Genomic DNA, 128,261 nt, shown 5'->3' with positions numbered 1-128,261 from the left:
TCGTCCTGCCCGGGGAATACCAGGGTCCTCTGAGTTCTGGGGTCTGGCCATAGTCCTCCCTCAGGGTCCTCACCTTGACTCCCGCTAGGACCTGGGCTCTGTCCTCTCCACACCTGAGGCCTGGCTATTCCCGCCAGGGCCACAGTCTCTCTGAGACCCGGATGTCAGGAAGTCAGGAAAGGCCCAGTGTGCTCTTCTCACCCGAGGGTCTCCCACGGTGGACGACAGGGGTGGGGATCTCTGAGTCCCGTCAGTCCTCCCTTGGGGTCCCCTCAGTCCTCCCTCAGGACATTACCTTGTCCCCAGGCAGGACCTGGGATTCTCTCCTCTCCCAATATCTGGCCCCGTCCCTCTTACCAGGTAGGCAGTCTCTCTGAGACCCGAATGTCAGGAAGTGAGGACCAGCCTGGAGTGCTAATTCCACATCGAGACCTCCCAGGGCTGAAGGTAGGGGCAGTGACCTGTGGGGTCCCCTCAGATTGGGGTCCAGGATCCCCTGAGTCCTCTGTCAGTGTATTCCCTTTGACTTCTTGGAGGACCTGCACCCTCCCCTCTGTCCACATGAGACTCCACCCCTTATCCCAGGTCCCCACTCGCTCTGAGACCCTGATGCAGAAGTCAGGACACCCTGTGAAGTGCTCATCCCACCGCCAGGGATGCCCAGGGTGGCAGCAGAGGCGTGGAACTGTGGGGTCACCTGTGTTTTCCCTCTGGGTCCTCATCCTGAGCTCTGGCAGGTCCTGGGATGCCGAAGTCCTCGGCAGAGACCAGACCCTCACACCAAGGGCCTCACTGCCCTGAGGCCCCTGGAGGAGGCTGTGGACATTCTAATATGGCTCCAAGCCCAAAGCTTCTTAGTGACTGAGGATGCCATGGGCTGAGATGATGTCCCAGGAGTCACTCAGCCTTCCTTGTGTTCTTCACCTTGACTCTCAGCTAGTCTGGGCATTGCCCTCTGCCCACCTGATTTTGCTTCCCTTAGAGACCCAGACCCTCTCGAGCCAGGACACCCAAGAGGAAAACCAGGGTTCAGGGCTGGTTCCCACAACCCTGCCGGTGTCTCCCAGGGCTAAAAGCAGTGACCGCCTGTATGTCCTAGGGTCCCAGAGTTCCCCTCAGCAGTCTACCTTGACTCCTAGCACACCTGGGCTCCTTCACACTTCTGACCTGAACTCGAGCTCTGTGACTCTCACTTCTCCCCTCCCAGCAAGATCAGCGATGTCACAGCTGGATGTCACACCCCATGGTCACCCAGGGCTGTCAGGTGAGCCACACATGCATCCCCTAGGAACCCTCAGTCTTCTGTGCCTCACCTGGGGTCTCTGCAGGATGTGGGCCCCTTCTTCTGTCCACAGGAGACTTGTCCATAGACCAAGACTCTGACTCCCTGTGTTCACTGAGGACGCCAGGCGAGGGGGTTAATTTGACAGGCTGGCCCAGGGTCCTCAGGAGTCCCAGTAGGCATGAAGTTGTATTCTATGGGACCCTCTGTCTGGGGTGACTGGATCCTCTTGTTCCCACTGGAGGGGGCCTCCATGACCCTTTAGAGAAGGCTGCAGTCCCAAAACAGCCTGATGGCACAGATGCTTGTTGGGGGGGCTACAGCATCCATGACAGTGGGGGACACAGGGAACAACACATCTTCTCGTGGGGGCCCCTCAACAAGCACCAGATTTCAGAAACTTTTTGTGGAAAAGATGTTTTAGCTGAAGAGGGTTAACAGCAGCAACGGCCAGAGTTTATTCAAACTCGTCCATTGAGTCGGTGATGCCATCCAACCATCTCATCCTCTGTTGTCCCCTTTTCCTTCCACCTTCAATCTTTCCTAGCATCAGGGTCTTTCCAAATGAGTCAGCTCTTCTCATCAGGTGGCCAAAGTTTTGTAGTTTCAGCTTCAACACCAGTTCTTCCAATGAATATTCAGGACTGATTTCCTTTAGGATGGACTGGTTGAATTTCCTTGCACTCCAAGGGACTCTCAAGAGTCTTCTTCAACACCACAGTTCAAAAGCATCAATTCTGTGGCCAAAACTTCAGTAATGGTGAAAGTGGGCACCCTTGTCTTGTTCCTGACTTTAGAGGAAATGCTTTCAATTTTTCACCATTGAGGATAATGTTTGCTGTGGGCTTGTCATATATAGCTTTTATTATGTTGAGGTATGTTCCTTCTATTCCTGCTTTCTGGAGAGTTTTTATCATAAATGGATGTTGAATTTTGTCAAAGGCTTTCTCTGCATCTATTGAGATAATCATATGGTTTTTATTTTTCAATTTGTTAATGTGGTGTATTACATTGATTGATTTGCGGATATTGAAGAATCCTTGCATCCCTGGGATAAAGCCCACTTGGTCATGATGTATGATGTTTTTAATGTGTTGTTGGATTCTGATTGCTAGAATTTTGTTAAGGATTTTTGCATCTATGTTCATCAGTGATATTGGCCTGTAGTTTTCTTTTTTTGTGGCATCTTTGTCAGGTTTTGGTATTAGGGTGATGGTGGCCTCATAGAATGAGTTTGGAAGTTTACCTTCCTCTGCAATTTTTTGGAAGAGTTTTAGCAGGATAGGTGTTAGCTCTTCTCTAAATTTTTGGTAGAATTCAGCTGTGAAGCCGTCTGGACCGGGGCTTTTGTTTGCTGGAAGATTTTTGATTACAGTTTCCATTTCCGTGCTTGTGATGGGTCTGTTAAGATTTTCTATTTCTTCCTGGTCCAGTTTTGGAAGGTTGTACTTTTCTAAGAATTTGTCCATTTCTTCCACGTTGTCCATTTTATTGGCATATAATTGTTGATAGTAGTCTCTTATGATCCTTTGTATTTCTGTGTTGTCTGTTGTGATCTCTCCATTTTCATTTCTAATTTTGTTGATTTGATTTTTCTCCCTTTGTTTCTTGATGAGTCTGGCTAATGGTTTGTCAATTTTATTTATCCTTTCAAAGAACCAGCTTTTGGTTTTGTTGATTTTTGCTATGGTCTCTTTTGTTTCTTTTGCATTTATTTCTGCTCTAATTTTTAAGATTTCTTTCCTTCTACTAACCCTGGGGTTCTTCATTTCTTCCTTTTCTAGTTGCTTTAGGTGTAGAGTTAGGTTATTTATTTGACTTTTTTTCTTGTTTCTTGAGGTGTGCCTGTATTGCTATGAACTTTCCCCTTAGGACTGCTTTTACCGTGTCCCACAGGTTTTGGGTTGTTGTGTTTTCATTTTCATTCGTTTCTATGCAAATTTTGATTTCTTTTTTGATTTCTTCTGTGATTTGTTGGTTATTCAGCAGCGTGTTGTTCAGCCTCCATATGTTGGAGTTTTTAATAGTTTTTCTCCTGTAATTGAGATCTAATCTTACTGCATTGTGGTCAGAAAAAATGCTTGGAATGATTTCTATTTTTTTGAATTTACCAAGGCTAGCTTTATGGCCCAGGATGTGATCTATCCTGGAGAAGGTTCCATGTGCGCTTGAGAAAAAGGTGAAATTCATTGTTTTGGGATGAAATGTTCTATAGATATCAATTAGGTCTAACTGGTCTATTGTATCGTTTAAAGTTTGTGTTTCCTTGTTAATTTTCTGTTTAGTTGATCTATCCATAGGTGTAAGTGGGGTATTAAAGTGTCCCACTATTACTGTGTTATTGTTAATTTCTCCTTTCATACTTGTTAGCATTTGTCTTACGTACTGTGGTGCTCCCGTGTTGGGTGCATATATATTTATAATTGTTATATCTTCTTCTTGGATTGATCCTTTGATCATTATGTAGTGACCTTCTTTGTCTCTTTTCACAGCCTTTGTTTTAAAGTCTATTTTATCTGATATGAGTATTGCTACTCCTGCTTTCTTTTGGTCCCTATTTGCATGGAAAATCTTTTTCCAGCCCTTCACTTTCAGAGCAGAAAAAGAAAAAAAAGGAATCCAAATTGGAAAAGAAGAAGTAAAACTCTCACTGTTTGCCGATGACATGATCCTCTACATAGAAAACCCTAAAGATTCCACCAGAAAATTACTAGAAATAATCAATGACTATAGTAAAGTTGCAGGATATAAAATCAACACACAGAAATCCCTTGCATTCCTATACACTAATAATGAGAAAACAGAAAGAGAAATTAAGGAAACAATTCCATTCACCATTGCAACGGAAAGATTAAAATACTTAGGAATATATCTATCTAAAGAAACTAAAGACCTATATATAGAAAACTATAAAACACTGGTGAAAGAAATCAAAGAGGACACTAATAGATGGAGAAATATACCATGTTCATGGATTGGAAGAATCAATATAGTGAAAATGAGTATACTACCCAAAGCAATTTATAGATTCAACGCAATCCCTATCAAGCTACCAACAGTATTCTTCACAGAGCTAGAACAAATAATTTCACAATTTGTACGGAAATACAAAAAACCTCGAATAGCCAAAGTGATCTTGAGAAAGAAGAATGGAACTGGAGGAATCATCCTACCTAACTTCAGGCTCTACTACAAAGCCACAGTTATCAAGACAGTATGGTACTGGCACAAAGACAGAAATATAGATCAATGGAATAAAATAGAAAGCCCAGAGATAAATCCACACACATATGGACACCTTATCTTTGACAAAGGAGGCAAGAATATACAATGGATTAAAGACAATCTCTTTAACAAGTGGTGCTGGGAAATCTGGTCAACCACTTGTAAAAGAATGAAACTAGACCACTTTTTAACACCATACACAAAAATAAACTCAAAATGGATTAAAGATCTCAACGTACGACCAGAAACTATAAAACTCCTAGAGGAGAACATAGGCAAAACACTCTCTGACATACATCACAACAGGATCCTCTATGACCCACCTCCCAGAATATTGGAAATAAAATCAAAAATAAACAAATGGGACCTAATTAACCTTAAAAGCTTCTGCACATCAAAGGAAACTATTAGCAAGGTGAAAAGACAGCCTTCAGAATGGGAGAAAATAATAGCAAATGAAGCAACTGACAAACAACTAATCTCAAAAATGTACAAGCAACTCCTACAGCTCAACTCCAGAAAAATAAACGACCCAATCAAAAAATGGGCCAAAGAACTAAATAGACATTTCTCCAAAGAAGACATACAGATGGCTAACAAACACATGAAAAGATGCTCAACATCACTCATTATCAGAGAAATGCAAATCAAAACCACTATGAGGTACCACTTCACACCAGTCAGAATGGCTGTGATCCAAAAGTCTACAAATAATAAATGCTGGAGAGGGTGTGGAGAAAAGGGAACCCTCTTACACTGTTGGTGGGAATGCAAACTAGTACAGCCACTATGGAGAACAGTGTGGAGATTCCTTAAAAAACTGGAAATAGAACTGCCTTATGATCCAGCAATCCCACTGCTGGGCATACACACTGAGGAAACCAGAAGGGAAAGAGACACATGTACCCCAATGTTCATCGCAGCACTGTTTATAATAGCCAGGACATGGAAGCAACCTAGATGTCCATCAGCAGATGAATGGATAAGAAAGCTGTGGTACATATACACAATGGAGTATTACTCAGCCATTAAAAAGAATACATTTGAATCAGTTCTAATGAGGTGGATGAAACTGGAGCCTATTATACAGAGTGAAGTAAGCCAGAAGGAAAAACATAAATACAGTATACTAACGCATATATATGGAATTTAGAAAGATGGTAACAATAACCCGGTGTATGAGACAGCAAAAGAGACACTGATGTATAGAACAGTCTTATGGACTCTGTGGGAGAGGGAGAGGGTGGGAAGATTTGGGAGAATGACATTGAAACATGTAAAATATCATGTAAGAAACAAGTTGCCAGTCCAGGTTCAATGCACGATTCTGGATGCTTGGGGCTAGTGCACTGGGACGACCCAGAGGGATGGTATGGGGAGGGAGGAGGGAGGAGGGTTCAGGATGGGGAACACATGTATACCTGTGGCGGATTCATTTCGATATTTGGCAAAACTAATACAATTATGTAAAGTTTAAAAATAAAATAAAATAAAAAGCATCAATTCTTCGGCACTCAGCTTTCTTTATAGTCTAACTCTCACATCCATACATGACTACTAGAAAAATCATACCCTTAACTAGACAGATCATTGTTGGCAAAGAAATGTCTCTGCTTTTAAATATGCTGTCCAGGTTGGTCATAACTTTCCTTCCAAGGAGTAAGCGTCTTTTTGTTTCATGGCTGCAGTCACCATCTGCAGTGATTTTGGAGCCCCCAAAAGTAAATCCTGCCACTGCCACTGTTTCTCCGTCTATTTGCCATGAAGTGATGGGACCAGATGCCATGATCTTTGTTTTCTGAATGTTGAGCTTTAAGCCAACTTTTTCACTCTCCTCTTTCACTTTCATCAAGAGGCTCTTTAGTTCTTCTATGCTTTCTACCATAAGCATAGTGTCATGTGCATGTCTGAGGTTATTGATATTTCTCATGGCAATCTTGATACCAGCTTGTGCTTCATCCAGCCCAACGTTTCTCATGATGTACTCTGCATAGAGTATGGTGGCAATAAGCATGGTGGCAACATAAAGCCTTGACATACTCCTTTTCCTATTTAGAAAAGGAGTTTGTTGTTCCATGTACAGTTCTAACTGTTGCTTCCTGACCTGCATGCAGATTTCTCAAGAGGCAGTTCAGGTGGTCTGGTATTCCCATCTCTTTCAGAATTTTCCACAGTTTATTGTGATCCACACAATCAGAGGCTTCAGCATAGTCAATAAACCAGAAATAGGTGTTTCTCTGGAACTTTCTTGGTTTTTTTTTTTTGTTTGTTTGTTTGTTTTTATGATCCAGTGGATGTTGGCAATTTGATCTCTGGTTCCTCTGCCTTTTCTAAAACCAGCTTGAACATCTGCAAGTTCATGGTTCACATCACGTTCAAGACTGGCTTGGAGAATTTTGAGCATTACTTTACTAGCATGTGAGATGAGTGCAACTGTGTAGTAGTTTGAGGATTTTTGGCATTGCCTTTCTTAAGGATTGGGATGAAAACTGACCTTTTCCAGTCCTGTGGCCACTGCTGAGTTTTCCAAATTTCCTGGCATATTGAGTGCAGCCCTTTCACAGCATCATCTTTTAGGATTTGGAATAGTTCAACTGGAATTCCATCACCTCCACTAGCTTTGTTCATAGTGATGCTTCCTAAGAGCCTATTGAATTCCCATTCCAGGATGTCTGGCTCTAGGTGAGTGATCACACCATCGTGATTTTCTGGGTCGTGAAGATCTTTTTTGTACAGTCCTTCTGTGTATACTTGTCACCCCTTCTTAATATCTTCTGCTTCTGTTAAGTCCATATCATCTCTTTCCTTTATTGAGCCCATCTTTGCATGAAATGTTCCCTTTGTGTCTCTAAATTTCTTGAAGAGATCTTTCGACTTTCCCATTCTATTGTTTTCCTCTGTTTCTTTGCATTGATCACTTAGGAAGGCTTTCTTATATCTCCTTGCTATTCTTTGGAACTCTGTATAAAAATGGGTTAATCTTTCCTTTTCTCCTTTGCTTTTGCTTCTCTTCTTTTCATGGCTATTTGTAAGACCTCCTCGGAAAGCCATTTTGCTCTTCTGCATTTTTGTTTCTTGGGGAAGGTCTTGATCCCTGTCTCCTGTACAGTGTCACGAACCTCCATCCATAGATCATCAGGCCCTCTGTCTGTCGGATCTAGTCCCTTAAATCTATTTCTCACTTCCACTGTATAATCATTAGGGATTTGACTTAGGTCATACCTGGATGGTCTAGTGGTTTTGCATACTTTCTTCAATTTAAGTCTAAATTTGGCAATAAGGAGTTCATGATCTGATCCACAGTCAGCTCCCAATCTTGGTTTTGCTGACTGTATAGAGCTTCTCCATCTTTGGCTGCAAAGAATATAATCAGTCTGATTTCGATGACCATCTGGTGATGTGCATGTGCAGAGTCTTCTCTTGTGATGTTGGAAGACAGTGTTTGCTATGACCAGTGCCTTATCTTGGAAAAACTCTATTAGCCTTTGCCCTGCTTCATTCTGTACTCCAAGGGCAAATTTGCCTGTTACTCCAGGTGTTTCTTGACGTCCTACTTTCACATTCCAGTCCCCTATAATGAAAAGGACATCTTTTTTGGGTGTTAGTTCTAGAAGGTCTTGTGGGTCTTCATAGAACCGTTCAACTTCAGCTTCTTCAGCATTACTGGTTGGGGCATAGACTTGGATTTCCGTGATATTGAATGGTTTGCCTTGGAAATCAACAGAGATCATTCTGTCATTTTTGAGACTGCATGCAAACAGTGGACCACATTCTGATAAAATGTGGTCCACTGGAGAAGGGAATGGCAGACCACTTCAATATTCTTGCCTTGACAACCCTAGAAACAGTATGAAAAAGCAAAAAGTTAAGATACTGAAAGATGAACTTCCCAGATTGGTAGGTGCCCAATATGCTACTGGAGGTCAGTGGAGAAACAACTCCAGAAAGAATGAAGAGACAGAGCCAAAGCAAAACAACACCCAGCTGTGGATGTGACTGGTGATGGAAGCAAGGTCCGATACTGTAAAGAGCATTACTACATAGGAACCTGGAATGTTAGGTCCATGAATCAAGGAAAATTGGAAGTGGTCAAACAGGAGATGGCAAGAGTGAACGTTGACATTTTAGGAATCAGAGAACTAAAATGGACTGGAATGGGTGAATTTAAGTCAGTTGACCATTATACTTACTATTGTGGGCAAGAATCCCTTAGAAGAAATGGAGTAACTCTCATAGTCAACAAAAGGGTCCGAAATGCAGTACTTGGATGCAATCTCAAAAACAACAGGATGATCTCTGTTCATTTCCAAGGGAAATCATTGAATATCACGCCCCTGTGGATGCTGTAAAAGTCCACCAGCCCCATGATCAATGTGCTTTAAATGACAGGCTTTCCCCTGCGTGACATTCAGTCTACTTGGGGCAGTGAGTCTGCAGGAGAGCTTGGAATCCCCAGAAGCTGGGACAGAAGGGAACAGAGAGTACAGTGGAATGAGAGAGCAGGCCTGTAGCCTGAACATAAGAGCCATCTTCAGCAGGCTGTGCCTCTGATCCCCACATCCAGGAGCCTTCTTGATGCTCACATCCTCCTTCCTACACCCTGCCCTCCTCCATGGCTCTCATGTCCTTTTCAGGAGGGATGGTGACTCGATGGGCCTGGGGAGGCCACATGGGGGAATCCTGTGTCAGTCTCTCATGAACAATGATGCTTGGCTTCCCTATGTTTTTTCCATTATGTGACCTGAGGCATCAGGTGGGACGACAGCTGGACCTCCCTTGACTGTCAGGGAGACAGGTCAGGCCCCTGGGGGGATGGGGCTTTGCCCCCACGTGAAGCTCACTTTGAATACGTATCCTGCTACTGATAACCGTGAAATCATGGACACTCAAAGTCTGGGTTTCTCCAGCTGTAAAATGAGCCTTGTAACCGTACAAGGTGAAAGCACTGGTGTGAGTTTCCATTTGATGTGACCTATCTGTAAAAAGCCTGGTCAGTGGATGTAGCTATTGTTCTGAGGGTCTGAGATGTACCTTCCCCAACATTGGAAAGTTTCCTAACCAGTACATATCTTCTGAAACTCATGTTCATTGATGGGTGCAGTTTTTCTTTTCTCCCCGAAAATCTTTTATGGAGAATGGTACATTTCACAGGTCTTAACTGTTACATATGACATAACTGGTCTAGACCGAGCATGGGTGTTGGTCACGGTGCTGGACCAGGGAAGGGCAAATGCTCTGGGCTGTGGGAAACAGCCAGAGGGAGGAGCATAAAGACCTCCTCCACGTGGACTCTCCTGATCCAAACCCCCTCCACAAGGCTCTGAGAAAGAGGGTCCTCCTGTGGGACCTACTGAATGTCTAGGGAATGTGTCTGCCTTGGACCTATCGCCTCCTCTCCCAAGTGCATGTTTCCTTGGGTGTGGAACCTTATTCCAAATATCCCCTGCGCAGCCTGGAACTGGAGGGTCTCCTCTCCACCCCATTACTTCAAAACAGTCTTCCTCACATAAAGTCTTTCAAGGTGTGAAACACTCTTGAGTTACCCATTCCCGGTCTTAAAGTGCTGTTTTAGCTGCTATCTTCAATTTTGTTTTCTGCTTTTCCTTCTGGAAAGCAGTCAGAATAGGAATTATGTCCAGAGGAAGTGAACCTGCTCACATAGTGCCCAAAGCTGCCTCCTGATGGTTCAGGCAAGACTCTAAAATACTTTAGTCTGGCTGTGTCTTTCCCAGCTTGATCCCTAGTGATCAGTCGACCTAAGAAGTCACTTGATGACGTCACACATCCAGGAACACACAAAGAATATCTACACATCTATTAGAATGGCTCAACTCTGCTCCTGGGACAACACCACACTCTGTTGAGGATTTGGACCATCGAGAACTCCCATTCATTATTGGTGAGAATACAAAACGTCACAAGCATGTTGGAAGACAGCCTGGCAATTTCTTATAAAACTAAACATGCTCTTACTGTATGATCCAGCAACCCTATGGGTCTTCACCAAAAAGACTTGAGAACTCATTACACATGAATGCTATTAGTGGCTTTACTTATTATTGCCAAAACATAGATGTAAACAAGACATCGTTGAGTCAGTGTAAGGATAAACTTTGGCATATCTAGAAAGTGGAATTTCATTTACAATTATCCAAACAAATAGAATGTACAACACCAAGAGGGAATCCTAGTACAAACTATAATCTCTGGGTGATTATGACATATCACTGTAAGTTCCTCAGTTATAATGAATGTATCGGTCTGGTGGGGTTCTTAATAACAGGTGAGGCTATGTTTGTTTGGAGCCAGGAAGTAAATGGAAAAATCGCTGTACCATCTCTCTATTTTTGTGTCCTTGGAAAAGTGCTTTAAAAAAATAAAACAGTCTTGGTCTTCCCAGGTGGCTCACTGGTAAAAAATCCACCTGCTAAAGCAGGAGATATGGGTTTGATCCCTGATCCAGGAAGATCTCACATTCCTCAGAGCCACTAAATCAATGTGCTGCAACTATTGAGCCTGTGCCCTAGAGCCCTTTGGAAAATGGATAGGCTACCCACTCCAGTATTCTTGGGCTTCCCTTGTGGCTCAGCCAATAAAGAATCTGTCTGCAATGAAGGAGACCTGGGTTCAATCCCTGGGTTGGGAAGATCTCCTGGAAAAGGGAAAGGCTACCCACTCCAGTATTCTGGCCTGGAGAATTCCATGGACTGTATAGCCCATGGGGTCGCAAAGAGTTGGACAAGACTGAGCAACTTTCACTAGAGTCCATGAGCTGAAGCTACTGAAGCCCAAGTGCCTAGAGCCTGTGAAGGACAGCATCGCTCATCCCTGGGGTGTGGTGGCCTCGGTCCCCCACCTACCCCGAAGGCCCAGAAGCCAAAGACAATGATGATGAAGTCCATGGTGTCTGCCAGAAACATAAGCACATACATGTTGGTGACGGTGCTCTAGTCAGGGTGGATGAGGTCATAGAACTGCCTGATGGGCACATAGAGCTTCAGGGTCCTATGGGACAGATGCTCAGTGTAGGGTGGGTGGAAATGCAGGACCCACCAGAGTCCCATCATTCTACCCACTGCTGCCCTCCCCACAGCTCTGCCTCCCACCTCCATCTTCAAGACACTCCGCTGGGGGCAGGGGCTCCTGTTCTGACACAGACTCTGCACAAGTTCATGGCTTCTCTCCTGAAGCATAATGGAAATGAGGGGCTGGTTTGTCCCCTGATTCAGTTGCTCTCCACCTGTGAGACTTGGATCCTGCTACTGAGCCCTGTGTACGTACTTTCATCTCCACTTCTGTAAAAGGTTTACATAATGAAACCCAAGGGCCTGGGCTGTGGGGAGAGTGACAGAACCCCTGGTGCTGCTGGGCCCTGGTAGATGCCAGGTAGCCCCACGCTTCCCCCTTTCACCCTCCTCCCCGGGGTCAGGCATCATCCTGGACTCTAGAGCTTAGCTTCTTCCATCCTCGTGCCTCCACTCTGGCTGGATGCCCAGCCTCTACCCCTCCTCTTCACAGTTCACAATCAAGACCATGTCCAGGTGAGCATGGCCCTCGGTCTCAGAGCTAAGACACAGGGCCAGCCTTGAGGCACGAGCCTGCTTTCACTCTCTTCTGCTGCCAGTCTGCCTCCCTGATACCTGGGGGGGGGGGGGGCCTGTGACCTTGGCTGGTGACCTTGGGCTGCACGAAGGACAAGCCACTTCTCGAGTGCACCTTGGCTTCCCTCTACAGGGTGAACATATCTCTGAGAACCTTCCAATTTGACCTCACTGCCTGTATGGTTGGACTCATTCGTGTGCCTGGAATTACATACCATGAACTAGTTTGTTTAGAAGTGCAACGGATATAAAAATGAATCATCCTATTGGAAAGCGGTTTTTGAAAGCAATATCATGGTGAGGCATTTTGTTCTGCCCGAAGCTGTTGACACTTTTGATGGGAGAGGTCACTTCTCCCCATGTCACCTTTGGCTGATGCTAAGGAAGTGCTCCCAGCCTCCAGGTATCCTCATGCACTCACTCACTTCTTTATGGTAAAGGCTTTTGCTTTGATTAAGTGTTCTTGCAGCTTCTCCATGTAAAGTTTCAGTCTGCTCTTCTGCTTGATGCTCACAACACTGCTTCCTTTCTGGCTGCTGTTATGGGTGCTTGTGCTGCCTGGAGACAAGAAGGAACCTAAATGCACTGTGAGTTGTGAATTTGTTGCCATAATTATCATAGAAGCCCACCACCCCCACAACAGAGGGACAGTTGGAGGCTGGTTAGAGGGTGAGATGCACAGATGCCTGTAAGAACAGCGATGGAGAACTTGGGGTCTGCAGCACCAACTCTGCTTCTATAGCCAAAGGCATCCGTGGGCTTTAACACCCACGGCTGGCCCCTTCCTGGGTGGCTTTGGGATCTCTGTCCCAGGAAGAATTAGACTGGGGAGCAGTTTTTCTCCTGCTTGATGAGGTCCCAGGTTTTGGTCGTGTGTTTTCTAGTCTGGGTCCAGGAATACGCCTTTTTTCAAGACCAAATTTATCTAACTGTGAAACCAATATGAGATGGCCTGCCAGTGGTAGAAAAATGTCTTCTTCAGATGAATATAAAGGGTCTGGAGGGCGTCACGGAGAAGGCAATGGCACCCCACTCCAGTACTCTTGCCTGGAAAATCCCATGGATGGAGGAGCCTGGAAGGCTGCAGTCCATGGGGTCGCTGAGGGTCGGACACAGCAGAGCGGCTTCACTTTCACTTTTCACTTTCATGCATTGAAGAAGGAAATGGCAACCCACTCCAGTGTTCTTGCCTGGAGAATCCCAGGGACGGGGGAGCCTGGTGGGCTGCCATCTATGGGGTCGCACAGAGTCGGACAGGACTGAAATGAATTAGTAGGAGGAGGAGGAGGAGGGCTTCAGACAGGAGCGCTGTCAACACGAAAGCACAGTTATCCCAAGAGGGGTGACCATAACACACGTGTACTTTCCTGTTACTGGCCGTTTAGTAAGAAATTAGTAACTAGCATAGGAAATCACTAGGTGGTTTGGCTTAAAGTTCCTATTGATTAAATCTAAGTGTACTTTCAAAATAAATCGTGATGTACGTCACTCTGGGCACACCTGGCAGAATCTCTGGGTATGATTGACAAGTACCCTGTGTCTGACACTCACTAGGTATGAGGCAGTGTGCTGGCCACTTTTCACCAAAACCTGAAATCCTTGTCCTAGGTGGGGGTTGGAGAATTCATACAGATACCCTAGACAGGGTTGTGAGCACCCATGGCTCAACCAGGATTTGAACTTAGTTGGGCTGGTTACAAAGTACATTCGTTTCACTTCACAATATCTGCTGCCTCAACAGCACCCAGCTCCCTTGCCCTTGACCCTCTGGCACCAGGGGGTGACTCTGCTCAGGGATCCTTGCAGTGACACCACGAGGCAATACCTCTCTTAGACCTATTTGAGGAAAAGCCAGACCCCTGTGATGTTTGGGAGCCACTGCTGGAGCACTTCCTCCAGACGGCGGCCGGGTGCTCAGGGAAGGCCATGTGCACCGCATCCATGGACATGGCCAGGTTGATGGACTTGAGCAAGTTGGAGGAGGCCCTCCTGCCATGGCTAAGGGAGAGCTCATTGCCCAAGTCCACTTTTTCTGAGCCACTGTCCATGATGTTGTCTGCATCCCAGAGGCCATGACACTGAGGAGGCAGGGAAGGAACAGCTCAGCCTGCTGTCCAGACAGAAGCTGAGACTCGGCCCAGTGACATCCTAGCCACCAGGATATGTCCCTCAGGATAGGAAACCACATGTCAAACAGGGCAACTGCAGCTGATGACACTTCTGGACAGTGGAGACTGCAGAGAGCACAACCTAAGTGTTCCCACCAAACACCAACCGATAGGCAGGTGAGGAAGTGGTGGATGTGTTAACTAACCAGACGGGGGTCCTTTCACCATATATATGCTTATCAAATCACCACGTGTAAACTTCTGACGCCTTACAATTTCACTGGCCAATTATACATCAACAAAGGATCCTTTAGTTAAAGTTATGGTTTTTCCAGTAGTCATGTACGGATGTGACAGTTGGACCATTAAGAAGACTGTCAAAGAGTTGACATTTTCAAACTGCATTGCTGGAAGACTCTTGAGGGTTCCATGGACAGCAAGGAGATCAAACGAGTCAATCCTAAAGGAAATCAACTCTGAACATTCATGGGAAGGATTGATGCTGAAGATGAAACTCCAATACTTTGGCCACCTGATGGGAAGAGCTGACTCATGAGAAAAGACCCTGATGCTGGGAAAGAAGTTGACAAATGAGGTGTTTGAATGACATCACTGACTCAATGGACATGAATCTGAGCAAACTCAAGGAGATAGTGAAAGACAGGGGAGCTTAGTATGCTGTAGTCCACAGCGTCACAAAGAGTTAGACATGACTTAGCAACTGAACAACAATACATCAACAAAGCTGAAATTAAAAAAAAAAAAAAGACTAGAAAACCAAAGCAAGGTCAGGGATCCTATGAAAGCTTATTATCTACCTATATGTAGCTTTGCAAACTCACCACACACCAATGACACAGGAAAGACCCCCTCAAATGGAGGGTTAGGGACTGGTAGTTTGCAAGGTGACAGAAGGCAAAGTAAAGGTCTTGTTCACAGTCCACATAGATAAAAGCCTGTGTGAAACAGCTCACCAAGTAAGACAGAGTTCAAACACACATTCACATGTATGTGTGTGTACATGTATGTGTGTGTTGCAGCCTGGTGGAGCAGAGACCAGAACCTGCCCCATGACTCGAGGGTGTGGCAAACTGCATCCTCGTGATTGCCCTAGTAAGCATGCTGAATGGACATTCTTGGGGAGGGACGTGCTCTCTGCTCCACTTCACTGTATACTCCTGCATCTGTCCCCATGGAAACAAAACAAGATATTCCTGATCAACAGCAGAGCCTTCGCTAATCAAGCTCCCCAGGGTAGCTATTCCCTAATGATCTCATGTGACTTCTGCCAATAAAAGTGCAGGCTGAAAGGAGCCATTTTGTCTTCCTGTCATGGAGAGCAAGAGGGCTCCCTGACTCCCCGCTTGCCAAATTATATGTGTCTGTCTTTTCATTATGTGCTCGCCTCCATTTCAGGTCTTTCTCACCCGCTGTGCTGGATGTGGCATGTGTGTGCCTTAACTTAGGCCAAGCTTGTTCTGAAAAGGAGCTAACAAAGATACTATTGGACAAAATTAATGTAAGATATGCTATATCAATACAAGGAGACACAGTTAAAACAAGAGAAGGAAAGTGAGATTCTGACCATAAACACATCAATACATCCAAAGCTTGCTGTGTGACAATCTCTAATGTGTTGTTAAGTGGCATATCATAAGTTCAGCTTATGTTTCACAGTGTCTGAGATGAGAAACCCCTCAGGTGCTCAGCAGGATGACAGGAGGTACAGATCCTTAGAAGGTTACCCTGCAGACCTGTCTTCCCAGAGCAATGCAGGCATGGCTTTGTCAGAAGTGGCCTCTCTGGGAGCACAGTCTGGCATCCCCAGGCCCATGGATTGGACAGTCTCTCACTAAACCAGTGGTTTCAGAGCAAGAAAACCTTGAGAAAAGCAATGCTCCTAGAAGGGGATGGGTCAAGGTCTGGCTGGAGAGAAGACCCCAAATTCTAGCTCCCCAGTGATCTGCCTTCAACTCAGGCATGACTTAGTGAATCCAACAGTAAGAAGCACATGCCCTTTGGGCAATTCCCACAAATGTGGGATAATCAGGGTGCCTTCATCCCAGGATGGGCTTCACAGGTGGAGCTAGTGGTAAAGAACCTATCTGCCAATACAGGAGACATAAGAGGTGTGCGTTCGATCCTTGGGTCAGCAAGATCCCCTGGAGGAGGGCATGGCAACCCACTCCAGTATTCTTGCCTGGAGAATCCCATGGACAGAGGAGCCTGGTGGGTTATAGGCCATAGGGTCGCAAAAGAGTCAGACATGTCCAAAGCGACTTAGCATGCATGCATTCATCCCAGAGTAGAAATAGGAGAAAATTTCCCCTGATTGATCACAGACTACAATACTGAGTACACAATGTGGAGGAAATGAATGAAATGAACAAAACCGTTAACAAAGAAAACAAGAGCACACAGATAGACCCTGCCTGTGGCATCCCAGCCCCTCACAATCCCACTGCGCGGTTCTCAGGAACATGCCAGGGGCGATGGGCAGGCAGTATCTTCAGGCTGGAGTGGTGGAAGAAGAGTGCCAGCACCTGGATGAGATCATAGAGCACGTAGGCATCCTTCTTCTCCACCCCAATGATGTTGGGTGGGTGGTAAGGCTTGTCCTTGTTCAGTTCCACATTCTTGTTCCAGGAGAAGAACCCAAACTGGAAGAAGTACTTGACCACAATGGCCACCTGCACAGATGTGAGAAATTAGAAGAAATGACTCCCTTTAAGAATAGTTCTAAATGAGGAACAGTGATACAAATATTAAGGGGGAAAGTCTCAGTTTTGGTGCTGGGAATGCACAGAGCATGTGGAATAACAAATTATCCTTCCACAGATACCAACTTCAGGACAAGGCCACAACCACATCTCCAGGGTCTGTGACTGCAGACACACTGGGGCCATGGAGGTTACCCCTGACTCGGCTCAAATGACTTCTGCTATTGTCAGGGAGTGGGCTAGTTTCTGGGCTTCCTAGGTGACACCAGTGGTAAAGAACCTACTTGTCAACGCAGGAGATATAAGAGACGTGGGTTTGATCCCTTGGTCTGGAAGGTCTCCTGGAGAAGGGATTGGCAAGCCACTTCAGTATTCTTGCCTGGAGAATTCCATGGACAGAGGAGCCTGGAGGGTTACAGTCCATGAGGCTGCTAAGAGTCAGACATGACTGAAGTGACTTAGCATGCATGCAAGGGCTAGTTTGTGCTGATTCAATTAGATACTTATACAAATATTCAGCTATTAAATGAGGTCATTAGGACCAATGTGAACAGGAGGATCTTCATTCTGCAAATATGACTTTAGTTCATAATCTTTAGGAGCAAACTGCACAGGCACTATAGACAATTTTCACTTTATTCTGGTCTCTTTCTTCTCAGCATTTTATTGCTCACTGTAAGTTCTCCTCAAGAAGAAATAAAAGCAAATGAAACAAAACTTTGCCAGCTCAGGGTGTAAACGTGGAGATGTTTGTAGAGATTGATGTTGAAACACCCCTCCAATGTTTTCATCATTAGGGTTAATTGCATCCAACTGTGTTTCAAGTGCTTACTGTATTGTTTGACCCAATGTCCACTCAGTGACCATGCACTGGCCCTGGCACCATGTTTGTGTCTGCCTCACACTTACTGTCTTGCTGGTCAATATCACAGGGAAGACACCAGACCTCAAAAAGCCTCCCCCACCACTCACCAGCTGGGGAAAGTGAAAGTGTTAGTCACTCAGTTGTGTCTGACTCTTTGCAGCCCCATGGACTGTGGCCCTCCAGTCTCCTCTGTCCATGGGATTCTCCAGGTAAGAATATTGGAGCGGGTAGCCATTTCCTTCTCCAGGCAATCTTCCTGAACCAGGGATCAAACCTGGGTCTCGTGTATTGCAGGCAGATTCTTTAACATCTGAGACACCATGGAAGCCCACTTTGAGCCAATTATTTAATCTCATAAAAGTTGTTCCTTGTTCCTGTTATACACAGTGATATTACCTCCTATGTTGTGTGAGGTGTGAGATGTGAAAAGATAGCTAGAGTTCTCAGCACCAACAACTGCTGGCTATAATCACGTGCTGACCTAAGACAATCCCTCTAATTGACTATTTACATGAAGCAGGGGTCAGGCAGGTGCACTAAAGGGAAGCCTACCTCCGTGTAGATGATGGCCATCATCCAGAAGTGCCTGCTGGGCCAGGGGATGGACAGCATGGATCAGAGGAAGATGAGGATGGGCAGCACGAGGGTGATCATGGAGACGGAGACCATGTGGTTGAGGATGATGAGAAAGTAGCACACCATCTTGGAACGGGCCACCAGCATGTTGTACAGCGCATAGAAGAGCAGCAGGAAGCATGACTGCCCCACATAGAACTTCTCCGACTCCTCCAGCTCGTCATCATGGAACATCCTGCCAGAATACTGGCCTCAGTTCCTCCTGGGCACTGGTTCCACGTGGCAAGACCCTGCCCGCCCCTCCTTGCTGCCTGAGTCCCCAGGTGTCCTGTGCTGTCAACCTCCTATCATGTTACAGACAGACATGAGCACGCATGTGGTTCTAAATGTGGAGGAGACCTTTTCCATGTGGTCTTTGCACCCAGCAGCCCAGTGGACACTAAGGGTCACTCTCAGCTCCATTGCTGTGGCCACAGTTCTTATTTGATCATCAGCAGCTTGCTGGTTGTCCACTCATGAGTCAGGGGTGGCAAGATGCTGGCCTCCAGCCAGTCTGAGTGGCTGTCATCTGAGCTGCCCTCCATGTGGGTCTGGCCTGCTGTGTCATCCTGGATAGGTGGAAGGACAGGCGTTTAAAGCTGATGGCCTTGCTGTAGGACAGCAGGGCCTCCATGTCGCCATCCTCTTTGGATCCTGTGGGGACTCAGCTTCCTGGGCCTGCTTGGGTGCCTCCTCGTCCTGCTCAGCCTCCACCTCCTCGATGGTCTCTATGGTCCCCTGGCACAACTACAGCATCGTGGACAGTTTGGGCTCGCTGTTGGGAGACATGGAGGGTGCCGCCTGGCCTCAGCAACCCCCGAGCCTCCCATGGCACCCACCAAACACCCAGGCATGTTGGGGGAAAGTCCCTTCACTCCCCACGTTCCATCTGCTTTGCTCCTTCTGGATAATCATGTCTGGGTGCAGAGACAGGGGAAGGGTGTGGGTGGCAGGTCCCAGAGCACCAAACCCTCCCATGCATAGCTTTTCAGTCCCATCAGTGTTCTTAGGCACGGGGCCCACTGTTTATTTCTGGTCAAGACAGAGTGAGCACAGCTCACCTCCCAGAGCACAGATTATAAGGAAAGATGCTGAGGAAAAGGAGATATCACAACTGGCTGGGTCCACAGGTCTTGGCTGAGATTCACTCTACTGTCAACAGACCCCAGCCCTTAAGAGGAGGCCCAGAATGGTTGACTGTTGGCAAGATAAAGCCTGCTTTGTTCTTCATGCTGTCTCCTCCCTGCACTTCCATCCTGTGCCTTTTCTCACTGGTGCCTCTGACACCTGTGGACGCTCACCCTCATCCTTTTCCTGGCTCCCCACCACCTGGCACATGGAAGCCCCACCCACCACTCTCTGCCCCAGGGTCTCTCCTGGGGCTGCCCCCACTCTCCCCTCTGACTGCCCTCCCACTCTCTCCTCCCAGTGGTGTTGCACTACCAGCTCCTCTTCCAGCTTCATTTTCCAGGAGCCCTTCTGCCCTGGTCTTCACTCTACTTCTGTGTTCTGTCTTCCCTTATGCATCTCTCCTCTCCTTCTAACTCTCCCTGACAGGTTCATGCAAGAAACACTGGAAACGAAAGTACAGCAGCCACAGTCATCAGATCAAGGCCCATCTGCTGTGCTGTGTACCTCAATACACCTGGGGCCAAAAAGAGGGGGGAAAGTCACTTGGAGATGACAAGTGTACAGTGTGTGCAGTGGTCATCTGTTAGGCTGAGAAGTGATCATCTGAGAAGGTGCTGCTCCCTGAATGGCATGTGGGAGTAGTTGGGGTCATATCACTGAGATGCACAAAGGTGCAGTCTGTACCCATTCCTCTTGTCATGGACACTGGTGCACACATGTGAATGAATGAAAGCATCTGGCTGAGCCCTGAGACTGAAGAGCCAGACTTGCATGAACTCTTGATCCTAATTTGGGGGTGTTCAGTGGCCCCAAGGCTTTGGCCCTACATGTGCACAGCACATTAAGCTCTCGGAATGCCAAGACGATGTTTTTTGGCTGAGACTTACCTTGATTAGACATGGCCATGAAACTGACTGGTTACACAGTTTTCAAATCACTGGAGCCAGCCCCACACCTGGTTCTAACTTCCAGAGGGACCATAACCTACCACAGGCATGCTCTCTATGGTTTGTGATGAGGTCTGGCCCCAAAGGGATTCAGGTGAATCCTGGTATGTTCAGGAATCAGCAGATTGGAATGGCATAGCATGTGCCCACCAGAGGACATCTGAAATGGCCATGGCATTCCCCGAAACACCTGGCTCCAGCCTCCTGCAGCTCTGAATGTATATATGTACATATCTGCTGGTGACAAGGACCTAACACTGACTGACTTGCCGACACTGCCCTTAGTTTCAGATTGGGTTATTTTGGTGGTTGTTTGGTGTCAAGATAAGCACAATACAGATTGTAATTCTGTGCTCCTATTGACTTTTCAAAGAAGAGTTTTGAATTTTAAGCAAGTGGTTTCTATGCATGATTATACTTTTTGTTGTGGGATTTAATGAGAAAGCATAAACCCAGAGTAATCTTTCTCAAGCCAAACAAGTTAAGGTCTCCCAAGGTAATGTAATCTACTGCATAATATTATTTTATAAACAATGGTTGACTATATGCTAACTTTCATGTCAATTGGGCATGTAGCATGTGGACAGATTCATTCTGTTTGACCAAATGTGACTACATACAGGAATTGGCATTATCTCCCACTGTGTGGATCTCTGAACAATTGTGAGAAAGTTTCCTATTCTTCCTGATCCATTTCTCCCCATGAGGACTGCCTACTGGCACCCTCAACCAAGGAGGAAACATGTTTGCTCCTTTGGAAATACTTTCTAAATGGAGGACGATGTTTATAGTAGGATTTTTAAGAAACTCCTAACAGACAAAAAGCAAAAAGTAGTTAGTTGGATAGAATGCTGTCCTGGGAATGATCAGTTGTGTCCTACAAAGGATGCTTGTTATGCTTTCATTAGTCACATACCTTCTTAAGACAAAAGTGAACGAAAACACACAGGTTATAAAAACTCATCTGGGCAATGACATGGGAAGGGGTTGACACGGTCATGGACAAAGCATGCACGGGTGAGCACCTAGAGGCTAAGCTGGTGCTCTCGGCTGACAAGGAGGACATATCCAAGCTGAGCATTTTACGGAACCCAGGCCAAGCAAGCTCACTCGTTTTAGGCAGTTACTGGTCCATCTAAATCATGAAGGGTGGGCTGCCTTGAGAACAGAATGATTGCTTCTGTGTAGCCATCTAGTCAAGGCTATGGTTTTTCCAGTAGTCATGTGTGGATGTGAGAGTTGGACTATAAAAAAAGCTGAGTGCTGAAGAATTGATGCTTTTGAACTGTGGTGTTAGAGAAAACTCTTGAGAGTCCCTTGGGCTGCAAGGAGATCCAACCTGTCCATCCTAAAGGAGATCAGTCCTGAGTGTTCATTGGAGGGACTGATGTTGAAGCTGAAACTCCAATACTTTGGCCACTTGATGTGGAGAGTTGATTCATTTGAAAAGACCCTGATGATGGGAAAGATTGAGGGCAGGAGGAGAAGGGGACGACAGAGGATGAGATGGTTGGATGGCATCACTGACACAATGGACATGAGTTTGGGTGAACTCCGGGAGTTGGTGATGGACAGGGAGGCCTGGCCTACTTAATGGGGTTGCAAAGAGTTGGACATGACTAAGCGACTGAACAGAACTAAACTAAAGCAGGTAGAAGTGCAAACAGTTACAGAAACAAAGTGTTAAAACAGCACTGGAACACGAGTCATACATGTCAGAGACCCAGATGCCTCCACGCAGCAGACCACATGCCACTCCAGCAGCACGGACAGCGGCCACCTCAGCGGGGCTCCAGGACAGAAAGGGGAAGATGAGACAGGATAGCACTGGGCTGAGAACAGAACTGCTGATAAAGGATGAAGTGTCGCTCTCTGGGTGGAACAAGGAACTAGAATAATGACAAGTCCTGACCTGTCTCTCACAGAGCAGAATTCATCTTTACAGTTGTACAGCTGAGATTTTTTTTTTTCAGTGACAGGAAATATATTTTATTCAGAGCCCCCCTTCCCCAATCCTGAGTTCAGTTCTTATGCAGAAAATACCTGCTCAAGTAAAATTTATATAAAAATGCCATTTAAAAAACATAGTTTCCAAAAGAAAAGAAGGAATCTCAGGATTGACTGCAACAAACTGAATTTTACACCCATTTTCTGAGTTCCAATGAGTCAGTTCTTTGCATCAGGTGGCCAAAGTCTTGGGAAGTTTCAGCTTCAGCATTAGTCCTTCCAAAGAATCTTCAAGACTGATTTCCTTTAAGATGGACTGGTTTGATCTCCTAGCAGTCCAAGGGACTCTCAAGTGTCTTCTCCAACACCACAGTTCAAAAGCATCAATTGGCGTAAGGTTTTGGCGTAGTCAATAAAGCAGAAGTAGATGATTTTCTGTAACTTTCTTGCTTTTTTGATGATCCAACAGATGTTGGCAATTTGATCTCTGGTTCCTCTGCCTTTTCTAAATCCAGATTGAACATCTGGACATTCATGGTTCACATACTGTTTAAGCCTTGCTTGGAGAATTTTGAACATTACTTTGCTAGGTTGTGATATGAGTGCAGTTGTGTTGTAGTTTGAAGATTTTTTGGCATTTCCTTTCTTTGGGAATGGATTGAAAACGGACCTTTTCCAGTCCTGTGGCCACTGTTGAGTTTTCCAAATTTGCTGGCCTATTGAATGCCGCACTTTCACAGCATCATCTTTAAGGATTTGAAATAACTCACCTGGAATTGCATCACCTCCACTAGCTTTGTTTGTAATGATGCTTCCTAAGGCCCACTTTACTTTGCATTACAGGATGTCTGGCTCTAGATGAGTGAGCTCACCATCGTGGTTATCTGAGTCATGAAGATTTTTTTGGTATAGTTTTTCTGTGTATTCTAGCCACCTCTTCTTAATATTTTCTGCTTCTCTTAGGTCTATACCATTTCTGTCCTTTATTGTGCCCATCTTTGCATGAAATGTTCCCTTGGTATCTCTTATTTTCTTGAATAGATCTCTAGCCTTTCCCACTCTGTTATTTTCCTCTATTTCTTTGCATTGATTACTGAGGTTGACTTTCTTATCTCTCCTTCTATTGCTTGGAACTCTGCATTCAAATGGGTATATCTTTCCTTTCTCTTTTGCCTTTAGCTTCTCTGCTTTCCTCAGCTATTTGTAAGACCTCCTCAGACAACCATTTTGCATTTTCTGCATTTCTTCTTCTTGGGGGTTGTCTTGATCATTGCCTCCTGTAAAATGTCAAGAACCTCCATTCTTAGATCTGCGGGCACTCTGTCTATCAGATCTGATCCGTTGAATCTATTTCTCACTTACACTGAATAATCATAAGGGATTTGATGTAGGTCATACCTGAATGGTCTAGTGATTTTCCCTACTTTTTCAATTTAAGTCTGAATTTTGCAGTAAAGAGTTCATGATTTGGGCTCCAGTCAGCTCCCATTTTTGTTTTTGCTGACTGTATAGAGCTTCTCCATCTTTGGCTGCAAAGAATATAATCAATCTCATTTTGTTATTGACTATCTAATGATGTCCCTGTGTAGAGTCTTCTCTTGTGTTGTTGGAAGTGGGTGTTCGCTATGTCCAGTGTGTTCTCTTGGCAAAACTCTGTTAGCCTTTCCCCTGATTCATTTTGTACTCCAAGGCCAAGTTTGCCTGTTACTCCAGGTATCTCTTGACTTTTGCATTCCAAGACTGGTTCAAGAAATGGTCCAAGACTTTACTTTAAATGCTATCATCAACTAATAATAAAAGGAGGAGGTTAGGGAATGGAAGAAGCCATTTAAGGGAGATTATTAGGTGATGCAGTAAATAAGGGTGTGGTGGTTTTGCAGATTAACATCCAGGTCCATTCCTTAGACAAGCTTTTCTTGATACTTAGTCATCATCCAATTCCTGAACCAGAGAGGGACATATACTTACAGATGGAGATATCCTTAATAAATGTTAATCTGCTTCATAAAATGGCATTTCTACTTGCTTTTCCAAGATTCTCCTGGTGCTGCTGTTTTTTTAAAATTAATCAGTCCAAAATAATCCTTTTGTCAAACGGGCATATTTTGGGTGTGCTATATTGTGCTCCTCTTGACATGTCTGTGTCCTTATTTACTTATGAATGCATCTATGGAAGGACATCCTGATATCTTTAAGTTTTTAAGTATTATGAATAGAGCTGTCTTACATTACTTTATGCTAGTTTTTATTTCACAGTTTTGCAAAGCAGTTGTCTAAATACAAGAGGTACACTTCTTGGATCCTAAGGTAAGACTGTTTAGATTTGTAAAAAAGTGCCAAACTGTCTTCCAACGTTGACTGTCAGTGCATTCCACCAACATCTTGAGTGTTCTCCTGTATGCTTCTTTACTATCTCTTTAACTTCTTTGGCCAGGAGTGTATTTCAATCTTTACCAAATTTTAAAAAGGTCGTTTGGTGTAATTTGAGTCAGATCCTTTTTCAGATACACGTTTTGGAAATGGCACAGTACTGAAGAACCCGATTGCAAATGCAGGAGACATAGGAGTTGTGGGTTTGACCCCTGGCCTGGGAGGATGTCCTGGAGGAGGGTGTGGCAACCCACTCCAGTATTCTTGCCTGGAGAATGCCATGGACAGAGGAGCCTGGCGGGCTACAGTCCATAGGGTCACAAAGAGTATGGCCTGACTGAAGCAACTGAGCATGCATGCAGTATGTGCTTTGTCTTTTGGATTTCTGAATAAAGTCTTCCATTGAGTAGAAACTTTTATTTTTATAAAGTCCACATTATTTTTTATTTTGTTGATAGACTCTTTTGTTAAAAGTTATTTTTTGTTATATTTTTATTTTTGGCTGCAGTGGGTCTTTGTTGTGTACAGGCTTTGTCTACTTGAGGTTGTGGGGCTACTCCTTGTTACAGTATGTTGGCTTCTCTTGGAATTGGCCTCTCTTGCTGTGAAACATGGGTTTCTAGGCTCTCAGGCCCAGTAGAAAATATTTTAAAAAGAGTTTTCCTGATGCATGCGTATAGGATATTTTTCTTTTCTGTTTTCAATTTCTTTATCAATGCCCTATAGTTTTCTGATTATAAGTATTTTATGTCTTTGGTTAAATTTATTCCAGATAGTTTTTTTTTTTTCTTGAATTGTTAGTGGGGTTGTTTTCTTATTCTTTTTGATGGTTTGTTATTCAGGTATAGAAACAAAATTGATTTGTGTGTATTCCATTTTGCAACTTTGCTGAACTTACCTTTTCACATATTTTTTGAAGTAATGTAAAAGATTGTGAAGCTAAAACCTCACTGTTTCTCCTGCAATCCAGATCATCCACAGGACCCAAGACTTAGTGGCTACTAACGCCCTCTTCCCACAATGCCTCTTAATACTAATACCATATGGACTCCTACAAGGGAAATAAGTGTCACAACTTCACTTGCTGTGGTAAATCTTGGCATCTATAACAAAGTTTGATGCTTGTCTTACCTGATTTCTTGAATGGTATTGTCATGATTGTTTTGAAAAGTAACTGACTTTCCACTAGTTTAAAATGTACAGAAAGCTTTTAATAATGGCAAAAAGTACTCATATTTGCCAATTCACACAAAATGTTCAGTGTGTTTTACCCAAAACAGTGACACTGTCTTAAGTAATCAACACCTAGCCCCCACCCCCATGAGGAAATCATGAATTCTGTGTTATAATTTAATACACAGGCCCACTTGCACTTTCACCTACTGTCCCAACTGCATGAACATATCTTTTTCCATCCTGATCCAGTTTTCTTTTCCTGGAACCACTGCTGAGTTTTCCCATCATTTGGACAGCGTTGATGGATTTAAACCAGACAAGTTGAGTATGGGATCTAGGTCACCTTTTATGGTATGGCTTTTCTCACTAAGGACATTTTTAATATTCATCTATGTTGTAACAATTATGACCACTACACTTTTTTCCCATTTCCATTCAAAATACAAAACACAGCATTAACCATTTACTTCATTTTAAGTATGCAGTTTTGTGATATTAATTACTTTCACATAGTTGTACAAATGAGTTAAATAATGTGTGTACCTCATGTGTACATGGTTGATACTCACATTTATCTATATCTATCTATCTATAAACACACCACAGTCACACACACATACACATCTTTATCCATTTACCAGTTGGTGGACAGGTAGATTGCTTTCACATATTTGCTGATGTGAATAGTGCTGCTATGAATATAGTGGTGAATGTATCTTTTTGAAATATAGCTTTGTCTGGATATATGCCCAGGAGTGGGATTGCTCATTCATATGGCAACTTTTTAGTCTTTTGAGGCTCCTCCATACTGTTTTCCACAGTGGCTGCACCAATTCCCACCAACAGTGTAGGAGATTTCATTTTCTCCACTGCCTCACCAGCATTTGTTATTTGTAGATATTTTATTGGTGCCATTCTGATGACTATGAGGTGACAGCTCACTGTGGTTTTGATTTGCATTGCTCTAATAATTATCAGTGTGGAGTGTCTTTTCCTGTGCCTGTTGATCATCTGTATGTCTTCTTTGGAGAAATGTCTATTTAGACCTGCCCATTATTTGATTATTATTATTTTTTTTTTTGAGATGCACGAGTTCTTTGTGTATTTTGGAAATAAGGCCTTTTTGGTGGCATCATTTGCAAATATTTTCCCCAAAAAACTACACAGGTGCTGGGATAACCAGATCCCACATGCAAAAGAACAAAGTTGGACCCATACTTCCCTTGTTATACAAAATCAACTCAAAATGGATCAAAGGCCTAGATGTAAGAACCAAAATTACACACCCCATAGAAGAAAACATGAGAGAAAAGCCTCATGACCTTGAATTTGGCTATGATTTCTTAGATCTGTTACCAAAAGCACAAACAACAAAAGACAAAAGAGACAAATTAGACTTTCCAAAACAAAAGTTGTTGTGCACAAAAGGAGTAAGGAAAAAGATTTGCCATACAAAATGGCACAAGACGTTTGCAGATCATGTACCTGATAAAGGTCTATAGCCTACAAGCCAAGACTCCACTGGTCCAGTGGGGTGCCCGTGAGGCCTCTCCTGTTCCAGGTGATAAGGGGGTTTCAGGCCCCACAAGACCTTTGAGCTGGACACTGATCATCCTCAGCACCCTCAAGGAGAGAGTGCTGGATGGTTTTGAGCCCGGTTCCTTCTCATCACTGCCCTCAAAGACTGGAGGCTTCAATATGCCTCCAGAAAAACACAGAGCCTTTGCAAGGCTTTGAGAACCAAGAGACCATCCTTCACTTTCTTGAAAAGTGCATCTTATTTCAAAGCAGTGACCTTTTCCAATGTGGCTCCCATGGTGTTCTCCCACCCTCTTTATTTTTCTGAAAGTGGCCAGGGAAGTTTGGGTGTCTCCAGTCCCCACACCAAGTGACAAGGCCAGTGAGGCCAAGTCCTGGTGGTCCTTCCTTTCACTGGATCCTAACTCAGACTCTTAGGTTGAGATTGAAAAGCCCCTGCTTCTCCATCAAGAATTCTCATCTCCTCACTTTCTCTTCTGAACACAGCTGTAGAGTTACTGCTACAAAATATGGCCACAAGGCGTCAGCATTTCTTCATGTTCCACTTTTTATTTCTTTTTTCTGCGCATTCTTTGTTGTTTTATTTTGGAGTAGGGTTGATTTCAGATGCTGTGTTTGTTTCAGGGGTATGGGAGCTTGATTCAGTGATACACAGACGTTTATCAATTATTTTGGGGTTCTTTTTCCCTAGATAGTGGGTTTCAGTGTCTCCAGTACGCTGCCCTTTGCTATTCAACAGTTTTTTTTTTTTTTTTCCTGATGCTCTGTTTGATGTATATTAATGTCTGTTTGTTCCTTGCAAACTCTTCATTTATCCCACATCCCTTTTTTTAATAATCAGAAGTTGGTTTTCTAAGTTTGTGAATTTGTTTCTACTGTGTAATATCCTACATTTACATTAGTTTTAAGAAGATACCTGTCAGTGATACCTTGTGATATGTGTCTTTATCTCTCAGCCTTCCTCTACTTAATATTGTAATCACTCTATCCATCCATGCTGTTGTCACTGGCATTATTCTGTTCTGATTCAGGGCTGGGTAGCTTTGCAGTGTAGAGGTGCACCATTCTGTCTTCATTTTCCTGTCTATGGATAACTTGGTTGAATTTGTTGCAAGGAGAAGGAATAAAAAGGGCTTCTCTGGTGGCTCAGCCAATAAAGAATCTGCCTGCCAATGCAGGAGACATGGATTCAATACCTGAGTGGGGAAGATACCCTGGAGAAGAGAAAGGCAACCCACTCCAGTCTTCTTGCCTGGAGAATCCCAGGGACAGAGGAGCCTGGTGGGGTACAGTCCATGGGGTCACAAAGTGTTGGACATGATTGAAGCAACTGAGAATGCATGCAAAGGAAAAAAAAAGAGGAATGAGTTTTTTATTCTTTCCTTTTTTTGAGAACAAAGGGGATAAAGAGAACAGGGAGCAGGTCTGAACATTCCTATATATATATATATATTTTTTTTTTTTCACTTTAACTGCTCCTAAATCTGAATGTCTATAACTAAGTTTGCTTCTCTGCCCCTTAACTCTGCAGGAACTATGGTTAACAATTTTTCTTTGGACTCTATGCTAAATATATCCCCTACCTGGTGTTTACCCTTACAACACTCTTCCCCTTGTACTTACATATCAGAAAGAAGGCCGCAGAGCCACCCTAACTGCCAGGGTCAGTTACTGGGTTACTGACTTAAGCCTATGACCATCTTTGAAAAAATGCACGAGGAAGAAATCAAGATCGTATACCCTTTGTTCCTCATCACTGACTCCTGACTGTGAGCCCTTGCCTTATATAAGCCCCTAGACTCTTCATAGGCAGGGTGGAGGGCACAGTGTTTGAGGCATGACCCTACTGTGTTCCCATCTCTGCTGGCTTGAGAATAAAAGCCACCTTCCTATTTCCTTCAAACTCTGTCTCTGTATTTTTTATTGGCTTCACTCAGCCAAGAAAGCAAAGTTTTTGGCCTGCAAGAATTCTAGTTTGGCCATTGTCAGTAGAGCTGCCCTGAAAACAAGGGTGCATGGGTCACTGTGAATTCTGATATTTTTCTGGCTCTGAGTCCAGACCTGGGATTGTCGAGCCATGTGGTTTCTGGATGTTTATCTGATAAGGAACCTCCTTGCTGTTTTTGATAGTTCCTGCACCCATTTACAACCCCACCAAGAGTGTAGGAGAATTCCCATTTGCCTCCATCCTCTGCAGTCCATATTCTCTGTAGATGTTTTAGACAGAGGCCATTCTGACCTGTGGGAGGGGATTTTTCATGGGAGTTTTGATTTGTGTGGATTTAATATACAGTGGTGTGCTGATGTCCATGCTATTGCAAATAGTAGGACACAACTGAGCGACTGAACTGAATACATATTGAGCTGGAGGAACTTTCCAGGTGCTTTTCGATATTGTACAGTGTGACTACAGTTTACCTCTTCAAATTGTCTTCTTGAAAGGTGGCCTTGTTTGAATTCCTGTCTGATAATTTACCTGGGACATGACTGGATGGGAGGTGTCATTTACAGTCCTGCAGGCCTTGTGAATATGAAGAGCCCAACAGCACTATGTTTAAAGTTGTTGTTCTGGAAGACGGCCCTAAGGAAATATCATTGTTTCCTGCCCCACTCTGGTCCTCAGGCATTGAGTCCCAAGGAAAACTGTTCATGGATTGTCAGCTAGAGTGGAATGTGCCAGAAGAAACACCCAAGGCTTGTGTCTCTTCTCCTTCCCCCTTACCCAGTGTCCCCAGAACATATCCCAGTTTTTTGGAACACCATTCTGCAGAGGGTGCTGTCATCTGTAGGTGGGGTGACCCTAAGGATGGAGGCTGGAGGTAGGAAGCCCAGCCTAGAGGACATACAGTGGCCAGGGGACCTTGCAAACCTGTTGCAGTTCAGAGGCTCCACCAATTATTGGATGAGGTAGGCTTGGTTTCTCAGCAGGAGGGCTCACCTGCCTCTGGAGATTGGGTGCTCATGTGGAGGGCAGGAGGCATCCAAGGTCCATCGTGAGGTCACATTTCCTGCCACAAGATTTGTCTGCAGTGAGACTCTCCAGTCTTGGAAACCAGCTTATTCTCCAGGGGTGTGACACCATCTGAGTCACCATGGCCTGAGGTCAATAGAGTCAGCCTTTCTGATTCCTTTTTTGTACTTTTATTCCCTAATTTGAATTGGCATATGTAGTTAAATGACAAGGTTGTGTGTGTGCGTGTGTGTGTGTGTCTGTGTTTTTCCTTTTGTACTGATACCAACTTGATTCACTTGTACGTAGATGTATATATCTTCTCTTCCAAGTTCTTTTCCAGTATAGGATATTACAGAGTGTTGGATAGGATTCCTGTGTTACACAGTGGTTCCTGGTGGAGTCTTTTTTTAATAATATTAGACTCCCTATGTTGGACTGAATCAGTTCATTACTCCCTGTTCCAGTTTTTTGTTTTGTTTTGTTTTGTTTTTATTCTTTCTGGGGACCACTGATTCTTTTCTGAGTCTGTGAGAGTGTTTTGTCTTTGGTTAAGAAGATCCTCTGTATACATATTTGGATCCCAGCTACAAGTGATATCTTAAGCTAATATCCCTCCTTGTCCCTCTCACCTCACTTGATATGATCATGTCTACTTTATTCCCTGAGGCCGCCCATGGCATTCTTTCTTGCTTATTGTGGCCGAGTGATAATTCATCATGTCTTTGTACCCCATCTTCTTTATTTCTTAAGGACATCTTTGTTTGCAGGTGTTTTTTCCCATTCTGAGGGCTGTCTTTCTCTTTCATTTAGGGTTTCGTTTGCTGTGCAAATGCTTTTAAGGTTAATTCAGTCCTGTCTTCTTAGTTTTGGTTTGTTTCTCATTATTCTAGGCACACTTGGTGGAATTGATATTACAGCATGCCCCCCCCATATTGTCCTCAAATTTGCATAGTATCCATCCTATATTTAGATCTTTATCTTCTTTAAAGTTAATTTTTGTGTATAGTTTGAGGGATATTCTGATTTCACTCTCATTTTCATTGTTGATGTATGTCCACACTCTCCTCCATAGTGGCTTTCACTATTTTCATTTTCAGCAATGGAGGTGGAGGGTTCCCTTTTCTTCATGGCATCTGGCAGATTTAACCTTCGTTGACTGCTTGACAGTCACCATTCTGATTGGTGGTGTGAGGTGAGACTGAATGCCCTTCCTTAATATTTAGCAAAGTTGATATCTTTTCATGTGACTTTTTTTTTTTTTAATGTGTGAGTTAAAGGTACCTGTTAAAATTCGCTTTGTGGCAGTCTACCCAGTTATGAATTCTTTTTGATGACACCCCCCAGGAGACTCCAGGAGATCAGTTGTTTACTTAGAAACCCTTGGACCTTGTGAATGTTGAATGCCCCTCAACATGGCTTTCTGTTGATGGGCAGGGCTATGGCTCTCCCTGTTGTTTCACCTGAGACCAAACTATGGTGGAGGTAATGAAGACAATGGCAACCTCCTTCAAAAGATCCTGTTCCCGCACTGCTGCACTCAGTGCACCCAACCCTTCAGCAGGCCACCCCCAACTCACACCTCTGTCAGAGACTCCTGGACACTCACAGGCAAGCCTGGGTCAGTCTCTTTTGGGAACATTGCTCCTTTCTCCTATCTCCTGGTGCACACAAGGTTCTGTTTGTGCCCTCCAAGAGTCTGTTTCCCCAGTTCTGTGGCAGTTCTGTAATCAAATCCCACTGGCCTCCAAAGTCAAATTCCCTGGGGTTTCTCAGTCCCTTTGCCAGATCCCCAGGTTGGGAAATCTGTTGTGGGTCATAGAACTTTCTTCACAGTGCTAGAATTTCTTTGGTATAATTGTTCTGCAGTTTGTGGGTCATCTGCTCAGTGTCTCTATGGTGGGGTTAACGGTGACTTCCTCCAAGAGGGCTTATGCCACACCCAGGACTGCTACACCCAGAGCCCCTGCCCCTGCAGCAGGCCACTGCTGACCTGTACCTCCACAGGAGATGCTCAAACACTCAAAGGCATGTCTGGTCAGTTTCTGTGGGGTCTCCTGGTCGCACACGGTTTTATTCGAGCCCTCTGAATGTCTCTGGCAGGTATGGGGCTTGATTCTAAACATGATTTTGCCCCTCCTACCGTCTTGCTGGGGCTTCTCCTTTATCTATGGATGTGGGGTATCTTTTTTTGGTGGGATCCAACATTCTCCTGTCCATGGTTGTTCAGCAGTGAGTTATATTTTGGAGTTCTCACAGGAGAAGTTGAGCACATGTCCTTCTACTCCACCATTTTGTCACTTTGCATTAAAGATTTACTAAGCATGCCCCCCCCATCAGAACAAGACCCTGTTTTCCCCACAATCAGTCTCTCCCATGAGGAAGCTTCCATAAGCCTCTTATCTTTATCAGTCAGAGGGATAGAGGTGAGGTGGTCTGTGAGCTGACCTTGCTGGATGGAGGTGGGGTGGTCTGTGTGCTGCCCTGGCGGGATGGAGGTGGGGTGGATGTGTGCTGACCTTGCATGGGTGGAGCTGGGTGTTCTGTGTACTGACCTGGCATCTGTGGAGGTGGTGTGGTTTGTGTGCTCATATGGCATGAATGGAGGTGGGGTGGTCTGTGTGTGACCTGACAAGAATGGAGGTGGGTTGGTCTGTGTACTGAAATGGAATGGATGGAGTTAGGGTGGTCTGTGTGCTTTATTGGCATGGAGGGCCCTGTGGTGGTCTATCTGCTGCCCTACATGGATGGAGGTGTGTTGGTCTGTGTGCTGACCTGGTATGGATGGAGTTGGTGTTGTCTGTGTGGTGACCTGGCATGGATGGAGGTGGGGTGGTCTTTGTGATGACATGGCATGGATGAAGGTGGGTGGTCTGTGTGCTGACCTGGCATGGATTCATGTGGAATGTTTGGTGTGCTGACTTGGCATGGATTCATGTGGGGTGGTCTCAGTGGTGACCTGACAAGGATGGAACTGAGTATTCTGTGTGCTCACCTGGCATGTTAGGAGCTAGGGCGGGATCAATGTGTGTGTTCCTAAGTGACAGAGTTGAGCTGTGCTTGGCTGGTAGGTGGGTGAGCAGATTGATGATCATTCAGGAAGGAGGAATATACTTGGTGGTAGAGAGTCAATTCTCTCTTGATAAGAAGTCCGGGTACCCTGAAGAGGAGAAAGTGGTCTGGGGCTTTCAAGGCACAGATATGGGACTGGAGTTCTCAAGGAGGAGGAAAGGACAAACTTTTTTTTTCCCTCTACATTCCCTAGTCTTTGACACATAAAACTTTTTTTTTTTCTTTAAGCCTGGTAATGATGATACACAACAAACAATTTAGTTTAAACTCTGTAATGCTGCTGCTGCTGCTGCTAAGTCGCTTCAGTCGTGTCTGACTCTGTGCAACCCCATAGATGGCAGCCCACCAGGCTCCCCTGTCCCTGGGATTCTCTAGGCAAGAACACTGGAGTGGGTTGCCATTTCCTTCTCCAATGCATGAAAGTTAAAAGTGAAAGTGAAGTCGCTCAGTCGCGTCTGACTCTTAGCGACCCCATGGACTACAGCCTACCAGGCTCCTCCGTCCATGGGATTTTCCAGGCAAGAGTACTGGAGTGGGGTGCCATTGCCTTCTCCGAAACTCTGTACTAGGGATTATTTAACAACAATGTGTCCTACTTGCGGACAGTTTCTTCTTCCTGAAAACTTTCTGGCTAATCCTGTTATCTTAAAATGTAAATTATGGGAGTGGATCTAGTAAAATCTTTACAGCCATGAGACATTCTTTTGATTTATTGTAAAACTAATTTAAAAAGTATATAACTCCCTTGCTAACACTAGAAAGGGGGGCATTCTCCTTCCCCCTTCTGATGTCTATGTCAGAAGCTTTCTCTGTCCCTTTTCTTACTTTAATAAAACTCTGCTACACAAAACTCTTGAGTGATCAAGACTGGTCCCTGGTCCCGAAGCTAAATCTTCTTCTTCAGAGATCATGAATCCGACATCATTCACCATAAGCTATCAGGGGTGGGTTTGATTTTTTTGGTTGACCTCTTGCCCTTTGTAAATGAGAGACCAGCTTTATGTGTGTGTGAAGTGAGTATTAATTAGCAGGGGGTCGCTCTGACTCTCATTTTCTTAAACTGATAGCATCAAAATTATTTTTGCAGTGACTTGCATTAGCCCCAGGGAGCTCCACACCTTGCTCCTCTTTCAGGGAGGTTTAGTGGGTCTGCCTGGCAAGTCCTTGGGAAAGCCTGTGGAGTTCAGTGCTGACACTGCATTAGTGCCATGTACTGGTCTGTTCATTTACTCTAATGTGCACTTTGCAAAACCATTATGAGATGTTCTCTTGAGATTTCTTATTCTCCTAGCAGTTGATACAGTGTAGCTTGGAACAGATCCAGAAATCAGTAAGTGGAACGTACTCTATACCTGTCCTTTTTTTGTTTAACAGAGTTTTATTTCATTTTTACTTGGAGGATAATTACTTCACAATATTTTGATGGTTTTCTGTACATCAACATGAATCAGCCATAGGTATACACATGTCCCCTCCCTCTTAAAAAAACCTCCCTCCCATCTACCTCCGCATCCCACCCCTCCAGTATCACAGATTGGGGTTCCTGTGTCATACAGAAATTCCCACTGGCTATCTGCTTTACATGTCATAGTGTATATGTTTCCATGCTAATGTCTCAGTTCATCCCACCCTGTCCTTTCTGCACTGTGTCTGCATCTCTGTATCTCTATGTCTGCATCTCCATTGCTGCCCTGCTAGTAGGTTCATCAATACCATCTTTCTAGATTCCCTATATATATGCTAATATACAATATTCGTCTTTCTCTTTATGATTTGCTTCACTTTGTGTAGTAGCCTCTATGTTCATCTACCTCATTAGCAGTGACTTGAATGTGTTTCTTTTTATGGCTGAGTAATATTCCATTGTGCATATGTACTGCAGCTTCTTCTAGTTGCTTTAGGTATAAGATTAGATAATTAGGTAATTTCTTGAGGTAGGTTTGTACTGCTATAAAGTTCTGGAAAAGGTCAGTTTTCATTCCAATCCCAAAGAAAGGCAATGCCAAAGAATGATCAAACTACCAGACAATTGCACTCATCTCACACGCTATTAAAGTAATGCTCAAAATTCTCCAAGCCAGGCTTCAGCGATACATGAACCGTGAACTTCCAGATGTTCAAGCTGGTTTTAGAAAAGGCAGAAGAACCAGAGATCAAGTTACCAACATCCGCTGGATCATTGAAAAAGCAAGAGAGTTCCAAAAAAACATCTATCTCAGCTTTATTGACTATGCCAAAGCCTTTGACTGTGTGGATCACAATAAACTGTGGAAAATTCTTCAAGAGATGGGAATACAGGCAGACCACCTGATCTGCCTCTTGAGAAACCTGTATGCAGGTCAGGAAGCAACAGTTAGAACTGGACATGGAACAACAGACTGGTTCCAATAGGAAAAGGAGTACGTCAAGGCTGTATATTGTCACCCTGCTTATTTAACTTATATGCAGAGTACATCATGAGAAACACTGGGCTGTAAGAAGCACAAGCTGGAATCAAGATTGCTGGGAGAAATATCAATAACCTCAGATATGCAGATGACACCACCCTTATGGCAGAAAGTGAAGAGGAACTAAAAAGCCTCTTGATAAAAGTCAAAGAGGAGAGTGGAAAAGTTGGCTTAAAGTTCAACATTCAGAAAACTAAGATCATGGCATCTGGTCCCATCACTTCATGGGAAATAGATGGGGAAACAGTGTCAGACTGTATTTTTTTTTTGGGGGGGGGCTCCAAAATCACTGCAGATGGTGATTGCAGCCATGAAATTAAAAGACGCTTACTCCTTGCAAGGAAAGTTATGACCAACCTAGATAGCATATTGAAAAGCATAGACATTAGTTTGCCAACAAAGGTCTGTCTAGTCAAGGCTATGGTTTTTCCAGTGGTCATGTATGGATGTGAGAGTCGGACTGTGAAGAAAGCTGAGTGCCAAAGAATTGATGCTTTTGAACTGTGGTGTTGGAGAAGACTCTTGAGAGTCCCTTGGACTGCAAGGAGATCCAACCAGTCCATTCTGAAGGAGATCAGCCCTGGGTGTTCTTTGGAAGGAATGATGCTAAAGCCGAAACTCCAGTACTTTGGCCACCTCATGCGAAGAGTTGACTCATTGGAAAAGTCTCTGATGCTGGGAGGGATTGGGGGCAGGAGGAGAAGGGGACAACAGAGGATGAGATGACTGGATGGCATCACGGACTCGATGGACGTGAATTTAAGTGAACTCCGGGAGTTGATGATGGACAGGGAGGCCTGGCGTGCTGCGATTCATGGGGTCGCAAAGAGTCGGACACGACTGAGTGACTGAACTGAACTGACTGAGGTGTTGACACTTTATGTTTTATTCAGTAAGAATCTGTTAGGATTTCAAAACCAGGAGGCAGCATCAAAAGTTAAGAAATTTATCACTTTTCTATATATGGGAAGATGCACCTGCCATCTCACCAAAATCATTCCCTTTGATACACATCTTACCACCTGGGACCAGTATACTGTCTTCTCCTTCCTGAGTTTTCTCAGGGATCACCATGGGGAGTGGCTACAATCTGATGGCTGCTAGAGAGCAGGTATTCTTCTACTTCCGGAGTTTCCTTAGGGCTTACAGTGGGGAGTGGCTGCCCTTTGATGGCTGCTAGAAAGCAGGCATTCTTTTCCTTCCTGAGTTTCCTCAGGGTTTACTGTGGGGAGTGGCTTCAGTCTAATGGCTTCTAGAGAGTAGGAGGGGGAACCTGGGTCCCCACTGAGATCATCTCAGCAGAGACAGCAAGCACCTCCTGTGACTCCAGACACTATCCCAACGTTCAAGTTCAGTGTTCAACATGCAAGATCCACAGCCATCAGCTCAGCCACCATGCTCTGCACTTAGTTGCTATGCAGCCCTGAAACCTACACTGCAGGAGGCCCTCTAAATGTGGCATCCTGTCCAGGAAACTTGGAGGATGTCCAGCCACATCCTCCAAGCCAAACCAAGGCCCAGCTTTGCTGAGAGGGTCTCACTGGGCACCCAAGTTCCCCCTCTTGCTCTTCCACATTCCATACCTGAGTGGGGAGAAGTCAGGGGCTGGGGGCAGAGTGCCTCCAAGCAAGTAGGGCAGAAGTTTTCCCATGATCTCTTGTGGTCCATCCCTGGGAGCACAGTCTAATGTCACTTTTAGTAGCAGAGAACATGTGTCCCCAGATCAGGCAAACTCTCTAAGGCTGGGAGCTGTGAGCACTAACACAGGAAACCCTGAGTGATCTGCTTAGGCTGGAAGACTAGTTCCTGGGATGTGATCTAAAGTCTGAAAGTAGCTTCTCATTGGGATTAGCCTTCTCCAGACCTAGCTTAGGGGCAGCAAGAGTGCAATAAGTGGTCCCAAGCTGGGGCAGTCACACAGTGCCTCTCAACAGCCCTGGGGAGACTGTGCAGCATAGTGACCACGAGCCCACATTCACCCAGCAGATGGCCTCTGAGAGGTCTGTGACAGACCAGAGTGACCACAAGCATGCATTCAGCCAGCAGACAGCCTCTGAGAGGTCTATGACAGACCAGAGTGACCACAAGCCTGCCCTCACCCAGTGCATGTCCTCTGAGAGGTCTGTGACAGGCCAGAGTGGCCACAAGCTTGCATTCACCCAGCAGACAGCCTCTGAGAGGTCTATGACAGACCAAAGTGACCATGACTCTGCACTCACCCAGTTGATGGCCTCTGAGAGGTCTGTTAAAGGTCAAAGTGACCACAAACCTCATCCACTCATCTTCTTAATGTCCCAGCCTTAAGGAGAGCGTTTGCCCAGCGTTTAGTGGTGCAAACAGGCATGTAGATCTTTTCAGAGCACATGACACACCAGGGGATAATTAAAGTAAGCGGGACACACCCCAGTGATTGGGGTCCGAAAGACCAAATCCATCAAAGAAAGACCCCGTGGAAGGAGCCACCCTTTGAAGCCAAGTGGATCGAAATCAATGAGTGTCCACCCCCAGGAGTGCAGTTCCAGGTGAGCGGGTGACAGACACCCCCCAACTCAGCTGGATGGTAGCCAGGGGCTTCCCTACTGTCCAGAATAACCTTGGCCTGAGTCTAAGGACTTCACAGGGGGCTACCCAACCACTTCATGTGTGGGACCTCAGGTAGCATCCCTGATTCATGGCTGCAGAAGCTGAAGAGGGGTGCACTCAGAGTTCCTGGTCCCCTCAGGCATTTGTCACTCAGGCTTACCGTCCCTGCCTTCCTGGGGACCACCCTCTCCACCATGTCTGTCGCCATCTATTCCATTCCCCCTTCTGAGAAAAGGTGAGACCTGGGCAACAGTGCTGGCAGGACCTGTGCAGGCAGGATCTCTGTCCCCCTACTCTTTTTCAAAGGGCACATTTCACAAGGTGGTAGTAAAGCTTTCAAACGCAGAGCATGTTCCATGCTGAGAGCTTGGCCTGACTCAGGAAGAAAGCTCAGAGGGACCCCTTGTCTGCAACACAGTCAAGACAAAGTGCTGGGAGCTTCCCAAAGAGAGGGAAGAGTGAGTGAGGGCTGGGCTCCAGGAGAATTCAGGGGCTGGGCCCCGGCCCTCCTCCTTCTCTGGGGTTCAGCCCTCCTGACCATCAGATGTGGGTTATGGAAGTTCTCCCGAGAGCCACACACACCTAATGCATGGCCCTAATTTTGTGTGAGGACATATGGGGGTTCTCAGAGCACCAGGGAGTGCCCGATGGGCAGAGAAGGCTGGGGGATTTGGACACCAGAGAGCGAGAGCCCATGACAGCATGGCCTTAACCTGGGGCTCCAAGACCCAGGGCTCGTGTCTGAGTCACACTTGTGGGGTGTCTGCTCTCTGCAGGAAGCACTGCAGCTGTGTTCCCACAGGCCAAGCTCTGACAGAGCTTTGGGCTCGGCCGGGGAGCTGGGGGTGCTCGGTGCAGGACACAGACGGTACCAGGGTCAGAGCACTGCACAGGAAGTCTCTGTGAGTGGTTGAGAAAGGCCAGAGCCAACTGCCCCTACTTGGAGGACATGGACATTCACCTGAGGGAGCAGAGAGGACCCCACACCCCCAACAACCACCCCAGAGGCCAGGCTAGTAGCATGCTGCCAGAACAAGGGCTCACCCATGACACCAGGCAGGACATGCCCCAGAAGGCTGAAGCAGGGAGTCCAGGCCACACGCAGGCCCAGTGACCCCAGGTGGGCACAGACAGCCTCAAATTGCATCAGCACCCAGATGTCAAGATCAGGGGGCTCCTGGGTGAGGTCAGGGTGGGGGGTCCCGACATTTTGCAGACCCAGGCCAGCTCATACTGCACATCCTTGATGGTACTGTTCTTGATTCCAGAATGTCCGAGGAGAGGAAGGTGTCAGGGAAGTGTGGCCTGGCTCCACTGTGAGGACATCCACACAGGAGGGACTGCCATGAGAAAGCCTCAGTGCGGGACCCCGGTGTGTGTCCACCCTCAGACCCTGAGGGGACCTAGCCTCGGGGCTGGCTTCCTCAGGTCACCCCACTGGCCAGGACCCCAGAGCCAGGCCTGGCCACACCAAGGACCCCTGTCCACATCACCCACTATTTCTGTGACATCTCCCAGGTCAGGGGGCAGAGGAACAAGGCCCAGCTCTGGGCAGGGTCTCTGCCAGGTGAGGTCTGGCCTTCCAGCTCCTGGGCACCGAGGCCTTGTCTGTCCCTTCCCAGCAGCGCCCAGTGACCAGGACAGTCCAGCCCAGGGGAATACCGCAGACCACCACAGATGCTCCAGGGAACAGATGCTAAGCCTGAGCCAAGAAGTGCCACTCAGGGAAGCCTTCCTAGTACCTGCAACAGGCCACCGTGGCCCTGCCTCTCCTATAAGTGGCCTCTTCCAGCTCATCTTAGTGTCCAGGCAGATGGCAGCCGTGGCCTCAGCTAAGAGGCCAAGCTGCAGCAGGCAGTGGACTCGGGCTAGGATGGCTGGAAGGCCAGGGAGGGGCTGGGGAGACCTTGAACACACCGGAGCCAAGAGACCACGGCCAGGAAACCACGACTGCCCCTCCCCAAGGTTGAATGAGGGTCTGCCCTGGAGGGATGGAGCCCCAACCACAGCCCTCAAGGCCTACCTCCAGCTTTCAGGCCACGAGGGTCAGGGCCAGGGGGCCCAGACGAGGCCACCAGCACCTCGCTAAACTGTACCTCCTCCTTCTAAACGGCAGTGGCCAGTGCCTACACCTTGAGCTCCAGGATGAGGTTCCTGAGGCCTGCCTTCTGCTGTACCTCCAGGATGCCCACAGTGAACTTCCAAGGACCCTTTCTTCCTTCCTTCCACATAAATACAGAAATCTGTATCTCTAACCCAGAAATGTATAACTCTAGGAACGTTTTCACTATACACGCAAAACCTGAACCTCACATGCACAATCCACAAGGACCTCATACTCAGCTATCTGTTTGACTTCTAGGGTCAAAAATCTAACAAAAGGTATATATCTCCCATAGATCATCATACCTGAATCAGGCAGCTGTATGCTGACAACAGTCACAGCATTGCAAATAGACTACACTACAACATAGCACAGGCATGATATAGCACAGAGAAGGAAAGAAAACCAGTGCCTACTTTATTCCCCACAACCTCCCTGACTGGGGCTGCTACCCCATCCCTGGAGCCTAACCAGGCTTGGGGTGGGCTTGAGAGAGCCTAGCATGGTGCCCAGCATTGAACCCTTTTAAACGTTTACTGTCTGCTTTGTTCTGGCTTGGACCAGACTCCCCAGTGGGATCCATGCCTCCAGGGACTTGGGAACAAATACTACTAAGCCACCACGTGCCCTGGTGCTGGGCATTCCAGCTCAAGCCTCCTTCCCAGCAAACTGTCACCCCTCATTTTTGTGAAAATGGAAAATACCTTCCATGAAGATGTGATGCTGTGAGTTGGAAATATAACTGAAAGTTCTGAGATAAATGTGCTGATTATGGAACACATTTGATCCAGCTTTCTATGAAACACCAGTGACAGTAATACCTTATATTTGTTTCACACTTTAGTTTATATGAGGTTTTCATTTGTAGTCTTTTCAGTGCTGCTTCCTAATAACCAATTTCACAAGTTTTTCAAGAAATCTCTGGGCTCCTTCTTCAGCAGCTCTAGGCTGGCCTCTGGCCCTGGGACCGATATAGGTCCCTCAGCTCCTTGGAGCCAGATTAACCCTAGCCCTTTGGTCTCACTTCCCAGAGTTGTAACCAGTGGTTAAGAGCACTCCACCCCTCCCACACACCTGCAAGCAGACAGCTGTGTCTAGAGCCCAGCAAGTAGCACAGTCTAGACCCCAGCACTCCTGACAAAAGTGGGGCAGGGCAGACAGACGGCAGGGAGAAGGGATGCTGGGCAGTAGTTCCTGCCCAGACCTTGTGTAAATGCAAAGCTTTCTGACCCTCATCCCCTTCTCATGGGCCTCCCATCCCTGTGTCTTCAGAGGCCTCTGCCCATGTGTTCTTTCCCCAAACCTGGCTTTTTATTGGGGGGGGGGGGGCTTGGAAATCCCATGGATAGAGGAGCCTGGTGGGCCACAGTCCATAAGTTTGCAAAGAGGCTGACATGACTTAGCCACTACTCCACAACAAATGGAGATGGCAATGGCACCCCACTCCAGTACTCTTGCCTGGAAAATCCCATGGACAGAGGAACCTGGTAGGCTGCAGTACATGGGGTTGCTAAGAGTTGGACACAACTGAGAGACTACACCTTCACTTTTCACTTTCATGCATTGGAGAAGGAAATGGCAACCCACTCCAGTAGTCTTGCCTGGAGAATCCCAGGGATGGGGGAGCCTGGTGGGCTGCTGTCTATGGGGTTGCCCAGAGTCGGACATGATTGAAGTGACTTAGTAGCAGCAGCAGCAGCAGCAACAACAACTAGTAGATGATAAAGTGAAAGAAGGTTTAAAAAGAGAGAGAGAGAGAGAATACAAAGCAATGAAAAATCATGTCACTGTCTTTATAAGGTAATTGAGGACCTGCTATCACCAATAGAAACTTTCAGATGAACACATAGTTGGAAACTGTACTGTGTTCCTACATCCTACCATACACATTCCTGCTATAATCTGACAGCAAAGACTTGTGAAATAACAACAATCATCATGATAATCAATTTCTGCTATTCATGACTATACTCTTCATTTTCAACACATATTTGTTGAATATTTAATCGGTGTGAGGCATTCTCTAGGGGCTTATCTGGGGGCTCAGACAGTAAAGAATCTCCCTGCAATGCAAGGGGCCTGGCTTTGATCCCTTGGTGGGGAAGATCCCCTGGAGAAGGAAATGGCTTTTGGCTATTGACTCCAGGACTTTCGATCACTAGAGATCTCCTGGCCCCATAGAACACAGAGTGCCCTCCCAAAGGCCTCCATCTCAACACTAAGACTAAGTCATACCCGAAAGCTAGCAAGCTATAGTGCCAAACACCCCTCGCCTATCCTTCAGCCAAATAGGGGCACAACCTTGCATGTCAGTAGACAGGCTGCCCAAAGCCATACTGAATCCACAGACACCCCAAGCCATACTACTGGACCCAGCCACTGCCCTTCAGAAAGACAAGATATAGCTCCACCTACCAGAACACAAACACAAATCCCCCCAACCAGGAAACCTTCACAAGGCATTGGTCCAAACCCACTCAGGGGAGGCAGACTCCAGTCTGCCTGAAGAACTCCAGTCTGTAGTTCTTCTGCCTGAAGAACTATAGTCCTTCAACCTTCAAAAAAGAGATCCCAAACAGAGTAAATTAAACAACATGACATGACAGAGAAACATCCAGGAAATTAAGGAACATGGTTAAAACCCACAGGATTGAACAACTGAACAGTAAACAGGAAATCTACCTGGAAAAGAATTCAGAGGAATGACAGTAGAGATGATCCAAACTTCTGGAAATAAAATGGAGGCATGGATAGACTAGAGACACAGATTGAGAAGATCCAAGAAGTGTTCAACATGGACCTTGAAGAATTAAAGAATAAACAATCAACAACAAACAATGGAATAACTGAGACTAAAAATCACTGGAGAAACCATATTTAAAAAATACACATGTATCCCAATGTTCCCTGTAGCACTATTTACAATAGCTAGGCCATGGAAGCAACCTAGACGTCCATTGACAGATGAATGGATAAAGAAGCTGTGGTACATATATATAATGGAATATTATTCAGCCACAGAAAGGAACGCATTTGAGTCAGGGCTAATGAGGTATATGAATGTACAGCCTATTAAACAGAGTGAAGCAAGTTAGAAAGAGAAAAACAAATATCGTATATTAACACATATATAGAGAATCTAGAAAATGGCACTGATGAACCTATCTGTAGGACAACAATGGAGACACAGACATAGAGAACAGAATTATGGAGACAGGGTCGGGGGAGGAAGGAAATGGTGAGAATAGCATGGAAACATATACACTACCATATGTAAAAGAGATGGCTAGTGGGAATTTGCTGTATGATTCAGGGAACTCAAACTGGGCTCTGTGACAACTTAGAGGGGTGGCATGGGATGAGAGGTGGGAAGGAGGTTCAAGAGGGAGGGTCATATGTATACCAATGGCTGATTCATGTGGATGCATGGCAGAAACCAACACAATATTGTAAAGCAAATATCCTTCTATTAAAAATAAAGGAAAAATAAAAGACCCTGGAGCAAATCAACACAGTATCTGAGGCAGAAGAATGGATAAGTGAGCTGGAAGACGGAATGGTCAAAATAACTGAAATAGAACACAATAAAGAAAAAAGAATAAAAAGGAATGAGGACAGTCTCAGAGACCTACAGGACAACATTAAATGTAACAACATTCAAATCATAGGGTTCCCAGAAGAAGAAGACAAAAGGAAAGGCCACGGGGAAATACTTGAGGAGATTAGAGTTGAAAACTTATCTAAAATGTGAAGGGAAAGAGCCACCCAAGTCCACAAAGCCCAGAGAGTCCCGCATAGGATAAACCCAAGGAGAAACATGCCAAGACACCAAACTAACAAAAATTAAACACAAAAGGCAGCAAGGGAAAAGCAACAAATAACACACAAGGGGATCCCCATAAAGCTAACAGATGATCTTTCAATAGAAACTCTGCAGGCCTGGTGGGAATGGCTGCTGCTACTGCTGCTGCTAAGTCGCTTCAGTCGTGTCCAACCCTGTGCGACCCCATAGAAGGCGGCCCACCAGGCTCCCCCGTCCCTGGGATTCTCCAGGCAAGAACACTGGAGTGGGTTGCCATTTCCTTCTCCAATGCATGAGAGTGAAAAGGGAAAGTGAAGTTGCTCAGTCGTGTCCGACTCTTCGTGACCCCATGGACTGTAGCCTACCAGGCTCCTCTGTCCATGGGATTTTCTGGGCAAGAGCACTGGAGTGGGTTGCCATTGCCTTCTCCGGTGGGAATGGCAGAACATACTTAAGTGATGATTTGGAAATGCCTACAACCCAGATTACTCTATCCAACAAGGATCTCATTCAGACTCAAAGGAAAAATCAAATGCTTTACAGACAAACAAAAGCTAGGAGAATTCCACATCACAAAACTAGCTCTTCCACAAATGCTAAAGGAACATCTCTTCATAGGAAACACAAAAAAGAGGCCTACAAAAACAAACCCAAAACAATAAAGTAAATGGTAACAGGGTCATACATATTGGTAATTCGCTTAAATGTAAATGGGCTAAATGCTCCAACCAAAACATACAGACTGGCTGAATGGATACAAAACAAGACCCTTATATATGCTGTCTACAATAAACCCACCTTAGACCCAGGGATATATACAGACTGAAAGTGAGGGGCTGGAAAAAGAGATTCCATGCAAATGGAAATCAAAAGAAAGAGGGAGCTGCAATACTCATATGAGATAAAGTAAACTTTAAAACAAAGACCATTACAAGACACGAAGAAGGACACTACATAATGATTGAAGGATCAATCCAAGAAGAAAATATAACAATTATAAATATGTATGCACTCAACATAGGAGCATCTCAATACATAAGGCTAATGCTAACAACTATTAAAGGAGAAATTAACAGTAACACAATAATAGTGGGAGATTTTAATACTCTATTCACACCAACAGACAGATCATCCAATCAGATAGTTAATAAGGAAACACAGGTTCTAAATGATACATTGGACCAGTTAGACCTAATTGATACCTACAGGGCATTTCATCCAAAAACAACACATTTCACTTTTTTCTCAAGTGCATATGGAACACTCTTCAGGACAAATCACATACTGCACCACAAATCAAGCCTTGGTAAATTTTTAAAAAGTGAAATCATTTCAAGCATCTTCTATGACCACAACTCCATAAGATTACACATCAACTACAGAAAAAAAAAAAAAACTATAAAAAACACAAACAAATGGAGGCTAAACAACATGCTTCTGAAAAACAAACAGACCACTGAAGAAATCAATAAAGAAATGAAAATATGCTTAGAAACAAATGACAATGAAAACACAAGGCAAAACCTGTAGGATGTAGTAGAAGCTATGCTAAGAATTAACTTTAGCAATACAAACCTACCTCAAGAAACTATCAAATAATCTAATTTATGCATAAAGCAACTAGAACAACAACAACAACAAAAAAAATCCTAAGTAGAAGTAAAGAAATCATCAAGATTTATGAGCAGAAAGAAACAAAACAGAAACATAGCAGACAAAGATACCACTCACACAAAAAGAAATTTATAGACCAGTGTCACTGATGAACATAGATGCAAAAATCCTCAACAAAATTTTAGCAAACAGAATCCAACACATTAAAAAGATCATGCATCTTGATCAACTGAGCTTTATCCCAGGGATGCAATGATTCTTCCATATACACAAATCAATCAATGTGATACATCATATTAACATATTGAAAGATAAAAAGCATATGATCATCTCAGGAGATGCAGAGAAAACTTTTGACAAAATTTAACATCCATTTATGATTAAAAAAAAAAAAAAAACCTCTCCAGAAAGTGGGCATAGAAGGAGTATACCTCAACATAACAAAGGCCATACACAGTAAACCCACAGCAAACATTATCCTCAATGGTGAAAAATTGCAAGCATTTCCTCTAAAATCAAGACCAAGATAAGGGTGCCCAACTGTCACCACTATTCAACATAGTTTTGGAAGTCCTAGCCACAGCCATCAGAGAAGAAAAAGAAATAAAAGGAATCCAGATTGCAAAAGAAGAAGTCAAACTCTCACTGTTTGTACATGACATGATTCTTGACATAGAAAACCTTAAAGATGCCACCAGAAAATTGCTAGCACTAATCAATGAATTTACCGAAGTTGTAGGATATAAAATTAATACACAGAAATCCCTTGTATTACTATACATTAACAATGAAAACACAGAAAGAGAAATTAAGGAAACAGTCCATTCACCATTGCAACAAGAAGAATAAAATAATCAGGAGTAAACTTACCTAAAGAGACAAAAGACCTGTATGCAGAAAACTGTAAGACACTGGTGAAACAAATTAAAGACGACACAGATGGGGAGATACACCATGTTCTTGGATTGGAAGAATCAATATTGTGAAAATGACTACACTACCCAAAGAAATCTATAGATTCAATTCAATCCCTATCAAAGTACCAAATGGTATTTTTTTCACAAAACTACAATAATTTCACAGTCTGTACGGAAACACAAACTACCCTGAATAGCCAAAGCAATCTTGAGAAAGAAGAATAGAGCTGGAGGAATCGACCATCACAATCAGCCATCACAATCAACCCAAGTCTACAGTCCTGACTTCAGACTTTACTACAATACTACAAAGCTCCAATCGTTGAAACAGTATGGTATAGGCACAAAAATAGAAATATGGACCAAGGGAACAAAATAGAAAGCTTGGAGATAAATCCACACACCTATGGGCACCTCATCTTTGACAAAGAAGACAAAAGTATACAATGGAGAAAAGACAGTCTCTTCAATGAGTGGTGCTGGGAAAACTGGGCAGTTACGTGTAAAAGAATGAAATTATAACACTTTCTAATACCATACACAAAAGTAAGCTCAAAATGGATTAAAGATTTAAATGTAAGACCAGAAACTATAAAACTCTTAGAGGAAAACATAGACAAAATACTCTTTGACATCAACCATAGCAAGATCCTTTACAACCCATCTCCTAGGGTAATGAAAATAACAACAAAAACAAACAAATGGGACCTAAGTAACTTCAAAGTTTTTGCACAAGAAAGGAAATTATAAGCAAGGTGAAAAGATAGCCCTCAGTATGGGAGAAAATAATATGGGAGAAAAAAATGAAACAACTGACAAAGAACTGATTTTCAAAATATACAAGCAGCTCATGCAGCTCAAAAATGGAAAAACAAACAGCCCAATCAACAAGTGGACAGAAAACCTAAATAGACATTTCTCCAAAGAAGACATACAGATGCCTAAAACACACATGGAAAGATGGTCAACACTTCTCATTATTAGAGACATGCAAATCAAAACTACAGTGAGGTGCCACCCAACATTGGTCAGAATGGCCATCATCAAAAAGTCCATAAACAATAAATGCTAGAGAGGGTGTGAAGAAAGGGGAATCCTTTTGCACTCTTGGTGGGAATACACACTGATACAGCCACTATGGAGAACAGTATGGAGATTCCTTCAGAAACTAGGAAGAAAACTGCCATATGACACAGCAATGCTACTACTGCATATATACCCTGAGGAAACCATAGCTGGAAAAGACACATGTACCTCATGGTTCACTGCAGCACTATTTACAATAGCTAGAACATGGAAGTGACCCAGATGTCCATCAACAGATGAATGGAAGAAGAAGCTGTGGTACATATACACAATGGAATATTACTCAGCCATAAAAAGGAACACATTTGAGTCACTGCTAATGAGGTAGATGAACCTAGAGGCTACTACACAAAGTGAAGTAAATCATAAAGAAAAGATAAATATTGTATATTAGCATATATATATATAGGGAATCTAGAAAGATGGTATTGATGAACCTACTTGCAGGGCAGCAATGGAGATGCAGACATAGAGATACAGAGATGCAGACACAGTGCAGAAAGGAGAGGGTGGGATGAATTGAGAGATTAGCATGGAAACATATGTACTACCACATGTAAAGTACATAGCCACTGGTAATTTGCTGTATGACACATGGGCCCCAATTTGTGACACCTAGGGGGTGGGATGGGGAGGAAGGTGGGAGGGAGGTTTTTAAGAGGGAGGGGACGTGTGTATACCTATGGCTGATTCATGTTGATGTATAGCAGAAACAATCAAAATATTATGAAGTAATTATCCTCCAAGTAAAAATGAAATAAAACTGTTAAAGAAAAAAACAAAGGACAGGTATAGAATACATTCCACTTACTGATGTCTGGATCTATTCCAAGCTGCACTGCATCAACCACTAGGAGAATAAGAATCAAGAGAACATCTCATAATGGCTTTGCAAAGTGCGCATTAGAGTAAATGAGCAGACCAATACATGGCACTAACGCAGTGTCAGCACTGAACTCCACAGGCTTTCCCAAGGGCTTTCCAGTTAGACCCACTAAACCTCCCTGAACAAGGAGCAAGGCATGGAGCCAAGGCATGGAGCTTCCTAAGACTAATGCAAGTCATTGCAAAAATAGTTTTGATGCTCTCAGTTTAAGAAAATGAGAGTCAGAGTGACTCCCTGCTAATTAATACTCACTTCACACACACATAAAGCTGGTCTCTCATTTACAAAGGGCAAGGGGTCAAGCAGAAAAATCAAACCCACCTCTGATAGCTAACGGTGAATGATGTCAGATTCATGATCTCCAAAGAAGAAGATTTAGCTTTGGGACCAGGGACCAGGCTTGATCACTCAAGAGCTTTTTTGTAGCAGAGATTTATTAAAGTAAGAAAAGGGACAGAGAAAGTTTCTGACATAGACATCAGAAGGGGGACGTAGAATGCCCCCCCTTGCTAGGGTTAGTGAGGGAGTTATATACTGTTGTAATTAGTTATTACAATAAATCAAACCAATGTCTCAAGGCTGTAAAGATCTTACTAGACCCACTGCCATAATTTAAATCTTAAGATAACAGGGCGGGCGGCTGTGAGGGTGCACAAGCGCGGGCGTCTGCAATGGTGCAAAAGTGAGGCTGAGAGGAGCTTCCCCACGTCTGAGGTCAGGAGAGGCAGCAGAAAGGAACTACCCCATGCCCAAGGTCAGGGGTGGCGGCCAGGAGGAACTACCCCACGTCCAAGGTAAGGAGCAGCGTCTGCGCTTTGCTGGAGCAGCCATGAAGAGATACCCCATATCCAAGGTAAGAGAAAACCAAGTAAGATGGTAGGCATTGAGAGAGGCCATCAAAGGGCAGACAGACTTAAACCACAATCACAGACAACTAGCCAATGTGATCACACGGACCACAGCATTGTTTAACTCACTGAAACTAAGCCATGCCATGTGGGGCCACCCAAGACAGACAGGTCATGGTGGAGAGGTCTGACAGAATGTGGTCCACTGGAGAAGGGAATGGCAAACCACTTCAGTATTCTTGCCTTGAGAACCCCATGAATAGTATGAAAAGGCAAAAAGATAGGACATTGAAAGATGAACTCCCCAGATTGGTAGGTGTCCAATATACTGCTGGAGATCACTGGAGGAATAACTCCAGAAAGAATGAAGGGATGGAGCCAAAGCAGAAACAACACCCAGTTGTGGATGTGACTGGTGATAGAAGCAAGGTTTGATACTCTGAAGAGCAATATTGCATAGGAAACTGGAATGTTAGGTCAATGAATCAAGGCAAATTGGAAGTGGTCAAACAGGAGATGGCAAGAGTGAACATCGACATTCTAGGAATCAGAGAACTAAGATGGACTGGAATGGATGGATTTAACTCAGATGACCATCATATCTACTACTGTGGGCAGGAATCCCTGAGAAGAAATGAAGTAGCCATCATAGTCAACAAGAGAGTCTAAAATTCAGTACTTGGATGCAATCTCAAAAATGACTGAATGATCTCTGTTCATTTCCAAGGTAAACCATTCAATATCATGGTAATCCAAGTCTATGCCCAAACCAGTAATGCTGAAGAAGATGAAGTTGAGCAGTTCTATGAAGACCTACAAGACCTTTTAGAACTAACACCCAAAAAAGATGTCCATTTCATCATAGGGGACTGGAATGCAAAAGTGGGAACTCAAAAAACACCTGGAGTAACAGGCAAATTCGGCCTTGGAGTACAGAATGAAGCAGGGCAAAGGTTAATAAAGTTCTGCCAAGAGGACACACTGGTCATAGCAAACACCCTCTTCCAATAAAACAAGAGAAGACTCTACACATGGACATCACCAGATGGTTGACACTGAAATCAGATTGATTATATTCTTTGCAGCCAAAGATGGAGAAGCTCTATACAGTAAGCAAAAACAAGACTGGGAGCTGACTGTGGCTCAGATCATGAACTCCTTATTGCCAAATTCAGACTTAAATTGAAAAAGGTGGAGAAAACCACTAGACCATTCAGGTATGACCTAAATCAAATCCCTTATGACCATACAGTGCAAGTGAGAAATAGATTTAAGGGACTAGATCTGATAGACAGAGTGCCTGATGAACTATGGACAGAGATTTGTGACATTGTACAGTAGACAGGAATCAAGACCATCCCCATGAAAAAGAAATGCAACAAAGCAAAATGGATGTCTGAGGAGGCCTTACAGATAGCTGTGAAAAGAAGGGAAGTGAAAAGCAAAGGAGAAAAGGAAAGATATAAGCATCTGAATGCAGAGTTCCAAAGAATAGCAAGGAGAGATATGAAAGCCTTCCTCAGCGATCAATGCAAAGAAATAGAGGAAAACAACAGAATGGGAAAGACAAGAGATCTCTTCAAGAAAATTAGAGACACCAAGGGAACATTGGTATCTGAGCGCCGAAGAATTGATGCTTTTGAATTGTTGTGTTGGAGAAGACTCTTGAGAGTCCCTTGGACTGCAAGGAGATCCAACCAGTCCATTCTAAAGGAGATCAGCCCTGGGGTTTCTTTGGAAGGAATGATGCTAAAGCTGAAACTCCAGTACTTTGGCCACCTCATGTGAAGAGTTGACTCATTGGAAAAGACTCTGATGCTGGGAGGGATTGGGGGCAAGAGGAGAAGGGGACGACAGAGGATGAGATGGCTGGATGGCATCACTGACTCGATGGACATGAGTCTGAGTGAACTCTGGGAGTTGGTGATGGACAGGGAGGCCTGGCGTGCTGTGATTCATGGGGTCACATGACTGAGCGACTGATCTGATCTGAAGGGAACATTTCATGCAAAGATGGGCTCGATAAAGGACAGAAATTGTATGTACCTAACAGAAGCAGAAGATATTAAGAAGAGGTGGTAAGAATACACAGAAGAACTGTACAAAAAAGAACTTCACGACCCAGATAATCATGATGGTGTGGATCATTCAGCTAGAGCCAGACATCCTGCAATCTGAAGTGAGGTTGGTCTTAGAAAGCATCACTATGAACAAAGCAAATGGAGGTGATGAATTCCAGTTGAGCTATTTCAAATCCTGAAAGATGATGCTGTGAAAGTGCTGCAGTCAATATGCCAGCAAATTCAGAAAACTCAGCAGTGGCCACAGGATTGGAAAAGGTCAGTTTTCATTTCAACTCCAAAGAAGAGAAATGCCAAAGAATGCTCAAACTACCACACAATTGCACTCATCTCACATGCTAGTAAAGTGATGTTCAAAATTCTCCAAGCCAGGCTTCAGCAATATGTGAACTGTGAACTTCCAGATGTTCAAGTCGTTTTAGAAAAGGCAGAGGAACCATAGTTCAAACTGCCAACATCTGCTGGATCAGTGAAAAAGCAAGAGAGTTCCAGAAAAACATCTATTTCTGCTTTGTTGACTATGCTAAAGCCTTTGACTGTCTGTATCACAATAAACTGTGGAAAATTCTGAAAGAGATGGGAATACCAGACCACCTGACCTGCCTCTTGAGAAACCTTTATGTAGGTCAGGAAGCAACAGTTAGAACTGCACATGGAACAACAGACTGATTCCAAATAGGAAAAGGAGTACGTCAAGGCTGTACCTACTTATTTAACTTATATGCAGAGTACATCATGACAAACGCTGGGCTAGAGGAACCACAAGCTGGAATCAAGATTGCCAGGAGAAATATCAATAACCTCAGATATGCAGATGACACCACCCTTATGGCAGAAAGTGAAGAGGAACTAAAAAGCCTCTTGATGAAAGTGAAAGTGGAGAGTGAAAAACTTGGCTTAAAGCTCAACACATCAGAAAACCAAGATAATGTCATCCGGTCCCATCACTTCATGGGAAATAGATGGGGAAACAGTGGAAACAATGGCAGACTTTATTTTGGGGGGCTCCAAAGTCACTGCAGATGTTGATTGCAGCCATGAAATTAAAAGACATTTACTCCTTGGAAGGAAAGTTATGACCAACCTAGACAGCATATTAAAAAGCAGAGACATTACTTTGTTAACAAAGGTCCGTCTAGTCAAGGCTATGGTTTTTCCAGTGGTCATGTATGGATGTGAGAATTGGACTATAAAGAAAGCTGAGCACAGAAGAATTGATGCTTTTGAAGTGTGGTGTTGGAGAAGACTCTTGAGAGTCCCTTGGACTGCAAGGAGATCCAGCCAGTCCATCCCAAAGGGGATCATTCCTGGGTGTTCATTGGAAGGACTGATGTTGAAGCTAAAACTCCAATACTTTGTCCACCTGATGGGAAGAGCTGACTCATTGGAAAAGACCCTGATGCTGGGAAAGATCGAGGGCAGGAGGAGAAGGGGATGATAGAGGATGAGATGGTTGGATGGCATCACTGACTCAATGGACTTGGGATTGGGCGGACTCCGGGAATTGGTGATGGACAGGGAGGCCTGGCATGCTGTGGTTCATTGGGTCACAAAGAATCGGACACGACTGAGTGACTGAACTAACTGACTGAAAATAACAGGATTAGCCAGAAAATTTTCAGTTCAGTTCAGTTCAATCGCTCAGTCATGTCTGACTCTTTGTGACCCCATGAACTGCAGCATGCCAGGCCTCCCTGTCCATCACGAGCTCCCAGAGTCCACCCAATCCCAAGTACATTGAGTCAGTGATGCCATCCAACCATCTCATCCTCTGTCATCCCCTTCTCCTCCTGCCTTCGATCTTTCCCAGCATCAAGGGTCTTATCAAATGAGTCAGCTCTTCATATCAGGTGGCCAAAATATTGGAGTTTCAGCTCCAACATCAGTCCTTCCAATGAACACCCAGGACTGATCCCCTTTAGGATGAAATGGTTGGCTCTCCTTGCAGTCCAAGGGATTCTCAAGAGTCTTCTCCAAGACCACAGTTCAAAAGCTTCGATTCTTTGGTGCTCAGCTTTCTTTATAGTCAACTCTCACCTCCATACATGACTACTGGAAAAACCATAGCCTTGACTAGACAGACCTTTCTTGACAAAGTAATGTCTCTGCTTTTTAATATGCTGTCTAGGATGGTCAAAACTTTCCTTCCAAGGAGTAAGTATCTCTTAATTTCATGGCACCAATCACCATCTTCAGTGATTTTGGAACCCAAAAAAATAGTCAGCCATTGTTTCCACTGTTTCCCCATCTATTTGCCATGAAGTGATGGGACCATATGCCATGATCTTAGTATTCTGAATGTTGAGCTTTAAGCCAACTTTTTCTCTCTCTTCTTTCACTTTCATCAAGAGGCTCTTCACTTTCTGCCATAAGGGTGGTGTCATCTGTATATCTGAGGGTATTGATATTTCTCCCAGCAATCTTGATTCCAGCTTGTGCTTTCTCCAGCCCAGCATTTCTTAGGATGCACCCTGCATATAAGTTAAATAAGCAGGGTGACAATATACAGCCTTGACATACTTCTTTTCCTATTTGGAACCATTCTGTTGTTCCATGTCCAGTTCTAACTGTGGCTTCCTGACCTGCATACAGGTTTCTCAATAGAAAGAAGGTTTTCGGGAAGGAGAAACTTTCCTCAAGCAGGATACATTGTTGTTATATAATCCCTAGTACAGAGTTTACACTGAGTTGTTTGTTGTGTATCATCAGTTTCAGGCTTAAAGAAGAAGAAGAAGAAGAAAAAAAAAAATTTATGAGTCAAAGAGTGAGGAATGCACAGGGAAAAAAATCGTTTGTTTTTTCCTCCAGCTTGAGAATTCCAGACCCATATCTGGGCTTTGAGAGCCCCAGACCCCGTTCTGCTCTTCGGGGAACATGGACTTCTTATCAAGTTGCTTACAAATTGACTGTTTCAGCACCAAGTACATGCCTCCTCCCTGACTGATCATCAACCTGCTCACCTACCAACCAGCCAAGCACAGCTCAACCCTGTCCCTTAGGAACACACAGATTGGTCCCACCCTAGCTCCACCCATGCCAGGTGAGCACACAGACCACCCCACCTCCATTCTTGTCATGTCACCACTTAGACCACCCCACATCAATCCATGCCAGGTCAGGACACAGACCACCCCAGCTCCATCCATGCAAGTTCACCACTGAGACCACCCCAATTCCACTGATTCCAGGTCAGTACACAGAACACCCACCTCTATCAATGCCAGGTCTCCACACAGACCATCCGACCTCCATCCATGCCAGTCAGCACCCAAATAATCCCCCGCTCCATCCATGCCAGGACGCCACTCAGCCCAGCCCACATCCATCCAGCAAGGTCAGCTCACAGACCACTGCATCACTATCCCTCTGACTGATAAGGATAAGAGGTTTATGGAACCTTCCTCATGGGAGAGACTGACAGTGGGGGAAATAGGGTATTTTTCTGATAGGCAGGGCCATGCTTAAGTACAGTTCATTTGCTCAGTCATGTCCAACTCTTTGCATTCCCATGGACTGAGGCACGCCAGGCCTGCCTGTCCATAACCAACTCCCGGAGCTTACCCAAACTCATGTCCATTGAGTCAGTGATGCCATCCAACCATCTCATCCTCTGTCGTCCCCTCCTCCTCTCGCCTTCAATCTTTCCCAGCATCAGGGTCTTTTCAAATGAGTCAGCTCTTTGCATCAGGTGGCCAAAGTGTTGGAGTTTCAGCTTCAGCATCAGTCCTTGCAATGAATATTGAGGACTGATTTCCTTTAGGATGGAGTGGTTGGATCTCCTTGCAGTGCAAAGGACTCTCAAGAATCCTCAACACCACACTTTAAAAGCATCAATTCTTCGGCGCTCAGCTTTCTTTATAGTACAACTCTCACATCCATACACGACTACTGGAAAAAACATGGCCTTGACTAGACAGACCTTTGTTGGCAAAGTATTTTATTTTAATAAATATTTTAATATGTATTTATTTTATTTAATATTTATATTAAATATTTATTAAAATATTTACTAAAATAATTTAATCTGTATTTTAATATGCTGTCTAGGTTGGTCATAACTTTTATCCCAAGGAATCTTTTTAGTTCATGGCTGCAGTTACCATCTGTAGTGATTTTGGAGCCCCCCAAAATAAAGCCTGCCACTGTTTCCACTATTTCCCCATCTATTTGCCATGAAGTGATGGGACCGGATGCCATGATCTTTGTTTTCTGAATATTGAGCTTTAAGCCAACTTTTTTCACTCTCCTCTTTCACTTTCTTCAAGAGGCTCTTTAGTTCTTCTTCACTTTCTGCCATAAGAGTGGTGTCATCTGCATATCTGAGGTTATTGATATTTCTCCTGACAATCTTGATTCCAGCTTGCGCTTCTTACAGCCCAGCATTTCTCATGATGTAGTCTGCATATAAGTTAAATAAGCAGGGTGACAATATACAGCCTTGATGTACTCCTTTTCCTGTTTGGAACCAGTTTGTTGTTCCTTGTCCGGTTCTAACTGTTGCTTCCTGACCTGCATACGGATTTCTCAAGAGGCAGATCAGGTGGTCTGGTATTCCCATCTCTTGAAGAATTTTCCACAGTTTATTGTGATCCACACAGTCAAAGGCTTTGGCATAGTCAATAAAGCTGAGATAGATGTTTTTCTGGAACTCTCTTGCTTTTTCAATGATCCAGCAGATGTTGGCAGTTTGATCTCTGGTTCCTCTGCCTTTTCTAAAACGACTTGAACATCTGGAAGTTCCTGGTTCATGTATTGTTGAAGTCTAGCTTGGAGAATTTGGGGCATTACTTTGCTTAGTAAATTTATAATCCAAAGTGACAAAATGGAGGAATAGAAGAACATGTGCTGAACTTCTCCTGTGAGAACTCCAAAATACAACTCGCTGTGAACAGCCATCGACAGAACAATGTTGGATCCCACCAAAAAAGATACCCCATGTCCAAGGGCAAAGGAGAAGCCCCAGCAAGATGGTAGGAGGGGCAAAATCTTGTCTAGAATCAAACCCCATACCTGCCAGAGATACTCAGAGGGCTCAAACAAAACCTTGTGTGACCAAGAGATCCCACAAAGACTGACCAGACCTGCCTTTGAGTGTTTGAGCATCTCCTGTGGAGGTACAGGTCAGAAGCTGCCTGCCACAGGGGCAGGGGCTCTGGCTGCAGCAGACCTGGGTGTGGCATAAGCCCTCTTGGAGGAGGTCATCATTTACCCCACCACAGAGACACTGAGCAGACGACCCACAAACTGCAGAAAAATTATACCAAAGAAATTCTCACACTGTTAGGAAAGTTCTAGAACCCAAAACAGAATTCCCAACCTGGGGATCTGGCAAAGGGACTGAGAAGTCCCAGGGAATTAGACTTTGGAGGCCAGTAGGATTTGATTACAGAACTTCCACAGGACTGGGGAAACAGACTCTTGGAGGGCACAAATAGAACCTTGTGCACACCAGGACCCAGGAGAAAACAACGGTGTCCCCCAAAAGAGACTGACCCAGACTTGCCTGTGAGTGTCCAGGAGTCTCCAGTGGAGGCGTGGGTCGGTAGTGGCCTACTTTAGGGTCAGGGACAATGAGTGCAGCAGTGCATGCACAGGATCTTTAGAATGAGGTCGCCATTTTCTTCATTTCCTCCACCATAGTTTGGTCTCAGGTAAAACAACAGGGAGAGCCATAGCCCTGCCCATCAACAGAAAGCCGTGTTGAAGGGCATTTAATATTCACAAGGTCCAAGGGTTTCCAAGTAAACAACAGTTGATCTCCTGGAGTCTCCTGGTGGGGGCGCGGGGGGTGGAGAATCATCAAAAAGGAATTCATAACTGAGTAGACTGCCACAAAGCGAATTTTAACAGGTACCTTTAACTCACACATTAAAAAAAAAATCACGTGAAAAGTTGCTAACATTGCTAAATATCAGGGAAGGGTATTCAGTATCACCTCATATCACCAATCAGAATGGTTACTTTCAAGTACTCTACGAAGGTTAAATCTGCCAGATGCCATGAAGAAAAGGGAACACTCCACCTCTGTTGCTGGAAATGAAAATAGGTGAAAGCCACTATGGAGGAGAGCGTGGATGTGCATCAACAATGAAAATGAGAATGAAACTAGAACATCCCTCAAACCATACACAAAAATAAACTTCAAAGAAGATAAAGATCTAAGTGTAGGACAGATACTATGCAAATTTGAGGACAATATTAGCATAAGATATCACTTGTAGCTGGGATCTAAAAATGGATACAGATCATCTTCTGTATGAAGATGAAACAGTCTCACAGACTCAGAAAAGTATCAGTGGTCCCCAGAAAGAAAAAAAACAAAACTGGGACAGGGACTAATGAACTGATTTAGTCTAACATAGGGAGACTAATACTATTAAAAAAAAAAAAAAAGTATCCACCAGGAACCACTGAGTAACATAAGAATCCTATTCAACACTCTGTAACATCCTACACTGGAACAGAACCTGGAAGAGAAGATATATACGTATACGTACAAGTGAATCAAGTTCCTGTTGATCCAAAAGGGAAAAAAAAAAAAAAAAAACCAACGACACAATCTGGTCATTCAACTACATATGCCAATTCAAATTAGGGAATAAAAGTACAAAAAAGGAATCAGAAAGGCTGACTCTATTGCCCTCAGGCCATAGTGACGTGGATGGTGTCACATCCTTGGAGCATGAGCTGGTTTCAGCCCCAAGACTGGAGGGTCTCAGTGCAGATGGAGCAGGGAGCATGTGGCAGGAAATGTGACCCCATGATGGACCTGGGGTGCCTCCTGCCCTCTGCATGAGCTACCAATCTCCAGATGAAAGTGGGCCCTCCTGCTGAGAAACCAAGCCTACGTCGCCCAAGAATTGGTGGAGCCTCTGGGCTGCAACAGGTTTGCAAGGTCCCCTGGCCACTGTATATCCCCTAGGCTGGGCTTCCTACCTCAATCTTTAGGGTCACCCCTCCTACAGATGACAGCACCCTCTGCAGAGTGGTGTTCCAAAAAACTAGGATATGTCCTAGGGACACGGGTAAGGGGGAAGGAGAAGAGACGCAAGCCTTGGGTGTTTCTTCTGGCACATTCCACTCTAGCTGACAATCCATGAACAGAGTTTTCCTTGGGACTCGATGCCTGAGGACCAGAGTGGGGCAGGGAGCAATGCTGTTTCCTTAGGGCTGTCTTCCAGAACAACTTTAAACATAGTGCTGTTGGGCTCTTCATATTCACAAGGCCTGCGGGACTGTAAATGACACCTTCCGTCCAGTCATGTCCCAGGGTAAATCATCAGACAGGAATTCAAACAGGGCCACCTTTCAAGAAGACAATTTCAAGAGGTAGACTGTAGTCACACTGTACAATATCCAAAATCACCAGGAAAATCCTTCCAGCTCACTATGTATTCAGTTCAGTCACTCAGTCACATCCTACTCTTTGCAATCCCATGGACTGCAGCACACCACCATGTATTACATCCACGCTAACCAAAACTCCCATGAAAAATCCCCTCCCACAGGTCAGAATGGCCACCATCTAAAATATCTACAGAGAATATGGGCTGCAGAGGATGGAGGCAAAAGGGAATTCTCCTACACTCTTTGTGGGGGTGTAAATGGGTGCAGCAAGGAGGTTCCTTATCAACTAAACACCCCAAAACCACAAGACCCAACAATCCCATGTCTGTGCTCAGACACAGAAAAAATCAGAATTCACAGTGACCCATGCATCCTTGTTTTCAGGGCAGCTCGACTGACAATGGCCAAACTAGAATTGCTGCTGGCCAAAACCTTGGCTTTCTCTGCCCAGTGAAGCCAAATAAAAAATACAGAGATAGAGGTGGAAGGAAATATGAAGGTAGCTTTTATTCTCAAGCCAGCAGAGATGGGAACACAGTAGGGTCATGCCTCAAGGACTGTGCACCCCCCACCCCACCCATGAAGAGTCTAGGGGCCCATATAAAGCAAGGGCTCACAGTCAGGAGTCAATGATGAGGAACAAAGGGGATAGGATCTCAATTTCTTCCTCCTGCATGTTTTCAAAGACAGTCATAGACTTAAGTCAGTAACCCAGGAACTGACTCAGGCAGTTGGCATGGCTCTGCAGCCTTCTTTCTGATATGTAAGTACAAGGGGAAGAGTGTTGTAAGGGTAAACACCAGATAGGGGAGGTATTTAGCATAGAGTCCATGGAAAAAAATGTTAATTGTAGCTCCTGCAGAGTTAGGGGGCAGAAAAGCAAACTTAGTTACAGACATTCAGAGTTAGAAGCAATTAAAGCCTTTGACTGTGTGGATCACAATAAACTGTAGAAAATTCTGAAAGAGATGGGAATACCAGACCACCTGACCTGCCTCTTGAGAAACCTCTATGCAGGTCAGGAAGCAACAGTTAGAACTGGACAAGGAACAACAGACTGGTTCCAAATAGGAAAAGGAGTACATCAAGGCTATATATTGTCACCCTGCTTATTTAACTTATATGCAGAGTACATCATGAGAAACGCTGGGCTGGAAGAAGCAGAAGCTGGAATCAAGATTGGCAGGAGAAATCTCAATAACCTCAGATATGCAGATGACACCACCCTTATGGCAGAAGGTGAAGAGGAACTAAAAAGCCTCTTGATGAACGTGTAAGAGGAGAGTGAAAAACTTGGCTTAAAGCTCAACATTCAGAAAATGAAGATCATGGCATCTGGTCCCATCACCTCATGGCAAATAGATGGGGAAACAGTGGAAACAGTGTCAGACTTTATTTTGGGGGGGCTCCAAAATCACTGCAGATGGTGATTGCAGCCATGAAATTAGAAGACGCTTACTCCTTGGAAGGGGAGTTATGACCAACCTAGATAGCATATTGAAAAGCAGAGACATTACTTTGCCAACATAGGTCCGTCTAGTCAAGGCTATGGTTTTCCCAGTAGTCATGTATGGATGTGAGAATTGGACTGTGAAGAAAGCTGAGCGCTGAAGAATTGATGCTTTTGAACTGTGGTGTTGGAGAAGACTCTTTTTTTTTTTAATATAAATTTATTTATTTTTGAGAGTCCCTTGAACTGCAAGGAGATCCAACCAGTCCATTCTAAAGGAAATCAGTCCTGGGTGTTCTTTGGAAGGAATGATGCTAAAGCTGAAACTCCAGTACTTTGGCCACCTCATGCCAAGAGTTGACTCATTGGACAAGACTCTGATGCTGGCAGGGATTGGGGGCAGGAGGAGAAGGGGACGACAGAGGATGAGATGGCTGGATGGCATCACCGGCTTGATGGATGTGAGTTTGAGTGAACTCTGGGAGTTGGTGATGGACAGGGAGGCCTGGTGTGCTGCAATTCATGGGGTCGCAAAGAGTCTGACACGACTGAGTGACTGAACTGAACTGAAAGTAAAAAAAAAAAGAAACTAGGAATTTTCAGGCCTGCTCACTGTTCTCTTTATCCCCTTTGTTCTCAAAAAAGGGAAAGAATAAAAAACTCATTCCTCTCTTTTTCCTTTGCATGCATTCTCAGTCACTTCAGTCGTGTCAAACACTTTGTGACCTCCATGGCCTGTAGCCCACCAGGCTCCTCTGTCCGTGGGATTCTCCAGGCAAGAAGACTGGAGTGGGTTGCCTTTCCCTTCTCCAGGGGATCTTCCCTACTCAGGGATTGAACCTGCATCTCCTGCATTGGCAGGCAAATTCTTTATTGGCTGAGCCACCAGTGAAGCCCTTTTTTTCCTTCTCTCTGCAACAAATTCAACCAAGTGATCCATCGACAGGAAAATGAAAACAGAATGGTGCACCTCTACACTGCAAAGCTACCCAGCCCTGAATCAGAACAGAATAATGCCAATGACAACAGCGTGGATGGATAGAGTGATTACCATACTAAGTAGAGAAAGTCCCAGAGAGAAAGACAAATATCACAAGGCATCACTGACAGGTATCTGCTTGAAACTGATGCAAATGTAGGATATTACCCAGTAGAAACAGACTCACAAATTTGGAAAACCAACTTCTGATTATTAAAAAAATGTTAGCGATGTAGGATAAACGAAGAGTTTGCAAGGAACAAAAAGACATGAATATACATCAAACAGAGAATCAGGGGGAAAAAAAAAAAACTGTTGAACAGCAAAGGGCAGCATACTGGAGACTCTGTAAACCTCTATCGGGGGGAAATGAACCCAAAAAAGAATTGATAAATGGCTGTATATCACTGAATCAAGCTCCCATACTTCTGAAACAAGCACAGTATCGGAAATCAACCCTATGCCAAAATAAAACAAGGAATGCGCAGAAAAATAAATAAAAAGAGGAACATGAGGAATCGCTGACGCCTTGTGGCCATTTTTTATAACAGCAACTCTACAGCTGTGCTCAGTGCAGTTCAATCGCTCAGTCGTGTTTGACTCTTTGCGACCCCATGGATTGAAGCACACCAGGCTATCCTGTCCATCACCAATTCCTGGGGCTTGCTCAAACTCATGTCCATTGAGTCAGTGATGCCATCCCACCATCTCATCCTCTGTCATCCCCTTCTCCTCCCGCCTTCAATTTTTCCATGCACTTAATATTCACAAGGTCTGTGGGGCTGTAAGTGAAAAACAACTGCCTTCCAGAAGTCTCCTAGGGATGGTCAACGAACAAGAATTCAAAACTTGGCAGATGATCACAGAGCCAAGTTCAACAGGTACCTTTATAAGAGATGAAAGAGGACACAGAGGAGAAGCCTCATGAAGACAGAGGCAGAGATGGAGGGAGGGGGCCACAAGCCCAGTGACCCCTGGAGCCCCCAAAGCTGGTAAAGGCAGGAAGGACCCTATGCTGGAACCTCTGGAGGGACTTCAGTCCAGCACCACCTTGATCTCAGGTGTATGGTCTCCAGGACTGGAGGAGGGTGAACTTCTATTGTTTTAAACCACCCAACATGTGGTCATTTGTTAGAGAAGCCACAGAGAACTCACACAGCCTGTGCTCTGTAGGATCCTAGAAGTGTGGGTCTCACTAAAGGCAGATGGAGGGTGGATTACAGAACACTTAGAGTCAACACTGGGCCCTCAGAAATGCTAAAGCAGTGGCTGGACTCCAGAATGTTGAGGAGTCAATCTGAAGCATGTCCCTAGGGTACCAGCTGCACATGCCTCCCCAGGTTCTTACACCTGTACATGTGGCATAGTAAGTATCTAGTCCTGACTGAGGACATTTAATGTCACTGTTCACATTGCTCATTAAGAACCCACCAGGTACACAGGTGAAAACCCAAGTAGGATGCTAGGATGAACAATTCTGAAGATGGTTGGGATGGGGACTTTCTCCCATGCAGCCAGCAGCCCCCATATCCCTGCCTCTGCAAGAAGTGTCCTTACTGGGATGCTGGTGGGCCACGAGCAGGCATCTGGGAGTAAAGGTTAGCTGCCCCCAGGCCAGCTGCTCCTGAACCTTATCCACCCTTCCCAGGTTAAGATGTTGAAATATGTGGAAAGACCTTACAAAGTGTGGAGGAAAGTGTTGGGAGCCACACTAGTGACAGCTCCCTTGCTGAGTTGGTGCCTGCAGACCAGGCAGGATTGTCCTGGCCTGGGTGCTCTTCTGGAAGCTGTCACTTTCCCTGAGTTGCCCCCTCCACTGTAGCCACTGCCTTTTTTCTTGCATCCTTACTTCTGCCTGAGGAGGCTTCAGACAGCAAGCATGGGCATCACATTCCCTTTCTCAGCAGGTGGCAGCCTTGCAAGTCCAGCGGAAGGTCCAGCAGAGCCCCACTCACCTCTTGCTGCCTGGATGGGGTGTTTATATAGACCCCAACCCAGGAATACCTGGGAAGGGCCGGCCAGCTAGGTCAGGCTGCCCAGGTCAGCCAATCTTCACCCATCAGGGGCTCACAGTTGCAGAAAGCAGGCCTTGCTGCACAGGTCAGGACCAAGGACCAGGTGTGGAGTCCTGAAGGTCACGATGGACATGTGGCTGTAACTCTGGTTTCTTTTCTCATCATTTCAACTGGTCCATGAGTAGGGAACAACTTCACAAAGGCCATCTCTGCACAAGAGCAATCCAGGAGTCAGGGAGAAGAGAGTTGGTGGTGGAGGGGGGTAGACAGGAGCCCAGTCGCCTGGGTGCAGTGAAAGCCCTTAGAGGACTTGCTTCACTGGAAGGAGGCTGCAGAGTGAAGCCTCGGGCCATGGACATGTGCAGGAGACTCTTAGTTCAGGTCCGGCTCTGAAGCACCCTGGGTCAGCTCTGACCAACAGGTGGGCTGGGGGTAGCCTGCAACAAGCGCTATGTGCATGCTTCCTGTGTGGAGCTGGAGGGGTGCCCCATGGCCTTGAAGGGACCTGCCCTCGTGAGGTCCCCATGGCCTTTTGGGGACTAGCCTCATGGGCTGCCATGTGCCTGCCCAGGAGAGCCCTGGGCACTGGGATTGTGTGTGAGCAAGCTTCTTCTCTTTGCAGCTGGTGCAGAGTTGCTTAGGAGGCAGGGTAAAAGGAGCCAAGGGCAAAGGTCAGGAGCAGGGTTGGGGGTTCCTCAGGTGTGCCCCCATGACTCCTGAGGTGCAGGGTTCATTGGAGTCCGTTACATCCACCTGGGGACCACCATGTGCCTGACCTCAGCCTTGAGCCCCCGACCCATGGCATCAGCACAGACCAGCCTGATGCAAGGCCCATAAGTTTGGACACTTCCATCAGGACTCAAGGTGATCTCCTGGAGCCTGGAGCAGAGGCCTGACCTCTGTGCACAGGCGAACCCGCCCTGCAGAAGTCCTGGTGCAGCACCCATTCAGTGCTGTCAGCACGGGTGCCCTTGGGGGAACCAGTGTCTGCATCCCTCCCCTGTGACCACAGACTGTGCAGCTCTGTTTGGCCCACAAAAGCAGAGGCAATGGAAGGCCCATGGGGGCGTGGGATCTGAGGAGTGAGGACTCAGCTACCCTTGCCTAGTGACCCAAGCCACACTGTCCACCCTGGGGTTGGTCAGGCCTTCCCACATCCTGCAAGAGGGCTGCCTCTCCTGTGTTTGGGGCACTGTCACAGCTGGGTGACTAGAGGGGGCCATCACCTGTCAGCCAGCATTGCATGGTGACTAGATAGGGCCGTCACCTGTCAGCCCAGGTGGATTGAGGACACTAACCAAGAGCAAGCATGTGAGCCAGGAGATTGGCCTGGGTCAGCCCTGAGGCTGGACGGAGGCTGTGGAGGAGGCAAGGGTCAGGGAATAGTGGTTGGAACGCAGAGCTGACCACCCTGTAGCAGACAAGCCAGCGAGGCAGCAGGGGGAGGTGAAAATGGTACCCTATGGGAGGATGGAGGCACCAGCAGGCCTAGCCACAGGCATGGGGATCCAGGCTGTTCCTTCCTAGACTTCACCAAGAGTGCCCTCAGCGCCCCCCAGGACTGCTGGAAACCACCTCGTCTCCAGCTAGACCTCAGCCAGGAAGGCAGGAAACCCACAAACTCAATTGGACCATGCAGGAGTTGAGATGGGGAAGTGTGGGCGCTTGGAGCCTAGAAAGCAAGATTTCCTGTGGGGGACAAGATCACAGGGTTCTGGAGAGAGACAGGGATGGACATGTACAGGGTGTTGGGCCTTGGACAGATGGATAGACGAGGGGACCATCAGTGAGTGTCCCCCACTAGTGCACGTCCATCCTCCCTCGGGCAGGTCCCCTCCCCTCAAAGCTGGGTCCAGAAACAGAGACAGGCAGCTCCAGGTAATCAATAGATCAGTTTATTATCCAGTAACTTACACAGTGGAATCAGGATCCAGGGACAATCAGAAGTATTTGCAGCTGCTCTTTGCATGGCCGGAGGTCACTGGGATTGTTGATAGTTGACATGGCGGGGGGCAGTGCTTGGAAACAGGGCGTACAGTCCTGAATCAAGGTTCATGAATAGTTGACTGGTCTCATGGGTGCCAGGAACACTTCAGGGAAAGTCTTCATGGGTTGAGGACTAACAAGGCAGAGGGGCTACCTGGCTCTAATGATTATTCAGTTCAGTTGCTCAGTCGTATCCGACTCTTTGCGGCCCCATGGACTGCAGCACGCCAGGCTTCAACAGCCTTTATTAGCTAGAAAATGGGTTTATCTAGGATATTTGTTGAGGGAATAAAAAACCTTTCCAAGGAAGTATTAATAGTGCATGATGACTAACTCCTCCCAAACAAACCCAAACACAGCAAAAGTTTTGTGAATATCTATCTAAATGAATGCAAACAGAGAAGAGGGCGGCAGAGGATGAGATGGTTAGATAGCATCATCAACTCAATGGACATGAATTTGAGCAAACTCCAGGAGATAATGGAGGACAGAGGAGCCTGGCATGCTGCAGTCCATGGGGTCACAGTCAGACGTGACTTAATGACTGACCAACAACAAAGTGAAATGCGAGAAGGCAGAATGGTTCTTTGAAGATGCTTTACAAATAGCTGAGGAAAGAAGAAAGCAAAACAGAAGGGAGAAAGGGAAAGATACACCCAACTAAATGCAAAGTTCCATGGAATGGCAAGAAGGCCTTCTTCAATGAACAGTGCAAAAAAAAAAAAAAGAGGAAACAATTGAATGAGAAAGATTAGAGATCTCTTCAAGAAAACTGGACATATCAAGGGAATATTTCATGCAAGGATGAGCATGATAAAGGACAGAAATGGTAAATAAGGACCTAACAGAAGCAGAAGAGATTGAGAAGAGGTGGCAAGAATACACAGAACTACTATACAGAAAAGGTCTTCATGACCCAGATAAACATGATGGTGTGATCACTCACCTGGAGCCAGACATTCTGGAGTGTGAAGTGGGCCTTACGAAGCACTACTACAAAGCTACTGGAGATGATGGAATTCCAGTTGAGGTATTTCAAATCCTACAAGATGATTCTGTTAAAGTGCTGCACTCAATACAGCAGCAAATTTGGAAAACTCAGCAATGGCCACAGGAATAGAAAAGGTCAGTTTACATTCCAATCCCAAAGAAGAGAAATGCCAAAGAATGTTCAAACTACTGTACAACTGCACTCATTTCATATGCTGGCAGTCATGCTAAAAATCTTTCAAACTAGGCTTCAGCAGAATGTGAACCAAGAAATTCCAGATGTACAAGCTGGGTTTCAAGGAAGCAGAGGAACCAGAGATCAATTTGCCAACATTCATTGGATTATGGAGAAAGCAAGGGAGTTAAAAAAAAAACAAAAACCGACTTATATTTCAGTGTCTATGCTAAAGCCTTTGTAGGGATCACAACTGAAAAATATTTTTAAGTTTATTTTTAATTGGAAGATAATTGCTTTACAGTATTCTGTTGGTTTCTACTAAACATCAACATGAATCAGTCATAGTTTTACCTATGTCCCCTTCCACTATGGAAAATTCTTAGAAATACCAGACCACCTTAACTGTCTCCTGAGAAACTTGTATATGGGTCAAGAAGCAACAGTTAGATTTGGATATGGAATAACTGACTGGTTCAGTACTGGGAAAGGATATGACAAGGCTGTATGTTGTCACCCTGCTTATTTAACTTCTATGCAGAGTACATCAGGCAAATGCCAGGCTGGATGAATCACAAGTTGGAATCAAGATTGCTAGGAGAAATATCAACATCCTCAGATATGCAGATGATACCACTCTAATGGCAGAAGGGAAGAGGAATTAAAGAGTCTCTTGATGAAAGTGAAAGAGGAGAGTGAAAAACTTGGCTTGAAACACAACTTTCAAAAAACTAAGATAACGGCACCTGGGCCCATCACTTCATGGCAACTATAAGGGGATAAAATAGAAACAGTGACAAATTTTATTTTCGTGGGCTACAGAATCACTGCAGACAGTGACTCCAGCCATGAACTTAAAAGACGCTTGCTCCTTGGAAGGAAAACCTAGACAGCATATTAAAAAGCAGAGACATTACTTTACCGACAAAAGTCCATATAATCAAAGCTATGGTTTTTCTAGTAGTTAGGTACAGATGTGAGAGTTGGACCATGAAGAAGGGTGAGCACTGAAGAAGCGATGTTTTCAGATTGTGGTGCTAAAGACTCTTGAGAGTCCCGGACAGCAAGGAGATCAAACCAGTCAATCCTACAGGAAATCAACCCTGAATATTCACTGGAAGGACTGATGCTTAAGCTGAAGTGCCAATGTTTTAGATAGCTGATGTGAACAGCCAACTCATTGGAAAAGACCCTGATGCTGGGAAAGATTGAAGGCAGGAGGAAAAGGGGGCTACAGAGGATGAAATGGTTAGTTAGATAGAACCAATCACTCAATGGACTTGAATCTGAGCAAACTCCAAGAGATGGTGGAAGACAGAGGAGGCTGACATGCTGCAGTCCATGGGGTTGCAAAGAATCAGACATGACTTAGTGACTGAACAGCAACAATAGCTAGTTTTGTAGGCCAGGGGTTCTTAGCCAAAGTTGATTTTGCTCCCCTACTCCAACTTAGCAGGAACACTGGGACATTTTTAGTTGTCACAATTGGAGACAGTGTGCTCCTGGCCTCTAGTGGTTTGAGGTTAGGGATGCTACTGAACATCCTGCAATGCACAGGACAGTCTCAAAGAACATCCGGTCCCAAACATTGACCGTGCAGATTGAGAAAGCCTGGTTTATGCAAGACCCTTCTGACTACTCTACCAAATACCCTGGGTTCCTTCTCATTCTATTGTGGCCAGAATACTCTTTCAACATAAGCTGGGGCAATAACTGGGCTCAGCCCTTTGAAACATCACTACCCCTTCATCGCCTGGAGTCCAGTGTCTTAAAAATGATCCCTTTACTGGGTTATTTCAAGCAGGAGGGTAAATATACTGTTACTCCATCATATTCAGAAGTGAAGTCTGTAAGGGGTATTACTGAATTTAATGCCCTCTCTCTGAGCATGAGACTATTAATTGGAGTATAACCGCTTTACAAGGTTGTGTTGATTTCTGCTGTACAACAACAAGAATCAGCCATTAATATGTGTGTGTGTGTGTGTGTGTGTGTGTGTGTGTGTACCTCCCCTCCTCTTGAGCCCATGAGACTTTTAAAGTTTTCTTTATTTTGGTCCAAACTTGGAATATGAATTTTAAAAAGGTAAATCAGGGTGTCAACCTGCACATATAAATTTTCTTTCACAGCCATTCCTCTTTTTGGAAGAGATGTAACAAGTCACAATATATTTTGAATATAGATGTTTAATAAACACAGTTTAATAAATAACATGAATCCAAAATAATCTTGTACAATGTACCATGACCAAAAGAATGCTTTGACTTCTCAAATGGTCTTTCTCCATAAGATGAAACAGTTGAATCAATCTTTAGAATGAATCCAGGAAGAGCTTGGCTGGGCTAGATTGGCAGTGCTGTTCTAACCAGAAGCTAGGAATTTCATTGAAACTCCTTTCCCTATACACTTTTAGAATTCTGTTTTGCCAGTGAAATGAACTCACATGAGACTTGGAAAAAGGAAGAAAGTGGAGGCCAATATTTTTTGCAGGTCAAGGCACTCAGACATGAAGATGCTAAGGTACCTGGCTTATCTCCCGGCTTTGTCTCAATCTCCTCCATTCTGCATCCAGCTCATCCTCTTGACTACTGGCCCTCCTCAACAACTGGGGACACAATAGGGTACTTGGCATCAAGTTTACTGAGACCATCGCTTCTTTGCCAGTCTTTGTCACACACCTATTTTGGCAAACAGACATGGAGGGCTTCTCAGGTTTTCCAACTGTTCAGCAGCACTAGTACATTAAGTGAAAATATTTAGGACTCTTCCTCTTATCCCCTGGCACCTGGTTTCCAGACTGTCTCTTCCTACTTTTTCATACACCCGTGTACACTTGAATTCAGTATTAAACCCCTTATTTCCATCATCCTTGTCTTGGCTGTTTTCCTTATTGAATTCAAACCAAATCATAGGTCAACCACCACCACCACTCAGCCCCATTTATTATCACCACTCTACCCTATTATTTTTTAAAAGACAGTTCTAATGAGGTGGATGAAACTGGAGCCTATTATACAGAGTGAAGTAAGCCAGAAGGAAAAACACCAATACAGTATACTAACACATATATATGGAATTTAGAAAGATGGTAACAATAACCCTGTATACGAGACAGAAAAAGAGACACTGATGTATAGAACAGTCTTTTGGACTCTGTGGGAGAGGGAGAGGGTGAGATGATTTGGGAGAATGGCATTGAAATATGTGTAATATCATATATGAAACGAGTCACCAGTCCAGGTTCGATGCACAATACTGGATGCTTGGGGCTGGTGCACTGGGACGACCCAGAGGGATGGTATGGGGAGGGAGGAGGGAGGGGGGTTCAGGATGGGGAACACATGTATGCCTGTGGCGGATTCATTTCGATATATGGCAGAACCAATACAATATTGTAAAGTTTAAAAAGAAAATAAAATTAAAAAATAAAAAAATAAAAGACAAAGGGGTCCAAACAGATCTGCTTCTAATGTAAAATATTGCACGAGGGTCTACAGCTGCTATTTTTGTTGTTATATAAATTTCCATTAAGACCCCAGGGAAGCAACCCAATTTCTATGTCCACCTTGAGGCTGGGAAGGCAGTTAGACAAGGAAGAATCATTATCTGATGGAAGTCCTGCCCATTTATTCTGAAGGAAAAGTATGAATTGTGACACTATTTGACCTTGTGGCCAACAGGCTGAAGAGAAATAATTAGCCTGTGCCACTTCTTTTTCTGTTCATAACAACAAATAATGGCATCACCAACTCAATGGACATGAGTTTGAGTGAACTCCGGGAGTTGGTGATGGACAAGGAGGCATGGGGTCACAAAGAGTCAGACACGACTGAGCGACAACTGAACAACAAATAAATAGCATTCCCCCAGCCCATCTCTAAGTGTCTCCCTCGAGGAGGCCTGGGGAAAGCTACATGGGCTGTTTCTGAGTTGCCTTATCATGTACTAGAACATATTCTATCATTCTTTACTTCAGTTACCAAGATTCAAAGGCCCCAAGTGACCCATTATTCTTTTGCTGTGGCCAAGCTTTTTGTACATTTGATATTTGCCATTCTCTTTTTCTCTTTACCTAAATCTGTTTTGCTATAACAAATTATTCACTCTCACCCTTGTATGCCTTCCTTTGAGTCATCTATTTCAGAACCAGTCAGAGTTGAGTTGAAATGGATTACAATCCCTAGGGTTCTTTTGCTGTTCTGTCTCAACCATGGTCTCAGGATGATGGCTGTAGAGGCTGTGTGGTCATTTCATGATCTTTTTGTTGGTTACAGTATGGCCTACGTATTTTTTAACTTTTGTGTCTTTTGATTTTGAAGAAAATTTTATACACCTGAGACAGTACTATAGCTCTTTAAGTCTCCAGGTCACATTTTTAAATGTATTTTCATCATAAGTAAAATACTTTTATTCCGCAAACTATGGCAAAATGTCATCAGAAGAAATTAGATTCCACGAAGAAATTCTCAAACAAGCAACTCATTGTATTACTCTTATATTTTTATTAAGGTCTTCAGTTTGTGCATCATTTAAAATAAGGTATGTGCTTCAAAAAGCATTCCTATACATAAATAGACCAAGAGATGGTTAAGTAATTTATCCCTAAAACATGCACATCACTTTTATTCAGGTGTGTATAAGAAAGGGAAATGAACTTTCTGTCTTTTTTGTTGAATTAAAGGCATTTTGAAATTATTATTAAGAACGCCAAATGTTTTCATGGAACAAATGCTTTCCAATACAAAATGCTAATGGAATTAAAAGGCATTAGTGTTGATCAAAAGAACTGAAAAAACATTTCCACTATACACGATCACAAGGAAAAGGGTTCCAGTGGGTTGAAAACATATGTCAAATAAAGGAATCAGCATGAACTGAAAGGTTTAGATGGAAGAACAGGTAGCAGGATCCAGATTATGTGACATACATATATATATATATATATATACACACACACACACATATATATATATATATATATATTCAAGGCACATGACTAGGCTAAACAGGTGGCTAGGTTTCATAGACCAATTTGTTCTTTCATTGGGAAAATAGTCAAATGTAATATAATTTCCATTTACTGGCCTTTATTGATAAATAAATGCAATTAGATCTATAGAGCAAATGTTGTCCTTTCAGATACACACCAAAAGTACACGCTAGCTAACAGATGCCAGAGTAGCCAAAGCAGTATGATTACATTCCAGTTTTTTTTCACACTGCAGTTACATGGATGTTAGCTAAAATGTCTTTACATTGTTTCTAGATATCATACTGTCTACTCTCAAGTTACACAAAAAATAATCTTCAAAACTAGGCAGGTTAAAGAACTTACTAAACCACAAAGGATATTCAAACTATTGTTCAACACCAGTTAAACCCAAACCCTGGAATTGACTGTTGATTATATTCAGCCTGGGCTTTTCCCAGGCTGGAAAAGTTCTCCCACACTATCTCCCTTCATAAAGCGAAAATGCTAGCACATTGGCTGTCGCTCTCTTCTTTTTCTTTGGTGAGTCAGTGGAATGCACCTACCCACGCCCTCTATTGCCCATTCTATTATCTGTACAATTGCCCTAAACATTCATGAAAGGAAAAGGAATATATAAAAAATCCTAGCCTTCAACAATATTTAAACCACCATTTTCTGAAATCAACTGCAACAGGGAAACAGAGGATATCAAGCTCTGCGAAGTTTGTGAATGATCAAAACTCTCTTTCTAAAAGTTAGTAATATGCAGACAAGGATAATTCTGTGTGCTTCTAACAGGCTAGCAAAACATTCCCCTTTTGACTGAGATAAACTGTTTAATATCAACACTTTACCTGCTTGGGTTCCTTGAAACACCAACAATTACATTACAATTCCCCAAATAACAACAATTCTCCATGAACATTGTTTTCAAGCATCTAAAACCCTTCAAAATCAAAAGACATTGAGACGAGATGTTAGCAACTTTTCAACTTTTGTGCGCACAAAGGTCATCCAGAATTTTAGCTGATAGCTCATAAGACAGGTGGTTTCTACCTTGGTGATAGCTTTGTGCAATTACAAACAAAATGTTTCTGCAAGTGGATGACACTAATTTACAAACCAAAGAAACAAAATGCTTTTTTTAAGGCTACTGCTACAATAAATGGTTCAGTCTGAAGTGCACTAAAATAAACAGGTCGACAGGACAAAGATAAACCTGGAGGCATGGGACAAGATTTCAAAAAAGAAAGAAAGAAGCAGGTTGAAGACACTGGCAGACACCATCTCTCAGTATTAAAAGGCCTGAATTACATGGATTGCTTTTAACTCCTTGGTCTTTCATATCCTTGGTTAATGATAACTTTTTTATTTCTTCACACAGTTTGGCCACGTAAATCCACCACAGAGAGGTGACACAATAATATAGATGAATACCTGGGGTGGGGGAGAAGGCAATTTTATTTTCTTGAATCTATCACAGGCTCCTAAATAATATATAAAGGCAAGACCAACAAACAAATTTTGGTTCCATCAGAGTAGCAGTGGTATAATAATACAACATACTAATCAAGTATTTCCAAAGATAGTAGTAGAATTAAAATGATCTTTTCTGATATAACTCACATCTACTTGAATTCCACTCTTTTTTTTATTGGTAAACAGAGCAGTGGGGTTGTTTCTCTTCACTGGGAAGTGAGCAGACTAGAACTATATAAGCCACTCTACTGAAAACATCATTGTCATAAGAATCACAAATTAACATAATTCCCTTGAGGTATGATTTTATAATTAAGTACATTTTTAGATTTTGCACATGGATTTATTTTTCATTATTAGGGTGATTAAAAATCATAAAAAACATGAGTAGACTCTATATCTATACCACCTATGAGAAAGAATGTTGACATGAACATTTCAGTGGATGTATTGTAATTATTCAATTGTAAGTAACACAGCAAAAACACGAGGCCTTTAAAGATGTGTTTCCTTTTTAATTATGGTATTATAATTGTAAATTATTCTATTTTAATGGTGTATGCTTGCTCACATTACTACATTCCAAAAATAGGTTTACTATCAAATTTAGGTTCACTGCACTGTTAGTCATTCTGTTTTGATTTAAATTATAACCTTCTAAGATCTTTAAGTGACTGATTTCATTAATCACATGCTTAGAAAAAAATGTGGATTTTTTTTCTCTACAAATGTTGGGGAAAATTATGGTTATTAATGAATACAGTAAAGTGCTCAAATTATATTCACAAACACAGATATTCCAACTTGATATAAAGCTGATATTTGCCACAAGTAAAATATAAGGATTTTTAAAGCTGAAGTACAATACTTGAGGTGACAGCACTTTTTGTCAGAGGTGGCAAAGTCCTCCAAATGTAACAAGTAATCAACAAAAATAATCAGTAATCAATAAAAATAATCTGAATGTAACAACTACTACTTTTATAACTCAATCTAAATTCCTAGATCACGGAAGGAAGAGGAAGCTAAGCTGAGAAGCCAAGAATGTGCCAGCCTTGGATACCATGGAACCTAAACAAGAAGACACGCAAGGCTATGGCACAATTTCTAGGATAACATGAATAGATCTAGGGCTGCCATTCTTGGTTAGGCAGGTCCAGCTGTCTAAGGCAGGAAGACCTTCAATAGCCACCTTCTGGTGGCTCGGAAAGTAGAGTCTGCCTGCAGTGCAGGAGACCTGGGTTGAACCCCTCGGCCGGGAAGATCCCCTGGAGAAGGAAATGGCAACCCACCCCAGTATTCTTGCCTGGAAAATCCCATGGACATAGGAGCCTGGCAGGCTACTGTCCATGGGGTCACAGAGTTGAACCCAACTGAGCACCTTCATAACAGCCTGCTCTGTGGATTTTGGACTTGCCTAGCCAGCTCCTGCCATTCCATAAACTAATTCCCTGTGATATATCTTTTAATATATATTCAAAGAAATTCAAGGATAGAGAATATCTGTTAACAAGTATAAAAGTTCCATGAAAAAAAATGTTAAAACATAATAAACATCCCTAGAAATTTAAAACATGGCTTCCCTTGTGGCTCAGTTGGTGAAGAATCTGCCTGCAATGCAGGAGACCTGGGTTTGATCCCTGGGTTGAGAAGATTCCCTGGAGAAGGGAAAGGCTACCCACTCCGGTATTCTGGCCTGGAGAATTTCATGGACTGTATAGTCCATGGGGTTGCAAAGAGTTGGACACAACTGAGTGACTTTCACTTCACTTACAAAAATAAACATTTTAACATTAATCATTAATTTTTTAAATTAAGACCTGGATAGCAGAATAAACAGAGCTGGAAGAGTTAGCTGAATGATTCATCCAGAATGTGATACAAGAAAGGAGTTTAAACATATTAAAAAGGCTACCAAACATGCAGGATAGTTCAAAGTGATCCAATATCTGTTTATATTAGAGTTCCAAAAGGAGAACAGCATATAGACTATATTTACACACAAGAGAATTATTGCATTATAATAAGTAAATACTAGGAAATGGAACTCACCATGCATTAAAAAGTACCTCTTAGTACTTATTCCAGAAATTTTAAAAAAGTTAATTATTATTGCTTTCATTAATGTCATTCAATATATTAATAGTAAATGTAGTTTTATTATCAATTCATTGGGTGGAGAAATATCATTTCTTAAACTGAAATGCCTATTTCCAATTAAAAACAAAAACTTTTAGTACTCTAGAAATAAAAGGTTCTTTCACTTCACAATAAAAGTCTAATAAGAATTCATAGTAAATAGCACTCATAAATATCAGAAGCATCCCAATTAAAACCAGGAACTAAATAAAAATTCTCAGTGATACTGTAATTATTCAACACTGTTGGTAAATGCTATATATATCTATATATATATATATATATATATATATATATGATAAGGTTAAGATTATTAACAGATGGCATTAACCTAATTAATTAACCTAAGATAATTAACCTACAGCAGGAGTCAGTAAACTATAGCCTTCACCTGTGAGCTAAGAATGGTTTTTATAATTTTCAACATTTTTTTTAAAAAAAAGAATATGTGACACAGACAATATGCAACCTGCAAAGCCTGGACCTCACAGAACATTTGCTGACTCCTAATCTACAGCACACAGAAGAATCAACTGACAAACTATTACAACCAATAAAACTTATACAAGGTTGCCAGAAACAAAAAGATGAATTAGAAAAGAAAAAACAGAAACAGATGATAGAATTAACTAGAAAAGAGAGAATATGGACTCAACTGGAAAATGTAATTTGAAAAGAAGCCCATTTTAATAGGGAGAAAACCATGAAATAACCAGGAATATCATAGGAACTTCAGAGGAAAGTAAATGCATAGTCATATATTTCAGCATTAAAAGTTATATGTAGCTCATTTCAGAGTGCTAATCATTGAGAAAGAATTCCAACACCTAATTTCTTAGAGACTGAAAGATAAAAATCACTAAAGGACAAAACTTACAACTGATATGATGATGATGATAGTGAGCTTGAGATTCTTCATGCACATGGCTCGGGCAAGATTTCTGCTGGTTGTTTTGAAGGTGACAGACTAGGGAAAAAAAAAAAACCATGAATTGTTTGATCCCTGGCAATGACTACATGACGGATTTGCAATAATATCTGCAAAACTTTTACTTTCATTAATTCTGTTCCACTGTTCTTTACACCTTCCCTCTCTTCACATGTAGACTGGCCATTTGTAATCTCTAGATTCCCAAAGCAGGACTCTGCCATATATATGGTAAGCAGTAAACCCATTGCAAAGGGTTCCCTCCTTTTACTTCTGCACTGTAGCAGTACATGTAACAATGACCACTAGAAGTAGTTCTCCCTGCTAGCAGAAAAGCCTTTTTCTCCTCATGCTTCCAGTAAGAAAGTTTCTTTATGAGCCAGTTGGTTGGAAACACATTTGCCTATTCTGCCCCATTTAATCCTGCTATTGTGAACCATAAGAACTGTTTAATTCCCCCAGGAAGTTATGTATTCACTCATATGAGGGCCCAAACCCAAAGAACTTGACTCCTTCAGTTATCCATTTTCTTTTGCAGCATCAATTTCTTAATATATACCGAACCATTCCCACCAGGACACATGCAGTTTCAAACAAACAATAATCACTAATAGTTCAGAAGTTCCACTCCTAGATATATACCCAACAGAGAGGTATGTACAAGTTCAGCTAAAGACATATATAGAAATGTTTCCAATTGCATTATTTGTTTTATTTCAAAACTGGAAACAACCCAAATGCCTACTAACTATACTGCAAAGAATTTAACCGTGCCTGAAAAGGGATCTGACCTTTGCCCTCAGCTCCTGAAAGACAACCTTTTCTTGCTTGGGAACCATGTGCCCGCCAAATAGTAACTGTAGTTTAGTGCAGGGACTAGTCACTCCAGGAAGACCAACTGTATGATTTAGGATAGGGGTTTAGGTCAGACCTAGAGGAGCTTAGACTGTAGACTGAGATTAAGCAAGTAGGCAATCATAAGTCAATCATGCTTATGTAATGAAATTGCAATGAAAAATTAAATAACAAAGTCCTACTGTAGCACAGGGAACTATTCAATATTCAATATTCTATAATAAAACCACAATGGAAAAGGACATGAAAAAGAACACATGTATATACACATATATGTATAACTGAATCACTTTGCTGTATACCAGAAACTAGCATAACACTGTATATAAATCAACTATGCTTCAATAAAAACAACAACAAAACTGAGCAATGAAGCCTGGGCAAGCTTCCATGTTGTACAATACTCTGCATATGTTGCAAAATAAATTTATTTGATGGCAAGATAGGAAAAATTTAAATATAAAACATTTTCTCTATCCTTTGGCTTCTTCCCTTCCCTCACTGTGCATTGTATATCTGCATTAGGCATCGACCAAATCTTCTCTATAACCAAAATACCTGCTCAACCATAAAGACCAACATTCTACCAGAACCAACAAGACAACTTAAAGATAACATTCTTTCTTAATCTTGTAATGGGCCACAATCTGGATTGTATAAACTGTCAACAATACGTCATTTAATGTTCAGCCCTCTGTCTCAAAAAAACTGATAGAATTGTGCCTTGACTTCCAATGGGCAGAACAGTTCTCAGAGCTTTCTGAGATGCTGTTCCCAGGTTATAATCCTCAAATTTGGCTCAAATAAAATTTTCAATTTCTGTGATCAATGGATTATTTTTTTGTTGACAATGTCATCACACATCTATGCTGGGAGAGTAACAAGCCCACAGGGAGAGAACAACAGAAACTCTGGGTTTGGTACCTCCCCTGAACTCCACCCCAATGTGCTTCTGCTCTTGGTTGAGCTTAATCTGTAACATTTGCCTGTAAAAAACCATAACGGTAGGTATAATAGTCTTCACAAAGTCCTTCTAGCAAGTTATCAAACCTGAGAGTGGTTTGGGGAATTAACAAACTTGCACTTGGTGTCAGAATTGAGGGCTGTTTGGGGACTGTGGCCTCTAAACTGTATATAGTTGGTGAACACTTCTAAGTTGCCTAAACTCTTTACAATTATTCACAAAGTCACAATAAAGAATCCAAGGGGGAAGAAGATAATATGAAGAAGAAGTAGTAGTGAGCAATGAGCTTCCCTGATGGCTCAGTCAGGAAAGTATCTGCCTGCAATGCAGGAGACGCAAGAGACATGGGTTCGATCCTTGGGTCAGGAAGATCCCCTAGAGGATGAAACAGCAGCCCACTCTAGTATTCTTGCATGGAGAGTCCCACAGACAGAGGAGCCTGGCAGGCCACAGACCATGGGGTCACAGAGTCGGACACGACTTAGTGACTACACCACCACCACCAGGGAGCAATAAAACTAATACAGTTAAGTGATTCAGTGTATTGAAGATTTCTCCACAAGCCTCAGGTTAATATTCAAACACTAATAAATCACCTACTTAAAACCAATTCAACTAAACAGAACAATTGTTACACCTTACCAAAGCTTTCCGTGGAGACAGGTGGGGGTGGGTATAAGTAGAAAAGAACAAGAAAAAAGAAAAAAAAAAAAAAACCTGTGAAAATGACAAGGGCAAGCTGACAAGCCTATGGCCTATCCACTCCATGATGATGATTCCATTAGCAGCTGATGATGCCCTAAAATTGGGCGAAGGACTTGACTAATTTCTCCAAAGAAGATACAACAATAGCCAATAAGCACATAGCTTCCCTGATGGTTCAGATGGTAAACAGTCTGCCTGCAATGCAGTGACCCAGGAAGATCACTGGAGTTGGGAAGATCCCCTGGAGAAGGGAATGGCTATTCACTCCAGTATTCAAATTGGGAAAGAAGTATGTGAAGGTCGTATATTGTCACCCTGCTTCTTTAACTTGTATGCAGAATACATCATGCAAAACGTCAGGCTAGATGAATCACAAACTGGAATCAAAACTGCTGGGGGAAATATCAATGACATCAGATATATAGATGATTCTAATCTAATAGCAGAAAGGGAAGAGGAACTAAAGAACCTCTTGATGAGGGTGAAAGAGGAGAGTGAAAAGGCTGGCTTAAAACTAAACATTCCAAAACCTAAGATCATGGCTTCTGGTCCCATCACTTCATGGCAAATATTAGCCTGGTGAAAAAGTAACTGCAGTTTCAGACTGTGAATTTTAAATCATTATAACTAGGCTCAAACACATTTTTATTAATAAAACAGGAACCATTACAATCAACACATTTTTGCCAGTGTGAAATAAGTTTGTTTATTCCTGTGGCATAAAAATCCATGCTTTGGGATTCGCTGAATTCTTGGGAAGCATTTTCTGCCTCCTGCTGGTTGTGGAAGCATTTTCCTTGCAAAAAGTTGTCGAGATGCTTGAAGAACTGGCAGTCTGTTGGTAAGAGGTCAGGTGTTGAATATGATTGATGAGGCAAAGCTTCATAGCCCAGTTCATTCAATTTTTGAAACACTGATTGTGTGACGTATATTGTCATGAAGAAGAATCGGGCCCATCCTATTGACCAATGCTGGATGCAAGAGTTGCCAATTTTAGTGCATTTCATCAATTTGCTGAGCATACTTCTCAGATGTAACAGTTTTCTTGGGATTCAGAAAGTTGTAGTAGATCAGACAGGCAGCAGACCACCAAACAGTGACCAAGACCTTTTTTTGGTGCAAGTTTGGCTCTGGGAAGTGCTTTGGAGCTTCTTCGAGGTCCAACCACTGAGATGGCCATCGCCAGTTATTATAAAAATCCATTTTTCATTGCATGTCACAATCCAATCAAGAAATGGTTCATTGTTGTAGTACAGAATAAGAGAAGACTACACTTCAAAACAATGATTTTTTTGATTTGTGGGCAGTTCATTTGATAAGGCACCTACTTATCAAACTTTTTCACCTTTCCAATTTGCCTCAAATGCCAAATGACCATAAAATGGTTGATGCTGAGTTCTTGGGCAACCTCTTGTGGTGTTTTAAGAGCATCAGCTTCAACAATGCTCTCAATTGGTCGTCATCAACTTCCAATAGCCAGCCACTGTGCTCCTCATCTTCAAGGCTCTTGTCTCCTCTGCAAAACTACTTGAACCACCACTGTATTGTATGTTCATTAGCAGTTCCTGGGCCAAATGCATTGCTGATGTTGTGAGTTGTCACTGCTGCTTTATGACTCATTTTGAACTCAAATAAGAAAACTGCTCGAATTTGCTTTTTGTTCAACATCATTTCCCTAGACTAAAATAAATATAAAATAAACAGCAATAAGTCGTTAGCAAAAAAAAAAAAAAAACAAATAAAGCGAGAAGTGTGCATTAAAATGATGTATAACATAACCACATTTACTTAAGAATGTATTCAGCAAAGTGCAACAATGTAAAACCATAATTACTTTTGCACCAACCTACTAGAAGGGGAAACAGTGATAGATTTTATTTTCTTGGGCTCTAAAATCATTGCAGATGGTGACTGCAGCCATGAACTTAAAAGAGACCTGCTCTTTGGAAGGAAAGCTATGACAAATCTGACAGCATATTAAGAAGCAGGGACATCACTTTGCCAACAAAGGTTTGTATAGTCAAAGCTATGGTTTTTCCAGTAGTCAGGTATGGATGTGAGAGTTGAACCATAAGGAAGGCTGAGTGCCAAAGAACTAATGCTTTGAAATTGTGGTGCTGGACAAGACTCTTGAGAGTCCCTTGGACTGCAAGGAGATCAAATCAGTCCATCCTAAAGGAAATCAGTCCTGAATATTCATTGAAAGGGTGGATGCTGAAGCTGAAGCTCCAATACTTTGGCTACCTGATGCAAAGAGCCAACTCAATGAAAGAGACTCTGATGCTAGGAAAGATTGAAGGCAAAAGGAGAAGGGTAGTGACAGAGGATAAGATGGTTGGATGGCATCACGGACCCAATGGACATGAGTTTGAGCAAACTCTGGGAGATAGTGAAGGACAGGGAAGCCTGGCATGATGCAGTCCATGGGGTCAAAGAGTCAGACACGACTCTGTGACTATACAACAACAAATAAGCACATGGCAAGATGATTAACATCACTAGTCATTGTTGTTGTTTCAGTTGCCAAATCCTGTCCAACTCTCTGTGTCCCCATGAACTGTAGCCTGCCAGGCTCCTCTCTGTCCATGGGATTTCCCAGGCAAGAATACTACAGTGGGTTGCCACTTCCCTCTCCAAGGGATCTTCACAACTCAGGGATCAAACCTGTGTCTCCTGCATTTCAGGTGGATTCTTTACTGTTGATCCACCATGGGAAGCCCCATTAATCATTAGGGAAATGAAAATCAAAACCACAATGATCCCACTTCATACCAATGAGCATGGTTATAATAAAAATATGGAAAATAACAAGTGTTGGTGAAGATGTGGAAAAACTGGTATCCTTGTACATATATATATAGTGGACATATATGTATACATATACATATACATATAGTGGGACTATAAAATGGTGCAGTAGTTAAAAAAAAATGTTTGGTAGTCCCTCAAAAAGCTAAACACAGGATTACCATATGATCCAACAATTCCACTCCCCCCATAAATACCCAAAGTAACTGAAAGCAGGGACTTGAATGAATACTTGTAATGCCAGTGTTCATAGAAGCATAATTCACAAGAGCCCAAAGATGGAAATAACTCAATGGTCAATCAACAGATGAATGAATAAAAAAAGTGGTATATCCATATGATGGAATATTATTCAGGCATAAAAAGAAATTAAGCTCTGATACATGCAACAACACGGATGAAACTTGAAAATATGATGCTAAGTGAAATAAGCAAGGCACAAAAGAACAAACAACTATAGAATTCCAATTATAGGTATCTAGAAAAGGAAATTCATAGACAAAAAGTAGATAAGAGGTTATCAGGGGCTGAGGAGAGTAGGAATGGGAAGTAATTGGTTAACAGTTGCAGAATTTCTGTTTGGAACAATGACAAAGTTTTGTACATTGATAGCTATGCAGTTGTGCAACACTGTAAATATAATTAATGTCACTGAATTATACACTAAACTGGTTAAATGGGAAATTTATTATATATATTTCAAAATTAGAAAAATATAATATGCCAAAGCCCACTGAACTGTATACTTTAAATGGGTTAACTGTATGGTCTGTGGTTTATTTATAAATAAATAAATTTAAAAAGCTGTTAAAAGATCAAGAGGTGATAAAATGAAACAATTTTTTAAATACTTGAATAAAAAAATAAAAAAGAGGAACAAAGAAGACGGAGCAAATAAAAACCAAAGCACAACATAGCTTACTTAAACCCAACTCTTCCAATATTTACATTACACGTAAATGGAATAAACATTTCAATTATAAGCACACTTTATATATTCAAGAACATAAAGGAAAGCTTGCAAACGTTTAAGGAGATAACACAAAAGATATAAAAAAGATCCCTGTAGAGATGAAAAATACATAAAATGGGAGTAACAGATTATAAACTGCAGAAGAAAAAGACAAGTAAACTCAAAGACATAGTAACAGAAACTATCCTAAACGAAACACAGAAAGAAAAAAGACCAAAAAATAATGAACAGAGCATCAGTGAGTCGTGGGAGAACTTCAAATAGTTTAATGTACATATAGTTGGACTACTAGAAGGAAAGAAGGACAAAAAAATATTTGAAGAAACAATAGCTGACTATTTTCATAATTTGATTAAAATCTACAAACTCACACTTCAACAAACTGAAAGCTGAATAAACATGAAGAAAACTACACTAAAGTATATTATAATGAAATATCTTAAAACCAATGATAGAAAAATGTTAAAAGCACCCAGAGGGGGAAAAAGACACATTATATATGCAAAAGCATCAATGGAATTTTTGTCAGAAACAACATAAAAGACAGCAATGAAATATCTTTAAAATATTGAATGAAAAAACTAATGCAAAATTCTATTCTGTGAAAATATCTTTTAAAAAAAAGAAATGAAAGACTTCAGATATACAAATACTGAAAGAATTTATTATTAGCAGACCTACAATGCAAGAAATTTTAAAAGATGTCCTATAAGCAGAAAGAAAATGTCACCAGACGGAAATCTGGACCTACAGGAAAAAAATGAAGCAAGTTACCAGAAATATTAACTACACGTGTAAACAGAAATGATGTTTTTTAAACTATTTAAATCTCTTTAAAAGATAATCAACTGCTTAAACAAAGAAAACAACAGAAAGATGTGAGGGGAAGAAAGAACAGATGGTACAACAGGAAACAAATAGTAACATGGTAGATTTAAAATCTTCCCACACAGAAAACTCCAGGCTGGGACTGCCTCACTGGTGAATTCTTCCAAATAACTAAGGAATAGATAATTTCAATAATACTAGCAAAAAACTCTTTTGGAGAACAGAGAGATGCAGGTAACACTTTTCAACCTGTTTGTTGGGGCTAGCATATCTCTGATACCAAAGCTCCAAAATAAAAGTAAATGACACACCAACGTCCCTCATGAACAAAGATACAAAATTCCTGAATAGGTCAACAGCAATCCAGTAAGATATTATATAAAAAGGATAATGGATCATGACCTTGCAGGAATGCAAGGCTGGTTTAACATTCAGAAATAAATATTAATTTAGTAAGTTAAGTTCAGTAATATTAACTGAATAAAAGAGAAAAACTATATAATTCTCTCAGTAAGTAAATAGAGAAAAAATATTTGATAAAATTCATGAATAACTTTCAAATGAGGAATTGAAAGAACTTCTTTCATCTGATAAAGTGTACCTATAAAAAAATCAACAACATAACTGAAAATACTGAGTATTTCCCCACAAGATGTGCTCCATGCAAGAATGTCTGTCTATTCTTATGACTTGTCTTCACTATCATGTAGGTTCTAGTCAGTGTAATAAGACAAGGAAAAGAAATAAAAAGCAAGCATCTACCAAAAATGCTAGTAGAATAAGTGAATTTTGCAAAGTTGCAGGATACAAACCAGGTCAATATATAAAAATCAACTTCATTTCTATATATGAGAATAAATATTGAAAACAAAATTTTAAATTTACAATAGAACAAAAACCATGAAATTCTCAAAGGTAAATTTCACAAAGTATGTGCAAGACTTGTATACAAAAAACTAAAAAACACTGTTAAGAAAAATTAAAGAAATTCTATGCAAAGCAGAGATATGCCAGGTTAATGCATAGGAAGACTCAAGGCTGTCAAGATTCCCAAATTTCCCTAAATTGACTTATTAAATGCAATCACAAAGACACATTTTTAAACAAATAAAAGGATGGAAAATAACAGGCTTATTCTGAAACATAAATGGAAATGCAAAGGACCTAAAATGGTGAAGACAATCCTGGAGAAGAACATCGTGAAGAACTTAGGGAATTCTATAAAGCTCAGTTAGCAATACAGTGTGGTACTGGCATAAAGGCAGACAGACAGACTATGGAACAAAATAAAGAACACAGAATTAAAGCCCAAAGAGAAGAATGGATAAACCAATTGTGGTTGGTAGATTTATACGATGGAATATGCAGTACAAAAAATAAAAATAATAAATTATTACTACACTCAACACCATGAACAAATCTCATAGGCATACTGGTGAGTGAAAGAGGCCAGACAGAAAAGAATATATAACATATGATTCCATTTTTCTATACATTCTAAGAACAGGAAAAAACACTATCTAGGGTGATATAAGTCATAAAAATGACCTGTTAGGGACTGTTAACTGGAAGAGGCATGAGGCAGTTTTCTGAGGTGTTGATAGTGTTTCATATCTTAATATATGTCTTGATCTAGGTGGTATTTGGGATTCCCTGGTGGCCCAGTCAGTAAAGAATCTGCCTGCAATGAGGGAGACCTGGGTTTGATCCCTGGGCTGGAAAGATCCACTGGAAAAGGGAAAGGCTACCCACTCCAGTATTCTGGCCTAGAGAATCACTTAGGACAGAGGAGCCTGGCGGGCTGCAGTCCATGGGGTCACAAAGAATCGACACACTTGAGCAACTAAGCACAGCGTAATACAGGTGGTATTTACATGGGTATGTTGTTGTTGTTTAGTTGCTAAGTTGTGTCTGACTCTTTTGCGGCCCCATGAAACTGCAAGGTTCTTCTGTCTATGGGATTTTCCAGGCAAGAAAACTGGAGTGGGTTGCCATTTCCTTCTCCAGGGGATCTTCCCTACCCTGGGATCGAATCTGTGTTTCCTACATTGCAGGTGGATTCTTTATCACTGAGCCACCTGTGAATCCTGTTCAGTTCAGCTCAGCTCAGTCATGTCTGACTATGGACTGCAGCAAGCCAGGCTTCTCTGTCCATTATCAACTTCCAGAGCTTATGCAAACTCATATCCACTGACTCGGTGATGCCATCCAACCATCTTATCCTCTGTCTTCCCCTTCTCCTCCAGCCCTCAATCTTACCCAGCAACCCACTCCAGGGTCTTTTCAAATCAGTCAGTTCTTCGCATCAGGTAGCCAAAGTATTGGAGCTTCAGCTTCAGCATCAGTCCTTCCAATGAACACCCAGGACTGATTTCCTTTAGGATGGACTGGATGGATCTCCTTGCAGTCTAAGGGATTCTCAAGAGTCTTCTCCAACACCACAGTTTAAAAGCATCAATACTTTGGCACTCAGCTTTCTTTATCCTCCAACTCTCACATTCACACATGACTACTGGAAAACCATAGCTTTGACAAGATGGACCTTTGTCAGCAAAGTAATGTCTCTGCTTTTTAATATGCTGTCTAGGTTGGTCATAGCTTTTCTTCCAAGGAGCAACTGTCTTTTAATTTCACGGTTGCAGTCACCACCTGAAGTGATTTTGGAGCCCAATAAAATAAAGTCTGTCACTGTTTCCATTGTTTCCCCATCTATTTGCCATGAAGTGCTGGGACCAGATGCCATGATCTTCGTTTTCTGAATGTTGAGTTTTAAGCCAACTTTTTCACTCTCCTCTTTCACTTTCATCAAGAGGCTCTTTAGTTCTTCACTTTCTGCCATAAGGGTCGTGTTATCTGCATATCTGAGGTTACTGATATTTCCCTCAGCAATCTTGATTCCAACTGTGCTTCATCCAGGCCGGCATTTCACCTGATATATTCTGAATAGAAGTTAAATAAGCAGGGTGATGATATACAGCCTCGATGTACTCCTTTCCAATTTGGAACCAGTCTTTTGTTCCATGTCCAGTTCTAAATGTTGCTTCTTGACCTGCATACAGATTTCAGATCTCAGGAGGCAGGTCAGGTGGTTTGGTATTTCCATCTCTTGAAGAATTTTCCATAGTTTGCTGTGATCTACACAAAGGCTTTGGTGTAGTCAATAAATCAGAAGTAGATGTTTTTCTGGAACTCTCTTGCCTTTTTGATGATCCATCAGATGTTGGCAATTGGACCTCTAGTTCCTCTGCCTTTTCTAAACCCAGCTTGAACATCTGGAAGTTCACAGTTCACGTACTGTTGAAGCCCGGCTTGGAGAATTTTCAGCATTATTCTGCTAGTGTGTGAGGTGAGTGCAATTGTGCAGTGGTCTGAACATTCTTTGGCATTGCCTTTCTTTGGGATTGGAGTGAAAACTGACCTTTTCTAGTCCTGTGGCCATTGCTGAATTTTCCAAATTTGCTGGCATATTGAGTGCAGCACTTTAACAGCATCATCTTTTAGGATTTGAAATAGCTCAACTGGAATTCCATCACCATGAACAGTATGAACCCCATTAACAGTATGAGAACCCCATGAACAGTATGAAAAGGGAAGCCTGTTACAGAGGTACAAACATATATATATATATATATATATATATATATATATATATAAAATAACTGAGCTGCACATTTATTAATAGTACACTTGCTGTACTTTGCTGTATTTGTTATTCTTCCATAAAAAGAGGCAGCAGTTAGTTAATTAATACCTTTTATTATTCTGAGTCATTTAGTCAACAAAATTAAGAAGGCTTTTTTTTTTTTTCTGGAAAAGTGCAGACTCTATTAGTACTGGTCAAACACAGGCCACTACGGCTAAAAAAGGTCATTTCCAGGGATTAAGGGGGCTTCCCAAGTGGCTCAGTGGTAAAGTATCTGCTCACCAATGCATGAGACACCAGTTTGATCCCTGGGTCAGGAATATCTCCTGGAAAAGGAAATGGCAACCCACTCCAGTATTCTTGTCTGGGAAATCCCATGGAAAGAGGAGCCTGGTGGGGCAATAGACCATAGAGTCACAAAGAATCAGACACAACTGGGTGACTAAATAATAACAACCAGGCATCAAGAATAACTAAGAGATGGACTGAGTGAGTGAGTGACAGTCACTCAGTTGTGTCCTACGGACTGCAAGTACCAAAAAATCTGCCAGCAGATTTACAATCAGATAACGTGTCTTCCCTCTTTGTCCCCAAGCAATGGTTTACAAAGTGAGACATTATAGAAGCCTGGTGTTTTGACTTCCTGCATGGTGGCACCCTTCCTTCAATTTCCATGTACTTTGGCTAAAGACCGCACTATTCTCCTAAGATCCACTGTTAATAGATGTCCCTGTAAAACTAACAATAACAATAAACCTTTAAATAGCTCTTACTATATATATGACACTGTAAGGGACTTTGCATGCATTGTGTGCTTTAACCCTCAAAATACTATGAAAAAGATACATCTCCATGTTATATATGATGATTGGAGGCACAGGGAGGTTAAGTAACTTGCCTAAGGTCACAAAACTAGTGAGTGGCAGAGATGGGATTCAGTCTCAGGCAACAGACTCTAGAGCTTGTGCTGTAAACCACTACAATCTAGCTGTCAGTTAAGAATGAACAAGACTTCTACTCTTCATGTAAATTTGCAGATCCAAACTGTGACTGATCTCTGCCCTCCTTCTATTCATTATCTATTCACTTCTTCTATATCTATCATCCTTCAAAACTTTCATCTGGTAACCAAATGGAAAATGCAGAGACACACATTAATTGCAGCAAGAGTAGATTACAGGGACATGTCAGTCTCTGCCTCTTGCTTAATACAAAGAAAAGTCAAACTCTCATGGTAAGCAAGTAAGTGACTTTACTGTCTGGTTTTCAGCATTCATCATGGGTCACAAGTGGCCTGTACTTTTGTTCTGTGTGTTACAAAATGTACACTTCTATGCAGCTGAAGTGCTAAGTTATGTAGGCACCAATCCAAGCTTTAAAAAAAAAAAAAACTGTTCTTTTACACTGAGTATATTTTCCAAACAAAAGCTTCCTTAATGGCTATTAATGAGTTGTGGGTTTTTCTATGCCTCAGTGTTATCCTCATCATCACAAAGTAATCATGTAACAGGGGTTAGAAAGGAAAAAAAAAAACTCCACTAAAGTATCGATTTTAAGACATTTCCCTATTATTTTAGCCATTAACCACAGTATTTCTACTTTACAATACTATCATATCCCATACTTGCCGAATCCACAAGATTTTCTGTTTTATCTATTAACAATTCCAATCTTTCACCTCGCTGAGCTACCAGATCTGAAAATGTTGGGAAAAGAAAAAATATCATGTTTATATTACAAAATTGCTAATTATGGCTTTAATACAAATCGGATTTTATTATAGATGATATTCTTGACAACTCATATTTACTACATAAGCACTTACATCTTGAAGAAATAAAAGACTGTACTCAACTCTGGCAGATATAAGGGTTTCCCAAGTGGCTCAAAGGTAAAGAGTCCACCTGCCAAGCAGGAGATGCTGGTTTGATTCCTGGTTAGGGAAGATACCCTGGACGAGAAAATGGCAACCCACTCCAGTTTCTTGCCTGGAAATCCCACGGACAAAGGAGCCTGGTGGGCTACAGTCCATCGAGTTGCAAAGAGTCAGACAAGACTGAACAAAGGGGTGTGCACGTCAGACACAAACAGATAAATGAATGGGCATGATTGGGTTTCAGCAAAACTTTATGTAGAAAAACAGGCCAGATTTGATGCAAGGGCTATAGTTTGCAAACACCTAAATGAAGGGTATGATCTGAGAGTAAAAACAAATGAGAGGTGGACATTTCCAAAATCACAGTGTGAGGTCCTCCCCACAATGTCTCTCCAATAAAACCATCACAACTGGTAAAAATTAGAAAAAACAAACAAAAACAATTCAAAGTCTATGAAAACGGTGACTGTCCTAAGGGCATACAGCAAATGGAGAAACATTTATACAAGAAAATCAATGAACGCTCAGTGAGAACAGTGAGAGTCTCAGGCATTTGAGCCACGATCTACTTCATCCTTCAGTTCAGTGAAATGGCAGCTCTACTTCTGGCAAATAAAGCCTGGGAGCTCTCTTTTCCCTCAGGTCCCATTCAAAAGCTATGATTTCTCCCCACGAGGGGCAATTCATCAGCATTTCTCCTCCTGTCTCACCCCATTCCCAGGTCCATGAGGCAGAAGCTCTATTCGAGCACGGCACAGACGGTAGGTGTGAGGGCTCCTCCCTCTACCAAGCCCCTCGACACACACACAGGGCTGAAGCTCTACCACAGGAGGCAGGACAAGAACCCTGGGCTGTGAGTGCCCCTGCCCTGACATAACTCATAGAGCAGAGGTTCCACACTAGGAGGGGGCAAGTCAAGAAGACCAGGGTTACCCAGCACTCCAATGGCAGAGCAAGGGTGTCACTCTAAGAGAAGCACTTCTCTGCCCAAATCCACAGCACAAGAGCAGTGGTTGTTCCCAGGGGGAAAGGCAAGCCTTAGGAACAGATCTTCCCTGAGAGTTCAGACTTTATTTGAAACAGAGTATGGGCAAGTTCAAGCCTAAGGGTGCTGTCAAAAACAATGTACACCCATGGCTGATTCATGTCAATGTATGGCAGAAACCACTACAATAATGTAAAGTAATTAGCCTCCAATTAAAATAAATCAATTAATTAAAAAATATAAATTAAAAAAAAAATGGAGATTTTGGATGTAAGCAATGACAATGAAGCCAGTAGCTTCATGGGAATAACAAGTTAAACTGTGGGACAGTTGGAAGTTAACAGAGAGTATTTGGGGAAGAATCAGCTAAGAAGAACCCTCCTGAAGTCAAAACAAACACCTAAGACTAGCCGCAAAGACAAGGGAACACAAACCTAATTAGATCACTGGAGGAATTTATGTCTGGGGAACTGTGAGAAAAATAAAAATAGAGCAACTAGCCTGCAATTAGTGGAGGCTAACAGCTGGGTGAGATACAACAAAGGCAGGCTTATTAGGGAGATCAAGAAAATAAACCAAGAGAGCTCTGTCATTCCAGGGTGACTGTGGGCATGCCCAAGACTGTTCCCTCTGAGAAGTGACACTGGAGGCTGCACACTGTGGGAGAAACAGACTTCAAAGAAAAAGTCCAGCCAAGTCACTATACAAGTAAACAACAAACCCTGGAAGTTGGGAAACAGAGCCCAGAGTTGCTACATTATCTAAACTGTCCAATTAAAAAAAAACATATATGAGATATGAAAAGAAACAGGAAAGTGTGATCCAGACACAGGAAAAAGAACAGACATTAGACACCTGGGGAAGGGGGAGCTGAGCTGTTTCACTCAACAAGAGAATGAAATTAGAAATCAGTAACAGAAGAAAAACTTATGAGATGAAGTAAAAGCAGCGTGCAGAAGGAAATTTATAGCAGCAAACACCTACATTAAAGAGAATAAAATGTTACAGACTGAACTGCGTCCATACAAATTCATATAAGGAAGCCCTAACCCCTAATTCAGAGATGGGGCTTTTGGGAAATCATTAGGTTTAGATAAGGTCATGTAGGATTATGATGGGATTCATGTCCTTCCAAGAAGAGACACCAGAGAGCTTATTCCCTGTTTTATTTCCAGCCATCTGAGCACACAGTGATAAGGCACAATCTACAAGGTGGGAAGACAGTTCCCACCAGAACCCAACCATGCAGGCACCCTGATCTTGGATTTCCAGTCTCCAGAACTGTGAGACAATCACTTTCTGTTGTTTAAGCTACCCAGTCTGTGGTACTTTTGATAGTACTCTAAGTTGACTAAGGGGAGAAGGCAATGGCACCACACTTCAGTACTCTTGCCTGGAGAATCTCATGGATGGAGAAGCCTGGTAGGCTGCAGTCCATGGGGTTGCTAAGAATCGGACATGACTGAGCGACTTCACTTTCACTTTTCACTTTCATGCACTGGAGAAGGAAATGGCAACCCACTCCAGTGTTCTGGCCCGGAGAATCTCAGGGATGGGGGAGCCTGGTGGGCTGCTGTATATGGGGTTGCAGAGTCGGACACAAATGAAGCAACTTAGCAGCAGCAGCAGCAAGTTGACTAAGACAAAAGATCTCAAATTAATAACCTATCTTTTTACCTTAAGGAACTGGAAAAAGAAGAGCAAACTAAATCCAAAGCTAAAAAGGGGAAGAAGATAATAAACATTAGAGCATAAAAAATATCAGCAAAACAACAGAGAAAATCAATGAAACCAAAAGTAGGTTTGAAAACATCAAAAAATCAAACAAATATTTGCATAAACAGATCAAAAAAAAAAAAAATTCTCAGTGTGTATGCCCAGCAGTAGGATTGCTGGATCATAAGGCAGTTCTATTTCCAGTTTTTTAAGGAATCTCCACACTGTTCTCCATAGTGGCTGTACTAGTTTGCATTCCCACCAACAGTGTAAGAGGGTTCCCTTTTCTCTACACCCTCTCCAGCATTTATTATTTGTAGACTTTTGGATTGCAGCCATTCTGACTGGTGTGAAATGGTACCTCATAGTGGTTTTGATTTGCATTTCTCTGATAGTGAGTGATGTTGAGCATCTTTTCATGTGTTTGTTAGCCATCTGTATGTCTTCTTTGGAGAAATGTCTACTTAGTTCTTTGGCCCATTTTTTGATTGGGTCGTTTATTTTTCTGGAGTTGAGCTGTAGGAGTTGCTTGTATATTTTTGAGATTAGTACGTGTACCCCAATGTTCATCGCAGCACTGTTTATAATAGCCAGGACATGGAAGCAACCTAGATGTCCATCAGCAGATGAATGGATAAGAAAGCTGGGGTACATATACACAATGGAGTATTACTCAGCCATTAAAAAGAATACATTTGAATCAGTTCTAATGAGGTGGATGAAACTGGAGCCTATTATACAGAGTGAAGTAAGCCAGAAGGAAAAACATAAATACAGTATACTAACACATATATATGGAATTTAGAAAGATGGTAACAATAACCCGGTGTACGAGACAGCAAAAGAGACACTGATGTATAGAACAGTCTTATGGACTCTGTGGGAGAGGGAGAGGGTGGGAAGATTTGGGAGAATGGCATTGAAACATGTAAAATATCATGTAAGAAACGAGTTGCCAGTCCAGGTTCGATGCACGATACTGGATGCTTGGGGCTGGTGCACTGGGACGACCCAGAGGGATGGTATGGGGAGGGAGGAGGGAGGAGGGTTCAGGATGGGGAACACGTGTATACCTGTGGCAGATTCATTTTGATATTTCGCAAAACTAATACAATTATGTAAAGTTTAAAAATAAAATAAAATTAGAAAAAAAATTCTCAAATTACTAAAATAATCACTATCAACTTCACAGAAATGAAAGGGATCCTAAGAGAATACTATGAACAAGAGTATGTCTTTGTGCCCGTACCATACTGTCTTGATGACTGTGGCATTGTAGTAAAGCCTGAAGTCAGGCAGGTTGATTCCTCCAGTTCCATTCTTCTTTCTCAAGATTGCTTTGGCTATTCGAGGGTTTTTGTATTTCCATACAAATTTTGAAATTATTCGTTCTAGCTCTGTGAAAAGTATCATTGGTAGCTTGATAGGGATTGCATTGTATCTATAGATTGCTTTGGGTAGTATACTCATTTTCACTATATTGATTCTTCCAATCCATGAACACGGTATATTTCTCCATATATTAGTGTCCTCTTAGATTTCTTTCACCAGTGTTTTATAGTTTTTTATATATAGGTCTTTAGTTTCTTTAGGTAGATATATTCCTAAGTATTTTATTCTTTTTGTTGCAATGGTGAATGCAATTGTTTCTTTAATTTCTCTATTTTCTCATTGTTAGTGTATAGGAATGCAAGGGATTTCTGTGTGTTGATTTTATATCCTGCAAATTTACTATATTCATTGATTAGTTCCAGTAATTTTCTGGTGGAGTCTTTAGGGTTTTCTATGTAGAGGATCATGTCATCTGCAAACAGTGAGAGTTTTACTTCTTCTTTTCCAATTTTGATTCCTTTATTTTTCTGCTCTGATCGCTGTGGCGAAAACTTCCAAAACTACGTTGAATAGTAGTGGTGAAAGTGGGCACCCTTGTCTTGTTCCTGACTTTAGGGGAAATGCTTTCCATTTTTCACCATTGAGGATAATGTTTGCTGTGGGTTTGTCATATATAGCTTTTATTATGTTGAGGTATGTTCCTTCTATTCCTGCTTTCTGGAGAGCCTGACTTCAGGCTCTACTACAAAGCCACAGTCATCAAGACAGTATGGTACTGGCACAAAGTCAGAAATATAGATCAATGGGACAAAATAGAAAGCCCAGAGGTAAATCCACGCACCTATGGACACCTTATCTTTGACAAAGGAGGCAAGAATATACAATGGAGAAAAGACAATCTCTTTAACAAGTGGTGCTGGGAAAACTGGTCAACCACTTGTAAAAGAATGAAACTAGAACACTTTCTAACACCAAACACAAAAATAAACTCAAAATGGATTAAAGATCTAAACGTAAGACCAGAAACTATAAAACTCCTAGAGGAGAACATACACAAAACACTCTCCGACATAAATCACAGCAGGATCCTCTGTGACCCACCTCCCAGAATATTGGAAATAAAAGCAAAAATAAACAAATGAGACCTAATTAAAATTAAAAGCTTCTGCACAACAAAGGAAACTATAAGCAAGCTGAAAAGACAGCCTTCAGAATGGGAGAAAATAATAGCAAATGAAGCAACTGACAAAGAGCTAATCTCAAAAATATACAAGCAACTCCTGCAACTCAATTCCAGAAAAATAAACGACCCAATCAAAAAATGGGCCAAAGAACTAAACAGACATTTCTCCAAAGAAGACATACAGATGGCTAACAAACACATGAAAAGATGCTCATCATCACTCATTATCAGAGAAATGCAAATCAAAACCACTATGAGGTACCATTTCACGCCAGTCAGAATGGCTGCTATCCAAGTCTACAAGCAATAAATGCTGGAGAGGGTGTAGAGAAAAGGGAACCCTCTTACACTGTTGGTGGGAATGCAAACCGTACAGCCACTACGGAGAACAGTACGAAGATTCCTTAAAAAACTGGAAATAGAACTGCCATATGACCCACCAATCCACTTCTGGGCATACACACCGAGGAAACCAGAATTTAAAGAGACATATGTACCCCAATGTTCATCGCAGCACTGTTTATAATAGCCAGGGCATGGAAGCAACCTAGATGTCCATCAGCAGATGAATGGATAAGAAAGCTGTGGCACATATACACAATGGAGTATTACTCAGCCATTAAAAATAATACATTTGAATCAGTTCTACATGAGGTGGATGAAACTGGACCCTATTATACAGAGTGAAGTAAGCCAGAAAGAAAAACACCAATACAGTATACTAATGCATATATATGGAATTTAGAAAGATGGTAATGATAACCCTGTATGTGAGACAGCAAAAGAGACACAGATGTATGTATGGAACAGTCTTTTGGACTCTGTGGGAGAGGGAGAGGGTGGGATGATTTGGGGGAATGTCATGGAAACATGTATAATATCATATGAGAAACAAATCGCCAGTCCAGGTTCGATACAGGATCCTTGGGGCTGATGCACTGGGATGACCGGAGGGATAATATGGGGAGGGAGGTGGGAAGGGGGTTCAGGATGGGGAACACGTGTACGCCCGTGGTGGATTCATGTTAATGTGTGGCAGAATCAATACAATATTGTAAAGTAATTAGCCTCCTATTAAAATAAATAAATTTAAAATAAAAAAAAGAGTATGTCAACACATTAGAAAAATGAAATGGATAAATTCCTCAGTCAGTTCAGTTCAGTTCATTTCAGTCACTCAGTCATGTCTGACTCTTTGCGACCCCATGAATTGCAGCACGCCAGGCCTCCCTGTCCATCACCAACTCCCAGAGTTCACTCAGACTCATGTCCATCCAGTCAGTGATGCCATCCAGCCATCTCATCCTCTGTCGTCCCCTTCTCCTCCTGACCCCAATCCCTCCCTGTCGGGAGCCACAATGGGAGATCTCACTCATGACAAAGGTCATGTGGAAGAGACCTGACAGGCAAAGGCAGATCAGGCCTCGAGGGACCCCCTGAATCTGCTCAAGCATCTACCCCAAAACCAGAATCTGTCTGTCTTACTATTTTGTGTCTTTTACCAACTCTTTTGACATTAACAGGGGGCTATCCCCGATCACCTTTTTTTTGGAAAAAATCAACTTAGGGCTTTAGTTAATAAGTCTCTTGGGCATGAAAGGAATATTTCTATTTTAACCCCTCTGTTGGCATTCTAGCTTGCCTGACAGGTTTATCCATACTCTTACAATTAACACACATGATTGTTCACAACTCCCCAACCTTGAAAGGCACGGGAAGCCAAAACATTCTAAAAGTCCTAATGAACATAGAGTCCTTTAAGGGATGAAAAATTATTAGAATATGTAGTACTGGTAAAGGGCTTCATTATTGGGCCAATGCTTTCTGCCAAGTTCCCATATCCCTTATCCATTGTGCACCTGGGAGTGCATTGGTTAACATAGTTGGAATGTAAGAAAAACAAGTAGCAGCCTTGGAATTAACCACATTAGACCTTTGAGCTAATTGGTTCTTTCTTTGTTGTGACCCACTGCACTTTTGCTCTGTGAGAATGTAACTCTGTTTAGTACTTTCTGAGGCTGGGAAAAATAAAAAAAGAAACACTTTAAGGGAAAACAAGTTTTCTGGCTGATTAGCCTTTATCAAAAAAGGGTCATAAAATGTCCACAGGCCTCCAAGGCCAGAAGATATTGTACACAATATTGTTTATGAGAAAAGTATGCAGAAAAAATCCTGGTTTTGATAAAGACAAAACAGATGTAATGTTTGAGCTGACTCTGTATGACTTTGCATCTTTCATTTCCCTCTATGTACAAGTCAAGGTATAAAAGTTCCTTTTGAAAATAAAGTTATGGGCCTTGCTCACCGAAGCTTGGTCTCCCCGTGTCGTTCTTTTTTTCCTTTTCCCTCCTTTTCTCTCTCTGTCCTTCTTTCAAGATGACTCCTTGGAACACAGGAGCTTTATTGGCTTTCTGTGTTAATCAAGAAAGATCAAGCCCTGCTCTCTGCTTTGCTATCCTTATCGCCTAGGCCGTCATCCTGAGGGTACCCCTAGATCCTGCTGAGGCTAGACCCCGACACCTCCCAGCATCAGAGTCTTTTCCAGTGAGTCAACTCTTCGCATGAGGTGGCCAAAGTACTAGAGTTTCAGCTTTAGCATCATTCCCTCCAAAGAAATCCCAGGACTGATCTCCTTCAGAATGGACTGGTTGGATCTCCTTGCAGTCCAAGGGACTCTCAAGAGTCTTCTCCAACACCACAGTTCAAAAGCATCAATTCTTCGGCGCTCAGCTTTCTTCACAGTCCAACTCTCACATCCATACATGACCACAGGAAAAACCATAGCCTTGACTAGACGAACCTTTGTTGGCAAAGTAATGTCTCTGCTTTTCAATATGCTGTCTAGGTTGGTCATAACTTTCCTTCCAAGGAGTAAGTGTCTTTTAATTTCATGGCTACAATCACCATCTGCAGTGATTTTGGAGTCCCAGAAAATAAAGTCTGACACTGTTTCCACTGTTTCCCCATCTATTTCCCATGAAGTGATGGGACCGGATGCCATGATCTTCATTTTCTGAATGTTGAGCTTTAAGCCAACTTTTTCACTCTCCTCTTTCACTTTCATCAAAAGGCTTTTTATTCCTCTTCACTTTCTGCCATCAGGGTGGTGTCTTCTGCATATCTGAGGTTATTGATATTTCTCCCGGCAATCTCAATTCCAGCTTGTGCTTCTTCCAGCCTAGGGTTTCTCATGATGTACTCTGCATATAAGTTAAATAAGCAGGGTGACAATATACAGCCTTGACATACTCCTTTTCCTATTTGGAAGCAGTTTGTTGTTCCATGTCCAGTTCTAACTGTTGCTTCCTGACCTGCATATAGGTTTCTCAAAAGGCAGGTCAGGTGGTCTGGTATTCCTATCTCTTTCAGAATTTTCCACAGTTTATTGTGATCCACACAGTCAAAATTCCTAGGAAGACACAAACCACCTAAACAGACTGAAGAAGAAACAGAATATCTGAACAGAGCTACAACAAAGAAAGAAATTCAATCCGTAATTCTTAAACTTTGCACAAACAGAAGTACAGGCACAGATGGCTTTAAGGGTGAATTCTACCAAACATTTCAAGAAGAATTAATACCAATTTTCATAAATTCTTATAAAAATAGAAGAAGAGGGAATATTCAAAACTTATCTGATGAAGTCAATAACAGTCTAGTATCAAAACCAGATAAAGATATTACAAGAAAATAATACATCATATATCTTATGAATATACATTAAAAAGCCCTCAGTAAAGTACTGCTAAAATGAATCCAGCGATATATAAAAACAATTATAAACCATGATGAAGTGGCATTTGTTTCAGAAATGCAAGGCTACTTTCATATTCAAAAATCAATGATTGCAATGTATTAATAAAATAAAGGACAACACAACATGAATATCTCAGTAGATGCAAAAAGCACTTGTTAAAATCCAACACCTTTACATGATAACCCAACAAACAAAAAATAGAAGGAAATTTCCACAATCTAATGAATGGCATCTATGAAAGAACCACAGCTAACATCATACATAACTGTGAAAGTCTTCCTAAGATCAGGAATAAGACAAGCATATCTGCTGTTCCTGCTTTTATTCAACAGTGTACTGGAGGTTCTAGTTAGGGCAATTAGACAGGAGAAAGAAATGAAAATTATCCAGATTGGAAAGGAAGAATTAAAACTCTATTTTCCAATGGTATGATCCTGTATATATAAAATCATAAGGAACAATTAAAGTAAATGAGTTCAACAAGGTTGTACAAGATCAAAATACAAAAACCGAATGCACTGCTATACAAAAAGCAATGAAAAATCCAAGAATGAAAGAAAAATTCCATTTACAATAGCACAAAAAAATGGGAACAAGGCAAGAAAGATGATGGAAGAGAGATATTATTAACAAATAATTCTGTTCATCAAAAATGGTAAGAAAGACTTTATTCAAGACTATTGCAACAGGGACTTCCCTGGCAGTTCAGTGGTTAAGAGTGTATGCTTCCAATGACGGTGCATGGGTTTGATCCGTGGTAGGGGAACTAAGATCCCACACACCATGTGGTGCAGAAAAAAAAAGAAAAAGACTACTGCAATAGAGGATAGAGATTAAGCTCAACTCTGAATATAACAAGGAAAAGTGGGATGATGTCAGCAACATAGTAGCATAAGACATTGTTTCTTTTCTCCCTCCTTTTAAGCAACTAGTTAGACATCTATCCATGAACAAGAGTCTCTCTGTTAGAATTTTGGGGTCCAGCATCATACGCCAAGGGCCCTGGAAGGATTCTCATCCACTTGTACATTGGTAACAGGCAGACAGACCATCACATGGGCTGTAGAATCAGCAGGACTGGTGATCTGCCCCAACCCCTCTTGGCCATGGTGGGGTTAGGGAAAATCTGAATAGTGCTGACTTGGGCAGGCACCCAAGGACAAAAGAGAATTAGTAGAAGTTCAGCCTTGCTGAGGGAGAGTCCAGCATGCCACTTGAGCAAAACAAAACAAATTTGAGGCTGGATTTCCATGACTGTGGGGAGATGGAATGAAGGAGATCAGGAAAGAAGCAGATAAGAATATTAAACATTATTAAAGGATATGGCTCCTGATGATTGTGTTCAGGACTTCAGCAGAAAGTCCATTCACAAGTTTATGGGAAACCCTCACTCCATGATCCCTTCACCAGTTCCACAATCACCTGCAATGCCCAGAGTGCAAGACTCACACCTCCCCCTACTCTCCAGCTATTTCCTTATACATACTCCTGAGTTCAGTGGCAAGAGCAAGCTCCAATAGAAAGAGTGCTCTCAAAGTATCTTACCAGGGTCTATGTGCAAGGGAGAAACTATAAACGAGTTGTAGTGCTATCTTCAGCAAAACAAAAGAGATGTTTCTAGCAGACACCCTGGTGAGCTGTAAGACCAGAGAAGACACAAAAGCTTAAAAATTATGCCATAAGAGGAAGCAAGAAGCATGGAGCATGGTATGTCAACACAAAGTCAGAGAAAATCCCAGATATAACAGATTTATGAGTAGAATTTCCCACCTCAAGGGAACTAATAAAGATGTGAAGAGATGTCTGATACTTCTTATATGAAAGCAGTGACACAAAACTTCAAGGAACATTAAGAATTAAGAAAACACATGACATCAACAAAAGATAATCATTCACCAATAGCCAAAATCAAAGACATGAAATTTTGTGATTTAGCTGATAAAAGAATTCAAAAGAGCAGTTTTGAAGAAACCAAAGAGCAACAAGAAAACATAGAAAGACAATTCAACAAAATAAGGAAAACAGTACATGAACAAAATCTGAATCTTAATGAAGAGATAGAAATCATGCAAAAGAATCAAACAGAAATTCTAGAGTTGAAGAATTCAATGAGTGAAATGAAAAACGCAATACAGAGCATCTATCTCAGAATAGACTGAGTGGAAGATAGAACAAATGAGCTAGAGGATAGGAAATCTGACGTTAAAGGATAACAAAGAAAAAGTAATGGAAAAGAGTGAAGAAAGCCTATGTGATATATAGGATTCCATTAGACATACAAATATTATAATAACTGGGGTTCCAGAGGGAAAAGAGAGGGATCAAAGACAGAAAAGTAGCTGAGAACTTCCCAAACTTGAGGAGAGACTTGAACTTCAAAATTCATGATTCTAATCACCCTATTATCTTAATGCAAAAAGACTTTATTAAGATAAATCATAATGATATTTTCAAAAACAAAGATAAAGAGAAATCCTAAAAGCAGCCAAAGAAAAAGATTGTGACCTAAAAAAGAATCCCCATTAGGTTATGAGCAGTTTTCTCAGCTGAAACTCTACAAGCCAGGAGAGAGTAGAATGACACATTCAAAATGTTGAACGAAAAACATTGCCAGCCAAGAATAGTACAGAAAAGTTATCCTTCAGATATGAAGGAGGAATACAGATATTACCAGACAAACAAAATCTGAAGGATTTCATCACCACCAGACTCACATGCAGAAATGCTGAAAGGAAAAGATGTTAGTGACATGAAAACATATAAAACTGTATAATACACTGGTAAAGGTAAATACGTTGATTTCGAAGATTAATTCTGTAATATGATGGTGTGTTAAAAACTATAGTATAAAAGTTAAAGCAAAAGAGTATTAAAAATAACTACAGCTACTGTAATTTGTTAATGAATACACAATATAAAAAGAGGCAAAATGTGATAGCAAAAATACAAGAGGGACAGAAAATGGGTGGAGCTTTTGTATGCAAAATTAAGCTGCTATCAGTTTTAAATGGGCTGCTTTATCTATAATATTCTTTATTTAAGCCCAGTGGAAGCCATAAAACAAAAATCTATATCAGACTCTCAGAAGACAAAGAAAGGGGAAATAGAGGACACTACTACAGAAAATCACCAGTTTTTAAAAAGTAAGCATAAATAGAGGAAAAAAGGAACAATTAAACTATAAAACAGCCAGAAAGCAATGAATTAGATTCAATCAGTAAGTCTTTTTATATCAATAATTAATCAAACTATAAATAGATTGAATTCACCAGTCAAAAGGCACAGAGTGGTTGGACAGATTAGAAAAAAAAAAAAGGAAGATCCAACTATATACTGCCTCCAAGAGACTCACTTCAGACTGAAGTACACACAGAGACTCAAAGTGAAGGAATGGGAAAACATATTCCATGCAAGTGGAAACCAAAAGAAAGTGGGGATAACTATACTTAATATAACACAAAATAAGACTGTACAGCCTTTTCTTTCTCTAGGGTATCTTCCCAACCCAGGGATCAAACCCAGTTCTCCCACATTGCAGGCAGAGTCTTTACCAGCTGAGAAACAAGGGAAGCCTCCCAAAATGGTATCAAGAGATAAATAAGGTCATTATAAAATAATAAAGTGGTCAATTCACTACGAAGATATAACACTCACAATGATATGATCAAACAACATCAGAGAACCTAATTATCTTCGGCTAATATTGAAAGATCTGAAGAGAGAAATAGACAATACAATAATATTCAGTTCAGTTCAGTTGCTCAGTCGTGTCAGTCTCTTTACAACCCCATGAATCACAGCACGCCAGGCCTACCTGTCCATCACCAACTCCCAAAGTTCACCCAAACTCATGTGCATCGAGTTGGTGATGCCATCCAGCCATCTCATCCTCTGTCACCCCCTTCTCCTCCTGCCCCAATCCCTCCCAGCATCAGTCTTTTCCAATGAGTCAACTCTTCACATGAGGTGGCCAAAGTATTGGAGTTTCAGCCTCAGCATCAGTCCTTCCAATGAACACCCAGGACTGATCTCCTAGGATGGACTGGTTTGGTCTCCTTGCAGTCCTAGGGATTCACAAGAGTCTTCTCTAACACCACAGTTCAAAAGCAGCAATTCTTCGGCACTCAGCTTTCTTCACAGTCCAACTCTCACATCCATACATGACCACTGGAAAAACCATAGCCTTGACTAGGCGGACCTTTGTTGGCAAAGTAATGTCTCTGCTTTTGAATATGCTATCTAGGTTGGTCATAACTTTCCTTCCAAGAAGTAAGTGCCTTTTAATTTCATGGCTGCAATCACCATCTGCAGTGATTTTGGAGACCTCCAAAAAATGTCTGACACTGTTTCCACTGTTTCCCCATCTATTTCCCATGAAGTGATGGGACCAGATGCCATGATCTTAGTTTTCTCAATGTTGAGCTTTAAGCCAACTTTTTCACTCTGCTCTTTCACTTTCATCAAGAGGCTTTTCAGTTCCTCTTCACTTTCTGCCATAAGGGTGCTGTCATCTGCATATCTGAAGTTATTGATATTTCTCCCGGCAATCTGGATTCCAGCTTGTGCTTCCTCCAGCCCAGCATTTCTCATGATGTACTCTGCATATAAGTTAAATAAGCAGGGTGACAATATACAGCCTTAATGTACTCCTTTTCCTATTTGGAACCAGTCTGTTGTTCCTTGTCCAGTTCTAACTGTTGCTTCCTGACCTGCATAGAGGTTTCTCAAGAGGCAGGTCAGGTGGTCTGGTATTCCCATCTCTTGAAGAATTTTCCACAGTTTATTGTGATCCACAGAGTCAAAGGCTTTGGCATAGTCACTAAAGCAGAAATAGATGTTTTTATGGAACTCTCTTGCTTTTTCGATGATCCAGTGGATGCTGGCAGTTTGATCTCTGGTTCCTCTGCCTTTCCTAAAACCAGCTTGAACATCTGCAAGTTCACAGTTCACGTATTGCTGAAGTCTGGCTTGGAGAATTTTGAGCATTACTTTACTAGCGTGTGAGATGAGTGCAATCGTGCAGTAGTTTGAGCAATCTTTGGCATTGCCTTTCTTTGGGATTGGAATGAAAACTGACCTTTTCCAGGCCTGTGGCCACTGCTGAGTTTTCCAAATTTGCTGGCATATTGAGTGCAGCACTTTCACAGCATCATCTTTCAGGATTTGAAACAGCTCAACTGGAATTCCATCACCTGCACTAGCTTTGTTCATAGTGATGCTTTCTAAGGTCCACTTGACTTCACATTCCAGGATGTCTGGCTCTAGATGAGTGATCACAGCATCGTGATTATCTGGGTCATGAAGATCTTTTTTGTACAGTACTTCTGTGTATTCTTGCCATCTCTTCTTAATTTCTACTTCAATAACCCACCTTCAGCAATGAATACATCATCCAGACAGAAAATCAAAAAAGAAACACTGGATTTGAAACATACCTTATACCAAGTGAACCTAACAGATATGTAAGAAACATTCCATCCAACAGCAGCAGAATACACATTCTTCTCAAGTGCACACAGAACATTTTCCAGGATAGACTACATGATATGATACAAAACAGTCTTAACTAATTTAAGAAGATTGAACCATACTATCTTTTCTGTCCACAAGGGCACGAAACTAGAAATCAATACTAAAAGGAAAGCTAGAAAATCTTCAAATATGTGGAAGATTTTTAACACATTCCTAAACAACCAATGGGTCAAAAAATGAATCAGAATGGAAATTTAAAAAAAATCTTCAAACAAGTACAAATGGAAAGACAACACACTAAAACCTATAGAATGGTGCAAAAACTGTCTGAAAGGGAAATTTATAGTGATAAATGAATATATTAAGATATTAGAAAGCTTTCAAATAAGCAACTAAACTTTACAATTCAAGGAATTAGAAAAAGAACAAAGTAAGCCCAAAATTAGCATAAGAAAGGAAATAACAAAACTTATGGTGGAAATTAACTGAAACAGAGGCCAAAAAAATGCAACAGAAAATACCAAGAAAACTATGAACTGGTTTTCTGAAAAGATAAACAAAATTGACAAAGCTTTGGCTAGACTAAGAGGACCCAAATAAATAAAACCAGAAATAAAAGAGAAGACATCACAACTGATAGCTCAGAAATAAAGAATCATTAGAGACTAGTATGAATAGTTATATGCCAACAAACTGGATAACCTAGAAGAAATGAATACATCTCTAGAAACATACAGCCTACCAAGACTGAATCAGAAAGAAATAAACTATGAACATTCTAATAATGAATAAGGAGAGTGAAAGTGAAAACCACTCAGTTATGTCCACCTCTTTGCGACCCCATGGGCTATACAGTCCATCAATTCTCCAGGCCAGAGTACTGGAGTGGGTAGCCTTTCCCTTCTCAAGGAGATCTTTCCAACCCAGGGATCGAACTCAGGTCTCCTGCATTTCAGGTAGATTCTTTACCAGCTGAGCCACAAGGGAATCCCAAGAATTCTGGAGTGGGTAGCCTATCCCTTCTCCAGGGGATCTTCCAACCCAGGAATTGAACCAGGGCATCCTAAGGAGACTGAACCAGTAATCAAAATCCCAGTACCAAACAGCCTCACTAGTGAATTCTACCAAATATTTAAAGAAAAATGAATGGCAATTCATCTCAAACTCTTCGAAAAAACTTAGAAGGGAACACTCACAAACTCATTTTACAAGGCCAGCACTACCCTGATATCAAAGACAGATAGGGACACTATGAAAAAAGGAAACTAAACCAATACTCTTGATGAATATAGGTACAAAAATTCTAAAAAAAAAAAAAAAATATCAAATTGAATTTGACAACACATCAAAACAATCACCATAAGTAGGTGGGATTTATCCCTAGGAAGGAAGGATAGTTCAACTACACAAGTAGTTCAACAATACACAAGTCAATACATGTGATATACCATGTTAATAGAATGAAAACTATTTATGATCATCTCAAAAAATGCAAAAAACACAACTCACAAAATACAGCATAATTTCATGACAACAACTCTCAACAATTTGAATACTGAAAGAACTTACTTCAAAATAATACAGGCTATATATGTCAGACCCAGAGTTTAACATCATACTCAATGGTGAAAGATTGAAAGCGTTTCCTCTAATATCAGAAACAAGACAAGAGTGCCCACTTTCATCACTGTTATTCATAAAGTACTAGAAGTCCTAGCTAGAGCAATGAAACAAGACAAAGAAATAAAAAGCATCCAAAATGAAAAGGAAGAAGTAAAATTGCCATTATTTAAGATAATATGATATTATACATCAAACATCTCAAAGATTCAACCAGAAAACCTGTTAAACTAATCCATGGATTCAGTCAGGTTGCAGGATGTAAAATCAACGTACAGAAACCAGTTGTTTCTACATAACAACAAAATATCAAAAAAGTAATAAAACTATCCCAATCACAATAATACAAATTAATAAAATATTTTGGAATAATTTTAACCAAGGAAGTAGGAGGCGGTCCTAAGATGGCAGAGGAACAGGACGTGGAGATCACTTTCTCCCCCACAAATTCATCGAAAGAACATGTGAACGCCGAGCAAATTCCACAAAAAACTTCTGAATGTCGGCAGAAGACATCAGGCACCCAGAAAGGCAGTCCATTGTCTTCGAAAGGAGGTAGGACAAAATATAAAAGATAAAAAGAGAGATAAAAGAGGTAGGGATGGAGATCTGTCCCAGGAAGGGAGTCTTAAAAAAGAGAAAAGTTTCCAAACACCGGGAAACACTCTCTCCGGTGGCTCTGTGGCAAGCCTTGGAATCTCAGAGGGCAAAATAACCGGGAGGAAAAATAAATAAATAATTAAAACCCACAGATTACATGCCTAACAGCAACTCCCAACGGAGCAGCAGCCCAGATGCTTGCATCCCCCATTAGCAAGCGGGGCTGGACAGGGAGGCATGGGCTGCATTGCTTAGGGTAAGGACTGGGCCTGAATGCCCTGATGGCAATCTGAGGGAACTAGCTTGAGATAGCAACCCAGACTGTGGGACAGCTATCCCGCGAAAAGCCCTAACCTAAGACACTGCTGGGCCCATTCACAGAACAAAGGACTAAGCAGAGATAGCTGGCTGCGGACCAGCTTATTTCCTGCTGGAGACAGGTAGGCGAGGGCAGCCAGAGCTGGAAGGGGGCAATCGTGGCCCCAGAGAAGCATCTTATACCAAACTGCAAGCAGACTTCGTTGCTAACAAGACTTCTTGGGATTCTGGACTGTCGACATCCGTTGGGACAGTCGTGGCCAGAGATCAGCTCCCCAGAAGAGATACACAGCACACCTGAGAAGGTGCGGTGCCCATTGTACACCCAGAAAACCTAGCGGCTGGAACAGGGGAGGCAATAAGTCACAGTCCCCACCTGGGAGCGACTGTACTCACCAAGCACCTTGTCACCTGAGCTGCTCGGACCAGGGACAGGCTCAAAACGCAGGCCAAACCAAGTCTGTGCCATTGTGGAGTACCCGAGAACCTGAACCTGAGCAGCTTAGACATCGGGAGTTCATGCAACCCAGGGCCCGTGTCAGACAGTTATCAGCAGAGCAACCTAGAGCCTGAGCAGTGTAGACTGGGAAAGCACACATGCTGTGAGTGGGGGCAAACCCAGTGTGGCTGAATCACTGTGAGCACACACCACTGATATTTGTTTGCAGTGTTCCTCCCTCCCCACAGCACTACTGAACAAATGAACCTAAAAAAAGTGACTATCACCACCCCACCATGTGTCAGGGCAGAAATTAGACACTGAAGAGACCAGCAAACAGAAGAAGCTAAAATAAACAGAGGGAAACACTTTGGAAGCGACAGGTGAAATATATTAAAACCCTGTAGTTAGAACAGACTACATAGAAAGGGTCCTATACACCTGGAGAAGTATAGCTGGAGCAAGGAACTCTCTGAAAATGAACTGACCTCACACTGTCCGAGACAGCTCTAGAGAAAGCCATAGATGTATTTTAACTATTATCATTTTTTAAATTAAAAAAAAATTTAGGTCCCTTATTACTCCTTTAATTTTCATTTTTATAATCTACTATTACCTTGCAAAAAAAAGACCCTACTTTTAAAGCAAACTTCATATATATATATATATATATTTTATGATTTCTGTGACGTTTTTCTTTTTTAATATTGTATTTTTGAGACTCTAACCTCTACTCTAGATTCTTATCTTTGCTTTTTGGTATTTGTTATCAACTTTGTACCTTTAAGAACCCAATCTTCAGTACCCATTTTTACTTGGGACAGAGATCACTGGTCTGATTGTTCTCTCCCCCTTTGGACTCTCCTTCTTCACCAGGTCGCCTCTATCTCCCCCCTCCCCCTTTTCTTCTCTACCCAACTCTGTGAATCTCTTTGTGTGTTCCGGGCTGTGGAGAACACTTAGGGAAGGGATTACTGGCAGGATCTGTCTCTCTGCTTTTGATTCCCCCTTTTATCCTCCTGGACACCTCTGTCTCCTTCCTTCCTCTTCTCTTCTCTTCTCTGTGTAACTCCGTGAACATCTCTGAGGGGTCCAGACTGTGGAGAGCAAAGGGAAGTGATTACTGGCTAGCTTGTTCTCTCCCCATTTGATTCCCCCTCTTCTCCTCCTGGTCACCTCTATCTCCCTCCTCCCTCTTCTCTTCTCCATGTAACTCTGTGTACCTCTCCGGGTGTCCCTCACCGTGGAGAAACTTTTCATCATTAACCTAGATGTTTTACCATCAGTGCTGTACAGATGGAGGAGTCCTGAGGCTACTGTAAGAATTAGACTGAAAACCAGAGGCAGGAGGCTTAAGTCCAAAACCTGAGAACACCAGACAACTCCTGAATCCAGGGAACATTAATCGATAGGAGTTCATCAATACCTCCATACCTGCACTGAAACCAAGCACCACCCAAGGGCCAACAAGTTCCAGAGCAAGACATACCATGCAAATTTGCCAGCAAAACAGGAACATAGCCCTGAGCTTCAATATACAGGCTGCCCAAAGTTTTACCAAACCCACTGACATCTCAAAAACCATTACTGGACACTTCAATGCACTCCAGAGAGAAGATATCCAGCTGCACCCATCAGAAGACTGACACAAGCTTCCCTAACCAGAAAACCTTGACAAGCCACCTGTCCAACCTCACACACAGCGAGGAACCTCCACAATAAAGAGGAACCACAAACTGCCAGAATACATAAAGGCCACCCCAAACACAGCAATATAAACAAGATGAAAAGGCAGAGAAATACTCAGCAGGTAAAGGAGCAGGATAAATGCCCACCAAACCAAACAAAAGAGGAAGAGATAGGGAATCTACCTGATAAAGAATTCAGAATAATGATAGTGAAAATGATGCAAAATCTTGAAAACAAATTGGAGTTACAGATAAATAGCCTGGAGACAAGGATTGAGAAGATGCAAGAAATGTTTAACAAGGACCTAGAAGAAATACAAAAGAGCCAATATGTAATGAATAATGCTATAAATGAGATAAAAAACACTCTGGAGGGAACCAACAGTAGAATAATGGAGGCAGAAGATAGGGTAAGTGACATAGAAGACAGAATGGTAGAAATAAATGAAACAGAGGAAAAAAGAAAAAAGAATTAAAAGAAATGAGGACAACCTCAGAGACCTCTGGGACAATGTTAAAGGCCACAACATTTGAATCATAGGAGTCCCAGAAGAAGACAAAAAGAAAGACCATGAGAAAATACTTGAGGAGATAACAGTTGAAAACTTCCTTAAAATGGGGAAGGAAATAATTACCCAAGTCCAAGAAACCCAGAGAGTCCAAAACAGGATAAACCCAATGCGAAACACAAGATACATATTAATCACATTAACAAAAATCAAACACAAAGAACAAATATTAAAAGCAGCAAGGGAAAAACAACAAATAACACACAAGGGGATTCCCATAAGGATAACAGCTGATCTTTCAATAGAAACTCTTCAGGCCAGGAGGGAATGGCAGGACATACTTAAAGTGATCAAAGAGAAAAACCTACAACCCAGATTACTGTACCCAGGAAGGATTTCATTCAAATATGAAGGAGAAATCAAAAGCTTTACAGACAAGCAAAAGTTCAGAGAATTCAGCACCATCAAACCAGCTCTCCAACAAATGCTAAAGGATCTTCTCTACACAGGAAACACAGAAAGGGTGTATAAACTCAAACCCAAAATAATAAAGTAAATGGCAACGGGATCATACTTATCAATAATTACCTTAAATGTAAATGGGTTGAATACCCCAACCAAAAGATAAAACTGGCTCAATGGATACAAAAACAAGATGCCTATATATGTTGTCTACAATAGACCCACCTCAAAACAAGGGACACATAACAGACTGAAAGTGAAGGGCTGGAAAAAGATATCCCACGCAAACAGAGACCAAAAGAAAGCAGGAGTAGCAATACTCATATCAGATAAAATAGACTTTAAAACACAGACTGTGAAAAGAGACAAAGAAGGACACTACATAATGATCAAAGGACCAACCCAAGAAGAAGATATAACAATTATAAATATATATGCACCCAACATAGGAGCACCACAATATGTAAGACAAATGCTAACAAGTAAGAAAGGGAAATAAACAATAACACAATAATAGTGGGAGACTTTAATACCCCACTCACATCTATGGATAGATCAACTAAACAGAAAATTAACAAGGAAACACAAACTTTCAATGATATAATAGACCAGTTAGGCCTAATTGATACCTATAGGACATGTCACCCCAAAACAATGAATTTCACCTTTTTCTCAAGCACACATGGAACGTTCTCCAGGATAGATCACATCCTGGGCCATAAATCTAGCCTTGGTAAATTCAAAAAAATTGAAATCATTCCAAGCATCTTTTCTGACCACAATGCAGTAAGATTAGATCTCAATTACAGGACAAAAATTATTAAAAATTCCAACATATGGAGGCTGAACAACACGCTGCTGAATAACCAATAAATCACAGAAGAAATCAAAAAAGAAATCAAAATATGTATATAAACCAATGAAAATAAAAACACAAAAACCCAAAACCTATAGGACACTGTAAAAACAGTGATAAGTGGAAGGTTCAAAGCAATACAGGCTTACTACAAGAAACAAGAAAAAAGTCAAATAAATAACCTAACTCTACACCAAAACAACTAGAAAAGGAAGAAATGAAGAACCCCAGGGTTAGTAAAAGGAAAGAAATCTTAAAAATTAGGGCAGAAATTAATGCAAAAGAAACAAAAGAGACCATAGCAAAAATCAACAGAGCCAAAAGCTAGTTATTTGGGAAGATAAATAAAATAGATAAAGCATTAGCCAGACTCATCAAGAAACAAAGGGAGAAGAATCAAATCAACAAAATTAGAAATGAAAAGAGATCACAACAGACAACACAGAAATACAAAGGATCATAAGAGACTATTATAAGCATATGCCCATAAAATGGACAACTTGGAAGAAACGTACAAATTCTTAGAAAAGTACAACTTTCCAAAACTGAACCAGGAAGAAACAGAAAATCTTAACAGATCCATCACAAACATGGAAATTGAAACTGTAATCAGAAATCTTCCAACAAGCAAAAGCCCAGGACCAGATGGCTTCACAGCAGAATTGTACCAAAAATTTACAGAAGAGCTAACACCTATCCTACTCAAACTCTTCCAGAAAATTGCAGAAGAAGCTAAACTTCCAAACTCATTCTATGAGACCACCATCACCCTAATACCAAAACTTGACAGTTCGGTTCAGATCAGCCACTCAGTCATGTCCGACTGTGTGCAACCCCATGAACTGCAGCACACCAGGCCTCCCTGTCCATCACCAACTCCTGGAGTTCACCCAAACTCTTGTCCATGGAGTCGGTGATGCCATCTAGCCATCTCATCCTCTGTTGTCCTCTTGTCCTCCTGAACCCAATCCCTCCCAGCATCAGAGTCTTTTCCAACGAGTCAACTCTTCACATGAAGTGGCCAAAGTACTGGAGTTTCAGCTTTAGCATCAGTCCTTCCAAAGAACACCCAGGACTGATCTCCTTTAGGATGGACTGGTTTGATCTCCTTGCAGTCCAAGGGACCCTCAAGAATCTTCTCCAACACCACAGTTCAAAAGCATCAATTCTTTGGCACTCAGCTTTCTTCACAGTCCAACTCTCACACCCATACATGACCACCGGAAAAACCATAGCCTTGACTACATGGACATTTGTTGGCAAAGTAATGTTTCTGCTTTTTAATATGCTATCTAGGTTGGTCATAACTTTCCTTCCAAGGAGTAAGCGTCTTTTAATTTCATGGCTGCAATCACCATCTGCAGTGATTGTGGAGCCCCCCAAAATAAAGTCTGACACTGTTTCCACTGTTTCCCCATCTATTTCCTATGAAGTGATGGGACCATATGCCATGATCTTAGTTTTCTGAATATTGAGTTTTAAATCAACTTTTTCACTCTCCTCTTTCACTTTCATCAAGAGGCTTTTTGTTCCTCTTCACTTTCTGCCATAAGGTTGTGACATATGCACATGTCATCTGCATATCTGAGGTTATTGAAATTTCTCCTGGCAATCTTGATTCCAGCTTTTGCTTCTTCCAGCCCAGCGTTTCTCATGATGTACTCTGCATATAAGTTAAATAAGCAGAATGACAATGTACAGCCTTGATGTACTCCTTTTCCTATTTGGAACCAGTCTGTTGTTCCATGTCCAGTTCTAACTGTTGCTTCCTGACCTGCATATAGGTTTCTCAAGAGGCAAGTCAGGTGGTCTGGTATTCCGATCTCTTTCAGAATTTTCCACAGATTATTGTGATCCACACAGTCAAAGGCTTTGGCATAGTCAGAAAAACAGAAATATATGTTTTTCTGGAACTCTCTTGCTTTTTCCATGATCCAGTGGATGTTGGCAATCAGTTGAAGTAAGAAATAGATTTAAAGGACTAGATCTGATAGATAGAGTGCATGATGAACTATGGACAGAAGTTCATGACATTGTACAGGAGACAGGAATCAAGACCATCCCCAAGGAAAAGAAATGCAAAAAAGCAAAATGGCTCTCTGGGGAGGCCTTAAAAATAGCTGTGAAGAGAAGTGAAAAGCAAAGGAGAAAAGGAAAGATATAGGCATCTGAGTGCATATTTCCAAAGAATAGCAAGGGGAGATAAGAAAGCCTTCTTCAGTGATCAATGCAAAGAAATAGAGGAAAACAATAGAATGGGAAAGACTAGAGATCTCTTCAAGAAAGTTAGAGATACCAAGGGAACATTTCATGCAAAGATGGGCTCGATAAAGGACAGAAATGGTATGGACCTAACAGAAGCAGAAGATATTAAGAAGAATTGGCAACAATACACAGAAGAACTGTACAAAAAAGAACTTCATGACCTAGATAATCACGATGGTGTGATCACTCAGCTAGAGCCAGATATCCTGCAATGTGAAGTCAAGTGGGTCTTAGAAAGCATCACTACGAACAAAGCTAGTGAAGGTGATGGAATTCCAGTTGAGCTATTTCAAATCCTGGAAGATGATGCTGTGAAAGTGCTGCACTCAATATGCCAGCAAATTCGGAAAACTCAGCAGTGGCCACAGGACTGGAAAAGGTCAGTTTTCAATGCCATTCTCCCAAATCTCCCCACCCTCTCCCTCTCCCACAGAGTCCATAAGACTGATCTATACATCAGTGTCTCTTTTGCTGTCTCGTACACAGGGTTATTGTTACCATCTTTCTAAATTGAGGGAGGGTATGGGGATGGAGGAGGGCGAAGGTTCAGGATGGGGAACACAGGTATACCTGTGGCGGAATCATTTCGATATTTGGCAAAACTAATACAATATTGTAAAGTTTAAAAATAAAATAAAATTTTAAAAAAAGGTCAGTTTTCATTCCAATCCCAAAGAAAGGCAATGCCAAAGAATGCTCAAACTACTGCACAATTGCACTCATTTCACACGCTAGTAAATTAATGCTCAAAATTCTCCTAAAACCTGAAAAAGGATGCCACAAAAAAGAAAACTACAAGGCCAATATCACTGATGAACACGGATGCAAAAATCCTTAACAAAATTCTAGCAAACAGAATCCAACAACATATTAAAAATATCATATATCATGACCAGGTGGGCTCTATCCCAGGGATGCAAGGATTCTTCAATATCTGCAAATCAATCAATGTAATATACCACATTAACAAATTGAAAGATAAAAACCCATATGATTATCTCAGTAGATGCAGAGAAAGCCTTTGACAAAATTCACCATCCATTTATGATTAAAAAAAAAAACCCTCCAGAAAGCAGGAATAGAAGGAACATACCTAATGAAAGCTATATATGACAAACCCGCAGCAAACATTATCCTCAATGGTGAAAAATGGAAAGCATTTCCCCTAAAGTCAGGAACAAGACAAGGGAGCCCACTCTCACCACTACTATTCAACATAGTTTTGGAAGTTTTCGCCACAGCAATCAGAGCAGAAAAATAAATAAAAGGAATCAAAATTGGAAAAGAAGAAGTAAAACTTGCACTGTTTGCAGATGACATGATCTCTACATAGAAAACCCTAAAGACTCCACCAGAAAATTACTAGAGCTAATCAATGAATATAGTACAGTTGCAGGATATAAAATCAACACACAGAAATCCCTTGCATTCCTATACACTAACAATGAGAAAATAGAAAGAGAAATTAAGGAAACAATTGCATTCACCATTGCAACAAAAAGAATAAAATACTTAGGAATATATCTACCTAAAGAAACTAAAGACCTATATATAGAAAACTATAAAACACTGGTGAAAGAAATCTAAGAGGACACTAATATATGGAGAAATATACCATGTTCATGGATCGCAAGAATCAATATAGTGAAAATGAGTATACTACCCAAAGCAATCTATAGATTCAATGCAATCCCTATCAAGCTACCAATGGTATTTTTCACAGAGCTAGAACAAGTAATTTCACAATTTGTGTGGAAATACAAAAAAGCTCGAATAGCCAAAGCGATCTTGAGAAAGAAGAATGGAACTGGAGGAATCAACCTGCCTGACTTCAGGCTCTACTACAACAGCTCAGTCATCAAGATAGTATGGTACTGGCTCAAAAAGAGAAATATAGATCAATGGAACAAAATAGAAAGCCCAGAGATAAATCCACACACCTATTGACACCTTATCTTTGACAAAGGAAGCAAGAATATACAATGGAGAAAAGACAATCTCTTTAACAAGTTGTGCTGGGAAAACAGGTCAACCACTTGTAAAAGAATGAAACTAGAACACTTTCTAACACTATACACAAAAATAAATTCAGAGTGGATTAAAGATCTAAACGTAAGACTTAAAAGCTTCTGCACAACAAAGGAAACTATAAGCAAGGTGAAAAGACAGCCTTCAGAATGGGAGAAAATAATAGCAAATGAAGCAACTGACAAAGAATTAATCTCAGAAATATATAAGCAACTCCTGCAGCTCAATTCCAGAAAAATAAACGACCCTATCAAAAAGTGGGACAAAGAACTAAACAGACATTTCCCAAAGAAGACATACAGATGCTCATCATCACTCATTATCAGAGAAATGCAAATCAAAACCACTATGAGGTACCATTTCACGCCAGTCAGAACGGCTGCGATCCAAAAGTCTACAAGCAATAAATGCTGGAGAGGATGTGGAGAAAAGGGAACCCTCTTACACTGTTGGTGGGAATGCAAACTAGTATAGGCACTATGGAGAACAGTGTGGAGATTCCTTAATAAAAAACTGGAAATAGAACTGCCATATGACGCATCAATCCCACTGCTGGGCATACATACTGGGGAAACCAGAATTGAAAGAGACACATGTACCCCAATGTTCATCGCAGCACTGTTTATAATAGCCAGGAATGGAAACAACCTAGATCTCCATCAGCAGACGAATGGATAAGAAAGCTGTGGTACATATACACAATGGAGTATTACTCCGCCATTAAAAAGAATACATTTGAATCAGTTCTAATGAGGTGCATGAAACTGGAGCTTATTATACAGAGTAAAGTAAGCCAGAAAGAAAAACACCAATACACTATACTAACGCATATATATGGAATTTAGAAATATGGTAAGGAAAACCCTGTATGTGAGACAGCAAAAGAGACACAGATGTATAGAACAGTCTTTTGGACTCTGTGGGAGAGGGTGAGGGCAGGATGTTATGGGAGAATGGCACTGAAACATGTAAATTATCATATGTGAAACGAATCACAGGTCCAGGTTCGATGCATGATACAGGGTGCTCGGGGCTAGTGCACTGGGATGATCCAGAGGGATGGTACGGGGAGGGAAGAGGGAGGGAGGTTTAGGATGGGGAACACATGTACACCCATGGCGGATCCATGTCAATGTATGGCAAAACCAATACAATATTGTAAAGTAAATAAATAAAACTGAAAAAAAATTCAGTTTAAACAAATATTAAAAAAAAAACAACAAGGAAGTAAAGATCTGTGTGCTCCAAGACTTTGATGAAAGAAATTAAAGAAGATACAAACTAATGGAAATATATCCTATGTCCATGGATCAGAAAAATTAATAGCTAAAATGTTCATATTAGCCAAAGTCACCTACAGATTCAATGCAATCTCCATCAAAATTCTAATGGCATTTTTGACAGAAATAGAAAAAAACAAATCCTAACGTGTACAGAACTAAAAAAGATCCCAAATAGCCAAAGAAATCTGAGAAAGAAGAACAAGGGCAGAGGCATTACACTTCCTGGTTTCAAGCTACACTAATAAAGCTATAGTAATTAAAACAGTATTCCTGGCAAAAATAGATACATGGACCAAAGGAACAAAATTTGCAAGACCAGAAATAAACCCCCATGCATATGGTCAACTAAGATTTGAGAAGAGAATCAAGAATACTCAATGGGGAAAGGATAACCTCTTCAAAAAATGGTGTTCAGAAAACCACATGGATAACCACATGCAGAAACTGGAAATTGGACCCCAATATACATCACTCAAAAATTAATTTGAAATGGATATAAGACTTAAACATAAGACCTCAAGCCAATAAACACCTATAAGAAAATATAGGAAGAAAGTTCTTGACACTGGTCTTTGCAATGATACTTAGGATACCAAAAGCACAAGCAATGAAAGCAAAATCTGTAAGTTGGACTACATCAAATTAAAAAGCTTCTGGACAGGAAAAGTAACAATCGACAAAATGAAAAGGTAACCTATAGAATGGGAGAAAACATTTACAAACCATATACTGGATAAGGGTGTATCATCCAAAATATAAAAGGAATTAATACAACTCAATAACAAAAAAAAAATCTGATTTAAAAATAGGCAGAGGAACTGAACAGAATTTTTCCAAAGAAGATATACAAATGGGCAGGCAGCAGGTACATTAAAAATGCTCAACATCACAAATCAATAGGAACATGCAAATAAAAACCACAATGAGATATCAACCTTATACCAATTAGAATGGCTAACAAGAAGAAGATAAGACATAAGTATTGATGAGCATATGGAGTAAAGGGGAAGCCTTATGCACTGCTGGCAGGAATATAAATTGGTTCAATCACTACTAAAAACAGCATGGAGTTTCCTTAAGAAATTAAAACTATAACTAACACATATATCTAGCAACTGCATTTCTGGGTATCTATCTAAAGGAAATGAAAGCAGGATATTGAAAGGATATCTGTACTCCCATGTTTAGTGCAGCATTATTCACAACAGTCTAGATATGTAAATCAACTAAGTGCCCATCAATGGATGAATAGATAAAGAAGGCATGGTGCCTATATATAATGGAATATTACTGAGCCATGAGAAAGATGGAAGTCCTGTCATTTGCAAAAGGGATGAATCTTGAGGGCACCGTGCTTAGTAAGTTAAGTTAGTCAAAGAAAGACAAATATTGTATGATGTTACTCATATGTGGAATCTAAAAATGTAAACCTTGCTGAACCAGAATGGTGAATACCAAGACTGGGGGGAAAAGGAATTGGAGCGATGCTGTGAAAGGGTATAAATTTGCAACTAGAAAATTAATAAGTTCTGGAAATCTAGTGTACAGCATACTAATCATCGTCAATCAGATCAGATCAGATCAGTCGCTCAGTCGTGTCCAACTCTTTGCGACCCCATGAATCGCAGCACGCCAGGCCTCCCTGTCCATCACCAATTCTTGGACTTCACCCAGACTCATGTCCATCGAGTCGGTGATGCCATCCAGCCATCTCATCCTCAGCCGTCCCCTTCTCCTCCTGCCCCCAATCCTTCCCAGCATCAGAGTCTTTTCCAATGAGTCAACTCTTCTCATGAGGTGGCCAAAATACTGGAATTTCAGCTTTAGCATCATTCCTTCCAAAGAAATCCCAGGGCTGATCTCCTTCAGAATGGACTGGTTGAATCTCCTTGCAGTCCAAGGGACTCTCAAGAGTCTTCTCCAACACCACAATTTAAAAGCATCAATTCTTCGGCGCTTAGCTTTCTTCACAGTCCAACTCTCACATCCATACATGACCACAGGAAAAACCATAGCCTTGACTAGACGGACCTTTGTTGGCAAAGTAATGTCTCTGCTTTTGAATATGCTATCTAGGTTGGTCATAACTTTCCTTCCAAGGAGTAAGCGTCTTTTAATTTCATGGCTGCAGTCACCATCTTCAGTGATTTTGGAGTCCCAGAAAATAAAGTCTGACACTGTTTCCACTGTTTCCCCATCTATTTCCCATGAAGTGATGGGACCGGATGCCATGATCTTCGTTTTCTGAATGTTGAGCTTTAAGCCAACTTTTTCACTCTCCACTTTCACTTTCATCAAGAGGCTTTTCAGTTCCTCCTCACTTTCTGCCATCAGGGAGGTGTCATCCGCATATCTGAGGTTATCGTCAATAATACTGTATTATATACTTCAAAATCACTAAGGCCATGCTTTATATAACTCCATTTATATAAAATGTCAAGAACAGGCAAATACATGTACACAGAAAGGAGATTAATTGCTGCTTAGGTCTGGAGGTTGAAGAGAAAAGAGGAGTGACTGTAAATGGGCACAGGATTTCTTTTGGGGATAATGAAAATGTTCTAAAATTGATCGTGATGATTGTCACACAACTCTGTGGATATAGTAAAAACAGTTGGATTGTATAGTTTAAAAGGATGAATTGTATGGTACATGAATTGCATTTCAATAAAGCTGCTAAAAAATCAAAGGGAGAAGATTAGATATGTTTTTCCTACATTTTAAATTTGTTATTTCTATAATTCTAAAAATAAGTCATTTAAGAGGAGTTGATTAAAAAGGTTCATTTTCTGGAAACATTACGCATCTGCAATAAATAATATTTCAGCAGTTGACTGCTTCCACTTTCAAGCAAAATAAATATACTTGGTGACCAAAAAGAGAGAAAAATTTTAGTAGTTTTTCACTAGGTTCTCTAGTCTGCATCTAGACATACAATCAAAATTAATATTAATGAAAGAAAATCCCTTCAAATAACCGAGACATACATATTAAGAAATGTAAAAATGTTTCTGCCTTTTGATTATTAATCTCATTTCTTGGAATTAATCTCAACAAGACAAGAAAAATAAGCATGATGCTCAGTTGTTAAGTTGTGTCAGACTCTTTGCAACCTCATGGACTGTAGGCCACCAGGCTCCTCTGTCTATGGGATCTGCCAGGCAAGAATACTGAAGTGGGTTCCCATTCCTCCTCTGGGGAATCTTCCCAACCCAGGGATTGAATCCCTGTCTCCTGAACCTACTGCATTTACAGGCAGATTCTTTACCCCTGTTCCACCTGAGAAGCCCAAGAAAAAATAATAGGCATAAAAATATTTATAACAGTACTTACTATAACAGAAACTTCTCAATCAGTGCTACATAAGAGTGTCTGCTACTGCTCAACTAAGTCTCCAAACACACTGTTTAGTCGAATTGATTTCATACCAAGATGTTCTCAATGAAGGAAGCACACCATTGACTTACATTCTCGAGCAAGCTGCTTAAATTCTGAGTAATACTGCTCTAAATAACCGAAGTGTCCAACAGAAGGACATAATTGGCAAACTGTGATATAACTCAAAGAAATACTATACAAGCATAAAACAGACTAACAACTAATAATAATTCAGCTCTTACTATGTGTCAAGCACTGTACGAAGTGTTTTATATATATATTACCATTTTTATCCTGGTAAACTTAGGTTTTATTATCTCCTTTTCTTTTGCAGATAAAGGTCAGAAAGGTTAGAGGGTTGATGAAGGCCTACCAGAAGGTAGGAAGTGAAATAAGGATTCAAACTCAGGCATATATGACTCCAAATCTCGATTACTATATTACAGTGCCTCCATAAAACTGAATATAAAATATGACTTTCAACTATGTAAACATATGAATAAAAATTTAAAGTAAAGTAAATGGAAATAAACTTTAGGATGGTGAGACAGTAAATTTTTTAAAACATCTTTTCATTACTTTCAAGTATTCTAATAGTGTAAAAGTAAATTCAAAATTATAAGTGGACATTTATAAAATGACATCGAAGGTAAACATTTTATAAAGCATTTATGTACCAATATTTGGTTCAATTTTATAAAAGAATTTATTGTATGTAAGACATTCCTCTTACAAGATATATTTAAGAGTGGTTCTATAACTTGAGTATGCATTAGAATCCTTTGGAGGGCTTGTGAAAACACAGATTTCCCACTCTAAGAGTTTCTGATTCAGTTGGCTTTGGGTGGGACCTGAAAATTTGCATTTCTAACAAGTTCCCAGAGGATGGGATTAATTTCTGGGTTGTCTCTGGCCAGTCATTCTGACTCAGAGTCCTTCCCAGTAGTGCATACATTGCTCAGCCAAGATGGATGCCAGCGAGAAGGATTCTAGGAGGTGGTTGGACACATGCTGTCACCTTTCCCAAACTCTTCCAACTGGTGGTGGTTTATTAGTTCCGTGTTCCTTACCAGGACCTCCTGTTGTAAAACAACTCATGTAAACAGTTACTATGGTGCCTGGCCAGGGTGGGCAGTTTCAGTCAATGTGTTTCCCCTAACAGAAAGGAAGTGGGAAGATGGTGGCCAGTTGTAGAGTCCAGCCACGAAGAGCAGAGGGAGAGAGATGAGATGGCACTGGAGGCAGAGCCTGAAACAAACAAACAAAAAAAACCCAAGGAAGAGCCTGAAGCTTTGGGAACCATTTTATCTCACTGTTCGCCTCAGTTCATTTAAAAATTTTATTTTAGAGAGGCAATTTTAGGGAGACTCCTAATAATCTTGGGAAGCCCCAAAATACCAAATGAAATAAGCATTCCACTCAGGTCTGGAAATTTTTGAGCTATTGTAATTAAATCTGGCTTTATGGAAATTAAGCTTGAGAATTTCAAAAGTTCCCCATTGGCCATTGGTATTCTAAATTGCCTTTGGGCAAGTCAGTCCATTTAGTTAGAAGACACATGAGCAAGGACCATTGCTTTTAAACATAAAATCAGCTGGAATCCTGTTGGGGGGAGCACCCTCAAAATATTTAGATAACTGGGATCTCAATTATTAGTGGTTTTTCCCTAGAGTTTAAAAAATGATTTTAAACAGCTCAAACATTTTACTATTCAAACAGCTCAATTCAAACTGCTTGCAAGTTAATCACAATCAATTCTAAGGAAACAGCTTGGTCCTGGGGAAGTCAGGTGAAACGCTTCTTAAAGCCAGTTTCCAGCTGAAAAACCTGGTACATGAAGCCAAAAAAGGTCCGTCTAGTCAAAACTATGGTTTTTCCAGTAGTCATGTATGGATGTGAGAGTTGGACCATAAAGAAGGCAGAGCACTGAAGAATTGATGTTTTTGAAGTGTGGTGTTGGAGAAGACTCTTGAGAGTCCCTTGGACTGCAAGGAGATCCAACCAGTCCATCCTAAAGGAAATCAGTCCTGAATATTCAGTGGAAGGACTGATGCTGAAGCTGAAACTCCAATACTTTGGCCACCTGATGCAAAGAACTGAATCAATAGAAAAGACCCTGATGCTGGGAAAGATTGAAGGAGTGAGGAGAAGGGGATGACAGAGGATAAGGTGGTTGGATGGCATCACCAACTCGATGGACATGAGTTTGAGTAAGCTCCGGGAGTTGAGGACAGACAGGGAAGCCTGGCGTGTTGTGGTCCGTGGGGTCACAAAGATTCAGACATGACTGAGCTACTGAACTGAACTGAACCCAGAAGATGATGATGCTGCTAGCCCAAGAACTACAATGTGAAAACTGGAGCTAGTAAAAATTAACATCATCCTAAATCTAAATACCATCATTATAATCAATCAAAAAATAAACTTGATGTATTTTCTTGGATTATTTTAATGTGCTATATAGGTTCTTGACAAAACACAGGCCAATGAAATTTATGTCACAGTTCATTCTCTTGAAGAATAGAACAGTCAGTTTTTTGATCCAATTACTTCTTTCAGTCAAGAGTAACAAACTTTACAAGGAGGTCAAAGAGTTATACTCTAAGTATCTATACTGATAATATCAACTATCTGGGTATTTCTAACCCAAATTGACTGAATTATTCTGAATTGAAACTATTTAAGAGTCTTAGACATAAGTCTTGCTAAGTAAACTAATGTATTTATTTTTTTAAAACATCTTTACAGAATTTGTTACAACATTGATTCTGGTTTATGCTTTGGTTTTTTGGTCTCAAGCCATGTGGGATCTCAGCTCCACAAACAAGGGTTGAACCCTCATCCATTGCATTGGAAGAAGTCTTAACCACTGGACCTCCAGGGAAGTCCCTAAACTAACCAATTTAGAATGAAGAAAGTCATAAATGCTAAAAAGAAACCATTCATACAGCAGGCAGTATTAAGGTAAGAAATATCCACAACTCAGCTGACAATTACCTTCCAATATTAAGAATAAAGAAGTGCTATTTCAATTTCTCTAGAATGATCTGACCCCAATCAAGTAATCTAATATCATTTTTGCCCACATACATGCAGAGTATGTCATGAAACATACCTATATTTCTGACCATGATTCCTTTAAGTTCATCCACTTGGGCTTGAGTCTCCATCACTTTATCTAGGCCCTTATTCTCAGAGTGATGCTTCTATAAAAAAAATATGATTTAACTTATGGTACCCAGATATTATTCACAATACGAAAACAAAGAGAAGAGGAATGACACTGAGGAAAGCTACAACATAGGTACAAAAGAGATGTCACTTCATTCAAAAATTGTTACCAGACCTAGGGAAAAAATATACAAAAGCATAAAATTTGCTACCATATGAAATATAAGTGTTATAAAAATATCACCTTATTTCAAATGAAATAAAGCTAAGTATATCAAATACACATCTGAGATTCCTGGGCAGAAGTAGGGTGTTATATAATCTGTGTTCAGACAAGGGAGAAAGGAGAAAAGACTGTAGTTGAGGCAGAAGTAACAGGTTAGGGAAAAGGTACTCTTAATCTTTTCTTATTTCTTGGGTGTGATGAGGTAGGGACTGGCCTAGCTTCTGGGCATCTATTTTTGTATCTGTTGGGATAAGAGTATGCATGCTATTTTCACTGGCTTATTATAGGATCTAAAAATGTAAGACACTGATGAGAGTATATATTTTGAAGTTATTATCTATAGCAAATAATCGTGGACTTAAAACACAATATTCCAGTCACTTCACTGTGCTAAGTGCTTCAAATATGGGATATTATTTAAACCATGCAAAACCAGCTGAACCAAATACCTTTTTTCCCCTTATGATGTGAACTCTTAGGATTTACTCTCAATGACATTCATGTATAACATAAAGCACTGTTAATTATATTTATCATGTTGTCCACTATATCCCTAGTATTTATTTATCTTATAACTGGAAGTTTGTACTTTGTGACCACTTTTATCCAATCATCCCTCACCACAACCCTAGCTCTCTGATCTCTTTTTCTATGAGTCTGTTTTGAGATTATGAGTTTGTTATGAGAGTTTGTTAGTTTCTGTTGCACAACACATTGCTGTTCAGTCACTAAGTCGTGTCTGACCCTTTGAGATCCCATGGACTGCAGCACGCCAGGTTCCCCTGTCCTTCACTATCTCCAAGAGTTTGTTCAAACTCATGTCCATTGAGTAGGTGTTGCTATCCAATGATCTCATCCTCTGTCGCCCCTTCTCCTTTGCCTTCAGTCTAACCCAGCATCAGGGTCTTCCGTTGCGTTGCCTGTTTGCATCAGGTATCCAAAGTACTGGAGCTTCAGCTTCAGCTTCAGCATCAGTCCTTCCAATGAACATTCAGGGTTGATATCCTTTAGGACTGACGTGTTTGATCTCCTTGCTGTCCAAAGGACTCTCAAGTCTTCTCAGCACCTAAGCATCAGTTCTTCGGCACTCAACTGTCTTTATGCTGTACTTAGTCGCTCAGTCATGTCTGATTCTTTGAGACCCCATGGACTACAGCCTGCCAGACTCCTCTGTCCATAGTGACTCTCCAGGCAAGAATACTGGAGTGGGTTGCCATGCCTTCCTACAGGGGCTCTTCCCAAACCAGGGATCGAACCCAGGTCTCCCACATTGCAGGCAGATTGTTTACTGTCTGAGCCACCAGGGAAGCCCCAATTTTCTTTCTGGTCCAACTCTAACATCTGTACATGACTAGTGGGAAAACCATAGCTTTGACTAGATGGATTGTGTCAGAAAAGTGATATCTCTGCTTTTTAATACACTGTTTAGGTTTGTCATAGCTTTTCTTCCATGGAGCAAGCATCTTTTAATTTCATGGCTGGAGTCACTGTCTGTAGTGATTTTGGAGCCCAAGAAAATAAAATTTGTTACTGATTCCACTTCCCCCCATCTATTTCGCATGAAATGACAGGACTAGATGTCATGATCTTTATTTTTTGAATGCTGAGTTTTAAGCCAGCTTTTTCACTCTCCTCTTTCACTTTCATCAAGAGGCTCTTTAGTTCTTCTTCGCTTCCTGCCATTAGGGTGGTATCATCTGCTATATCCGAGGTTTTTGATATTTCTCCCAGCAATCTTGCTTCCATCTTGTGATCCATCTAGCCCAGCATTTCACATGATGTAGTCTTCATGTAAGTAAAATAATCAGAGTGACAATATACAGCCTTGACATACTCCCTTCCCAGTTTGGAACCAGTTCATTGCTCCATGTCTGGTTCTAACTGTTGCTTCTTGACCTGCATACAGGTTTCTTAGGAGACAGTTAAGGTGGTTTGGTATTCCCATCTCTTTAAGAATTTTCCAGTTTCTTGTGATCCACACAGGCAAAGGCTTTTAGCACAGTCAATGATGCAGAATTTTTTCTGAAATTCTCTTACTTTTTCTATGATACAACAGATGTTGGCAATTTGATCTCTGGTTCCTCTGTATTTTCTAAATTCAGCTTGTACATATGGAAGCTCTTGGTTCATGTATTATTGAAGCCTAGTTTGAAGGTTTTTGAGCATTACCTCGCTAGCATGTGAAATGAGTGCAACTGTGCGACAGTTTAAACATTCTTTGCGATTGGAATGAAAACTGATGTTTTCCAGTCCTATGGCCACTGCTGAATTTTCCAAATGTGCTGGCATATTGAGTGCAGCACTTTAACAGCACCATCTTTTAGGATTTGAAATAGCTCAGCTGGAATTCCACCACCTCCACTAGCTTTGTTCATAGTGATGTTTCCTAAGGCCCACTTGACTTCACATTACAGGATATCTGGCTCTAGGTGAGTGATCACAACATCGTGGTTATCCAGGTCATTAAGACCTTTTTTTGTACAGTTCTTCTGTGTATTATTGAAACCTCTTAATATCCTCTGCTTCCATTAGATCCATACCATTTGTCCTTTACCGTGCCCATCTTTGCATGTAATGTTCCCTTGGTGGCTCTAGTTTTCTTGAAGAGATCTCTAGTCTTTCCTGTTCTATTGTTTTCTTCTATTTCTTTGCATTGTTCACTTAAGAAGCCTTTCTTACCTTTCCTTGGTATTCTTTGGAACTCAGTATTTCTATACATTTCAAAATGATCACAAACAGTAAGCTTAGTTATCATATGTCAAAATCTAAAGACATTATATAGTTACAACTATATACTCACAATGGCATATTTCATACCTGTGACTCTTTTACATTGCAACTTGAATTGTGTAACTCAGACTCCTTCACCTATTTCTGTCCTACCCCCAACATTTTCCCTCTGGCAATCATATATTTCTTCTCTGTATCTGTATCTCTGTTAGTGTTTTATTATGCTTCTTTTTTTGATTCTACATATAAGTGAAATCATACAGTATCTACGTCTTTCTCTGACTTTTTTTCACTTAGCCAGACATCCTCTAGATCCATCAATGTTGCTGCAAGTGACAAGATTTCCTTCTTTTTTATGGCTGAGTAATACTCGTGTGTGTGTGTGTGTGTATACATATCACATCTTCTTTATCCATTTATCTATTGATGCACATTTAGGTTGTTTCCATATCTTGGCTATTGTAAATAATGCTTCAATGAACATAGGGGTGCATGTGCCTTTTCTAATTAGTGTTTCTGTTTTCTTCAGATAAATACCCAAGAGCAGAATTGCTGATAATACGGTAGTTCTATTTTTAATTTTTGGAGGAATCTCCATATTGTTTTCCATAGTGGCCGCACCTATTTACACTCCCATCAACAGTATAGCAGGGTTCCTTTTTCTCTACATCCTCACCAACACTTGTTAACTTCTTGCCTTTTGGACAACAGCCATTCTGACAAGTGTGAGGTAATATCTCTCACTGTGGTTTTGATTTGCTTTTCCTTGACAAATAGTGATATTGTGTATCTTTTTTCATGTGCCTGTTGGCCATCTGTCTGTCTTCTTTGGAAAGATGGCTATTCAGCTCTTGTGTCCACTTTATAGTTGAGTTTTTTTTAATATAAATTTATTTATTTTAATTGGAGGCTAATTACTTTACAATATTGTATTGGTTTTGCCATACATCAACATGAATCCACCACAGGTGTACACATGTTCCCCATGCTGAACACCCCTCCCACCTCCCTCCCCATACCATCCCTCTGGGTCATCCCAGTGCACCAGCCCCAAGCATCCTGTATCATGCATTGAGCCTGGTCTGGTGATTCATCTCACATATGATATTATATATGTTTCAATGCCATTCTCCCAAATCATCCCAACCTCGCCCTCTCTCACACAGTCCAAAAGACTGTTCTATACATCTGTGTCTCTTTTGCTATCTCACATTCAGGGTTATCGTTACCATCTTTCTAAATTCCATACATATGCGTTAGTATACTGTATTGATGTTTTTCTTTCTGGCTTACTTCACTCTGTATAATAGGCTCTAGTTTCATCCACCTCATTAGAACTGATTCAAATGTATTCTTTTTAATGGCTGAGTAATACTCCATTGTGGTTTGTTTTTTAGATGTCCAAGTTTTATCAGTTCTTTGCACATTGTAGGTATTATCCCCTTATCAGATATATTGTTTGCAAATATCTTCTCCCTTTCAGTAGGCAGCCTTTTCATTTTATTGGTAATTTCCTTCACTGAGGAAGGAAATTTGTATTGGTTTGATGTACTTTTCAGTTTGATGTACTCCCATTTGTTTATTTTTACTTTGTTTCCCTTGCCAGAGACATATCCAAAAAAACTATCAATACCAACGTCAAAGAGCATACTATGTTTTCTTCTAGAAGTTTTATGGTTTCAAGTCTTATATTTAAACCTTTAATCCATTTTTAATTTGTGTCCACGGTGTGAGAAAGTAGTCCAGTTTGATTCTTTTGCATGTAGCTGTCCAGATTTCCCAACACCATTTAGTGGAAAGGGAAAAAGACAGCTTTTTTCCCCACTGTATATTCTTGCCTCCTTTGTCATAGATTAATTGACCATATAAGCATGAGTTTTATTTCTGGGCTCTCTATTCTGTTCTATGGGCTTCCCAGGTGGCTCAGTGGTAAAGAATCCACCTGCCAATGCAGGGGATACAAGAGACACAGGTTCAATCTCTGGGTTGAGAAGATCCCCCAGATAAGGAAACAGCAACCCACTCCAGCATTCCTGCCTGGAAAATCCCATGGACAAAGGAGCCTGGTACAGTCCATGGGGTCACAAAGAGTTGGACAAGGCTGAGCATGCATGCATTTCATTCCACAGATATATGTGTTTGTTTTTGTTTTTTTGTTTTTTTTTTGACAGTACTGTACTGTTTTCACTATTGCAGCTTTGTAGTATAGCTTGAAATGAGGGGGTGTAATACATCAAGTTTTTTTCTTCTTTCTCAAGATAGTTCTGGCCATTCTGCCATCTTTTATGTCTCCACACAAATTTTAGAATTATTTGTTCTAGTTCTGTTAAAAAAAAAATCATTATTGCTAGTTTGATAGGGATGGCATTGCCTCTGTATAATGCATAGCATAGTCTTTATTTTTAGTATTATCATTTTTAACAATATAAATTCTTCAAATCCATGAACACAGTATATCTTTCCAACTTCTTCAATATCTTCAATATCTTTCATTAGGTTCTTAAAGTTTTCAGAGTACAGGTCTTTTACCTCTTTAGTTAAATGCATTAAGTATTTTATTATTTTTGATGTGATGGTTAAGTGGGATTGTTTTCTTAATTTCTTTTCCTGATAGTCTGTTTTTAGTGTATAGAAAGGCAATAGGTTTCTGTATAATTTTGTATCCTGCAATTGTACTGTATTATTTCTAACAATTGCTTTTTTGGTGGTATCTTTAGGATTTTCTATAGATAGTATGATGGTTATCTACAGAGAGAGACAATTTTGCTTCTTCTTTTTAAATTTGGATTCCTTGCATTTCTTTTTTGTATCTGATTACTGTAGCTAGGGGTTCCAAAACTATGTTGAATAAAAGTGGCAAGAGTGGCATCTTTGTCTTATTCCTAATTTTAGAGGGAATACTTTCAGTTTTTCACTACTTAGTATGATGTTAGATGTAGGCCTGTCATATATATCCTTTATTATGATGGGGTATGTTCCCACTTTGTTAAGAGGTTTTATCATAAATGGATTTGAATACTGTTAAAAGCTTTTTCTGTACCTATTGAGATAATCATGATTTTTATTCTTCAATTTGTTATCATGGTGTATCACATTGATTTCCAGATACTGAACCATCCTTGCATCTTTGCAATAAATCCCACTTGATCATGTGTATAATCCTTTCAATGTATTGTTGAATTCAGTTTGTTAAATTGTGATTTCTAAATCTATGT

At 41.8% G+C, this 128,261-nt stretch overlaps 1 protein-coding gene across 1 annotated transcript; it reads right to left on the bottom strand.

The window, feature by feature from the left end:
- Positions 1–71,340: 71,340 nt before the first annotated feature.
- LOC139181405 (vesicle-associated membrane protein 7-like) lies at positions 71,341–122,125 on the bottom strand (the record flags this gene model as incomplete). Its single annotated transcript, XM_070784753.1, is given in 5 exon segments — positions 71,341–73,078; positions 73,081–73,130; positions 73,133–73,267; positions 76,326–76,415; positions 122,035–122,125. Coding segments are annotated over 5 exon segments (429 nt in total), but the record flags the coding sequence as incomplete, so codon positions are not given.
- Positions 122,126–128,261: the final 6,136 nt, after the last annotated feature.

Source organism: Bos indicus, chromosome X (assembly GCF_029378745.1).
Source record: "Bos indicus isolate NIAB-ARS_2022 breed Sahiwal x Tharparkar chromosome X, NIAB-ARS_B.indTharparkar_mat_pri_1.0, whole genome shotgun sequence".
Taxonomy (NCBI): Eukaryota; Metazoa; Chordata; class Mammalia; order Artiodactyla; family Bovidae; genus Bos; species Bos indicus.
Note: the sequence above shows the minus strand (reverse complement) of the source record. Positions and strands in the feature narration are given on the sequence as shown.